This window comes from Vigna angularis, chromosome 5 (assembly GCF_016808095.1).
Source record: "Vigna angularis cultivar LongXiaoDou No.4 chromosome 5, ASM1680809v1, whole genome shotgun sequence".
Classification (NCBI taxonomy): domain Eukaryota; kingdom Viridiplantae; phylum Streptophyta; class Magnoliopsida; order Fabales; family Fabaceae; genus Vigna; species Vigna angularis.
Window position 1 is genome coordinate 30,320,517 of NC_068974.1, and position 144,179 is coordinate 30,464,695.

At 31.7% G+C, this 144,179-nt stretch overlaps 7 protein-coding genes and 2 long non-coding RNA genes across 11 annotated transcripts in view; 6 read left to right on the top strand and 3 right to left on the bottom strand.

Moving 5' to 3' along the window:
* The window catches only part of LOC108340665 (NEDD8-activating enzyme E1 regulatory subunit AXR1), a 7,922-nt gene extending 823 nt beyond the window's left edge, over positions 1–7,099 (top strand). The window contains exons 2-15 of the mRNA XM_017578182.2: positions 240–412; positions 491–654; positions 850–960; positions 1,289–1,368; positions 1,730–1,880; positions 1,957–2,050; positions 2,561–2,649; positions 2,910–2,983; positions 3,284–3,446; positions 4,975–5,060; positions 5,162–5,245; positions 5,354–5,534; positions 6,704–6,799; positions 6,872–7,099. Coding sequence (XP_017433671.1) covers positions 240–412; positions 491–654; positions 850–960; positions 1,289–1,368; positions 1,730–1,880; positions 1,957–2,050; positions 2,561–2,649; positions 2,910–2,983; positions 3,284–3,446; positions 4,975–5,060; positions 5,162–5,245; positions 5,354–5,534; positions 6,704–6,787 — 1,534 coding nt within the window. The 3' untranslated portion in view covers positions 6,788–6,799; positions 6,872–7,099. The remainder of the gene's footprint in view (positions 1–239; positions 413–490; positions 655–849; positions 961–1,288; positions 1,369–1,729; positions 1,881–1,956; positions 2,051–2,560; positions 2,650–2,909; positions 2,984–3,283; positions 3,447–4,974; positions 5,061–5,161; positions 5,246–5,353; positions 5,535–6,703; positions 6,800–6,871) is intronic.
* Positions 7,100–8,996: 1,897 nt separating this feature from the next.
* LOC108340695 (protein RRP6-like 3) lies at positions 8,997–17,153 on the bottom strand. Of its 3 annotated transcripts, none has more exons than XM_017578217.2 (12): positions 16,840–17,153; positions 16,197–16,432; positions 16,003–16,101; positions 15,453–15,536; positions 15,212–15,298; positions 13,097–13,217; positions 12,571–12,752; positions 12,445–12,483; positions 11,284–11,789; positions 10,729–11,203; positions 9,817–10,484; positions 8,997–9,279 (listed from the first exon to the last, which is right to left on the bottom strand). In XM_017578217.2, exons 1-12 carry the CDS (start codon positions 17,045–17,047, stop codon positions 9,198–9,200), a joined length of 2,787 nt encoding a protein of 928 aa, XP_017433706.1. In that variant the 5' UTR covers positions 17,048–17,153; the 3' UTR covers positions 8,997–9,197. The 3 variants fall into 3 exon arrangements, with proteins under 3 accessions (XP_017433706.1, XP_017433707.1, XP_052733843.1); XM_017578218.2 differs by having other exon boundaries at positions 8,997–9,308; XM_052877883.1 differs by lacking the exon at positions 16,003–16,101.
* Positions 17,154–52,833: 35,680 nt separating this feature from the next.
* Positions 52,834–57,267, top strand: LOC108340798 (probable beta-1,3-galactosyltransferase 2). Its single transcript, XM_017578382.2, has 11 exons — positions 52,834–53,350; positions 54,233–54,332; positions 54,433–54,503; positions 54,606–54,817; positions 54,928–54,988; positions 55,255–55,327; positions 55,417–55,537; positions 55,780–55,867; positions 55,965–56,090; positions 56,415–56,524; positions 56,659–57,267. Exons 1-11 carry the CDS (start codon positions 53,241–53,243, stop codon positions 56,805–56,807), a joined length of 1,221 nt encoding a protein of 406 aa, XP_017433871.1. The 5' UTR covers positions 52,834–53,240; the 3' UTR covers positions 56,808–57,267.
* Positions 57,268–82,553: 25,286 nt separating this feature from the next.
* Positions 82,554–84,888, top strand: LOC108339545 (autophagy-related protein 8C-like). Its single transcript, XM_052877892.1, has 6 exons — positions 82,554–82,682; positions 82,830–82,876; positions 83,337–83,392; positions 83,476–83,528; positions 84,311–84,429; positions 84,553–84,888. The coding sequence occupies exons 2-6, from the start codon at positions 82,840–82,842 to the stop codon at positions 84,648–84,650; spliced, it is 363 nt and encodes a 120-aa protein (XP_052733852.1). The 5' UTR covers positions 82,554–82,682; positions 82,830–82,839; the 3' UTR covers positions 84,651–84,888.
* Positions 84,889–87,402: 2,514 nt separating this feature from the next.
* Positions 87,403–89,133, bottom strand: LOC128196806 (uncharacterized). The gene is made up of 2 exons (XR_008249190.1): positions 88,932–89,133; positions 87,403–87,912 (listed from the first exon to the last, which is right to left on the bottom strand). It is a non-coding gene; the product is annotated as an uncharacterized LOC128196806 (long non-coding RNA).
* A 3,497-nt stretch (positions 89,134–92,630) lies between these two features.
* LOC108340174 (uncharacterized) lies at positions 92,631–94,650 on the top strand. The gene is made up of 3 exons (XR_001833172.2): positions 92,631–92,776; positions 92,930–92,995; positions 94,438–94,650. It is a non-coding gene; the product is annotated as an uncharacterized LOC108340174 (long non-coding RNA).
* A 6,715-nt stretch (positions 94,651–101,365) lies between these two features.
* On the bottom strand, positions 101,366–103,077 carry LOC108339523 (membrane metalloprotease ARASP, chloroplastic). The gene has a single exon (XM_017576655.2). It carries the CDS (start codon positions 102,959–102,961, stop codon positions 101,615–101,617), a length of 1,347 nt encoding a protein of 448 aa, XP_017432144.1. The 5' UTR covers positions 102,962–103,077; the 3' UTR covers positions 101,366–101,614.
* A 35,655-nt stretch (positions 103,078–138,732) lies between these two features.
* Positions 138,733–139,861, top strand: LOC128196460 (uncharacterized). Its single transcript, XM_052877379.1, has 2 exons — positions 138,733–139,538; positions 139,619–139,861. The coding sequence occupies exon 1, from the start codon at positions 138,849–138,851 to the stop codon at positions 139,533–139,535; it is 687 nt and encodes a 228-aa protein (XP_052733339.1). The 5' UTR covers positions 138,733–138,848; the 3' UTR covers positions 139,536–139,538; positions 139,619–139,861.
* Positions 139,862–140,243: 382 nt separating this feature from the next.
* Positions 140,244–142,620, top strand: LOC128196459 (uncharacterized). Its single transcript, XM_052877378.1, has 7 exons — positions 140,244–140,473; positions 140,556–141,215; positions 141,302–141,561; positions 141,644–141,994; positions 142,096–142,144; positions 142,225–142,320; positions 142,409–142,620. The coding sequence occupies exons 1-4, from the start codon at positions 140,435–140,437 to the stop codon at positions 141,846–141,848; spliced, it is 1,164 nt and encodes a 387-aa protein (XP_052733338.1). The 5' UTR covers positions 140,244–140,434; the 3' UTR covers positions 141,849–141,994; positions 142,096–142,144; positions 142,225–142,320; positions 142,409–142,620.
* Positions 142,621–144,179: the final 1,559 nt, after the last annotated feature.

Consider the following 144,179-nt stretch of genomic DNA (forward strand, 5'->3'; position numbering starts at 1 on the left):
TCATTTTCTATTTTAAGTTTGTATACGAAATAATAGAAACTGAAAATAATAGAAAGTTTTTCACTCTTTCTTGTACATAAAAACAGGAAATGAAGTGAAAATATGGTGTCATTTTAGTAATTGAAGATTTAAATAGAAGATTGTGTTTGTCTTGCCAATTTCTATTAACTTCTTTGGGGCCAGTCTTGGAGACATCTCTTGATCTTCATCCATATTTCATTATTTATTTGAAAATGCAGAATATGGGGTGACCAAGGACAAGCAGCCCTCGAGAAATCTAGTATTTGCTTACTTAACTGTGGCCCAACGGGTTCTGAAACGCTGAAGAATCTTGTTCTTGGTGGGATTGGAAGCATCACTGTAGTTGATGGATCTAAAGTCGAAGAGGGTGACCTTGGAAACAATTTTTTGGGTACAGCAACTTGTTATTGTACACTGGTTATTGGTTTCTGAAACTCTCTTTGGTCTTATTTTATTCTCTTACTTGTAGTGGACGAATTAAGCCTTGGAAAGTCAAAGGCAAAATGTGTTTGCTCATTTCTTCAAGAGCTGAATGACGCAGTTAAAGCTAAGTTTGTAGAAGAGTCTCCTGAAACATTGATTGAGACCAATCCATCATTTTTTTCTCAATTTACTTTGGTTGTTGCCACTCAGGTATGCTACTATAATGCGTACATCTCCTATGAAATAAATAATTGGAGTTTGTATGCAAACATAATTGTTTGCCCATGTTCATAATTCCGATTTTTCGTGTAACTTTCTCATTGAAAGAAAGCTATCAATTCATCAATTGACAATATATCTTTATTATTCAATTAAAGGTAATTTTTCTCTTTGATAAACTTTCAGCTCGTGGAATATTCAATGATTAAGCTTGACCGAATCTGCAGGGAGGCAAATGTGATTTTGATCTTTGCTCGCTCCTATGGCCTTACAGGGTTTGTTCGAATTAGTGTGAAGGTAATTAAGTAAATGGACAATTTTAAATTCATTGTATTTTACAATGTTACAAGTTCAAGGAATGATATGACGCCTGGGGAAAATGAGATATTAATTTTATCACCAATTTAACTTTGATCTAATATTTGACTTGTCATAGAATTTAAAAAATATTGAATGTGGCCATTTGGAAAATGGTATTAAGAAGAGAAGGGAAATAATGACTGGGATTGCAATAGATTGACTGCAGTGAAATTTTGTTTTCTATTATTAAAGCATTTGTGTGTCTGTGAGCATCAACACAATTTGCGTGCTTTGGTTTAATAGCACTTTTTGTTGGATTTATTAGGAACATGATGTGATTGAGTCAAAGCCTGAACATTTCTTGGATGATCTACGTTTAAATAACCCTTGGCCTGAACTCAAGAGGTATAGAGTAGTTTTATCTTTCTTTTCGGCTAATTTTTTTCTATGCTAAGATAAGGGCAAGCCATGGCCCTTGGTGCAATGGTAAGGTTACTGCCGTATGACCAGGAGGTCATGAGCTCAAATTGTGGAAATAGCCTCTAGAGTCTCCAGTATTGGGGTGAAGGCTGTGTACATGTGCCCTTCCTGGACTCCACTAGGTTGGACCCTTGTGCACTGCTCATTTTATGTTCTTGTATAGTAAGATCTGGTTTTTCCTTCATCAATGTCACTAGTCCTGTCTACCTAAGTAATTCCCGAAAAGCTGAGACCATAGACATGTTCCCCAGTTTCACTTTAATTTTTATTTCGTGCTTATGCACAGATTTGCAGATGACATTGACTTGAATGTTCAAGATCCTGTGGTCCATAAGCACATACCATATGTTGTCATTCTTGTCAAGATGGCTGATGAGTGGGCAAAAAGCCATGGTGGTAGGCTTCCATCGACTAGAGAAGAAAAGAAGGAGTTCAAGGTTTGTTGTTTATCATTTAGTCTTTTATCTACTGTTGTTCTTGTTATATGATTAGCTTTGGATGTGAACTATGTAGGAGCTTCTTAAAGCTGGGATGGTTGCACAAGATGAGGATAATTATAAAGAGGCTATTGATTCATCATTCAAAGTATTTGCTCCCCGAGGAATTAGTAAGTAGATAATTTTAGATTGACTTATTTTAACTTTTTTCCTTTTTTAATCTTCATTTCAAGAATCTCTCTCTGTCCTTTTGTTTTATTGGATAAGGAGCATGATTATGGATTTTTTTTGAGAGCTTGTAGGTTTAAATTTGACAGGATGCTTGGAGGCGGGACGAGAATAAAACAAAAGAAAATTATTTAATTTTTTAAATTTCAAGTGTTCTATAATAAGGTTCCAAAAATCTGTATGTTGAGTTTTGCAATGAAGTTACCATAAACTTGTTTGTTGGAAAATTCTTCCGCTATGAAAAATGACAACTCCATACATTGCTTGCATGAAGAATGTGTCCTTACCAGTTAAGGGTGGTGTTATGTGAATTGCTTTTATTGTTTTCATTTTTTTCAATTAAAAAAAATTATTTTCATCTAAAACTAGAATACTTAGCTATTGTATGAACATTTACTTCTGCAGCCCAATAAAAAATATGATTTATTTTCTAATGTTGTGTACTTTCATAGGTATGGAGTTGCAACAGATACTAAATGATAGTGCTGCTGAAGTGGATTCTAATTCGTCAGATTTTTGGGTATTGGTGGCAGCTCTGAAGGTTGGTCCTTCTGTCATTGCAATACCGGCTTTGCTTCACTTGATGTGGAAAAAATCTTCTATATTTAAAATTATAATGTTTTTTATTGGATGGTAATTAGTTAGAACTTGTGAAATTGAAAGCTGGAGTAGTAACAGAAAGTTGTTACCTGTGAGTTTGTCGTAATTTACTGCTGTGAGACAACTGTTATTTGTGTGAGTGATCTTGATTGATTGCCTATACTTTGGTGATTTGATGGTACATTTCTCACCCTTTTGCAGGATTTCATTGCAAATGAAGGGGGCGGGGAGGCACCTCTTGAAGGATCTATACCGGATATGACTTCTTCCACTGAGTAATTAGCCAAAAACCTTACATATTTTCAGAGCAATTTTTATTTTCTCTAAAAAATAATGATCATTAGTGTTGAAAAATCATGATAGAATATTTACATTTATTTTATAGCAGTGTATGGGCAACAAGATCTCTTATTTAGAGGAAATAATATATCCTCTACTTTTTCTAATTAACATAATAAACTTACATAAATCAATTTCTGTGCTGTCTTCATGCATATAGTTTCAGCCAAATATCTCTGGTTCGTTCCTTTTGAACAGTTAGTTTATTTAACTGAGATATCTTGATGTTCCTGCAGGCAATATGTGAATTTGCAGAATATCTATCACGCCAAAGCTGAGGCTGATTTTCTTGTAATAGAACGTGTAGCGAGAGGTATATTGAAGAAGATTGGTAGAGATTCGAATAGCATTCCAAGGTCAACGATTAAAAGCTTCTGTAAAAATGCAAGAAAACTCAAAGTAAGCTTGTGAACTTTCAGATCAGATTCAATTTATATAGCTAATAATGATTGTGAATGATCTCCATATTTTTGAATGATGATTTGCTTCAATCTGTCTAGTTATCACATCACCGTCTTAAAAGGTCTTTGCTTATCTATATATAATGGACAATTGGCTAGTTTAAATAAACTTCATAACAAGCACTTTCTAGAGAGAAATATAAAATGAATCCAAGAAGTAAATTGACTATATTTCTCATGTCATATATAAGTTAAAATCAACTTATGTATTTTAACTTTTGCAGAGGCTTCCTTGTCTAACTTCTCTATAAGCACCTATTAATTTAAAGAGTTTGGCATTCTCTTCTTGGAATAGTCTTAACTATTGTGGATTTTACTTATGTGGTATACCTCACTGTCTTTTAACTCGCGATACCCTACTGTTTTCTTCTGGTGTTGCTAACGATTGCCTTAAGGGAACCAAGGGTGTATTAGTAACTTATTTTTGTGAACTATCCACTCCCTTAGTGGCTTAACCAATGTTCTGAAGGCATTTGTTAACCTACTGAACTTTAAATGAAATAAGATGATATATAACCTACACATGCTTTTTATTGTGCAATTTAGATTAAGCGAATGCTTCTAAGGAATTCTCCAAAGGGCTGCTTATTTGCTTTCATCCGTTTGCTGCAGTAATCTAATTTAGTTAGATTAAATTTTTTTAAGCTGGCTCAAAATGAATTAAGTATTAGTTAGGTTCTATTTAATTCCATCACTGCTCATTCTGGTTCCACTCAATGGCACCTTGGTGATTCTCTGATCCAATTTTCCTTACACTCTAAGAATGTGGCTATTTTTTTAAAAAAATTTGTAGCTCTGTAGAATGAACATTCAAAATTTTACACTATTGTTTATTTTCTTGGGACCAAAAAGATCGATTAAAAATTCCACCAAGTTCTTGTTAATGGTAGAGTATTATTTCTGTCATTATTGCTCTTAATGAATCATGGAAGTTGGGTATATTCTGTGTCTATGATTGCAAATGTTTATTTCTCCCTCAAAGCTTCTTTTCCCCCCCTTGTCTAGTATGTAGTGCAATTGTGTTATGAACCCCAAAATATTAAAGGCAGCAGATAAGGAAAAGAGGATTGTATTAAGTCAAGTGAGTATCAATACAATCGTTATTCCACTATTGCATAAAAGTGACAAAACAGAAATAGAAGGGAAATCTATCAGAGGGAAAGAAGGATTTCATGACAGAGAAAAATCCAGTAGTGGGAAGACGTTGCCAAGGATCATCCCTTCCTCTGCCCATCTCCTTTTCCTTTTATTTCCTTATTTTCTCTTCACCTTTAACAACTACTTTTTGATACAGTCACTCTTTTTTGTCACGTGGTTTGCATTCTTTGCCTCATTTTCCTTATCATTCGGATCTAATGCCATCTGACCATCTTGCTGAGTCACTGATTTTGAATTGCGTATGACAAATTGCACGATTGCAGATGCCTGCAAAGTCTTCTGTACAGATCTTAATTTTCATTTTGTAGGTTTGCAGGTACCGTCTAATTGAAGATGAGTTTAATGCTCCAAACTTACCTGATTTACAAAAGTACTTAACTGATGAGGATTCCAGGTTATGTTCATTTTATAAATTATGTTTCTGGATGGTTTTCATATTACAAATTAATCTGTGGAAATTTGTTTTTGCTGAAAAGCTGCTTTTTGTGTTTACAGCATTGCCATGGGAATTTATATTTTGCTTCGAGCGGCTGACCGGTTTTCTGCCAATTACAATAGTTTTCCCGGCCAATTTGACAGGTATTGATGCTTCACACTGTTCAGGGTCTAAAATCTCAATATTTTCCTGTTTTATAATGGAACTTAGTTTTGAGATTGGCTTTTGCTTATTCGTTGATTGTCGTGAAGTGCCATGGATGAGGATATACCTCGATTAAAGAGCACAGCAATCGGCTTACTCAATGATTTGGGATGCAATGGCACCACTTTGGCTGAGGACCTTATCAACGAGATGTGTCGCTTCGGTGCTGCAGAGCTTCATGCTGTTGCTGCTTTGGTTGGAGGAATTGCATCGCAAGAAGTGATCAAGGTTAGCTATTCTAGCTCATCCTGAAAAGTCTTGTTTGCAAGCTTTTTATCGTCTTGGGTTGTTTTCTTAGCCTGTAGTCAGAAAATTTTACATCCTCGTCTTGGTCCAGTCACATTTTATCTTCCATTAGCCGAAGCCATGGAAGTTAACACAGGAGACACTAAATACAAATTACATGCTTAAAAATAAGTCATATAAACTCGGCCTTTGTTGTATTTTTCCATCTTTTAAAATGATCCCCGCTTGAGCGAGGGAGGTTTTATAAAAAAAATTCTTTGTTCCAACACAATTCATCATAATGCATTCAATGGCCAATGATCATGGCCCGTCTTGGCCGGGTATTGTGTATCCATATTCAGATACAAAACCAGAAAGCAGTTCCTATTCACTGGATCCCAATTCATTATTTTATCAATTACCTGCTCCCGTATGCATAAAACCAAAATCCTAGGTGTTTTAAGAAAATAAAATGGAGTCCAAGAGTTACGATTGTGGATTTGGGCAATAACAGTGCAATAATTTTATAAAAGCTCTGGACTACACAAAATATATGGCCCACATTTATAGTGGATGAAGTTTCCTGTTGATATTATCAGAGTTTAGGTCCGGAAAGTTGTTAGTGAGCAGGTGACGATGATAATGGATTCATACGAGGGGATCCATGCCATACATATTGGGAATGAGGATATTTCTCATTAACCTCCTTTAAATAATGTATGTGAAGGTGAACGCTACTGAAAAACTAAGAAAATGAGGTGTAGTGGTTGGGAACCAATGTAAAAAGGTTTATACTGGAAGCTAGATATAGCTGTAGTATGATAGGTAAGTATTCCTCAACACATTCTCATACTCATTTAACTTAAGCATTGAACTATAGATATGGATAATCACCTTATTGCTGTTTGGACTTAACATGCTACAATGGTACGTAAGCGTCGAATAGTTATCCATTTTTGTGGAAAATCAGTTTTTCGATTAAACATTCCTCCCGATGCATTTGAATCGATGCTGTCGTTCACCGTATGATAATGGGATTTTGTAGTTTCAGGTAGTCATTGTCTTCCAAAATCGTCTTAAATGAATGTTCTAACAGCGGAAGTTAATTTTGTTTGTCCCGTTTAAGAATATTGTATTTGATTTGGGAATCATTTTATTTATGTTTCTGGCAGCTCATAACAAAGCAATTCGTACCAATGTCCGGAACCTACATATTCAACGGCATTGACCACAAATCACAGCTGTTGTCACTATAACTGCTTGTCATGGTAATAGTTGCTGTTTTCTTACTATTGTTCAATTTCGTATCCTCAACATAACTTTTAATGGTTCTGGCATAGATTTATATAAGAAGAAGATTTAAGGGCTTGATGGAGCGGACAATCGTTTATCCTTTAATCTTGTGCGCACTACCGAGGGCTTTTTTGCTCGTTAGGTGGACAAAAGTGGATTTTGTTTTATACACAAATTTTGTAACCGGATATGGATGTCAGACTAACATCAATATTGGAAGATATTTATTTGCAAAATTTAAGTGCTCTCCTAATGAAATGAATTATTCGCCTACATGTTATTTAAAGTGTCTTTTTAGCTGCAGCAGTAAGTATAATTGCCAGGTTGTCGAATTTTCATGCACAATACTAATTAAAACTTTGTATTCATCCGCTACAATCTGAAGCCCGAAGCCTTTTTTATTCATTCCTGCCAAAATAAATATATGAAAAATAGTAGATAAGAAAAGGGAGTCTATTGGAACAGAAGAAGAACATACTCATTCCTATATCACTAAACAAAATGGCAGATGTAACAATCCACCCGTAATCTAATTTTAATAGTATGTTTCAAGTTGCACTTAATTCTAATTTTAATAAGGTTTAATACATCATTTGGTCCATACTTTTGGGGGGTTTAGTTCAAAATGCTCCTACCTTTTGAAAAAGTTCAGTAAGATCCTATATTTTGTTTAAAAATGTTCAATTCGGTTCTTTTCGTGGACGTGGTTAAAAACATAACGGTGCTGATGCCACTGTGGCCAAATTTGAGTGAGGTGTTATGTTGGATGATTACGTAGTACTGTGAAGTGAAGTATGAGTTCTTTTATTAAAATAAAAGAAAATTTCAATCTAAAACTCTAACGTTTTAAGAACCCTAAAGTGGAAATTAGAATCATAAACCCTAAACTAGGGAAACATCCCCAATCTTTTTATGCATTTTTGCCTTCCTTCCTTCTTCACCAACATTGTGTCGTACATCGAACATGGCTAATCCTTTCACTTTTAACCCAGTGATCCATGGGTTTTCCTCTCTATATCGTGGGTTTCATAAAACCCCAATCTTGATCCATTTTCTGGTGCGCCGCCATGTTTTTTATCGTGGAGCTCTCACAAGCACTGGTAATCATTGAAAACATAATGATTTTTGGTTGCGTTTGAAGTGATGGTGGTTTTGATTCTGGTTTTCTTACAGATCTGGCGAGGCACTCTATTTCTTATTTTCCCTAAAAGAAGCTCCCTTATACATTCACAGCAGAGTCGTGGTCTACGATGGAGTCGTGGTGGCTGTCTTCGAAAAGCACTTGCGACAGTGGTACTTTCGTAATGAAGGGTCGTTCTTTCAACAACAATCACTCCGGACAACTTCGGGATGATTTACGATAGAGTCGCGATAGTGAAGCTCGTGAGTGACAATGCCTCAAACGCATCTTTCTTCTCAAGTGGTGGATTTGCACCAGTGGGGTTGCTTGCAACAAAGTGATGGAGATCCTAATGAACTAATCTGGTTTTGGGTATAGTGGCCTTCGTTGTTCTGATTTGGCCACATAATCATCCAAATCCGGTGGGGTTGCTTGCACCAACTCACTTTACTTCATAATGCCACATAATCATCCAACATAACACTTCACTCAGATTTGGCCACAGTAGCATCAGCCCCGTTATATTTTTAACGGCGTCCACGAAAAGGACTGAATTGAACATTTTTAAACAAAATATAGAGTCGTACTGACCTTTTTCAAAAGATAAGACCATTTTGAACCAAACCCCTAAAAAGCAGGACTAAATGATGCATTAAACCTTTTAATAATCATGTTTTATGGTGATATTTCTTTAGCTTGGATTCCGAACGTGATTATTGAATCATGAATAGTCATTCATTCATTCGCTACTATCTTTTATTACGTATCGGTTTTCCTCATATATAAAGAAAATCGTTTTATAAGGAAAGAAAAAAAAATGAAAATAAACGTTATATTCAGTCAATATACTTTCTACTTTAATTTTAAAGTTTGTAAAGTAGAAAATGGGATTTTGTTTTTCAAATAAAAGGGGCGGACCCTTTTCAATGCTTTAGCCGCTGATGGGCTTTGAATGGCTAAATATGGTTCTTTCTCTTCGAATTTATGGGCTTTTCAATGGTTTTTCATTTAATCGCTCAAGGCGTTTAAATGCAGGTTATGCTCGGTAAACAGGTCACAACGTTGTTGCTTTTGTAAACTCATGTTCGAATAATTATAGCATGGCAAAAATGTCCTTGAAAGTTATTTGTGCTATCGTTACAACACAAAAAGGCGAAAGTACTCGGAGTTATCAAATAGTAACATCAACAAAAAATGAAATTAACGTCTATCAGATAGCTTTTGACGGCATTGAAGTACCAAAAACATTCAGCTTACTGTAAGTACTCTGCAGTGGCTGAAGCTGCTCTCTTGTCTGGTTTGTACACACTGAACTCTCCGAAGTCCCTTCTTCCACTGGCAAAAATAGTGTCCAAAATCAAAGCCTCGAGGAAAGGAATGATAAACTCAGTTTCTATACACATTAATATTACAGTGTACTGCAAATAACTACCTAATAGACAGTAAAAATAAAATAAAGATTTTGGGATATTAACAAGATATATTAAGGACGATTTTAAGCATCATCAATTACCTTGGAAACTGAACGAAGTTAAAAATAAATAAATAAATTAGATGGCTGTCTAAATAATGTGATGCCAAATTTTGAATATAAATGTATTCGCAATGTATGATGTATGAAACTAAAACTAGCCTCCTTTTTCGGATATTAAATAATTAGTCTTTTCTGCACCAACTAGAAAATGACTTGTTTATATTCTCAGTTTTTTTAAGGACGAGTATTATTTATGTTCTTGTAACACAGATTCCATATCAATATGCCTCAAAAGGTATATTGAATATATGACATAGATATTCATTGAGCATAAATGACCAGCATAAGGATGATAACTTGTGATTAGAAAGATAGAAGAACGTATAATCATAGCATACCTGTGTTTTACATCCCAACCACCAGGAAGAAAACGTGGTTTTACAGCGTCCACAAATACTTGTCTCCATCTTTGACAAAACTCTCGAATGCCATCTTCACCATACTCCCTAAGTAAATGTTCTACAACTTGTTTCCCATGAGGTCCATGTCCCAAGAGAGAGAGTTTTGAATTATGTTCGGTATGTATAGATTTTTCATCATTGGGAGAACAAGACAAGTCACCAAGTCCATTTGTTTGTGTTCTGTTCAAACAGCTGTTATCAACATTTACAGCAGCAGAGTCACCGCCCTCATTGCAATCTGCAGTTGCAACTGTAATCTCATCTTCATTCAAAGCTGCAGAGTCAGGTCCGTTAACTGTAACATCAGAAGCTGAAGTGGAGTTTCTAAAATCATCTTTTCTCATAAAGAGCTCCGTATCTACTTCATTTGCATATGAGCCATCATGAGCCTCAGTTTTTAAGTCATCCACATTACTCATTCTGGGTGAGCAACCAATATGATTATTCTGTTCTGGCACTGTAGCAGTACTCCCTGTAGAATGTTTAAAAAAAAACCCTCTCTTCTTCTCAAATCGTCTTCTCTCATGAGGCGTCATGCCAACTTGCAAAGCTCTTTCTAGATCTTCGTCAGATATGTCCCTTCCTCCATAATATCTCTTTATAATCTGCATGTAAATTAACAAATAACTAACAATGATGATCACTACAGAAGGATAATGTAGAACCCATATTTTATAGGTATAATGCATCTAATCTATCTGCAAAGAATTCCTTAAACAGATCAATTTAACTTGGCTATCTCTAACAACGTTTAGTTGAAACTATTGAATAGAATTTCATCATGTGGGCACTACAATAGTCAATAACTGTGTCAAAGCAACCAAAATAACAACACAAATACAAGCAAACCTCAGTCAGTTCTTCTCGGCGATTGGGAGGCATTCTTGGTCCATGGCGTAAAAGAGCCATAGCAGCTGTTCGTAACTGTAATGGAGATACACCACTCTCTTCAATTTGTTTTTCAGTCTTTTGACCTGGATGAACTACCCTCCGAAGGTAGAGAGGAATCCCAAATTCAGCAGCTATTTTTCTCTTGTACTTTTCTGCTGCGGCATGTGCAACCTCATGGCAATCCACACAAAGTAGGACAATATCATGAGAACGATGGCTTTTCAAATGCTCAGGGAAATGTATTCTGTAACATGATGGGATGATTCGATATCGTAAATAGTGATTTCCTTCACCACATCCAACACATATATTTTTCTTGCTCTGGATATAAAAGTCATTGTCTTCATCCTCTGGACGACCTTTGGGTTCAAAAAGAAGCATTATAGCTGGAGGATCCTCGTCAACAAGTTTTGCAAGATCCCGACTAAGATACCTGGAAATCTAAATATTAATCTAAGATAAACCAACAGAAACTTTTAGTCTAAAACCTAGGAAAAAATGAAGTGCACAAACCATTTAAGCTTCTTCTCGTCACAATAACAAAGTAGCCTCCCATCATTAGCAAATATCCGGCAATTGTGATAAACAGGAGATTTACAAGAGAACTTTTGAACAAACAAATCTCGAGAAGCCTTCCGAGAATATTGTTTAGAACTCTTTAGGCCCAGTTGTTTATGGGCTAAATTAGGTCTTAGATTACTATTTATCAACAAAGCATAATTAAATATTGAAAGTGGACAACTCCCATTTTGACCTATACACTTCTGAAGAATCACTGAATAAATATCATCATCATCATTAACCAACTTGTTTGCAAGCATATGATAGATATCACTGAGGTGACTGCAAACAACAGGAGATGAGGAAATGATGAAAGAGTTCACACCCATTTCCATATTGATGTCAGCCTGGGCTATGATCTTGTGTATTTCAGAGTGACTAGCTGAAGGCTGACTTGCCAAAGCAACAATTGCCTGGTCTGAGAGTACATATTTTAAGCTCTCATCATGAATACGAGCCTGAAGTATGGACATGCCACAGAATAATCAACTCATGTTACTAACAATTTTTTGGCACCAAATAAGAATATTATCAGCACTACATCAAAATTTGTACAGCAAGCTACAGAATCTTCATTTATAAATTTATTTCATTTTAACTAAGCACATGCTTGGAAACCCTTTTTTCTGAGAAAATAATAGCTTTTTTCCCCAAAAAATTAAAGTTAGCAAAAGAAGTAATTATTTCTCCAAAATAAGTCAAATCCATCACAAAGTTAGTTTTATAGATTTCTTTTTTGGATATATTATGGCAGAAATGAACTTAAACCTAAATACTTGACATATTCAGTTATTTAACTGAATATGTCAAGTATTTTCAACATACCAGAAAACCAATTCTCAATGTATTCTTTTTTTAGTCCATTATTAAAATAAGTTCTATTTTGCCAGACAACATAAAATATGTTGCGACATTTTGAAAAAAAATAAAATTGACGAGACCTCTCAAATGACTACGAACACAGAATGAATTTATGCTCCATCTCATAATGTGCAAACTAAAGCAGTATTTAAACTAAAGAAAGTTAAGAAAGACTGATAGTCATAGTAATATTTATAAAACTATTCTATAATTGCATCTAAATTTAAGGAGCCTTTATATATCATAACTCACCATCAGATCTCTCCATGCGCATAGTTGCCTCACAATATTCTAAAGCCATAATCAGAAGATCACATTAGAACAGTGTATCAATTTGATCACTCACAATACTTCAAATCTGAACAGGAAGCCGCAAACCTGGGTTTCATTTGATATAGACGTAGAACCATGACTACACACTTGACGTGAAAATAATGATAATGCAGAAGATTCCCCAGGATATGCTTCAATCTCCTTTGTGAAAAGTTGTAAACATATCATGTTTGAACGCCGACTAGCCTCAAGAACAAAATGGAATTTGTCACTGGAACAAGAGTTTTCTGACATAATAATAAATTCAGAATTTAGACCCAACAACATTAACATAGCATCCTAAGAAATTGTTGAGATGAGAAGTGACAAATATCAAACTTATTTTAATTCATCAAAGTTATCTGGTCAAAATGACACAATGCTAAGGCCATACCATAATCATTTGTTGCAGATCTTGCATATTTCAGGTATAAATTAATATGTTTTCCTTCAAAATATAAAAGGAACAAGTGCTTGATGAGGTGGATTTTTAAAGTTTTTTGGGTATTAAATAAAATGGTTAGCATTTATCAGAACTTTTTTTTCGTTTCTATCTTTTCTCACTTTCCTCACATAAGACAAGAATGAATACCGTTGTCCAGTTGTTTGAGTTCATTGATCAGACAATTCGCAATATACAACAGAAAGTGTGCATCTGTTCGGGCATAATGTACCATTTCTGCTGAGAGAGGGCGCTGTCTCCAATCTTCACGCTACAATTAAGCATATAACATAAATCAATTCTGAACACTAATTAAAAACATCCCAAACACAGAATAATAGCATTGTGTCTTTCTTTTAAGATTTTAATACAAGAAATAGGAAAAGGTTTGTTAGATAACTCTATTAGTACTTAAGGACATTGATAAGTATGAAAAATACATGTTTTCAGACTTATTAATTAGCTCAAAATTTGTATTTATTCATGAAATAATGTGTTTCCTCATAGAAAAAGTTGTAATAGGAAGTAGGAAAATGTGTAGTAAATTGTACAGTAATTGAGTGTTGTCAGATGTTTCTCGCTAAGCCAACATTAAATCGCTCAGCTAAAAAGATGATTATTCGCTCAGCGCACCAAAACAATTCGCTGAGCGAATTATGGACACTTAAAGGATATGCAGTTGATTATTCGCTTAGCGCATGATAGCTGTGTGCTGAGCGAATTAATTAAATTAAAATTGGCTTTTAAGTTCGAGACAAACAGAAAGAAAAAAGAGAGAGAAGTTCCGGACAGAGGACATTAAGTGATTTGGGATCTAGGGATAGACTCAATAAGTTGATCATTCTTAGCATCGGACTTAATACAAATTATATGTTAAATTGACTAAGGGATTAGCAATTTGATATATTAATTTAGAACTAGTTGCTAAGGGATTAGGACTAGTATGCTTTGATGTAAATGTTTAAATGAAATAATGAAATATTGTTTTATATTCATATGATTCATGAAACCCAATTCCAACGAAGTTTCTTTTAAATATAAATTCCTTGCACACCAACTGTTTGATAAAATACCAAAAAGGGTTTCTTGTGTTGTTTTGTGCATTTTGATGTCTAATTGAGTTATAAAAGGAAGAATTGTCATGTGTTGCACAGTCCTTTGGGAGAACGATATTCTGAACTTACTCTATATTTACTTGGAACGATTTGGTATACTTGCCAAAAAATTATCAGACACTAGGTTAGTAAGGTAAGATAGTTCAAGAGGGCATGTCACCTGTATATATATACGAGGTGAGGTGGAAAAAGAGATCATCTTGTAATATTTTGTGAGAGAATTGGGGCCTCTTGGCATTGAGAGGCACGAACACTCAAAGTTTTGCAGTGTCCTCATAATTGGGGTTTATTAACCCCATTTCTAAATAAGAAACCAAGTTCTATTCTTTGATATACCTCATTAAATATCCAGTTTCTTGCATCATTAATAACCAATGTAACAAGATTGTAAACGATGCAGGCACAATATAATTCATTGTTCAGATGGCTACTTATGAAAAGTAGAAAACGGAGCTATTCAATTGTATAATTCAGAAATCTCTTCTAACTTGCTAGAGCAATCTAAATTTCAATTTAAATTATGAAGAGTGTAAAGTCAGAATAAATGCGTTACTACATCTTCCCTCATGATTGTGAAAATGAATTCACCACTAAATTTTCGTTCTATAATCAAACTATTGTATTTTTAGCGTGCATCTCCATATTTTTCTCTGTTTTTGTTCAATAAGGTCTGGTATAAATTCACCATTCAAGCAATACTCAATTATTAGGTTATTCCAACACATTTGTAACGGTTTTCCATTTCATTACAATAAATGTTAGCCTTAATATCAACTGATAGGGGTCAAACTCCTTCTAATGTTTCATTTGTAATCTTGTGTACAAAAGAAATTTATAATTGAGGTTTATCCAACAAACAAGTGCAAGAATAATTACAAAGAATGCTATGAAATCTTTATAAAAGAGAAATAGTTCCCTGAATGGAAGAGAAATTCTCCCATTCTAGATAAGACTCAAAAAAGTCTACCATCCATTGGGAAAAGCTAATAGAATGGCATAACTATAATTTCTTTTATAATGCTCAAAATAATTGTAGGCCCTCTGACACATGACCAAATGAAAAATTTAGGTATTGCATTTTACCAAGTAATAGTTATCTCAGCAAATTAATAAATTCATTCAGTGAAGGATTAAGTTCGATAAGTCAAACCTGTAGTAATTTATTTGTTGTCACACCACAGTAAGTTTCAAGCAAATAAGCAAGTGATTTCTGTGGTTTTGACAGCAGCTCACATGCCTACAGCACATGAACAACACACCATATTTAGAAGAAGTTACCGCCAATCAATTGTAAAATGCAAACTTCTCCATTTCTGTTATGCATGAGGGGAAGATTCTGTATGGTACATGGTCCAGCAACATGATAATAGCAACATGTAAAGGCAGCTCACCTTTGAAGTATCAAAGAGGTTAACAACGTATATGTGGAAGTCCCTCTGTAACCAGACTATATCATTGTCAGCCCCATGGAACACCTATCCACAAATTTTCCATTGAGAGGGAAAGAAACTGTAATAAATAGACTTGGATGGAAAAAAATACAGACGAAAACCTCAACTAAAATATTCTTCGATAGAAAATGTTTTTTAATGCAGTGTCTATCTATACCTATCTAGTTCCGAAATTTGTATGATTTTAGTCTCCCAAAATTCCAATATTAGGTCCACTAGGTATTGCAATGCAAATGAGCAATTTCGGTCCCCTTATATGTTCTACATTAGAGACTGAATAGATTTTTCAGATGTAACACGAGATGTCAACATGACAAATAAGAGACCAAAATCCCACATACAATACCTGAAAGATCAAAAGTATAATTAAACGGGGAAAAAATTTGTATTATTCCGATTATATTTTACATTTTTAAGAACTAAGTAAATCCCTCTCCCCAAAATTTATAAATCGTATTTGAACAATTTTAAAATATGATAAGTTACATACTTTACAAATTGAAGGATTGGCCAAAACAGGGCGAAGAATGCCCATAAAATCATGCAAGGCTATTGTGTCAACCAAATAATCTTTCTCCACTGTAGAAATCTGCTCCATCAGATAAAAAGACAATTATATCAACAAATTTATGAAACAGATTCCTGAGATAAGCAACCAGGTGTTAAAAAACTGCTCAAAATTACCTGAACTAATGCTGTAAAGCCTAGAAAAGATCGTAAGCTATGTTGCTCTGTATCCACGGCAAAAAACCTCTCTTCACTCAACGCATCAACTAATTCCTTTAACTGCGTCTCGGTGTGAACCCAAACATATGAATCTTTCATTTCTAAGTCTACAGTTCCAAATTCAATTTCAGGCGGAGGAGTTTTCAACAATGCTGTAATCTCCGCCTCAAACGGATGCGAATTCGAAGCATTCTCTGCAAGAAAACAACTAAAATCAGTTTCATATTCACAACTTTCGTACACAACTAAATGAAGAATCCAAAAACAAATTAAACAACGAATTTCTAGCTCTATGCATTCTGTAAAAAAAAATCTCGATTATGAAACTGCGATGAAAAGTCACTTCAGAATCAACCTTCCTCAAACTCAATCCATTTCATAACTCAAAATATCCGGAAAATGTCTCCAAACTCCATTAAGCTCTTCAAATTTTAAACCTCAAGCTAAAAAATCGCACGAACAAAAACAGAAAAGTCTTAGAATGACATATTTCCTATAGTTACTAAATATAAGCATCACGATCGAGTACTTGAACTTTCACGTATTCCTTCCCTCATATGCAACCAAACACAGAAACGAGTGTGCAGGGTGTGAAATGTACCGTCTCTGTTGAGATGCTTGAACTGAGTGTAAGAATTGTCCGATAATACGCGCTTGAATGCACTCTGTGGTTTCTGTTCGGAATGCAAATAGCACGAACTAGAGGAGTCGTGCTTCTTGCGCCTTCGCGCGGCCAAGAAAACGGATATGATAGTAGCTGCGATGGCTACTGTAGCCACGGTAAATGTCACGCGCATCCTGTTGTTCATTCTCTTCTTCGGAGAGATTCAGTTCGGGTTTTGTGCTGAACACGGTGGAGGCGGCGACCGCTCATGCTGGCAGCCGCGGAGTTTGATTTAAGCAAGTGTTTTTATTTGTCTTACGTCGTGACACAGTCAGATGTTGAAATTTGGATGATATAATTGGGCTTAAACGTTAAAGCCCAGTTTGAATTTTTCTTTTGTTCGAAAATTTCTTTTTTCACCTTATATTTTCCTTACATAAATATGAAAACCTTCATTTACTTTTAAGAAATTTTCTAACTTATATAATTTAGAATTATTTTTTAGGATAAAATAAAAAAATTGGATATCAAAATCTAAAAATTTACTTTCTTGTAAAATTTGAAAAATTTTCTTAAAGACATATTCATTAAATCTTTCGAAAATTTTATTTTCAAATATATTTACTTTCACTTCTTAATTCCTTCCTGACACCACAATCTTCTTTTCATTCTCTTAAATCCTTCCGTTCACTCTTTCCAAAATTCATCTCCCAATGTGAATAAAGCTAATGATAGATCCTGAATTATGCAAATTCTTACAGTTAATTCCTTGTTCGAGATAAAACTAAAAACATAGGGATAGTTTAAATAAAGTATCCAGAGAGAAAGAGATTCTTTGAAAAGGAAATCAAACCACCCGAAGAAAAGAATGGAGGAATCACTAAGCTTGTGTTTGTTTCTGGAAATGGATTTTTGAGAGGTCGATTTGAAGGAAAAGAGACGTGAAAGTTTGATTGTTTGGATTAAAGGGAAGATGAAGAAATTTGAAGGAAAATAAAATAAAGTTTATGAAGATTAGTCACTAATGTGAAAAATGTAATAGATTAAAAAATATAATTTAATTGATAAAAAACAAAACTACTATTTTATTTTTGTACATAAAAGTAATTCAGGTTAAATTGTGAAAAATGTAAATTATATTATGATAACATGTGAGTGATTATTTAAACTGAAAGAAAAAAGTTAATATTGATAAAAATATATTAAATTAAAATATAATTTTTAGAAATCAAGATGAAATAAAATTTTGGAGATTACTTTAAATAAAATTAAATAAATATTTGATATCATGGAATTATTTTAAATTAAGATGTGATAATCTAAAATTAATATTAATTAATATACATGGCATGCAAAGTAAAAAAAATGTCAATCAAAAAGTGAAAAACTTAAAAAACATAAAAATAAAATAGTAATTATACAATATTCAAATCTCCTCTCCAAAGAAAATTATTCTCTTCTCCACTTCTTCGAATCGATCTCTATGCTAAATCAAGCGCTCACTTGCAAATACATATTTTATTATAATAAATGTTAAGGAGTGAATTTCAATCTTAACTCAAATTCAAAAAACCAACTTATAAAGTGAGATTTGCATCTATTTATATACTCTAAATTGGCCTTATCTCTAGTGGATGTGAGACTTTTAATACACTCCATAGAATAAGCTTTAACCTGTCTCTAATACCATATTAAATAAACTTTAAATATCTCAAAATCCTCTCAACAACATCCATATGAACTTTTAATAAACTCGATAAGATAAGCTTTAACCTGTTTCTGATACCATATTAAATAAACTTTAAATATCTCAAAATCCTCTCAAATCCATATGAAACTTTCGTGGGTCATACATAAATTGACTAACAGCATTCTGCATAGGTAATATCTGAACGTGTATGAGATAAATAAATTAATTTTCTTATAAGTCTTTGATATCTCTATGTTTGTTGAATTTAAACATTAAAAGAGTTTATGATTTTGTTCAATTGGTGTATCAACTGGTTTACTCCCAAGCAGTCTGGTTTCCGATAGTAAATAGTATATTTTATTTGGCATAAAAAAATACCATGTTTTGATCTAGCTACTTCAATGCCCAAAAAATATTTGAGGCTTTCAAGTTGTTTCATCTCAAATTCAGATGCAAGGTATTGTTGTAAACTGGAAATCCCATCTTGGTCATTTCCCAAAGTTACTTGCTCTATAGCCAAAATCCTTTATATTTATAGACTTGGTAAGCCTTCTAAACCATGTTTTTGAGGATTGTTTTAATCCATATGAAGCCTTATTTAATTTGCAAACCTTCATTCCAATTGAATCTGTCATACCCTGGTGGAGAATCCATATAAATTTCTTCTAAAATTTCTCCATGTAAGAAAGCATTTTTCACAACAAATTCTAGAAGAGGCCAAACTTAATTATGATCAAAAGACTGAATTATCCAAAAAAGAAGTGTCCATAAATGGAATAGGCTCTATCCTGTATCTGATACTATGTTAAGTGGTGGACTTTAAGCCTAACTCAATCCCACAAAATCCGCTTCTAAAGTGAGGTTTGCATCCACTTACATACTTTAAATTGAATTTATCTCTAGTTGATGTAGGACTTCCAACAATAAATAGATAAAAATAAACAAAGGTCAAAAGAGATATTAAAATTATTTATGTTTAATTATTTAGAATATGAAATGTTTTTATTATTTTATTGTATTTATTATTTAATTGTTTAAGTTGAAGAGTCCAAGAAAGAAGACAACATAGATGAATTGGTATCTCCAAATGTACTAAAATTGTTTGTTTTTATTCCAATCTTTCAAACTTGAGTTGTATTTACTTTCTTATGCTAAGGATTTTCAAAATTCAACAAACTCCAACATAATATATTTGAAAAAGCTAATCTCATTATATTTTTTACTAGAGTAAATCTCATCTATATTGTTTTGTAAATTAATTGTGTAGATGTTAAATTTAAAACTGATGGTTTATAACAAATAGGTACATATAATTTTCTTATTAAAAAACATAAAATTTATTATTTAATTAAAAAAATTATTTAAAAAAAATGGGTTAAATATGTTTTTATTCCCTAAACTATTGGTCGTTTCTGGTTTTCGTCCCTCTTTCAAGATAAGGTACAATTTGGTCCTCATTCTTTTTAAAACATTCGTTTTAGTCCTCGAAAACTAACACCGTTAAAAATTTGGTCCTCATTTAGTCAACAAAATGAGGACTAAAACCAAAGTTTTGAGGACTAAAACGAACGTTTCGAAAAGAACGAGGACCAAATTGTACCTTATTTTGAAATTTGAAAGAGGACGAAAATCAGAAACGGCCAATAGTTTAGGGACTAAAAACATATTTAACCCAAAAAAAATAAATACATAATTACAAACATAATAACAAGAAAAAGTTGTTTTATTTATCTCGATTCTATTGTTAAACATAAAATATGCATAAAAATTAAAAAACATAAAAATATAAATTAACTTAAATCTAATATTTGTAATTTTTAATTAAGTCATATAATTATTCTAATAGATCAATAATAATAATAATAATAATAATATAAATTTAGACTCTAATATTTTACCATGCATTTTAAATTGTGGACGTGAAATCTGTGTTTCTTTTTTTTAAAAGAATTGTATGTTTTAAATTTCCTCAATCTACACTATTATAAAAAATTATATTTTATTCTTAAATTGAATTATAATTATTTAGTTCTTATATATTATATGGTAAAACATTCTTTAAAACAAAGACATGCGAAATTATCCTATAATTCATTATAGAATGTCCTTTGTCACATATAAATCATTTTATATATTGTTGAAAAATATATTTTACACGATCTTGATAAAATATATTTTAAAACAAATTACTCTTACAGTAGAGAATTGATGCAAGGATGCAAATACAAGCATATAATTGTATAAATATTTTCAAAAGTGCTACCAGTGACATTTTTTAAATTATTTACAAAAATTATAAACCTAGATTCTTTAAAGAACTAAATTCTATAATTTCAAAAATATGACTAATAATATTTTTATAAATATTTGAACAATTATAAACATGAATTCTTTTTTAAAAGCAAAACATATAATATCGGTTTCAGTTATTTTAAAACTAAAAAGTATAGATATGCAAAAATTTTAAAAATATCACCATATTTTGTAACACTTCATTTTTTTTCTTAAAATCAAAACATATTAAAAAATTTCATTTTTCTTAAAACCAAAACATATTAAACATTTTTTTTTGGTAGTGTTATTAATAAGAAACATAAACATTTTATTTGATTTACTCGGCCATTATAATTCGATTCAAAGTATTTGTGGAAATGACTCTTATAGATAATATTAGAGCTGAAATATGAATGGGAGCATGGGCATCTATTTGGTTAAGGTGGGAATGGTGATGAAAGCAACAAGAATGGTGATGTCCATGTGTGTGTCCCCAAGTGGGAGAAAAAATGTTTTTCTAGGATGAAAAAGTTGTTAGATAGTGATTTGAAGATGGAGGAATTGTGGCTTTTCTTGGACTGAAAAATTGTGGAAGATTGGTCAATGAAGAAGAACCCTTTACTGTGGCTGCAACTTGTTGTCGGCACATGGCTGCTGCTGCTACAATATGAGACGTAAAGGAAAGTTAAAGCATTGATTGAGCTGTGAAAAATAGCAAGAACCAGTCACATCTCATGCTGAACCTTTAGAAGTTAACATAATGCATAAAAGCATGATGCAAAAAGGAATATCAAACTTTAGAACCATTGCGTCTAACTTTAAGTTTCTATTTCTTTCTTTTACTTTGTTTAGTAATAGATCCTGAGTTCATAGATGATTACTTCTTTTTTGTGTTTTAAATGAATAAAAAATACTATTGGGACATTATAGAAGTATGATTGTGTTAGAGAAGCTCCAAATGGAACTAGTTTAATTAAAAGGTGGAAAGTGAAAAAAATAATTAATCACAAAAATTTTCGATTTTGTGAGTATTTGATTTGTTTTTTCAAAATCACATAGTTATATTTTATTAATGATTGTTTATGAACACTTTTTTAACATAATAACAAAATATAATGAAATTATAATTATAAAAATAAATAAAAAGAATTTTTATAATTTGATTATTAATAGCTTTATAACTTTTATAATTATTTAATATAAAAAATTATCAAATTAAAAAAACAGTTAAATTTAAAATAAGCTATTTGAAGTGTAAAATTGAAAAAAAAAATTGTAGACTTGAAAGATAAAATTGAAAAAAATGTGAACACCATAAGGAAGAATCATCTCTATATAGTAGTATAAATAGATAAGTTAATTAAATTTTAAATATACCATAAATTTTGTATGTTAATTAACTTTCTTTATTAATTTCTTTATATTAAGTATTTAATGTTTTTATATTTTTCTATATTGAGTTATGTTAATGTAATATAAAGTAAATTAAGTTTTCAAAATATTATAAATAAAATTAATATTTAATATTTCATTTTAATTATTTTAATTTAATTTTTTTAAAATAAATAATTAATAGTAATTTTTTTTTAAAACACGTGTATTGGATTAACTCAAAAAAAAAATATTTGATTCTATTCATTTTGTATAATTAATTTGAACTAAACTATTGAAACATTTTAATAAAAGTTTAATTAGTAATTTTGTGTTTTAGACTTATGATTTATTTATGTTTCTATATATTTTTTTACTCAAGTCCCTAATGTTTTTAAATATTTTAATGTGGTTTCTTTTATGAAATGCCATTAACAAAATTTATAAGGTGTTAGAAACTCGATTATCTTCCACCCTCTAGTTTTTTTTTTCTTTCCTTCACCACCCACCAATCTTTCAACACACTGTATTTAAATATAATAGTTTAATAAATATAACAATTCATTGAATTATAAATTATTTTAATATTTAAAAACATGTTATTTAAAATCTAAAAAATACTATTTCACCTAGCTAATTAAACAATGTTTAAATGCTCTCATGCATACGTCTACTCATCCAAACACTTAAGTTTTTATTAAATTGAATTTCATTCAACAAAGAAAATTTTTATCCAACGACTTAGTGCGAAAATACATAAATTGTGTTAAATTAGTCCAACAATGCTCTAGTTCATTATTTTTTTTTATAAATAATTGAGTTCTTCTTTATAACCATGTTTTACAACTTGACATACATGTACATTTTACATTAACTACCAAATATACAACATATCTCATATACAGCATCTAGCAGAGCATGTTTCTAGTTCATAGTCTTACATATGCAACAATAAAGATAATCATCATCGACTTCATCTACCAACACATTATGTCATGTTACAATCCATTTATAATTTCACACTCACATATGTACACATTTATCATATTCATCATTTCAACATCTTATACTTTACTATACATCACTAACTGGTAATTACTATCAAGAACATTAACTACATTTCAAACATAGAATTACTATAAATATATATCTCAAAAAACATCATCACAAATATTATTCACATCAAAATTTAAAACACTTTGAATATTTAAAAAAAAAAACACATTCCCTTCATAAAAACTTCAAAAATATTGTGACCAAATCACATATAATCCCCGCATAAGGTGTTATCAACTAAGTTGTCTTAATTTTACAATTTATTTAACCAAGTTTTGCTCTAGACTTCAGTATTTTCAAAGGAAGCTAAATATGTCATAAAAAAACTCGTATAAACACTTTAAACTTACCATTATACTCATAGACTAATTCAAAAAATAAGAATAAAAAAAATTAACTTCTAATTGAAAAAAAATTGTTCTATTTTCTATCGAGATTTTTAATGTGAACTCAAATTTATAAAAACCATAAACAACTATTTTTAAAATATATAAAGAAAATAGAAGAAAAATGTTTTAAGAAAGTGATGATTTTGAAAGATGAAATTTAAATAGTTAACTTTTTTTTAGTTTATAAGATTTTAAACTTGAATAATAAATTATTCATATTTAATATCTTTTAATTTAAATAATTTATAATGAGATAATTAATTCAATCATTAATTTTAAAGTTAAATATATTATCATATTAATTTAATAGTATCTATTTATTTTCTTAAATGAATGAAAAGATTTAAGCCAATCAATTATTTCAAATAAATAAAATTTAAAATTAGATCGAAGTCACATTTCAATAATTCTTCCTCTATCAAATTTTTAATTTATCAATATTTTAAAAAAAAGTTATAGAACCTAATTTTTAATATTTATGACATATTTTAGCTAAAATTATTTAATTATTTGTGAAACCCATTATTTTGTGAAATCCCATTCTTTTAAGAAAATAACTCTCTTTAGAAAACTCAACAGGAAGAAGGTCATTTCCCTTTTGTCACGTTTTCTCTATAAAATTTTGTCTTTTCTTCTTGATATCCCATTTTAATTTCATTTATTCTTCGATCAGAACCTATAGTTGGAATTATCATGGAGAACTCTACAATCTCAATGATCAAAATTAAGAATAAAGTAGATTTTCTTTTTCCTAATTTCTATGAATTCAATATGTGTTTTCTCAATTTCTTAAAATGTTCTAAATTGTATTTAGGTTTTCTTTATCCCCATGAATTCTCTCCATGGTGGTGAGTCCAGCAATGCCCTCAAACCATTAATTTGATCTTTTGTGTGTACTTAAGTGAGAAAAGGTGTTGGAAGATTAAGTTACGAATTAAAGTGAGGGAAGTTTATTATAATAAATTTCACATTGATTTTCGTTTTAACCATTGTATATGTATGTAAATTGTGATCTAAAACCTAAAATTGCATAATTCTGTTTGAATTGAGTGTTTGAAATTGTGTATAAATTTGATTGAATATAGAAGTTGTCAAATAGGTTACATTTGGTATTATGATATACTATTTGCTATGAAATTGTGAAATTGATGATGCTGACTTAGATGAACGGTTTCAATATGGTTTTTGGAGTATTTCTGACTTGTATGTGATAGTGGCATATTTTACTATGAATTCAGTATTGAATTAGAGAAAATATCAACTCTTTCTCATCCTTTTTACCTTGTAAATCCTAGTTTTCATTTAGTTTAAGAAGTGGTTTCATCTTAAGCTTTAATTGGATAAATTGATCATTAACCCCTTTATTTATACAAGTTAATTAGTTGGAAGAAGTCTCTGCATCAAATGAAGAGTGCTGGAACCAGAGAAAACAAGAAAACAGCAAAAACAGCAAAAATATGAAGAACCAGAATCTGGAAAAAGTTAGCTGGAGCGCCCTTTTTCCATGGGCGCTGGAGCGGGCTCTGCACCAGGACTGGATCTAGCTGGAGCGCCCCCTACAAAAGGGCGCTGGAGCGCCCTTTTTCCTGTTTTCGCGCGCTGGAGCGCGGTCTCAAGCGCGCCTGCTGCTGATTTGGCAGATTGGGTTTATTTAACCCCAAATTAGAAGGGCTTTGATATCTTTGGCATCCCAGACACGGTTTCTCTCAATTGGAGCGTCCAGAGGCGAGCTAGGAGCTGTGGGAACAGCCCTTCTTCATCCTTGGGTCCTCCTCCTTCTTCCATTTCCACCATTGTTGTAAGCTCAAGCTCTCCATTCATGGAGAGCTAGTTTCATTCTTGTTGGGGATTGATGTAACCACGGATCTCTTATGTAATTACAATTGTTTTGAATGATTATATGCCTCTTTCATTGATTGTTAGTGTTTAATTCCTCTACTTAAAGCTTGTATGAGTAATTCAACCATATCATGATTTTAGGGTTTGCTTGATATTGGGAAATATTGGGTGAATCTAGAACTGGATTAAACACCTAAAGGAAATAGTATCTAGGGATAGAACTAGGACCTTTGGTTGTCTTGAATCTCAATTCTTAAAGCGGATGAACTTGTTAGGTTTTCCAAGGGATTGGAGTTTAAGAAGTAAGTCTAGGCTCTCTCTACCAAGGGATTGGGTTTGAGTAAATTAGAAGATTGACATTGGCTAATTAATGAAGAGGAAGTGATTTTCTATACATAAGAGTGAAGTAGGTGAAATCATCCCCCAACAATATCATTCCATAGCATTTCTAATCTTTCCATTCCTAAGTGTTTGCGTTATCAAAGATCACTTTTACCATTTATGTTTTATCTTTACTTTAATTGCATGAAAACCACAAAAATATGGAATCATTCTTTAGTCTAAATTAGTTAGATATTATACGATTGTCTAGGACACGAGTCTCTTGGGAAACGATATCCGGTCTTACCGGTTTTATTACTTGAACGATTTGGTACACTTGCCAAAGTCTCAACAAGTTTTTGGCGCCGTTGCCGGGGACCCGTGTTAAACTAGACTTTTGTGTGATTTTTGACCGATTTAGACTTTATCTTTTTGTGTATAATTTTCTATTTTGTTGTAATTATTATCTTTATTTTTGGGCTAACTTGTGGCACGAGTTTGGTTGTTTTCTACTGTATGCAGGGAAACATTCGTACAAGAAGGACTGTGTCATCTGAACCACTCCTTGTGGATCCTGAGATCGAGAAAACAGCTCGTAGAAACAATAGTGACACCAGGAGACAGCGAGCTCTAAGTCAACAAGCTGCCCCGCAATCCTCATTTCCTTTCAACAATCAAGAAATAGAATCTTTTGATTCTTCTTCTGTGAACGGGATGGCTGGCGCAGGACCACCTCCAAGGAGAACCATAGGGGACTCAATCACTTACACAAGCCCGAGAAATTTCTCAAGCATTGTGAGGCCCACTATGAGTGACAAGCTGGCAGAAATGAAGCCTGCTCTACTCCAGCTCATTAGTTCAAATCAATTTTCTGGCCTAGACAATGAAGACCCCCATGCTCATTTGGTCACTTTCTATGAGCTATGTGGTACTATGGGTGTACAAGGGGAGGACGAAGAAGCATTATACATGAGACTCTTCCCATTCTCTCTTAATGGCAAAGCAAAGGCTTGGCTCCAGTCACAGCCTAATCAAAGTCTTACGAGCTGGGAGGATGTGGAATATAAATTTCTAGCACGCTTCTTTCCACCATCAAAGAGCACAGAAGTGAAGGCTGCCATTGCTACTTTTGTACAAGGAGTAGAGGAACCACTATGTGAAGCCTGGGAAAGATTCAAGTCTTTATTGAGAAAGTGTCCCAGTCATGGATTTAGCCTAGAGATGCAAGTGCAGACCTTCTGTAATGGTTTGCAACCTCATACTAAGATGATACTAGACGCATCTTTTGGTGGTTCAGTACTATTTAAAACTGCTGATGAAGCCATTGCGGTGATTGAAAATATGGCTTCCACTGACATGCGGAGTCAACATGGGAGAATGCAAGTACAAAGGAGAGGAGTTTATGAACTTGGTTCTCAGGATGCACTACTTGCACAAAATAAGCTTCTTGCCCAACAAATGGAGCTCCTGACTCAACATATGGCCAAGCTTCCTCAGCAGTTGCAGGCAATGCAAGCTCAACCTCAACCACATCATCAAGTAATGAGATGTGATTTTTGTGGAGATAACCATCCCAACGGTCATTGTCAAAGTCCTAGTACGTCCCAACCTGAAGAAGTTAACTATATGGGAAATCAAGGACGACAACACTTCTTAAACAATCATTTCCCTAATCCTTCCAATCAAGGGTGGAGACAAAATCAAGAAGCTTCTAGCAGTAAAAATCCGTATCAACCTGCTCAACACTATCCATCTCAAAATGATCGGACGTCAAAGCTAGAAGATACCTTGCAAATGTTCATCCAGCAGTCCATCCAAAACCAGAAAAACACTGATGCATCTATAAAGAATCTGGAAGTGCAAGTTGGTCAACTGGCTAAGCAATTAGCAAACCAACAAGGTGGACAATTTACTGCAAATACGCAAGTCAATCCCAAGGAAGAATGTAATGTCATATTCACTAGAAGTGGGAAAGTGGTTGGAAGAAAAGAAGAAGAAGAAGAAAAGCCAGAAGAAGAAAATCAAAAAGAAAATGAAGTAGAAGAAGAGATTGTTGAAAGAGAAGAAGAAAATAAAAAAACTGAAAAAGAGAAAAACCAAAAAGAGAAGGAGATAGTGAAACAACTTCCTTACCCAAAAATCCCATCTGCTAAAGGGAAGGAGAAACAATTGGCTCGGTTTAAGCAAATATTTGATCAACTTGAGATTACCATGCCATTGACCGAAGCACTACAACAAATTCCCGCCTACGCAAAGTACATGAAGCAAATCCTCAACAAGAAGAATAAGTATTTAGATGAGGAAACAATTGAAGTGCAGGGAAATTGCAGTGCCATCATGCAGAAGACTCTTCCTCCAAAATTTAAAGATCCAGGGAGTTTCACCATTCCATGCACTATTGGAAACCAGGAGATAGGTAGAGCTCTCGTTGACTTGGGGGCTAGTATCAATATGATACCCCTATCTATGCTTAAGAAGATTGGTGGTCTTGAAGTCAAGCCTACGAGAATGATGCTGCAGCTGGCGGATAGATCCATCAAGTATCCCTATGGTGTTGTGGAAGATGTGGTGGTCAAAATAGATAAACTCCAATTCCCGGTGGATTTTGTAGTTATGGACATGGAGGAATCTGCAGATATACCACTCATCCTTGGAAGACCTTTCATGAAGACAGCCAAGGTTGTCATTCATGTGGAAGAAGGAACAGTGAAATTGAAAGACCAAGATGAGGAGGTGACTTTCAACGTCTTTGGGGTTGAGCAGCAAAATCATGAAAAAGAGACTAGTCTTGAAGCTACAGATGAACTTCTATCAATTACTAGTCTAACAGAGCAAGCTGCCAAGTTGGTAAAGAGGAGCTTTAGTTGTTTATCTCCAAGAGTAAAGGGAGAAGAAGAAGAAAAGGAAGAGGAACTAGTTCACCAAAATCCTGTGATGGCAAGCGATGAGCCCAAACCTGGCAAACCAGTGAGATTCAAGAATAGGTTATGGGTCATCAAGAACATAAAGATAAATGGAGTGCTTGAGATAGAGGCTCCATATTCTAGGAGAGTCAAGTTGGTGACTAGGAAATTACTGAGAGGATGTTGGTGTCATGACAAGAAGATGCATTCCAACATCAAAAATCAAACTTGAGCTTAATGGAGTCAAGCTAATGACGTTAAACAAGCGCTTACTGGGAGGCAACCCAGCTTTCTAACCCTTTCTCTATGTGCGATTTTGTTATTTGAGTGTGTTTTTATTGTTTGAATTTGCTTTAGAATGTTTTGATTTGATTTGGTTATTTTGGAGCATGTTAATTTCAATTGTAGTTTTTGTGTTGTTAATGGTTAACTTGTGTAATGTTGAGTTTTATTGTGTATTGTTGTGTTTTAGAATTGTTCAATCTGTTTTTATGTGTTCTAGTGTGATTGAGTATGTTCTGAATGGTTATGTTGAGTTTAGGTATGTTTAAAGTGTAAAATTTGAAGCCTTGAGTTGTAGAATTAGAAAGCTTTGAAAGTGTGCACCTAAATTGGCATTCTTGCACTCAATTTCAATCCTTATGGATTTGATCAAGTTTGTATAGTGAAAACATGTTAATCTGGGCTGAATTGAGCATCAAGAAGTGCCAAATTCCAAAAATCGTAGGTGTAGTTGTGAAATTCTGCAAATCTGCAATCTGGTATGGCGCTCCAGCGCCCTCTGCTCAGGGGCGCTCTAGCGCGCTCAGCACGAATCCAGTTTTCTGGCATTCTGACCCATAGCTAGCTCCAGCGCCCTCTGCTTAGGGGCGCTCCAGCTAACTTTTTCCAACCTGACCAGATTTTTCAGCAACTCTATTTTTCTCTTCTGCTTCAAATTTTTCATGCTCCAAGCTGTGTTTCGTGATTTTTCTTGCAAATTTAGTGTGTGTTTGACCTTGTGAACTCATGATCATGTGATCTAATGATTGTTTGTTACAAATACATACATTGTGAGCTCACATTTGCAAACTTTATTTTCAATCTTTTGTGCAGAAATGACTTCTTCATCCAACTCCAAGAGAATAAAAACAAACGCCGCCACAAAGTAGAGATGTCAACAGAGGAATATGCGACCCAAGTAGCATGGCTTGGGGACCAACCCAATTGATTGGGGGAGGTGGTGCAGAAAATGAAGGAGTCTGACAATGAGCTACAAATCATGAGTCACAGGACCTTTTATTTTGCTTTCTTTTACTTTGGTTGCTAGTTAGCTTTTGTTTTTCAATTTTAGTTAAGTTGTTTTTGTTATCTGGCTTGTTAGACTTTTGCTGATTCATAATGCTTATGGTTTGATATGAAATGATGCTTGAGATGGATCAATTTAGTTCAAATTGTATTGCTTCCTTCATGAAAAAGTCTGAGAATGCTATATGCTTAACTGAGATCATTATTCATGGCAGTTGCTTGATGTTATTGTGGAACCTCGAGTTGACCTTGTGAGATGTTGTGCCTTAGAATTTTCTTGTGAATGTTATCATATTTGATCACAATTGACTTTGCCTGAGTTTCTCTGATTTGAACCATTTGCTTGTTAGTTGCACATGATCAAGGCCATCTTGCTCTCCTACTTCTTCCACATATTGCCAAAAGAAACCAATTCAAAACCTTTCGACCTTGATTGATAAATGACTCTTTTTGAACCTTAAAGCCCAAATGAAATTTCCCTATTTTCCTTACCTTGAGCTAAATAGAGAAATCATATGTACTGCAGGAGAATGAATTAAGTTTGGGGGAGTTGTTATGAAAGGATGAATTGAGAAAAATTTGAAAGATACAAAAGTAACAAAAAGGAAGAAAGAAGAAGATAAAGAAAAAGAACTGAATGAAAGAAAGTTGGGATTTAAGTTCGACATTGGTGGTAATCTAAGTGAAGCAAAAGAGAACTTTTATTCATGATTGTAATTGTTTGATCTCTTAGCTCAAGGTGCTTTGTTATCCAGAAAAACCATGTTCCTTCTTAGCCCAGCCACAATACAAGCCAATGAAAGTCCTTGTGATGTTGACTTACTTGTGAATGTGTTTAATTTGGTTGAAACAAATGGCAAAGTTGATTTGTGTGACAGTTTGATAGTAGAGTGATAGACACACATCCTTATACACCAGTGCATTAGAGTGAAACACTATCTTAAGTGAGGATTGGTTCTACATAATTCAGTAAAGCATCTTGCCATGACTGTTGATCTCTTATAAACTATGGCATTTGATTGATTGATTGTGTTGTGAGCATCATAGTGGAAAACTAACATGATACACATTTCTAGTTGTTTCAAGTTAAGCAATGTATTATGAATCCAGCTGTTATCTTTGAAAAATATGTTTTGTTTGACAGTCAGATACCTTTTGCTTGAGGACAAGCAAGGTTCTAAGTTTGGGGGAGTTGATAGTGGCATATTTTACTATGAATTCAGTATTGAATTAGAGAAAATATCAACTCTTTCTCATCCTTTTTACCTTGTAAATCCTAGTTTTCATTTAGTTTAAGAAGTGGTTTCATCTTAAGCTTTAATTGGATAAATTGATCATTAACCCCTTTATTTATACAAGTTAATTAGTTGGAAGAAGTCTCTGCATCAAATGAAGAGTGCTGGAACCAGAGAAAACAAGAAAACAGCAAAAACAGCAAAAATATGAAGAACCAGAATCTGGAAAAAGTTAGCTGGAGCGCCCTTTTTCCATGGGCGCTGGAGCGGGCTCTGCACCAGGACTGGATCTAGCTGGAGCGCCCCCTACAAAAGGGCGCTGGAGCGCCCTTTTTCCTGTTTTCGCGCGCTGGAGCGCGGTCTCAAGCGCGCCTGCTGCTGATTTGGCAGATTGGGTTTATTTAACCCCAAATTAGAAGGGCTTTGATATCTTTGGCATCCCAGACACGGTTTCTCTCAATTGGAGCGTCCAGAGGCGAGCTAGGAGCTGTGGGAACAGCCCTTCTTCATCCTTGGGTCCTCCTCCTTCTTCCATTTCCACCATTGTTGTAAGCTCAAGCTCTCCATTCATGGAGAGCTAGTTTCATTCTTGTTGGGGATTGATGTAACCACGGATCTCTTATGTAATTACAATTGTTTTGAATGATTATATGCCTCTTTCATTGATTGTTAGTGTTTAATTCCTCTACTTAAAGCTTGTATGAGTAATTCAACCATATCATGATTTTAGGGTTTGCTTGATATTGGGAAATATTGGGTGAATCTAGAACTGGATTAAACACCTAAAGGAAATAGTATCTAGGGATAGAACTAGGACCTTTGGTTGTCTTGAATCTCAATTCTTAAAGCGGATGAACTTGTTAGGTTTTCCAAGGGATTGGAGTTTAAGAAGTAAGTCTAGGCTCTCTCTACCAAGGGATTGGGTTTGAGTAAATTAGAAGATTGACATTGGCTAATTAATGAAGAGGAAGTGATTTTCTATACATAAGAGTGAAGTAGGTGAAATCATCCCCCAACAATATCATTCCATAGCATTTCTAATCTTTCCATTCCTAAGTGTTTGCGTTATCAAAGATCACTTTTACCATTTATGTTTTATCTTTACTTTAATTGCATGAAAACCACAAAAATATGGAATCATTCTTTAGTCTAAATTAGTTAGATATTATACGATTGTCTAGGACACGAGTCTCTTGGGAAACGATATCCGGTCTTACCGGTTTTATTACTTGAACGATTTGGTACACTTGCCAAAGTCTCAACAGTATGAAGCATATAAGATGGGAAAATTGATGAGTTTGGCATTGCAAAATTGTAGAATTTGAGTTTCTGCATTATACGGACTCGTTGGATGAGCCCTATATCTCGCGAGGCGAGTTGGGTTTTCCTGTTACGAGTTATCTCACTAAAATTGGGATTCTTTCTTCGTTAATCGTTGGATTAAGCTGAAATTTTGACAATTGGTCTTAGACACTTTATTTTGACCGTTGAAATTTGAATTGAGGTATGTAGATAGAAAAATTAGTCTCTCACGATTGCATTATTTTTATGTAGTTTCTCTTTTGTGAAAAATATTTCTACTTGATAAGTTCATAGGTTGTTTTGCACTTATTTGTAGTTTTGGTTTGATATTGGAATAAAAAAATGTATATTATGAATGATAAATTTGTGTGAATTAAAATGTAAAACATGCTCATGTGATGAAATAATTATGTGTGTGTGTTCGAATTGTATGGTCATATAATTCCTAAGGATGAATGGTATGGTATGTAAATAATATTATGCATTTACTAGGAACGCTCTTTGGAAGTTATCTTTATACTCTACTAAACTCTTGGACTCGTGTAAAGGAAGAAATCTTGGTGGTAAAGAAGGAATGAGATTCCTATAGTTGGTCTTGAGGTCATGGACATCATTTCTTTTAGGATATAAATGACCTCACTTTGTCATGAAAGGGGAGAACCAACTACCATTACTGAAATTGTAACACTGAGGAATTCATTTTACATGACAAAGAAAAGCTTCTAGAGTTTGAATGGATGCATAAATCCAGATAATTGAGTCTAGGCTATATGTATGTTGATGGTTGAGAATTGTTTGGTGATATGAGAATTGTTGTCTTGGATAGTTGGTTTATTACTAGTGAAAAATATAACACTATAGGAGAATTTTATATGTATGTTTAAGTTATCATTAGCTTACCCTCCTTTGTTTGTTGGTTATGTCTCTTTTGTAGTGATTGATTCCATGACATGAGTAGATGAGGTTGTAGGTGGTGATGGTGCTAGCGAGTAGGTTGTGGAATAAAATATAAAGTTTCTTTTGAAAGAATGTACATAGTTATATGATATGGCTTAGTTTAATTGTGTTGTCTTATATTTTAAAAAAAAGTATTAACTCATGTATTTTGAAAAACTTTAAATTTTGTGACATGAGTGTAACTACTCTATTTTTATATGCTTACGTGTATTTCTTTTTATTTATATGACCAAGGTTGTTTAATACTTAACTTGTGATGATCCAAAACAATACAAATATTATATTTTCTTGAACTCTTACGTTCGTATATATTATTACATATTTGACATCCAAAAATACTTAAATATAACAATTTGTCATAACTTGCATTATTAAAATTTTAAATTAAAAGATAATTGGATGACACTACCTAATATCTAAAATCTTATTGTAATTTTTAATTAAGAGATGAAAATCGATTTAGTAATTTCATTATTGAAGTTACAAATTCCATTTAGAAACCTAAAAGTTAACCTATGTTAAATTTAGTTAATCTTTTTCTATTAAAAGAAATGTTTAAATACTACTTTGGTCTCTATTTGGGTTGAGTTTATTCTATATGGTCTAATTTTCTTCTTTTTCAATTTAGTCTTATTTTTTTTTTAATTTTGTTCAATTTAGTCATTTATGGTAACGAGGTTTAAATCGTTAACAAGTAAATCGAATATGTCACATGTCAATTTGTAGTTTTTTTTTGTTTTTATTTTATTTTATTATTTAATTAAAAAATAATTACTCACGTGTCATGTCAGTAAGATGTCATGTGGTAATAGTAGTGACATGTAACCGTAGTAGTGTCACATATTAGTGTTGTGAAACATGTGTCTTATGTTCAGTTTAGTTTTTATATTTATTATTTTTGTTCAATTTAATCCAATTTTTTTTTAAAATGAAACTATTTTGTTTCTTTTCAAATTAACACCAAATTTACTTTTTACATAAATGTTATATTGATATTTTTATTAAAATTAATATTTTTATTATATACTTTTGGAATTGCTTTTAAACTAACTATAACTACATTATTAAATTATCATTATTAGATTTATGTTTAATTTTTTCTAATTATATAAATTAGGGTTACAGTTATAAAAATATTATTCTTAATAAAAATTCGAGAAATATTTAATGAAAATGTGGATTTTAATAAAAATAGCAACCTAGCATTTAATAAAAATTAAATTTAGTTTCAAGTTGGAGAAAGACAAAATTGCTAAATTAAAAAAAAATGAGACTAAATTAAACAAAAGTAACAAATATCGGATCAAATTGAATATAGTGCATTGACATATGACACTGTTACTATCATGTGGCACTTTATTGATGTGACATATGAATAATTTTCTTTTAATTAAGAAAAAATAAAATAAAATAAAAAAATCATGAAGTGTTATGTGATATACACTATTTATTTGTCATTAATTATTTAAAAGTTTTTACCAAAAAAGAAATAAATTCAACAAAATTGAGACTAAATTAAAAAAAGAAATTAGAATATGTTGAACAAACTCAACAAAAATAGGAACAAAAGTGTATCGTATGATTTTTTGGTCAGTCACAACCCGAACGATCAACCAATTTGAGTGGTCAACCAATGAGCCTAGCCAACCACCAAATAGGTTGATTGGCCATGTATCAGCTCGGAGTACAAACTAGTGAGCTTGACCACCATACCAAACAGGTTAACTAGTCATACACCATCCCAAATGAATGTCCCACCACGTCTCATAGCTTGGAGCACAAGTCACCGAGATCGACTGATTACCAAACAGGTCAGCCAACTATGTACTAATCTGGATAGTCAATCACCAACTCGGTGAGAAAGACAACAAACCAAACCGATCATCAAATAGGACTGTAAACCATGAATTGAAAAGTAGATTAACCTTAAAGCTGATAAACTTAAAAGTAAAATATAATTCCTTGCAATTGAATCGTAATTAGGTCAATATGAAGTGTTATGTGATATACACTATTTATTTGTCATTAATTATTTAAAAGTTTTTACCAAAAAAGAAATAAATTCAACAAAATTGAGACTAAATTAAAAAAAGAAATTAGAATATGTTGAACAAACTCAACAAAAATAGGAACAAAAGTGTATCGTATGATTTTTTGGTTAGTCACAACCCGAACGATCAACCAATTTGAGTGGTCAACCAATGAGCCTAGCCAACCACCAAATAGGTTGATTGGCCATGTATCAGCTCGGAGTACAAACTAGTGAGCTTGACCACCATACCAAACAGGTTAACTAGTCATACATCATCCCAAATGAATGTCCCACCACGTCTCATAGCTTGGAGCACAAGTCACCGAGATCGACTGATTACCAAACAGGTCAGCCAACTATGTACTAATCTGGATAGTCAATCACCAACTCGGTGAGAAAGACAACAAACCAAACCGATCATCAAATAGGACTGTAAACCATGAATTGGAAAGTAGATAACCTTAAAGCTGATAAACTTAAAAGTAAAATATAATTCCTTGCAATTGAATCGTAATTAGGTCAATATTGATCAAAAAGTTCACAAAAAAACCTATAAATAAATGTTTTATGTAAGTAGATAAGTTACGCGCATTTAGTGTTATTTGTCAAATGTTCCCGATCAATCTAGACACAAGGAAGATTGCTTGTTGAAGAACATTTGGACTTCAAACAACACAATACAACCTCAGCTGTAGATCTTTACCCCCACACCCTAAACATAATAATATTTAAGTATGAAAGAAATTTTTATAGTATTCATTGACTTATAACCGTTTAACTTATAACCTTGGCTACACATAGGATTTGCATTTTATACTCTAAACGGGCAACTAAAACTAATCTAACAACAAGGCGAATGTGCGTATATGACATAAATATGGTATTCCAGTATTTGAAGAATCGAATTCACGTTAAATTTTTCATTTTTTGAAAAAAATAGTAAAAAAAGATGATACATTTTTTTTAAGATAAATAAAAAATTAACTTTTGAAAAACTGAATTTCGACCCATTTTCTAATACTAACTGTTCCTGTATGGGGTCGAGTCACCTAAATCTGTGGGTCCTCAGTCACGTCCGTCCGGTCTCTTCACGATCTGTCCTTCGGCTACTCTCTGTCCGTCCGTCCTGTGCGCCGGGGAGGGTATCTGTTAAAGGTGCTCCGATGCTTAAGTCAGTAAAAGGTCTGATCGATTGTTTTAGTACCGCAATAAATGTGCAATTAATGAATCTGCCTACCTCTTACCTTTGATTTGCATTTATAGTTTTGGTCATGAGCTTAGGATTAGCAGGACCTTAATCACGACTCAATCCCGAACCCAACCCTCTAATCGGTGTTTTACCTTAATCAGCTCTGCAAACCTACCTATCATGATCGTCCCGATTGAGTGCTCGAGTCCGGTCGGACATCCGAGGTGCTATGTTTGGGACCGTCCGGGATCATTAATACACTAATAATAGTACTTTATTTTAAGAAATCGACTCTTGAAAAACCTAATTCTCAACATCAACTGCAAATAAGTCTGTTGTAAAAAATGATGGTCACACAGTTCATTTAGGCTTTGTTCGTTTGAGGTGATTTGGGAGAGGTGATTTGAATGGATTTAAGGGTATTATTTTTTTTGTTTTTTTGAGTAGATTTGTGGGTAATTGAGAGTAGATTTGGAAGTAAAGTTTGTCAGAATTAGTGTAGAATTTGATTGATGTGACAGATTTAAAAAAATTGTTTAATTGGTAAAAATTAAAGGTTACCAAAATGCCTCTAGTTATTAAAGAAATATAAAATGATATTTGTTAATGTTATATTTAATTGTAAAAATGTTTATAAAAAGTAAAAAATTAACTTAATTAATGAAATTAATTTTAAAAATGTAAAAAAAATTATAATTTAATAAAATGAAATTATTTTTAAATTTAATATCTTTTGTAATATGATTTACCGAGTGGTATGACTTGATAATTGTTAATATTATTTAAATTATACTTCCTTCTTCTATTTAAATTATTAATATTATATACATTTCGCATCCACACTCCACTTCCTCCTTCTACTTCTCTATCCTTTCCCTCTCTCTTTATCCCTTCTTAAACCCCAACACTCAGCACATCGCATACCACTGCCTCCCATTCCCACACCACCAACCTAATAATCATGCATCGTTATTGCAGGAACTCCCAGGGTCACGTCATGGGCACCTGCACATGCACCATGCTTCACACCGAACACGAAGTCTATTGTTCCTACACGCCCTCTCCTTCTTCCGCCAACTGTATGCTCTCCCTCGGTACTCCTTCCACGCGTTTCACCGAAGGCAAGGAGTTACGAAACCGCCACGAACCTCGCTCTTCCGTCACCAACTTTCGCTGAGACTTGAGGGTAAGAAGGACATTTGAAAGGGGATCCACTCAAATCTTCACAAAACAACGGGATACCAAAAAGTCTTATATCTCGCAAATCTTCACAAATCTTTGCAAATCCTTCGTCGCAAATCCCTTGATGTGAACACGTTTTTAATCGCAAATCATCGCTCACAAATCTTCATGAATAGTAATTCCGCACAAGCGAACATAGCGTTACGGAATTATTTTTTTTAAATGGATTAACTGCGAACAAAAGAAAATCTACTTGTTTCCTTTAGAAAAAATGGGATGTTGGAAGAGGCGTAGTTTCTGACTGAAAATTACTCAGTACTTTCATGGTAGTGATTGATAATGACATTACTTTTTACTTACTTCATTTTCTCAGTTAAATTTCTCAAATCAAATGTCTTTATTGCCCCAGACTTTAGGAACATGCATAATCTCAACTAGGACTCTGCACCTTTGAATCAAATGCACTGTCCCTCTCCCCTCCCCAAAGTGTAATAACAAAAGTTGAATACTTCATTAAGAATTTAAAAATTGAAATTATTCTTTAATTTGAAAAAATTTCAATAAAAAAAATTAATTAATAATTTTATTCCTATATTTAATATTTTCATTTAATTGTTTTTTATACTTATTTTTTACTCAATGACTGGACTAAAGTGGTCTTTTTGTCAAATTGTAGAGACCACCATTTGTAAAATATCATGTGACATGAGTTATTTATTTATTTTACCTCTAAAATGGAATCTTTATAGTTTTTTTTTCCTCCTTTCATTCTTCTTTACATCCTATCACCACTTTTTTTTTCTCTCTATTTTCTTCACCATCCATCCTCCACCAACTTTTTCCACTTTCTTCCTCTCTTCTCCACCACCATTTTCTCCTCCTTTTTTCCCTTTCTCCTTCTCATGATTCATAAGGTGTTCAAATTTGGGTTAAAGTTGGATATGTTTCTTAACAATACGTTGATTATTGTCTACTTAAAGTTTGAGTATATGCACATAAGATATTCGTGAAAATTTAAGTGAGTTAGATATATTTTTAATGTTTAAATTTTGATTTGAAATTGAAATTTATCTGTTTCAAAGTTTAATACAATTTATTCTCTAAACTTTAAAAATTAATATATATAATTATCAAACTCAATTTAAATAAAGTATTTTAAAATATGAAAAGTTATTTCAAACTCATGTTTACATGGTTTGATAAGTGTCATAAGTATAAAATCTCATTTAATATATAAAAATGAATATTTTCATTATTTTTTAAATTTAAAAATTAAAATATATCAAAATTCAAAACACTAACAAATTATAATTTTAACTATAGACACATGTAATAAAAAAATAAAATAAATTGAACCTAACCAAATAAACCTTAAAATAGACTAAAGAGTAGGCCATTGGAAAGTCACATTTCAAATATGTCATTTCAGATATAAAAAGACCCAGAACTGTGGGTCAACACTGACATTCACATGTCCATGATAATAAGAAAGTTACAAATGGCCTCATTTAATACCCAGCCCTTGTTTGTTTATATATGAACATATATAAAAAAATCACATTGTTATTTAATAAAAATGCTAAAATCCTTTTTTTCCTTTAATTCCTATAAAACATTATTCGTAATTTTATTTTATTTGGTTAAATTTAGTTTTTTAATTTTTAAAAATAATCCAATTAAGTTTTTTATACTAAATTGACGTGAACAGAATTTATACATCAAAGTATTCTTTTTTAAAAATTTAAAAACTTAAAAATTTAAATTAATTTTATTTTTTAGATAAACTGATCTGAAGTATAAATTCTAGCTAAAATCTAATGGATCAGTTTAATATAAAAGATCTAATTAGATTATTTTTAAAAGTTAAAAGACTAAATTGAAACAAACAAAAGTTAAAGATCTCATTGAAATTTTTATAGAAATTATAAGATAAAAAGGGATTTCAACCTTAAAAAAACTTATATTTATAAAAAAAAATTCTTTGAACTTGTGAGTAAGACAATTCTGTTTTGGGAGATCAATCATTGGAGAAAGAGGAGGGTAAGAAATAATTGCCATATAAGCATTCAATATTTTGGGTGAGTTGGTTTATTTAGTTGAACCATAAAAGCAAAAGAAGTGTCTAGATGAATATAACCTTTTGGGGTGTTTGGACCATGAATTTGAACATGATAAAGCAGTGGAATTTAGGTTTCTTTGTCTCTAGAATGATTAACAAAATCTTAAAAAAGTTTGGTGGTAAGTATTTTTTGTGGGTCCTAGAGAGCCTCTTGAGCACACTTTCAAATTTGTTTACAGTGTTCTTTACGAAAATTGAATCATGGCTCATAGAATCTCACGCCACCAAGATGCAAAATCCAAAAAGTGAATTTGATTAGAGCAGTGGAGGACAATCATGCTCTTATCATAAACCCTATTTGCCAAAAATATTGTCATTATTAGCATATAGTGGAATTGTTGCCCCCAAAGTTTCAAAATGCCAACTTTCTTTAAAAAAATTTTGCTCCTTCACCTTTCATTTATGATATCAATGATACATATTTTCCAGTTTAGTTTATAAACTAATTAACAAAAAAACTCATTTTTTTATATTAATTTGAAAGAGTATACCAAAAAAAAAAGTCGTGTGAGAAAGCATGTAGTGCAAGACACCGAAGTAGAGTTGTTCTAAGAGTCTGGTGCAATGGCAGCTTTGTGTTGCTTGAAGAAAGAACGAAAAAGGAGTACCAACAGTGGTTTAAAAGTGACACTAAATCCTATTACAAGCAACTATGCTTACCATTTCCACAACACATGGCTACCTTTGATTTCATCTCTTTTTAGTCTTCATGCTTTAATAACACTTTTCTTTCTTATGTGAAGAATTCTAACGAGAAATTATAAATTTAAAGAAACAAATTGTTCTTACATTGGATTTTATATTAAGTGCATATGACCGTGATTTTGATTGTTTGTGTTATTTGTAAAGTGTATTTTTATTGTTGAGATGGAGAAATTTATCTGTAAAAGATTCTTTAACGTTCAAATCAGTAAGAAAGTTAAGATTTTTGTATAAATTATGTATATCAATGATTATGAAAGAGTAAGTATTCCTTAAAAGATATTAGATGTATTTATAAGATCAACATGACTTATGATTTATGTTTCTATTTGAGTAATATTTATCTATAATAAATAACTATAATATTAAATAATAACCAACATACTAAACTATAGAGATTTTTTTATAATATGTGAATATGACTCAAATAGGCGTATGTTTGGATTGCTTTATAATGAAAAGGCTTAAAGGGTTTTATTAGATCATGTACTGTATGTTGTGGACGATCGGTACTACATGGAACAGACGGTCTACCGAAAGCGGCCAACACGCTCAATGGAAAAGAACCGATCGGCGGTAATACCATTAATGGATAATAAAGGTGAGTAATGCTTACATCACGCAAAAGGTATTTATGGCTAATCAACAACGGATATCAGGCAGATGGTGCTGGATATAAGGGAATTAGCGAGTGATTAGGCACGAAATATATTGCATTAAATCATTCAATGGCGTTCGATGGGTTGGACAATTACAAAGCCTATAAATACAGAACTAATGACCAAGTAAATTTTGATTTTTCTGAGATTATTGAAGACCTTAGAAGACACCTCACTGACTTGAGCGTCAGAGTGTTTTCTTGTCTGCAGGTCACACCTTGCTGAACCAATCGGGAGGAGGAGATTTGAACCCTTAGTCGTACACCGAAAGAGAGGAGATACGTGGAGCAGATACCTCGAACCCGCATTAAACATAAACAGATTATATTCTTTAATAGATTTATTGAATCAAATAAAACAAAAACAATTGATACATAAAGAAAAAAATTATAAATTTAATCATTTATAAAAAAATTTAACCCTTTATCATATTTTCATGTTCACATAGTTATTCGATAACCTAATGTAGATAAACAGAGAAGAGAAGCTTTAGGTTTGATTCAAACAAATCATATACAAATTTTAAGAAACTATGTGAGGAAAACATGAGAATGTGATTACATGTCTTCAAGCTATTCATCATTTGCAAAAGAAATTCTTTAATTAAATTATGCAAAATATAATGTTTACTTTTTCATGTTAATTAAGCTTTTTTTTTAAGAAATAAGTTTTCTTGTTATTTTTCATTTCAACGTTTCAATCATTTTTTTTAATATATTTAGGAATTTATAATAATCTTAAATATGAAACGATTTTAAAATTGTTTCAATTCATGGGTCCAAGTCAAGTATTCTTTCACATAAAGTCTCCAAGTTTCAAGTTTAAATTTGTCTTTAGTCCTTTCTTCATGTTTTGTCACATTGAATGCTACCTGCAAAAAGTACTTATGGTAAAGTCAATATCTGTCTGAATGTTGTAACAGTAAATGCGTAATCAAATTCAAAAGTAACCCAACTAGGATATCAAACTTGTATTTATAAATTTTGGAATGAACTTAGATTTTGATATGAGCTTCATATTAATGTCGGTCTAATTACGATCCAATACAATAATGACATAAATTAAGGTTAACATGATTATTCTTATTATTAATCTTGTGTGTAATCTAGCCGACCGATCTATCAATCATTTTACAATGAATCAAAATGTATGTTGATTGTTCGGTCGTGGATGACCGAACAATCGTGCAAAAACTAATTAATAAATTTAAGTGTTTTGTATGATGTACAATGATTGAAAAATGAAAAAAAGAAATTAAGATTTTTATTAGATGTTATCTTGATAAATGAATTTATTTTTCTTTTCCAATATTTAATTCAATAGTATTTTTAACTTGAATTTGAGATTATTAGCTAATTAATTCAACAGGTGAATATTTTGAATAAAAAAATAAGTTGAAAGTTTACTAAAACAGAAATTAATGACATCGAAATTTAATAATTATAAAAAAGATAAAATTAATTAATTGAAAAATGTGAAACGAAAAATACACACTCAATCTAAATTAAAGATATAAAAATATTTACAATTAAATTTTTAAAAACCACAAACTTAAATTACCCATTAATTCTCTTAAAAGAGATTTTTTTTTGTTTGGAAAATGGATTGCTCATATTCACACGTGACTTTATAAAAAAAGTAATGAAAATAATAGAAATATTAGTATTGATTTAACATAACTGTTGGTCACCTTTTAAGAAAAAATGGTTTCGTAACAGTTATTATTCTTTTAATGAAAAGAAAAAACGAAAATAAAATACAAAAGGGGACACCATAATTTTAGAATTTTCTTTTGTAACATGTGCATATATAAAGTTGAAGAGTGAAACTATAAATTAATTAGAATTTTTAATATAATTTTGCTTGTCTGTGTACTTGAACATTAATTTTCAATATATATTTTTATTTTATAATTTCTTCATTTGAATTCTAAGACTCTTGATATTTTTTTATTTTATTTTAGTACCCCAGTGAGAGACACAACATGTGAAAGTAGAAGAAAACATAGCTGGAATGCGTGAACATACGTGCCTGTAAGTGCTGTCATGTTTCAACCCACTTCATAATTTTCGTGTGTCGGTGGACTTAACACTGGGATTAATAAATACTTTAATCAATTATTTCTTTGATACATTAGTTTCATATATGTTTTTTCAAATATTTTTGGGACAGAGAGAGTCACCTTCTGACGTGTTCTTTTTGCTTTCAAACACTTGGATCGTCTTCAATCTCTTGTTGTTGATCGATCGGTATTGACACGAACCGATCAGTCTTCTTCTTGACGAAGAGGAATGTACCTGCAAAAGGTATTCCGACGCTTAAGTTAGGTGTGTTGTTGAAAAGCCCCGGCTCTTGGTTGAATATCTAGTGAATGATTATCACTATTTAGTATTTGAGAGTAACATAGAGTGTATAATGCGTAAGTGAAAACGTACCTTGCTTGTGGTCCTGGCTCTATATTTATAAGTTGTCTCATGGACTTTAAGCTGACATAAGCCTAATAAAATATAAACAGAATAAAATATAAACAGATTTACCACTTATCAGTATCTTAACCGCCTATCTTCATCAGATCTTCAATCAGATATTCTTCATTATTTTATTATCTACTAGACCACTGGCCCAATAATAGCTTAAGCGCTAGCCCAATTACGGATAGACCGGTCGCCTTTATTAATAACCGCTCGGTCCATATTTCATACGATACATTATGCCCCCAAGTCCGAGTTAATCGTTCAGCTTTAACTATGGTTAACTATATGACTTATGAGTTTGAGGGAGACTATTTTTCCTGTAGTGAGGAGTTTGCTTTCCGTGTAAACATGAATCGAGAAGGATTTACCTCTCGGCCTTCAACATGAACCGAAAGGGATTTACCTCTCGGCCTTTAACATGAATCGAGAGGGATTTACCTCTCGGCCTTCAACATGAACCGAGAGGGATTTACCTCTCGGCCTTCAACATGAATCGAGAGGGATTTACCTCTCGGCTTTCAACATGAACCGAGAGGGATTTACCTCTCGACCTTCAACATGAACCGAGAGGGATTTACCTCTCGGCCTTCTACATGAACTGAGAGGGATTTACCTCTCGGCCTTCAACATGAACCGAGAGGGATTTACCTCTCGGCCTTGAGCTTTAGATTGTTGGCAAGAAGGATTTACCTCTCGGTCTTTGACTTCAGATTGTTGACGAGAGGGATTTACCTCTCGGCCGAGAGGGATTTACATCTTGGTCTTTGATTTTGACCTAGGAGTTCTTCCTGGGGAACAAGCTTTATCGTTTGGCTTTGAGAGGACTTTACCTCTCTGCTTTGAGCTAGGAGTGCTTCCTAGTAAACGGGCTTTACCGTTCGGCTTTGAGAGGGCTTTACCTCTCTGCTTTGAGCTAGGAGTGCTTCCTAGTGAACGGGTTTTACCATTCGGCTTTGAGAGGGCTTTACCTCTTTGCTTTGAGCTAGGAGTGCTTCCTAGTGAACGGGCTTTACCGTTCGGTTTTGAGAGGGCTTTACCTCCCTGCTTTGACTTTGACCTAGGAGTTCTTCCTAGGGAACGAGCTTTACCGTTCGGCTTTTTAGCGTAGGAGTTCATTTTGGAACTTCCTAGAGGACGAGAGTGTCAGTTCTTTGGGACATGCAACACCGCTCGGTTTTTCAGCGTAGGAGTCTGTTTTGGAACTTCCTAGAGGATGAGAGTGTCAGTCCTTAGGGACGTGCAACACCGCTCGATTTTTCAGCGTAGGAATTTGTTTTGGAACTTCCTAGAGGACGAGAGTGTCAGTCCTTGGGGACGTGCAACACCGCTTGGTTTTTCAGTGTAGGAGTCCGTTTTGGAACTTCCTAGAGGACGAGAGTGTTAGTCCTTAGGGACGTGCAACACCACTCGATTTTTCAGCGTAGGAGTTCGTTTTGGAACTTCCTAGAGGACGAGAGTGTCAGTCCTTGGGGACGTTCAACACCGCTCAGTTTAGGACCAGGAGCTTTTGGAGAGTGTTCCCTGGGTTTTGTTGACGCCAATGATGGCTTACTTCTCGGTCTTCGACCTAGGAATCGCGGGAGAATTTCCTAATGGCCGAGAGGGATTTACCTCTCGGTTCTTGTCCTCCTCTTGGACGAGTGGTCTGTATGGTCGTGACACCTGCACTGTGAAGCCGAACGGCTGAATACCAGTGAGGTCGAATGGCCGAGCGGTTGCACAGTTGAACACTTGATGCCAAATTTGGCTAGGTGGTAAGTGCGTCATTAAATCTTTGAACAATATTATAATATTGAATTAAGATATTTAAATTAAATCATATAATAAAATGAATTTATATCGAAATAATTATCTGTAAAGCCGTAGAAGCTTGTTGATGTTGTCTGGTTCCTTGCGGTTTCAGTAGGATGCCCCCCAGCCCCATGGTGGGCGCCAAATGTTTCTGCAAATATTTTTGGGACCGAGAGACTGACCTTCTGACGTGTCCTTCGTGCTTCCAAACACCTAGATCGCCTTCAAACTCCTGTTGTTGGCCGATCGGTATTGGCACGAACCGATCGGTCTCCTTCTTGACGAGGGGGATGTACCTGCAAAAGGCACTACGACGCTCAAGTTAGGCGTGTTGTTGAAGAGTCTCGGCTCTTTGTTGAATATTTAGTGAATGATTATCACTGATTAGTATTTGAGAGTAACATAGAGTGTATAATGTGTATGTGAAAACGTACTTGGCTTGTGGCACTGGCTCTATATTTATAAGTTATCTCATGGATTTTAAGCTGACATAAGTCCAATAAAATATAAACAAATTTACCACTTATCAGTATCTTAACCGCTTATCTTCATCAGATCTTCAATAAGATATTCTTCATTATTTTATTATCTACTAGACCACTGGCCCAATAATAACTTAAGCGCTGGCCCAATTGCGGATAGACTGGTCGGCTTTATTAATAACCGCTCGGTCCATATTTCATACAATACAATATATATATATATATATATATATATATATTATATATATATATATATAAATGAAAAAATACTGTACTTCTATCTTGATGAGAAAAATTATTGTAATGGTGAAAAAATAATGTAAATATAATTTGAAAAAAATTCTTAAATATATTTGTAATTTACTATTAAAATAAAAATACAAAAAATAAATTATTTAAAACGACTTCTAACATAATCCAGTGATTTAACTTATATTTGTAATTATAATATTTTAAATATATATTGGTTGAAGGTCGATCCTTTTAATTGAGAACACAAAATATGAATCTAATATTATCCTTTTTATGGGTAGTTTTGTAAGAACCCATGAAAAATATTTACCTTAATGGTAACAATTTTATTACTAGTAGTAATAAATTTCTTTGTGAATGGAAAATATAATTAGTAAGCTTATATAAATAAAACGTGATGAGTTAAACAAAAATTTATAGTAGCTTAGATGGAAAACATTTTGTAACACTTGGGACATGGGATCAAACCTAGTAAAATACATTTTTATAAAATAAATTAAAATAAATAATAAATAAATAAAGGGAATGGGAAATAAGAAGTGGACAACGGACTTTCTTAAATAAGAAATTTGTCCATTTATAGTGATATTTTATTATTGTTAATTTATTTTGTGATATATTCATTTTGTATGATTTCTGTGATGATTGTATTTTATTATATTGGATTTGAATTTATGCATCCCAACATGATATGAGTATTATGGGGAGATTTTGTAATGGTATAATATGAGTGAGAAATATGAGCATGATATGAGTCTCGTGGAGAGATTTCGTAATGATATAGTATTAGTGTATATGTTGATGTTGAGGGTCCTGTTGTTGAAGGTTATCCTGATACTCATCCAGTCTCAAGTAGAGAAGGATGAATTATGTGGTGAGAGGGCAGGAGGTCTTGGTCTATGTGCCGGTTTTGGACATAGTGTTGAGGACTAACCTTGTGGATGGTATGGAGTATTTTGGAAGTATATTTGTAAGAAGTAGAAGTCATCACAAGTGCATAACCTTCCGTGATCGCTCATCAACGTATCATCCAGAATAAGTGTCTATTGGGTATTGTGGGATGAGTGTCTATTGGATATTGTGGGATGAATGTCTATTGGGTATTGTGGGATGAATGTCTATTGGGTATTGTGGGATGAATGTCTATTGGGTATTGTGGGATGAGTGTCTATTAGGAATTGTGGTATGATGGGATGAGGGTCTATGGTGCGATTGTTGTATGATGGTATGAGGGTGTCTGACATAATTATTATATGATGTTTGTTGAGTGTATCAAAGTAATTATGCATGTTTTATAAATGATTTGTTGCATGTTAGCTCACCCTATTTGTTCGTGTTTGTTTTTGTGCGATGATTGTATAATTCATTATACGGGAGCAGATGAAGGAATGTCGTCTGATTCAGTGCCAATGAAGAAAGAGATAGAAGAATAAATTAGAAGAATTCGAGTTATATTTATGAGTTTGTAGTTGAAATCTGAGTTTAAAACATATATATATATATATATATATATATATATATATATATATATCAACTATGAATTATCAACAATAATTATCAACAATATATATATATAATCTCACACTTGATAATTCATAGTTAATATATATATATATATATATCAACTATAAATTATCAAGTGTGAGATTATAAATTATCAAGTGTGAGATTATGGGATGTTATCTTAAATGTAATGTTACAGTATATCAATTATGAAATATCAAGTATGAAATTATGGAATGTTTACATGGTAAAAAGTTAAATGAATATTTTTTCCAAATTTGGAACAGTCTTATTTAAATTATTTGACCATCAATAATATTTTGTCACGTGTAATCATTCCTCAGCTCTATGGAAAGAATGAGTCAAGCAATGCACTGTGGACCAATCTAGTCATTCGTTGCCATACCCTCAACTTTTAATATTATTTTCTAATTAGCAAAACCAATACATAGTGGTGTAAACAATGAGTTTAATAATGACCGTAAATTTTTAAATAACGGGAGAATTATTTAAAAATTTAAGAATATATAACTATTTGTATAAAAGAAATTTTATCTAGTAACTGTTTTCTTTTCTATAAATAAAAAATAAATTTTGTTCAGCAATATTACTGTATTTTCTACACTAGACATATAATAATTAAATGAGTCAAATTATATACACTACAACGTTCTTACTATAATATTTCACAATTGAATTATTTCATAATTTCAATTTTCAATTAATAAGTTATATATGATAAATTAATTCTTCATAGTGAATCATTATATCACAATTATAAATATTTTTAACATCTCATTTATAATTTAAAATATATATTAAATCAATTTTAAAAGATATATTAAATCAATTTTGTAACTAATTTAATATAGGTGAATGTAATATGTCGAAAATATATTAGATGATTGTACAACCGATCTAATGCATACTCATATTATATTAGTTATGAACAATCGATCTAATACCTTTAATAGAAAATGAAAAAAGAAAAACATTTTCAAAAGACACATTAAATTGGTTAAGATTCATAACTGATATAATATTTTTCCATTAATGCAATCAATAATTGTCTTCTTTTACGTGAAGCTTTTTTTTTCTTTCTTTCTTCATATATGCTAGTCAACAAAGTAATGCAAGTTCTGAGATAAAAAATGTATAATATTTGATAGATATATTATCTTTATTTTATATTTATCTTTTATTTTAGTTAGTTTGTTATTTTTTATTTGTATTTTGGACTTAGCCTATATTTGTTCTATTATAAATAGAGGACCCTACGTGTATATTCAACACAAGAGAAATTAATCTCATATATGGTTTTTCATTATATTCAACAATATTTGAGAAGAAAATGAACATTTGTGAACAACATCTCACTATGTATAATAAATAAACAAAATTGAATCCAAAGTATATCAAGTAAGCTGCTAAGTGATAAATAAATCTACTTAAAAAATAGTTGAAAAGATTTTAAGTTCTCATTGTTGACAAATGTTCATCCCCAAAAATAAATTCACAATATTCATTTTAAATCTTCAATTTGTGATTTGTATATAACATTGAAATTATTTTTATGGTGAAGAGAAAACCTTATCACGGGTTAATTTATTATTGGTTGGATAAAAAAATTTAACAATAAATTCATTCACCACCTATAATATTAAAATAATCAAATCAAACTTGAGATGGAAGGACACAATACGATACTGAAATCAAAAGAAGTTATCAATTTAAACGTGACAAAAATTTAGTTAAAGTAACCACCTAACTACATTGTAAGTTATTCTTTCCTATTTTCTACCTTCTCACACATTGGAGACATGTAACAATACATGAGAAGCAAAGCCATAACAAAATTATGAACACTATTATTGCAAATTTCACATTATATACTCAAAAACTAAAAGTTAGCAACTAGGAAAGGTCCAGTCTAGAAAATTACCTTTCATGATAAATTGATAGAGATCTCTTCCACTCTTATTAGTTTCTAGGACTCTTGGCCTCTCCTTTTCTCTTTTCCACTGCTATGAAAATCAAATTAAATCTTGAGATAAGAGAAATGAAATTCACAAACCTAAACACCATTGTGCATGATAGAAAGATAATATAATAGAGCACAAATACAAGAGAGGCTTGTGATCCAACACAGACGAACGAGACTAGGCCTAGGACATGCAAAATGTGCAAACAAAAATTACGAATCTACTATACAAATTGGACTAGGGAGGGAATGAGGCAGATCTGAGTGACAACACCTAGTTTGTTTCTTCTGTCACTTCGCACAACAAACCATATGAATGAGGTTTGGAGTGCCTCAGAGATTATTGAATAGAGTGGCGAGACAAATGTATTACTCGACTGCGATGGTAACCTTGATGCCAACAAGTTTGGTGAAGCGCAATGGTGAGGGGTGAAAGGCTTGGAGGATGTGGAATGGAGTGACGAGACACCATTAAAGGGCGATGAGACGACGACAAATTGCTTCAAGCCTATAAATTTGGTCAACGACGGTAAGGAATGACACTAGGAAAATGTTTTCTAATGCATGGAGAGGGCACGAAAAAGAAAAAAAAACACTAATAAAAATGTTAAAGATATTAGATCAATTTCTACTACAACCAATTTAATATGTAAATATTAGGTTGATTCTCCTTACAATCAATTTAATATGCTCTTTCCATTATTTAAAAAATTGCAACTATATTTTTTATTACATGGGTTTCGCTCCAACCTATTCAATATGTTATTCTAATAAATTTATTTTGTGTTAATAAGATTTTCACTTATATAAAACCAAAGATATCACTTCTTTCATAATAAAACATCACATTATTAAAACAAGAATATATTAATTATTAAATATTATATTTTACTCTAAAAATTAAAATCTGTTTAATTATTAAAAATAAGAGGAGAGTGTCCTAAATATATAAAAATGGATATATGTTATTATCTTTTCTATATTCTTGCAAAAATTGTGATATAATAACTTTGTTTAACAATTGGTAGGTTCTCCTTACTATGTAAGTTCTTTATTAGCTAATTAAAATTTGGTGACATAATATGTTGAAGTGAATAATTCAAAACTGCTAAATTGTATAGTAAAAGTATAAAATATATTAAAAATGAGAAAATTGTAAATTTATAGCTATCTAAAAGGAACCTTTCTGACTGTGTCACTGTCCATCTTTTCCTCTTTATTCTTTATTCTTTATTCTTTGAGCACATCGCCAAGAAGCTTTGCACCTAAAATTCTCAAAACAACATTATTGAATATATCATTGTCAAGGGTGATAAAGCCAAGTTATGCTATTTACCCAAAAGGAAAAAAACAACCAAAATAAAAAGAACAAAAAACTTGTTTGTTTGTTTAATCATATGAAAATTCATCCGCATTGATTTCTATGTCAAAACATAATCTGTAACGTAAGTAACATTTTTCAAATTGAATTTTAAATATTTTTCTTTTTTTTAATAACAAAGCACTAGTATAAATCCAGTCAGTAATTAATCAATTAACTATATGCGGATGCAGGAAAAAATTTGAGAGCATATGATATGATTCTCTATCATAGAGATAAGATGATGATAAATCATTTTAAATATTTGAACAAATATATACTTCTTTTTTTCTTTCTTGTTTATGTACTAACAGATGTTTCAATGAAATTCTCACTTGACAATATAAAAAACTAATTACAAAAAAAAAAGACTGCTTTCTCAAACTATCCATTTAAGTACCTTAAAATATGAATATGAAAGGTTAACTAATTTTAATAAATTATTTGATAAACATATTTTTCGGAATACAAAACACACTATGCTATGATGGTAGTAGCTCCATTATCAATGGCGTTTTCGATGAATTTATGTATTTTAGTTAGTAAGGAAAGAGTTATTAGGGTTTTTAATTTATTAAATAAATCGTGAAGTTAAATAATTTCTTTTTAAAATAAAAAGTAGTATATTTTAAAAAAAATTTATAAAGAGAGTGCAATTTAAAATAGATTTAATTTTACAAAATTAATTTAATAAAATGATATTTGCACTCTTATCATCACATCTCAGTGTTAAATATTTTAAGAATTAAATATATTTTTGTTGTTAAATTTTCATTAATAATTAAATGAAAATGTAATTTGAATGTTAGAATGAAATACATTTAATATGTTAAAAGAATTTAATAGAATTGAATTAAATATATATTCGATTTTTTTAAAATTTAAGAACTACAACATATCAAAATTTGAAAAACGAATTTTAATTTCATGTAAAAATTTAAAAACTAAAATTATATTTATCTCATATTTTAAATATAAGATTAGAAAAACTTTATAATAAATAATATAACATATCCAATTTATAAATTTGAATACAAGAAATCAAATAAACTTGGTTAGAATATTCCAAATAAACTTAGTCAAAACATATTTTTAATTATTATAAAGAAAGTTAAATCTAAATTTAATTCAATATCATAAATTAACTTAATAAAATAAATTTACATCCACTTAAATAATATAATTTAACCATATTTGTAATGATAATGAAATTTATATAAAAAATTGAAGAAATTGCAAATCATAGTAAAAAAAATTCATGACATTCTGTTTTAAGGTAAAGCAATGAAATCATTGAAGTTGAAGCTAAGGTATGTAAGAGCTGACAAAACTCACCAATTAGTCAACAATAAAAAAAATCCCGTCCTTATATATAAATATAGAGTTATCAAATTGGATAAAACATATATATACCTACAATATTATATATATATTTTAACAGCAATAACAAATATAATTATGTATTGAAATAGAAAAAGGGAATGGAAGAGAAAGAGTGGATGGTGTTTTGAGCTGTTTATTTAATACTTGTGTGTGAGACTAGTTTGCACATGTTACACAGTGGAGAATGGTTGGTTTGGTTGAGAAGGTGTGGTTAGAAAATGTGAGGAGAAAGAGAGGACATTAATGTAATGACAAGAACATGTATTATTACTAGAGAGTTTCTATTAAAGAGATGAAAGGTAGGAGAAGGATTGTTTGGGCATTATGGTAAATGTAAAACTGGTCGGTTAGCCAGTCCCTTCACCACCCTTCAACGTCCCTTACCACACCTCCAAAGACGCACAGAAAAGAAATCACACCAAAACCAACCTCAACACCTTCACACATACCATAAAGCAAAACCAACAACACACACACAAATCACAACTTCAAAAACACACACCGTCTCTCTGTTCTTCTCCTCTCTTCTGTCTCTTCTGATTTTATCCATCTTTCTCTTTCTCTCCGCCCCTCTTGTATTCTTCTTCTTCTGAAGCTCCACTTCACTTTCAGAAACCCAGTTTCTCATCTGGGTTTTTGCCTGTTGAAGTGACAACATAAAAATTATGACTTGGAAGAGCAGAGGAGAATTGCCTTCTAGAAGCGTTATTTCGCAGAGATGGGCATTGTTTTTGTGCTTCGGAAGCTTCTGTGCTGGAATGCTCTTCACTACCAGGTTCCTCACTTTTTTCCAATTCCCATTTCTCCATTTCACACTTTTTTTATTCATAACTGATGATTTTTTTCTCCGTTTTTAACTTCTTGATCATTCTGTTTTGTCAACCGAGTTTGTGTATTTGAGTTGTTTGTTTAGTCTTGTAATCAGTGTTCTCAGATCTTTATGTGTCTGTGTGATTAATCATTGGTTTTCCTGTGTTTAATTCGTTGACTTGCTTGTGTGTTACTTTTCTCGTGTATCTTGCGTTCATTGAAGCTCGTAGAAGAATGGATTTAGATCTGGATTCGATTGCCATGAATGATTCTAAATCATCGTAACCTCTGGTTTAAGATTTCATCTTTACACTGTATGATTGACTCATATTGCTAAGTCAACTATGGTGTCTGGTCTCCTTCCTGGTTCAGTTCTCATTGCTTATGCTTTATGAATCTCTCTGAAAATTAAACCGCTATCTTTAGAGTAGAAAGCGTCTATGGATTGAGTCTATCAAAAGGGATAAGTCTCATATAATCGATAAAGGTCCGAATCTCCATTGAGAGAAGCGTCTATATTTCATGTCCAATTGTATTTCATTCAAGATTGTCTTCAAGAGGATGCTGAAAAAAAGGAAAAGAAAATACTGTGTACGTTACTTGGCATTCTCGTATTTTTTTTCCTATGGTAGTTGTGTAATAAGTATACCTGTTAACTTTGAACCTGAAAAGTGGTTTGGTTAATTTTTGGATCTGGGTTGCTAATATTTCAGACAACTTGTTTGTCGGTGCGTTAGATTTTAATAAATGCAGCTTCATTGCATAAGGGTATTGCCTTGGCAACCGGTAAAGTGGTTATTACGTTATGGTACTTTTTTCTGATGTGAAATGTTAATGTTTATAACAGGATATGGACAATTCCTGAAAATAACAAAGGACTAGCCCGACCCACGGCTGCAGAAACTGATAAATTGAATGTTGTTTCAGAAGGTTGCAATTCCAGAATTGTAAGCACCGACAGTCACGTGGTTGCTGAACCTTTTCTACTTTTGAAATCTGAAATTCATTATTTTATTTTTTAATTATGTCTCTTGGTGAACCCTTTAGATGCAAGAATTGGAAATGAAGCGCGATAAAGACATTTATGGGGAAGTTTACAAGAGTCATAATTCCATTCAGTAAGTTATATGTAGAGCCATGATGATACTGTTATAAGTGTTGTTAGCATTATTTTGTGATTTTGCATGTCAAACTTAACTTAAGGGAGAGTGTTAATGTAGAACGTTGGACAAGACTATTTCAAACTTAGAGATGGAATTGGCTGCTGCAAGGGCAACTCAGGAGTCTCTACGAAGTGGTGCTCCTGTTTCAGATGATATAAGGATGAGTGAATCATCTGGTAAGAGAAAGTACCTTATGGTCGTTGGTATTAATACTGCATTTAGCAGCAGGAAAAGAAGGGACTCGGTTCGTGCCACTTGGATGCCACAAGGTTTATAATTCAACTCCATTTCTTAATATTTTCAGTTTTTTTTTTGCCATTTAGCTAATTTTCTGGTTAAGTTTTGTGATGGTTGGTTCTTTTGTTAACGTGGAAAATAGGTGAGAAAAGAAAGAAGCTAGAGGAGAAGGGTATCATCATCCGCTTTGTAATTGGACACAGGTAGATATGCCATCTCTATTTAAATGATTTTGTTACATAATTAGCAACATTATCATGCGTTTTTCTCCATCCAAAATCAACATGCTTCAGTAAAAGATTACATTGCATGCACTTATTAGATCCAAAATCAACATGTATTCAATCTATATTTTAGTGTACCAGATATGAGGTACTGCACACATGATATATCCAGCAATTTATCAGTCATAACCAATGAATATATTTGATGAATTATAATTTGATAAATTTTTTTCTCCTTTATCTAGTGCTACATCAGGGGGAATTCTAGACAGAGCTATTGAAGCTGAGGACAGAAAGCATGGAGATTTCTTGAGGCTGGTAATTTGACACATGCGTTCCTTTTTGCTTCATTGCTGCTACCTTCCCTTGCATGTCCCTTTCCACATATTTATACTTTGTTTATGCAGAATCATGTGGAAGGATACCTTGAATTGTCAGCAAAGACAAAAACCTATTTTGCCACTGCTGTGAACTTGTGGGATGCTGATTTCTATGTCAAAGTTGATGATGATGTTCACGTAAATATAGGTATTAATAGTTCTAAAAAATCTGAAAATCTCCAACTGTTTGTATAAAATTAACATGAGGAGTACTTGTTTTGTGATTAACCAACACTCTTCTTGGGCGTAGAACGTGTTCACTTATTAACAATGTAATAAAATAACATACCAGCAACTCTTAGCATGAGTTTTATGTTTCCATAATAAGTATGCATGATATTGTTTTAACATGAACTTTCTATTCTGAGTCTCTTGTTCTTTCTGCTTCAGCAACACTGGGGGAAACTCTGGTTAGGCACCGATCGAAACCACGCATATACATTGGATGCATGAAATCTGGGCCAGTCCTATCTCAAAAGTAAGAACTTCTTGTCCTTTTATCTTTGTTTTTTCATTGAGTTGAATTGTTAAAGCTCTTTGACTTAAGCTTGTTACCTGCCTTCCTTGTTCCACAGAGGAGTAAGATACCATGAACCTGAGTACTGGAAATTTGGAGAGGCTGGAAACAAGTATTTCCGACATGCCACAGGGCAGTTGTATGCCATTTCAAACGATTTGGCTACATACATATCAATTAACCAGTAAGTTCTACTTCCTCTCATTTATGAAGGAAAAAAAAAGACTAATTGTAAATTGGGCAAACTACTCTCACACCCTTTAATTACACCCAATGTCTTTCTCTTCTACGTCAATACATCAACCTCCCTCAATTTATGAAACATAATGAGATATGAAGGACTTTTGTATTAATAGGTGCTATATTATTATACAAAATTGAGGATGGCCTGTGTAGGGTAAAAGAAAAAAAAGGGACATTGGCTGTAATAACATAACATTCCTGTAGTATGAGTGTAGTTACATCTATAAATTGAATCAAATCAATGGTATATGTTGTTTTGTCTCAGGGATGTTCTTCACAAGTATGCCAACGAGGATGTCTCACTAGGATCTTGGTTTATTGGACTTGATGCGGAGCATATAGATGATAGAAGACTTTGCTGTGGCACTCCTCCAGGTGACTATTTTTCCTGAATGTATAAACCAGTTGTGACTCTTAAGAGATCTATATGATCATACCATTACCTATTGGCTTGCTTTCAAAGTATAATCAAACTTTCAAACATTTGAGTTGGTCACTCTTGCTTGCAGATTGTGAGTGGAAGGCCCAAGCAGGCAACATTTGTGTTGCATCGTTTGATTGGAGCTGCAGTGGAATTTGCAGGTCTGCTGAGAGGATTAAAGAGGTACATAGGAGGTGTGGAGAGGGTGAGAATGCTTTGTGGAGTGCCTCTTTCTAGGAGGTTACGTTGGAGCTCTTCCTAACTCAGGAAGATTATACTACTAAGGCAACATGAATGAAGCCTGCAACATTTTTTTTTCTCTCTTATTCTATAGTTCTGTGCAGTGTAGTGAAATGTTATTTTACACAAGAAAGAAGTTGTGAGAGTGTGTGAGAGAGAATATGATGCTTGCTCCCATGGACCTTCTGCATTTTAAGAGGAGATTGACCATGGCAGCACAGCTAGTAAGAAGAGGATGCACCAGATGCATAGTCCAACATCATATCCATTCTTTGATGCTTGAAGGGCCACTCAGTTTGTTCATAGTTGCATGGCTATCAAGCTCCTAATAAATAGAGATATAATATAATTGGTGGCTGTTGCTGCCTTTGTTTCTTCTGCCTCAACTTCATTTTTCTGTTTTGGTTGAAATGAAATTATTCAATGATATCTACTTGTTCTACATCTAAATTTGCCACATCCAACAAGCAAGTTCAGCTCCAACCTTCAAATAAAAATGGTGATTGGTAAAATTTTCTTAAAGGTACACCTGCATCTGTCCCTATAATTGTATTTTCTTTTAAATTGTTCTTATTCAGACTTATTCACATGAATATATGCTTTAATATGCATATCTTTATCTAATGAAATTCTAATTGCGGTATTCTATTTTACTTAATTTTAACATTGTAAGTAATAAAGTATTTGCTTGACAAAATAGTTAAACATAAATTTTATTATGACACTTATTAACTGTGAAAAGTGAACAAAAGTATTTTATAAAAATTATATATATACATATATATATATATATATATATATAAATTGATTAAAAAATGTTTTAATATATAATTATTTATTTTCTCAAACACGTTTTAAATATTTGCACTGTAATGATAAATATATTATGCAAGTATGAATATAGTAAGATATTATACTATTTATATTATGAATAATTTTTTAACAAGGAGGCCTAAGGTTCTATGATTAATCATATTTGAATAAACTTTGACGAAAGAGAACTTGGATCAGATTTTTGATAAGAGAAAAAAGTAATTTTGTTATTAAAGTATATTAAAATGGTTAAAGTACTTGGTTATGTATTTATTTCCTCAATACATTAACTAATATATATATATATATATATATAAAGAAACATTTAGAACCAGAAAAATACCTTTGAAAAAATTGAATATAAAGTCTATTTTGGAATGATGCTACGTTTCACATGTTACTTTCTTAACTATTATGTTATTACTTAATGGATAAATTGTGTATATGTTATTATTTATTTTTATAAAATTTACAAATTTAAAAAAAAAAAATACTTAGAGGTAGAAATATTGAGGTTCTTTATATCAATTAGGTTCCCTCGGGTAGATAAAACTTATAAAAAGTTCCTCTTATATTTCAGAAGTATTTTTCAGTTTTCAAAATAAGAGAAAATTCTGCTTTCTTACTTGTCGATCTTGTTTCTTTCTTCCACCACGTCGCTTGATCTTTTTCTCCCCACGTGGATTCTGTCTCACCATGGCATAATCAGGGTACATATGATATTATTAAATTAGTTTAATCAATATATCGTTAATTTATTTAATATTTTTTTAATACTTAATGTATTTTTAGATTGATCTAGTTAACTTATGAAATGATTTATTTAATTTTTTTATATTCGTCTAATAGTATGAATATAATTTTTAGTTTTTTGCTAACTTGTACAATTAACTCTATTAATGTTTTTTTCTTTCCCATTATATAAAATGACTAGTTTAATATATTTTTTATTATATTTGTTTAATTAATTAATGTATATATATTCATTTAATATTTATTGTTAGATTTATTTATTGTATTTTGTTATATTTATTTTATATGGATTGATAGACTTGTTTAATAATTTTTTTATAGCAATTTAGTATGTTATTAAACTTGTATAATTAATATACGTATAATATATATTTGTAATCTTATTTAATAACAATATGAATATATTAATAGTATATTTTAGGTTAAACTCCTTCGGAGGTTTCTATTTATGTGGGGTTTTTTCAGTTTGATTTTCGTCTTTTTAAGTTTTGTCAATTTGGTCCTTTATAATGAAAAATTAACTCAATTTGGTCTCTATCGTTAAATTGACTTAACGGAGTTCAGTTTTTGATGAGTTATGATGTTGACGTGGATAAATTTTTAAATGTGGCATTTTATAAATTAAAAATTAGATTTCTGGATGGATTTTAAAACTTGGCATCACTTATTTTTAAATTTTAGGGATTTAGGGTTCGTTGTTTTTGAAGATTTAAAAGTATTTCAAGATTTGAAAGAGGGAAGTGGGAAAACGCAAGACGATTTGTTCCTTGATCAAAATTCTTTCTTCAACAAAACCGAAGAACATTTCAGTGATCTTCCAAAGGGCGAAAGAGAGACACATTCGAAGTGTGCGTGAAGATCAAACCATGGACAACGAACTGCTCGAGCTGCAACGACAAATCGAGTTCGTGCAGCAACCCAAGTTGAGCATTCAATTATTAGAGCGAAAAGTCGTCGAATTGGTCCAAAAATTCCAGCAACTCCAAATCATAGATTTCGAACTTCTCCACACTGTCTCCGACAAAGAGTACATCACTCTCGTGTGCTTTCTTTATTTCTTCTTTTGTAGATTCGGTGCGTTCAGGTTCGGTCTGTGGATGATGCGGTTAACACCAGAATAATAATCCTGGTCTGCTGAAGAATGCTTCAATCCACATTAGAGATAGCAATGGTGTAACTATAGCCTTTGCCGGTCACACTGACCCTCTTTTTCCTCCACCATCGTATCCCTTTCCACTTGCTTCCTTTAGACCCGACGATGGAGGGAAGTCTGAATGCCTTGACCCTTAACTTCCTCAAGTTCCTCCTTTAGATCCTTTTCAGATCCCAAACAATGCCACTGTACGAACCCCACCTAAAAACGCTCCCTTTATTAATTACAGAAGATGAACAATGTGATCAAATGGATAGTGGAAAATGCATATCTTCCAACGATCCACTTCTTGATTCTAGCATATATTTTAAGAAATAATCAATTTAAAATAGAGGAAACTGAGGCAGGACATGGGCCATCAGCGTGAATTTGGACGATGATGCGTGAGCCGTTTCGGATGAAGCATCCCTTAGATCGTCCAATTTTAATCCCAATTCAATTCAATGAACCCTAATTTTAAAATGTTTTAGAAAAATCCTAATTTTAAAAATGTTTGTTTAAGAAAATGTCACGTACAAGGGTTTCATTAAAAAAAACCACGTATAAGGGTTTGTGAGTGCCACGTCTCAAAAGCTGTCCACGTCACCCTCACACCTCATAAAAAACTTAACTCCGTTAAGCTAATTGAACGACAGGGACCGAATTGAGTCAAATTTTTATTATAAAGGACCAAATTGGCAAAACTTAAAAGACGGGGATCAAACTGGGAAAACTCCACATAAATACGTACCTTCGAAAGGGTTTAACCTATATTTTAAAATTATTAATTTGTTAACTTTTACTTTCTTTTTGTTGTTTATTAAAATTAAGAGTTCTAAGGTTTTGAACTTAAAAATAGTAAAAAATGAATTCAAAAGAATGTAAAAAAGTATATATTATTTTTAAATAATAATATTTTTATCGAGTATTTATTAAATTTTAAAAAATCCTTATTCTATATCTTTTCAACCGAGGACAAAAATAATAGATGGACAAGGACATGTAGCTTTCTCAAAAATAAACTAAAAATAAAATAAATAAGAAAATATTTTTTACAATTTTCTTAAGTAACATAAGCATAACTAGGTTCACTTTCATTTTCTTGAAAATCAGTAAAACACAGGCCTCTTAGTATCTATTAATAGACAAAATGCCACGTTTCGGTCATACATAATTTTTTATTGAAAAAGGTTGAAGACGATAACGTATTTAGTTTTTTTTTTCATTGATTGATTTGATTTTACGTCATTGTTCATTGAGCTACATTACTGTGTTTTGTTTTTAATGTGTTCAATTAGTTTAATGACAAAACTGAATTAATTTAATTTTTCAAAATTAAAAATTCTTAAGATAAAAAAATTCAAGAAAGACCCTTCCAATACGAAATCTTTGAAATATTAAACCTTTTAAAATAATAGTACTATCTCTTATTGAAGGTCTTTGTGATTGAATGAGTTTGAGAAAATTTGAAAGTAAATTTTTTGTTGTTTATTTAAGTAAATTTTAAAGGTAAATGAGAGTAGATTTGAAAGTAAAATTTGTAACAATTAGTGTGAAATTTGATTTATGTAACACATTAAAAATATTTACTTCCAAATTTACTCTTATTTACTTTCAAAATCGACAAAAAATTTATCCTCAAATTTTTTCAATTTCATTCCATCACTCTTCCCAGATATATAACTACCAATTATCGTTATTAAAAGTAATAAATTAATATAAAATTATCCTGCATCAGAATATCTGAAACCATTTTGGAGATGAAGTAAGAGACTGACAACGATATTGTTTTAGAAAGCTGAAAAATGAGAGAGAAATGGAGAGCGAGAATTTTTTCTCTTTTTTTTATTTTTTTATAAATAGATTACAGAAAACACGTGCAATGACAAATATTAAATAAGATAAAATTTCATAGCTGTAATATTCTTTCTTACTTGTTGCCAATGCCAAATTTCAACTTGACGAACTCCATTTTGGTAATTTAGTTAATAAGCTGCACCTAGATTATTATTTTTTGTATAAGTCTATGTCATTTATTTTAACTTATCTTGTCTTTTAAATGCCGAATATTAACATTAGTAATATGATATGAACTTTCACAAGATTAATTAATGTGACCTACATGACAATTTTTCTTCAAAATAATCTAAAATTTATATAAATAAAATACTGTCTCAAATAATATTTATATAGAAAACACATTTTTTTTCAAGTTAGAATTCAGTTCTCGAATCTTGAATTATGTTACTTTATGTAATTTTTTTTCTTCAAAAATATAATTTTCTTTCTTTAATTGAAAAAGAAAATAAAAAATACAGTTCAATTGTTTTCCAACTAAATTTTGATCTGAAAAAAATGTACCATCTATATGTACAGTACATTGTATTTATTATCTAGATTTTTCTTTTCAATTCTAATATGCTATTTAGATATAAAAAAATTCTCAATACATTCCCATAAAAAAAATACTTTTGTAATTTTACAGTAAAATCATGATTTTGAACTAAATCAAAATTATTTCAATCACTCTAGCTTTTTCTTAAACTTTTGTTCCATGTTAATCAATACTAAAATAATAACATCACACATCATATTCAACTTTTTAGTATATGTGAAACACTAAACATTTTTTTTATTATATACAGGTGTTATCATTTAATAATATGATAGAATAGTTACTGTATTAATAAAATTAAGCTTTCAGTTATTACAAAATAACCATAAAATTCAAACTTTACAAACATTTCCTATATTACTGCAAAACTATATACATAACCGAACAGTTATATACAAAATTAAAGTGGTGACCGAACGGTTCACCCAAAACTAAGACTATACACATGACCGATCGGTCATAAATCTACTATGCAGGATTTTCAACTTCCAGCTCCTGCTCCAACGTACACCCCTCTCCCTCTGCTCACATTCAAGAAGGATGATCATCGCAAGAAAAAAACCAAACAAAAACATGGACAAAACAGGAAATAAGGGTAAGCTACTACAATTTAATTGGGCATTGATACATACAATTCATACAAATACAAACAATATAGTACCGAGCACTACAACAGTTAAAACCAACACCTGACTTGACCATCCGGATTGTATGAATATGTAGCTTGAGGTCGTTCATGCACTCGGGTGGTGTAGTAATTAGAAAACCATCAGCTGCCACCCGAGGTTAGTCCGTTATAACTCACCCAAGAACCTATGAGCTAGGACCTCCTACCATTCTCACACAATGCATTACCCATCTCTACTTGAGAATTGGTAATCGTAAGAATATCAGGATGAATTCCGTGGATTTCACCATCCATATTCATACTTTACCACTTCAATACACCTTTTACTGAGACATTCCTCATTGGAATTCTCTTCCACATTACTTGAAACACATACCTTATTTGAATATCAACATAATTTTCATACTCAATTGATCAATACAACCATTTAAATAAATCAAAATCAATTAGTGAACCTAACATTTAAAGACCAAAAATAATCATAGACCGAACAATAACAACCAACCCTGAATACGACCGAACGAAAACTCACTAATTATGACAAAATCGAACACGTAAAGCTTATACCGAACACTTAAAATTATTGGACCCTTGGTGTAAGACCGAACGATATTTATCTATTCTCAACACGAGACCGAACGGTTAACATACTAAGCGAGGATGAGAATTAGCTGATTACTAGGACTAACTAAAATACTACTACGAAACTGAATGGTATAACCTAAGATGAACAATTATAATTCAATCCGAACACTTAGGATTAATCTTACAAACTATTCATCAAACCTAACACTTTTTAATGAAACTGAACGTTATGACAATATGATCAGACTATGCACAGGAACAACTATCTCAGTAAAATCAATGTATTTAAGCCTAGTATAAGGAGGAGATTTAATACTAATATAAGAACTATTGCTAACCAGAATACCCAATCCGATACAACTGATCATTAATACTTAATCATAAATACTTAGAATACCAATCACTCACCTAAAAATCGAGCGGTCATGTGCTGGTAAGACTAAAATGCTAACTCTATATTGATAAATTATTAACTGACCATGACCGAACGGTCGAGACCGAACACAGCTTTTCTGCATAATTCTGCATAACTCTTATAAACTCATACATAACCACAAAAACCCAGAAACATACATTTCATACCATCATAAATCATCAAATCAATTCATTCCATACATACACAGAATCATCCCACACACAATTAAATTAAATAGCTTCCCTTACCTCGTAATAGAAAGAAACGCTCTCAAAGAATATCTTGCTCACCACCAAAAATCTCAGAACCTAAGATTCACTGATTTGGGAAAAATAGACCAACCACCAACCAAAAATGTGATTAGAACCTTAGAAGAAGAAGAAGAAGAAGATAAACACATGCAAACAGAACTTGGTTTGCATGTGCCTGAAACTTAGATTTTCTTAAAAGTAGAAAGACCTACCAGCTCAAAGCACCACTTGATCGTTTGAAAAGAGAACCCTTGCCACCAACAAACCTAAACACCCTCTGATGAATGATCAGATGAAGAAAAACGTGAAATCAGTGGAGGAAAGTATGATATTTTAGAGAGAAGGAGGAAAAAATGAGTTTTCAGAAAGTTAGGGAAGAGATTGCATGCAGAAAGTGACACTTGATTTGAAATTTTCCCTTAAATACTACCGTAAAAAATCGATCGGTCCACTCCGCTGCTCACACCTGTCTTCCACTTTCTAAATTTCTAAATTCTCACCCCTCCACCTGGCTTCCACTACTCTACATAATTTAAGGGTTATTTTGATTATTATAAAATTATCTATATTTTATTTACATAATTTCATCACTTTTCACTTAGAATTAACTTGGATTAATTTGTGATAAAGGTAAAATTAATTTTGATCACATAATCAGTACAACTATTTACAACGAATAAAGTATTTGAGTTTTTGAGATGATTTCTTTTTATGTAAGATTGGTACCTATATGAAAAACGACTTTTCAATTAACATTAAAATACAGTAAAGTTAAAACAAATCTATGCTCTTCTGCAGAATTATTAGCCATTAACAATTTATTAAGCATATGCCATAAGAAAATAAGAACAGTAAAACGGGAAAGAATTTTTTATTCAAGATAGAAATTGAAATAAAAATAGAAATTAATCAGAAATAGAAGAAACATTAAATCATAATTAAATATAGACTTAATTATTTGTGATTAAATTAAATTGCACTCTCTTTTAAGAGGAAGAACTTAAAGATGAGAGTAAAAGATTGAGTTTGATGAAAAAATGTTCTAAAAGTTTAATTTTTGAAAACATTTCATATGTTCTGGAAAAATAGTGAGAGAAATATTCTTTTGAAAATCATATTCTTATAAACATCTTATATGTTCAGGAAAGATTGTACTGGAAGTTCATTTTGGAAAATGAATTTTATAAAGTATTTCATTTATTTTGGAAAATTTATTTCAAAAAGTTTGCCTTCAAAAGCTTATTTAAAAATGAATATGGAAAGTTTGTTCAGTAAGATTTCCAGAATAGTGAAACGGATAATTTAAAAGTTACACTGAAATTTACGTGAAATATAGAATGGTTATGCTAAAAATTATGGGAGTGCAAGTAGTAACAATGGGATGTAAAAAACAAAAGCCTTCATTCAGTGGCTTGAACTCAATCCAACAAACTTTTCACCTCGGCCCAATAGTATATTGGCTAGCCCAAACTTCTTTGTATAAGACAATCGGCCTTATGGTTTCTTTCTACACCTCTATAGAATTGTGTACAGATTTCAAATTACGTTACTCATTAACCTATTTTTCTTCCTTTTACTTACAGCTTTATTTTGAAGCAAGCCGGTCTGATATTAGTATTTTGCATTGTTTGTTTGTGCAACATATTATCTTCCTTATCTTGTGTTGTCACAGTTGCGTGTCCTATGAACTTCTTAAGGTAAGTTGTTTTTCCTCTCTTATGTTATTTTGGTTTTGTTGGAGAGATTTTGGATTGGTTGACATGTAAAGATTTCAAATTATTCCATTTAAAACAATATAATGGACCAACCAAATCTACAAGTTAAAAAATAAAATGTTATATTTTAGCTTGTATAATTTATATATATCTTTTTGCAATATTTGTCAACAATTCAAATTATGAAATTTGTAATGTGTTTCTATAGTGGGATATTTCGAGACTGCATAGATTATAAAAATGCATTTTTTTATTAAGTAATTTTACTTTTTGACATGACTTTTGTTGATATTAATCTGAATTACACAACTATAATAATTGTCTCTGAGAGTTAGTTTTATATACGTTTTCAGATTATATACACTGATTGTATTCATTCTTCAATTAATGAGAAAATTGTCTCACTTTCTCAAGCTCTCTCCCTCTTTGCATATTCCCTATCTCTGCATAATTGTATAATAGAAGCATAACAGTGGTATCAAAGCTAGGTTGTGTGGCCTTGGAGCAACGGTGAAGTTCAAGAAACCCATCAAGAAAGAAGTCTCGTAGAAGCGATGGCTGGAGTAATTCATAGCAACCTGCCGGTGTTTGATGGCAAAGGCTATGACGACTAATGTGTCAAGATGGAAGCAATTCTTGGCTTCCAAGAAGTGGATGACATTGTGAAAAAAGGTTTCAGAGAACCTTTGAAGAATGATACAGAAGAGATGAAGAAAGAATACAAGGAGAACAAGCGGTTGGATTGCAAAGCCAGGATGTTGTTGTATTAGTGCATATCTGCGGCAATTTTCCAGAAGGTGTTGAAGGTTGCCACGACAAAGGAGGTATGAGATATTTTTCAAGAAGGGTATGGTAATTCTAGGAAAGTAAAGAAGATTAGGTTGCAGTCTTTACAAAGACAGTATGAGCTTCTATGCATGGGAGAAAGTGAGACCATTGTAGAATACATTGGAAAAATCCAAGTTGTTGTGAATGCAATGAGGTCGTGCGACAAGATTGTGAAAGATAGGAAGATAATTGAAAATTTTCTCAAGACTGTAACTCCTCAGTATGATCATATCGTCATTGTGATAGAAGAATGTAAGGATCTTGAAGTTATGAGGGTGGAAGAACTGCAAAACTCGTTAGAAGCACATGAGTAGAGGTTGATTGAGAGAAGGAATGCGGACAAAAGCACAAACCAAGGCATAAATCAAGCCTTGCAAGCTAGGTCTGATCAAAAGATGAGAGGTCGTGGAACTGGAAGAGGTAGAGGACGTTCAAGAAGTGGACGTGGTAGAGGCAAAAATTCAAATGCTTCTGAAAAATAGAAGAAGAGAACGATAATGTCCAGAAAGATGCAAACAGGAGAGGCTGTTTCTATTGCAGAATATTTGTTGAACAGAAGCCCAACAAAGGCTTTGTCAAATTGTACCCCTGGAGAAGCATGGTCTGGAGTTAAGCCAACTGCACATCATTTGAGGATTTTTGGATCAGTTTGCTACAAACATGTGCTGGATGAAAGAAGAAGGAAGCTGGATGATAAGAGTGAGACTCTTATTCTAGTTGGCTATCATCCAACAGGTGCCTACAGGTTATACAATGTAGAAAAGAAGCAGATTGTCATTAGCCGAGATGTGATGGTAGATGAAGCTGCAACGTTCGACTGGAAGGAGGTTGAGGCAAAGTCAGATTGTGTGCCAAGTTGGTTAGAAGATAAGAGTTCTGTTGCAAAATATGCCACTGCAGATAATGGAGTCAATAATAGGAGATCCCAAAGAACAAGATTTCCATCTACCAGACTTGTATACCATGAAGTATTCACTGATAGTGATATAACAGATTCTGGTGATCTGGTTCATTATGCGTTTTTAGCTGATGCAAAAGCCTTGACTTGGAAGCAAACAATTGATGTAAAGGAATAGAAAGAAGCCATGATTGAAGAGCTGAAGGCAATTGAAAAGAACAAAACCTGGGAGATGGTAGATTTGCCTCAACACAAACAACCTATTAAAGTCAAATGGGTGTTTAAGACAAAGTACAAACCGAATAGAGAAGTGGCAAAGCTTAAAGCCAGATTGGTTGCAAAGGGTTTTTTGCAAAAACCTGGAATTGATTTCACCGAAGTCTTTGCACCAGTAGCAAGGCTTGAAACTGTGAGGTTGGTGATTGTTGTGGACAACTTCAAAGAGTGGAAAATCTACCAAATGGATGTTAAATCTGCGTTCTTGAATGGACGATTGGAGGAAGAAGTTTATGTGAAACAACCTCCAAGATTTGAGAAAAAAGGAGAAGAACAGAAAATATATAGATTAAACAAGGCTTTATACGGTCTCAGATAGGCACCTCGGGCCTGGAACAAACATATCAATGCTTTGCTCATCAAACTTGGATTTCAGAAATGCACTATGGAATTTGGAATCTATGTGAAAGTTATTGGATAGCAAGGTATTCTATTGGTTCGCCTGTATGTAGATGACCTACTTGTAACAGGAGATTTAGTGGAGGAAATTGAAGCTTTTAAAAGAAGAATGAAAGAAGAGTATGAGATGATAGATCTTGGAAATCTAAGTTATTTTATGGGGCTGGAGTTCTTGTTGACAGAAGATGGAATGTTTCTTCACCAAAGAAGATATATATCTGAAGTCTTAAAAAGGTTCAACATGGAAAAATGCAACAGTGCTGCAATACCTATTATGGAAAATTTGAAGTTGACTAACCAAACTGATGAAAGAAAGGTAGATGAACCCTGTATAAGCAAATTGTAGGATCTCTCAGGTACATCTGCAATAGCAGACCTGACATAAGCTATGGAGTTGGGCTAGTTAGTAGGTTTATGAATGATTCAAGGCAGTCCCACTTTGCAGCTGCTAAGGACATCTTGCGCTACCTAAAAGGAACAACAAACTACGATATTTTCTTCCCTAAGAAGTCTAGGAGAGTAGATGGAATACTGGAGGCATGGTGTGATTCGGACTGGTGTGGTGACAAGGTAGACAGGAAGAGCACATATGGTTATTTGTTCAAACATATGGGAACACCAATTTCCTGGTGTTCGAAGAAACAAAAGGTAGTTGCTCTCTCCTCATGTGAAGCTGAGTATATTGTCTCTGCAGAAACAACATGCCAATGTGTGTGGTTGGAAACCATTTTTGATGAATTAAAGCTTGAGTATAAACGGCATGTACAACTTTTAGTAGACAATAAATTTGCTATTAGCTTGTCAAAAAATCCAGTGTTTCATGGAAGAAGTAAGCACATTGAAACGAAGTTTCATTTCTTAAGATATCAAGTTGACAAAGGGAGGCTGAAATTGAATCGCTGCTACACAGAAGATCAAGCTGTTGATGTTTTCACTAAAGCCTTGAAGCAGAACAAATTTGAGAAACGAAGGGATTTTCTTAGTGTCAAATTGATAGAGAATTCATATTAAGGAAGGTGTGTTGATATTAATCTGAATTACACAACTGTAATAACTATCTCTGATAGTTAGTTTCATATATGTTTTCTGATTCTGATTGTATTCATTCTTCAATTAATGAGAAAATTGTCTCACTTTCTCAAGCTCTCTTCTTCTCTGCATATTCCCTGTCTCTACATAACTGTATAATAGTAGCATTCTTTTGTGTGACAATTTTAAAAAACAATATACTTTAAAAAAATGATTGAATTTTAAGTTTTTATAAATTTGGATATTTTTAATAGATTTTCTATTGAATTTATTTAGATCAGTACTCAAAATTTTTATATTTTCAATTGACCATTTTGACCATTTATTGCTTAAGTTTTTTTGTTAATTAAATGTTGTGAATGTTATTTTGTCTTATTATTTTATTTATTTGTCTACACGTGTTCGTTAGGTGACACGTATTTTATTTTATTATCTAATTTACTTGTTTTCACGTGTTAAGAAAAATAAAGTTTTGCGATTAATATAAAAATGAAATTGTAATTATTATCTAACTCTCAATGTTTTCATTACAAACGCGTTGAATAATAAAAATGATTGCGTTGAATAATAAAATTGATTTATGGGAAAAGTTATATGATTATTGCGAGTAAGACATTTTCAATAAAAATAATAAAAATCACTCCTCGTTCAATGAAGAAAGTTTCATGTTGAATTGAAATGGATTGCGGAATTAGTGAATGATGCTGAAAGAACTTTGAAATATAGAGATTAGGTGTTTGTATAATAGATCTCGAAATGTGTTTCTTACAAAAGGTTCAATTAACTTTCAAAGAAAATATATATAACAAAATATCTAAAAGAAAGATATTATTTTAATGATGAGATTTTATCATTATTTTATATTAATCATAATATTATTTTATATTAACTAAAAAATTTTATTTTTCTTAAAAATAAATAAACAAGATAATAAAAAAATAAGACACAAACTCAATAAAAAAAATTAGATTATAGATAAAATGTCTTTAATAAAAACTTAATAAAATTATTCAATTTTATGAATGACTTAACTTAGTTAATTCTTAAAAATATGACATACTAAGTTAAAATCTAGAATGTTATTTTTTATAACAATTGTAAGTTACTACGTATATCACGTATATCACAATAAAAAAATTATTTACACAATATTATCTATAAAATAATTTATTTTAATAATTATAATTTATTTTATTTATAATTATATCTATAATTATATACATCTTTTATTATTATTATTTAAAATTTAAATAAAATTTAAATATTTAAAAATACGGACATATTAAAGCACCTATATTTAAGCTGGATTATATAATTTGTTTTATTAGGAATTATATCTCATGAAACATTATACCCATAAATGTCATTCTCACTGTCATATTTGGCTGTCATATTTGATTGCTATTCAGTAACTTTGGCAAAGTTAAATACATAAAAAAAAAAGTAAAAGAACATATAAAAATAGGTAAATGTAATTATAATATGGTATCCAGAAATATCTTACAACATGAGAGTGTGAGAGATAATCCTAACTTCCTACCAAACATAAAAATATCTTTAAAGTATATATATATCTTCATATTTTAAAGATCACGTGAAATAAACCATCATTAATAAATGTAATATTTTTATATGCAATTAAATATATTGTGCATGTGTGTTGGTATATATATATAGAAGCAGATATCTGGTGAGTATATTAACTATGCCCATGAATAATTGATAATAGAGAGAGGCAAGGTCTCACAAAATACCTCAACAACATAACTCTGCTTCACAGTTATTCCATGTGCATTCATGCCTAACTTATTTCTTCATGTGTGTGTATATATATAAATCTTTCGGTGTTTTAATTTTTATATTATTGTTTCAAAAACCTAATATTTAATTGTGTAATTTTTTCGTTTGCACTTTTTTTTTTTTGCATACTTAAGTAATAAAGATGAATTTAGTTAAAAAAAAGTACTTGATGCTATTTACTGGTAGAAAATATTATAGAATATTGTTTCAGAAAGGTGTAAATGAAGTATTTGAAAATGGTATACAAAATTACAAATCAATAAATAAGGGTGATGTAGGCTAAATATCCTTAAATTAAATAAGATAGAAGAACACACCAAGAAATTGTAGATTACAGAAAATTAGGAAGCAATAAATAAGAATAATTACATCATACATAAATTATGTAAAAAAAAAAAACTTTCAGCACAAAATATTAATGCATGTGAAGAGTAAAAGTATATTTATATAAGCCAAGTCTATGTTAAAACTTAGAAAATACGAACTACAAATTGTAAATGTTCCAAAAAAAAATCATCCTAAAAGAATATCTTTGTGTAAACTCTTTATATAAGGTCTAATCATCATAAATTATTTTAACAAAGTAAACAAATCACAAAACAATATATGTCATGAACCTTCAAAACACTTGTATTTTACTATTAAAAGAACCATAATATGCAGAAATAATAAACTCTTAGAAACTAGGTTAAGAATAAGAAAGAAAACAAGAGAATGAAAGTACAGAAGAACCTGCATATTGCATACATGTCTAAGAGTGCAAAGAGAAGAAGCATCATTCAGGGGTGTGAAGAGCAGTGGCTCGTGATATTGGCACGGCTCAATGAAAAAACAGGACCCTAACACTCTTTGAGCATTGCTTTCTTATTGAACCGGACCAATATCCCGTTGAACCGGTCCCCTCTACCCCTCATTGCCACCACTAACCATAGTTCTTTGCTGCAACTTCTCTTGAAGCATCTGCAGAAAAACGAACACAAACACTACAGCATAACAAAACTTGAGAAGGGTTTCACCATAAGAAGAAGAATAATGAAACATAACACATTGATGTAAAGGTTTAAATGAGCAGAAGAGAAGCAGGAAGAGACTGACAGTGATCTATGAATGGAGAAGAAGTTATCACCATATAGGGGTGGACATGTTCATGAAGAAAACAAAGAGAAAAGAGAGAGAGAAATGAAGTTTTAAAGAAGGTAGTGGCGAAGCAAACATAAAAGCAGAAAATAAGGGTATAGTGGTGGTGGCATTGAAGGAGTTGCATTAAATTCTCAACCACCATGGCACTGAGGAAGTTGGAATATTAATTTAAGGAGGTACAGGAATCGTGAAAAGGGTGAGAGGAGACAAATCTGAGGCTTTAAATGAGAGCATTTATGGATTGTGGTGTGGAAGGAGAGGGATGTTGGTTCAGTTGAATCAGCATTTATGAATCAAACAGTGAAAAAGAAGGTTTGCTTTTGTGGGTTTAGGCTTCTGCTACTCATAGCCATCATCATATACTAAGCCTCTCATGTGAGGCACTTCGTAGGTTCAGTCATGAATGATTCCTCTACAACAATGCAATTCATCATCAGAAACAGAACAACCAGATGCAGCAAAAACAGCAGCACCAGCATCATCTTCTCTATGTATGTATGTGTGTCTATGGTTCCTCCAATTTTTTGCTACAAATGAGGAGAAAATGATGATTATGAAGTGGGCATCACAACTAGCTCTGCCAAAACTAGCTAAGCAATACATCGTCTTTTAGGTTTTAAGTTTTCCTTTGCCTACGTCCTGTTACTTTTAAATTGGGAAATATTCATCACCTAACCATACACTCTCTGCCACATCATTTTTGCATAACATAAAATATTATTCATTCTCACCAAAACCAAATATAATTAAATGCTCTGTGTCATTATAAAATACAACAATTTGAATTCAAATGCTACCATCCATCGGAGTATATAATAATATTTCTTCAAAAAAAAATTTAATTTATATATATATTGTCTAAGATTTTACGTACCATATTTGAAATTAGAAAAATCTACCATTATGGTAAAAATTGCGTAAGAATGAGAAAAGTGTACCAAAATACAAAACTTAAATAAGTTGTATTTGAGAAATATGTCTTCGTCTTTAAGACTTGGTGTTTCTGAAACATGTATAACTTTAATTTTTTGTTTTTAACACACTAAAAAGTTGAATTTGACATACACTTCTTTGTTTCGAATATTTTCTTTGTTAGAGTTGCATTTGATAAATACAAATTTTATTTATTTTTTTACTGAATTTTTATCAAATATTCTACTTTGCTTTTTTACGATATTAATACAAAACAATTACGTAAAATAATCAAATATACCTTTTAAATAGTGAAAAATAAAAAGTTAAAACCGTATCTGTCTTCTTCAAGACAAAGTCTTTCTTTTCAAATAGGACTTACCCAATTTTATAATTTTTTTTTATAATATGACCATTTTGATAATTTCTTTTTTCAAGAAATTACCCTGAAATAGTAAATTTTCCTTGAAAGGTATAGAAGAATTCATATCTTTTTTATATTTGGTGAGTAATTGGCCATATAGAAAATGGAAATTTTGTGTAAGTCTTTTAAAAACAATGCATTATTTATTATTATTATTATAAAATAGCTTAAATTAAAGACGCCTTGAAGAATCAAATAAAGGAAGGATGTTCCAAATAAACATGAGATTATGTAAAAGTGTAAAGATGGAAATTGGATATATATATATATATATATATATATATATATGCATGTATAAATGGCTGAACTTGTGTAGTTAGACGACAAAGAACTGCACATGTTATTTATTTAATAATTGCCATAATCCTTTTGAGAATACTAAAAACAGCACAGGTTGTTGCAGAAGACTCAAGGAGGAATCTTAGAATGAAATTTGGCCAATGATTGATTAATTTTAGTAATATCAATATCCTAAGCAAAAATAAACATTGTGAATATCTCTTTATTAAGAGATATAAATATCGAACTAATGAGTTATATATTTGAAGTTGTTTAAGACGTAAAATAATTGAAGTGGGTATAACTAATTAATAGAGGAAAATGTAGAATTTATATAGAAAAGAATGTGTATTAAGAAGAATTAATATGTGGAAAGTGAGTTATGGTAACTGAAGAGCAGGAAGAAGGACAATAGACAGCAGCATAGGCTTAAAACTTTGGATCCATATTAGACATAATGTTAGTAGGTAGACAGAAACATGTGAGAATGACTACACTGGACCATTAAATTGGGGTGTGAGGTTTGATAGAAGAATGGGAGCACGTGAATGAGAGGGGAATAAAATTTACCAAATTTAAATCTGCCATCACCAAGTACAGTAGTGTGACAAGGCAATATGCATCTTTTCTGGAATTAAACCCTATACCTATCTATCATCTTTTCACATTGCCAATCCACTTCTCTCACACAAAATTTACCACATTGCTTTAAAAGTTTCTCTATTTTTAATGGATTTTTTCTCTAGTTATATCCTCTAAGCTATTCTAAAAAGTGCCTTTTGTAATTAGATTCCCAATGCACAAGACGTGAAAGAGGGAGAATAAGGGTTTTTGAGTTGTCAATCATCCCTATTTAAAAAAAAAAACATTCTTATTTAAGAAAAATATTATGCATTTTATTAGTGATTTAATTAATATTTAGTTTCATATATTAAAGATAAATATTTAATTGTTGTTTAATATTTATTTTATTTAATTAAATTTTATTTTTTTTAAATCTGATAATGTTGTTCCTTCAATTAAATTTACATTAACATTGTTTGTTGGATGTCACATGTTAGTATCTTAAATATTAATTTTTATTCACTACTGCAAAATATATTTTTTATAACGATTTTTTTATATAAGTTAAAATTAATTCGTCATAAAAAGTGGCACACTGGTAGTATCGTAAATATGATAAGTTTTTCTATATCAGTTGCACTCGAAGTAAGTATAAAAAGTGATGTGATGACAAAAAAAGAATGAATATAATTTAATAGATTAACAATTATAAGCAATAGTGCAACACAATAATTGTGTTGAACTCTACAATTTTCTTTTACTCTTGGATTCTTGCTTTATCTTTTTTTTTCCTTTCAATATATTTGTTTCCTTTTGATTTAGATCCATTATTATTATATTTTTTTAATTTTGGAGTTTAGCACACAAACAAAGAAAACTAAGCATATTGTTTTTCAAACACACAAACTCATGCAAGATAAGGTAAACAATTAATTAAGACTACAATCAATAAAAAACACAAAACATAGATAATTGCCACGAATAAAATGTAAAAATGCACAATTTAAAAAAAGAACAAGAAAAATTAAAAACTCAACCGAATTGGATAAAATATTATGGTTTTATTCCTTATAAAACTTTAAGAATAACAAACCAAACAAAATTTCAAAACAAAGCACATAACACAAATATCCAAGATTTTTTTTTTGTTTTTTTTAATATGACAGAAAAATAAGATAAAAAAAATCAAACAAGAACATTGATTTAAATATCATCCTATTTGAGTACAATCACCTTTGAATTTAAATCTTTAAGAAGCACAACAAAAATAAATCAGAGAAGAATGTGGAATAAGACAGGGATGAGGACGCCCCAATCTAACAAATTGATAAGTCAAATGAAGATTCGCCACAAAGATGTTAATCTTTGATAAAAAAAATCATTTCTAATCCAAGAACCAAGATACTCCTTTCTTAAAGAATGCAAATGCATGTAATATAAGTATTTACATTAGCTTTTAGTACCTCTAAGAAAACCTAGAAATCCTAAAATAAAGCCCAAAGCTCAAAACACATAAAAATAACAAAAAATGAAGATTACAGATGTAAATTTTTGCATAGCGAGACCCCCTTACCCAACTAACACAACCTGGCTCGCCTAGTGAATTTAACATTTTTGTAAAATTAAAATAAAAATATATTTTATTTAATTTCTTAAATTATTCTTCAGTTGTGCTCATAAGCTTCATGTTATTTAAGTTTCCTCCTTCATGAAGCATTATAAGATGCAAGGAGACGTGTTTTAATTTTTGACCTTGTCATAGATCATTTGAATTGCAAATGCTCTTATCAAGTTCTTCTCATATATGTTCAGAAAGTAGTCATATATCATATCCTCTTTCTTGAAGAGAATTTGTCCTTAAATTCGTGTAACTTGAAGATTCTTTATTATTCTCCCATTGAGAGAATTCGACTCAAATTCTAGAACTTGAAAATTATTCTTATGTTTGGTAGTGTTAAAAATAGTTATCTCTTTCTAAAATTTCTTTTATCCTTCCATTACATAGATGATTTATTAAGTAGTCATGTGTGAATGGTTTTAGAGTAACTCCCTCCTTAAATTTTTCAAAATCATTTACACCCTCGAGTGTAATGGAACTTATCCCTTTTAATCCTTTAATTTATTTAACTTATTATTAACAGGTACTCCAACCTCTATTTAAAAATAATATAAAATTTTTTGAGTTTGAAATTTTGTTATTTATTCTTTTAAATTTTTTATTAGTTTTAAAAATTAAAATATAATTTTGTTATTACTGGTAGGATTTAGTAGACTGGCCTGATTGGCCAATCAATTGCTCAATCGGGCCCGATTCCTTCTTCATCCACGTATGGGTGCTGTGGTTGTTATAAGGTTTAATACGTATTTTGGTCCCTCTTTTCGTAGGGTGTGTTCAAATTGGTCCTACTTTTTTTCAAAAGTTCACTAAGATCCCACTTTTCGCAAAAACGATGCACGTTACTCCTTTTTTAGGTTTAATACGTATTTTGGTCTCTCTTTTCGTAGGGTCTGTTCAAATTGGTCCAACTTTTTTTCAAAAGTTCCCTATTTTGATCCCTCTTAGTGAACTTTTCGTATTTTGGTGAGCTGTACATTTTTCGTTGAGGTGAACTTTTGAGGGATCAAAATGTACAGCTCACCAAAATACGAAAAGTTCACTAAGAGGGATCAAAATAGGGAACTTTTGAAAAAAAGTAGGACCAATTTGAACAGACCCTACGAAAAGAGGGACCAAAATACGTATTAAACCTAAAAAAGGACTAACGTGCATCGTTTTTGCGAAAAGTGGGATCTTAGTGAACTTTTGAAAAAAAGTAGGACCAATTTGAACAGACCCTACGAAAAGAGGGACCAAAATACGTATTAAACCTTGTTATAATTATATGATAGGAGTACTCGTAATTTTTATCAAAATACAAAATAAAATTATAATACAATATGCATAAAAATAATTATAAAATATGTTAAATTTTATTAATCAGTATAACCATACATTAAAAATAGCTTTTACTTTTCACTGCAACCACTAAATAATAATTTAAGGATAAAAGTAAAAGAGGCCAAAAAAAAAAAATTGTACACACAAAATGCAACTCTCGTTATTAATTTTTATAAATACCAACTTTGGTGTTTTAAAAAATTATATAAGTGACAAAATAACAAAAAATAATTTTAAGTATATATACATATTAATAGTAAGACTTATAAGGTGTTGTATTAAGGTACTAGTAATTTAAGTATTCAACATTGTTTTGGTAAGTAGGGTGAAAAATTATATCTTTACACTTTAAATGACTTCACTTAGTTTTGATATTTTTTTAATATTTTATTGAGTTTTTTTATGCAAAGTCCGAATCCGAGTGGATGGGTACATGCTAAAGACAAGCGCTCAAGCGCTCAAGTCAGTTTTTCAATTAAACGAATCAGTTATTACACTTAAGTCTTAAATGTTCAATAAATGCAGTTACGTATCTCCTTATCTTACCTTTGTATTTATAGATTTCGAAATGAGTTTTTGATTAAGGTTAACCCAATCACGATCCAATATCTTCTTAGCATGTTTTTATCTTATTAATTGAATTATGAAATCTTTGATTTATCTTATTAACAGTGTTTTGAGATTCTTAAAGTTGACTTTCTATATGGTTAATCGACCGGAAACCTTGAACCGATCATTTAGTTTATATGGTACAAACATTAAGGTAATTTCTTTTTTATGTAAAATTCTTAAAATTTATATGATATTGCATTACCTACATATTCAATATAAACAGACTTATTAAAATCTAATCATATACACTTGTAGTAATAACAGAATGAGAAATGTTAATTTTCAACAGTGGAATTTTATTAAATGTCATAAAATAAACCGTGTTCCCTGGTTGCAAGTGTTTATTATTGAGTATAAAAAAAAATATGTATAACTCATAAATGATCCATATGTAAAAATAAATTTCAAAGAAAAAAGCTGATAAAAATAGTAAAAACAATAAAACTAATGAACTCATTTTTTTTATTTAACAAGTTTTAATACGATGATAAATAATAAATTAATTTTGGAATATTAGGTAAAAGTTAATGTCTAACATAAACTTATTTAAATAATTAATTTCAATTTATTATTTTCTCCTTAAATTTACATTGTGTACCTTATCTATTATCTTATTTCATCAATGATTTTATTTATATGATTTATCTCCTCCAAATAAATATGTTATTGAATAAATAAAATGTAAAAACTTAAAAATTAATATTTTAAAAATTAATAGTAATTTAAAAATAGTAATACTCAATTATTTTAATATTAAAAAAATTTAATATAAATAATTTTGTTATAAACCACATTCTTTTAAAACTCAGCACTTTTTTTTTAGTTATTTGACCTCTCTATTCTCTTTCTTGCTTCTTGTTCATCTGATTTAAGATTTGAAACAATAGGGGTAATCCTCATGAAAAACTCTTTAATTTGGATCGATTAGTTTTTTCGTTCGTGTAAATATTTTTATGTCCTTTTTCTTTTAATCTATTTTGTTTTGTCCATGCGTCAATCTTCTTTAAGTTGCATGTGTCGTTTAAGTCATCAATCTTGATTATGGTATGACTTGATCATTCTTGTGATGTTTCTATATATAGATAGAACACATCTTGTGAAGCTAAATGAGTCATGATGTTTTTAGAGACATTAAAGTTGTTTAAAAGGTAAGAGAAGCTAGTAATATATATGATCAATTATTTGGTTCACCTAATCCCTTTTACATGTTTCTTAGTTAAAAAATAACTCACATACCACTTTAAAGTGCCTTATATAAACCAAATTGACCAAATAAATACATCCTATGTAGTTCAAAAATTAAAATTTCACATACCACAAATCTTAAGCTAATTCAGCCAATTTCAGAAATTATCCAACCTACAAATTCTTCAACACTTAACCAGGCAACTCATACAGTTAAAAAACAATCACGCATTCAAATATTACTTGACTCAATTGTTACTAATGACAACTCTAACTATCACATGTTGTTCTATATAAAAAAAAAAAAAACTCAAATCAAATATCATACTCTCGTGACCACAAACAAATAAAGATCTTCTTTGAACTAATTTGAATCACATACATAAATTAAAAGACCAAATATAACTTAAAATATCAAACTAACTCAATATAAATTAAAAATGAACTTATTCTATTTTGAATTAAAATAAATTGGATGCTTAAAATTATTAATAAAAAATGTATACAAGATGAACTAAAACATTTAAAAAAGAAAAAAAAAGATTTAGAATTTTTTTTAGAAAAATAATAATTTTTATAAAATAAAATTCAATTAATAAAATATATGTGTATAGTTTAACTTTTTAAATAATAAAATAGTCGAATGTTATTTTTTTTAAAATTATCACTACTCTTATAAAATTCTATATTCTTATAATTTTTGTTGAAAGTTGTATCCCAAAAATACAGTATCAAAACCATATAATAGAAATATCACAAATTAATAATATTACAGATCAGTCTTACAAAAGAGAATCAGTACAAATACGGTCGAACGACCTTAAAATATTACATGGATGATCATTGCAACAGAAGGACAAAAACCGAACTTACAAAACAGACAAGACAGGAAGTAGGGTAAGCTTATATAATTCAATTCAAAGATCAACATAGATTTCACACAATTCAAATAAACTAAATAATTCATTCACTTTTACATGCAAAGCCTAATACTAGACTCTGACTGTCCGGACGGTATGAATTCTGTGTAGCTACGACGTTCGTGCACCCGGATGATGTAGTAACTAGGATACCCTCAACAGCTGTCATCCGAGGTTAGTCTGTTCCGTCCAAATTAACCATAAGGACGAGGACCTCCTGTCATTCTCACACATGACTTACCCTTCTCTACGTGAGAAACGAGTAATCACGAATATCAGGATGAACCGCGAGCTTAGCATGCCCACATTCATACTTTACCAATTTCGAATATACATTCATGATCTATTCCTCCTCGGAATACTCGTTCATAACCCAAATCATTTCATTCATATCATATTTCATCATCTTTCATTATTAATAATCTCAACCGAACCATTCGTACAAAGATCCCTAAGGATACCAAATATCGAACGTTAAACATCAACCCCGAACAAGACCGAACGCTCGGAGTGAGGCCAAAGGTCTCCAGTTCCAAAACGGATCAAAACCGAAAGTGTGAACATCGGGTTTAAGAAAGAGACTGATTTCAATAATATTTCTCGAGGACGAATATAACTAAACGTTATTTACTAGGTAAGCCAATTGAATGAACTGACTCACGAGAGTTAGACCAAACACCAACAAGCCTAGGCCGAGTACTAAGACTCTAAGTCGAACACCATAGAAACTGATACTGTGGAACATCGAATAATAATAAGTGACAAAATTATATGAAGAAATCGAACACTATGAACACTTAGCTTATTTATAAGTTCATCACTAAGGGGAAACAAGGGCTAGTCAAAGACCAAGCACTATAGAGAGCGAACTCTATTGAATTAGGATGAACGCTGTTATAAAGGTAGCTTACGGAAACGAGAACGAGTGCCTGGTGTAAGACCAAGCACTTGCTTAGTACAAGCACTTGGTGTAAGACCAAGCACTACTAAACTTATAGAGAAAAGGCTTGATAAATATAATAGATACTATTTTAAGTAGTGTTTCAGATCAAACGAAATATACAAATACATATAGATATACCTGAGTTTATAACCGAATACCAAGGAACGACTACCCTTGGCCGAACGCTCATGTACAGTATTACAAATCGAAGACGCTCGTCCTCAACTAGAATTCTTCCCAAATGAAAGAATCCAGTTCCAACTGAGTCTACTAGAAAACCGAACAGTCAAGGATCATTCAGTGAGGAACGTACACTTTCATAGGGAATTACATACTTAGAATTCTTTATATCAATTCATTTCTCAACATCTATTTTCATAAAGTCAAACATCCATATCATAGTAAATATTCATACATCATACAGTCAAAACATATCAACAATCATACTTCATATTCATTCAGCAACTCAACAAACATGCATCCTTTAAAAATGAACGTAGAAACGAACATACAATCAAATTATATAAGCTTCCCTTACCTCTTAAGGTGACCGAAAGCTCATAGATGCAGAATAGGGTTCTCCTCTAACAGAGGCCTTAGCGTTCTACAGTCACGCTTTAAGAAACTATAACAACCACAAGACCAGAAATACTCAGAATGAGAGGATCAACTCATGCAACCAAAAATCTAGGTTTGCATGCGACAGAAAACACACAGATGAGGGAGAGATGAACTTACCAGTCCAGAATCCGAAACTGATTGGTTCAAACGAATGTCCTCTACGTCGGAAGAGTAGAACTGGTGCCTGAGTGGTGATCGGAGAAGAGAAAGAGTGAGATTGTGTAGAGAGAAGTAAGAGTTTTTAGAGAGATGGAGGAGAAAATGGAGTTTCAGAATTTGGAAGAGACGTTGCATGTAGAGAGTGGCGTGAGTTTTGAAAAACTAAGCTTTGCTACCACCGTCAAGGACGAACTACCATTCCGCTGCCCACACCTGTCTCCCACTTTCTGATTTCCAGATTTCCTTCGCTTGACATCTGGCGTCCGCTCAGAGGGGTTTTAGATGCGTTTTTAATGAGGTATGACAAAAGAAATTGATATATTTCAGTTTTAAATGTTTTTCTTTATTTAATTAGAGTTTTCTTATTTACAAAAACTAATTTGATAATATTCAAACTTTCATGAATTTAATGATGTTTTATAAATTTGTAGAAAATATTTTATATATTTCTTGTTTTTGTTAACAGAAATGTTTAGATCTTTATAAAAAAAAATAAAAATAAAAATTTGTTACGATAGCAAATTTTTGAAAACCGGTGGTTACGATACTAATATACTTTAACTTAAATTTTTAAATTATAAAATAAAATATAAAAAATCTAACAAAATCATTTAATTTAGAAAATATTTAAAATTTTGAATTTCTTAACTTTTTTTGTTATTTTTTTTACTTAAGTTATAAGTTCTTTATACTATTGAGTATTTATTATTTTTTATTAAGTATTCAAAATTTTCATGTTTTAATTTAGTTTTTGTTATTTGATTTATTTTTGTTAATTTGATCACATAATTATTATCATTTTACGTACTTGCTTTCATACATTAATAAATGTGTGAAATTTTGTAATTAATATAAAAAGTATCACAATTAGTAATTATTAAGGTGGTGACCACCGTCTTCTAATTCTTCTAATTGATATATATATATATATATATATATATATATATATATATATATATATATATATATATATATAAATGATAAAGTCACAACTATATTACTTTTATTAAACAAAATAATTAAAAGATATTAAAGTTTTGATCATATAATAATTTTAAAAAAAAGATTCAGCAAATTGAAATACAGCACATTCTTCAAAAATTAAGGATTAAAAAATATTCTGAGATAATTACGAAACGTGTCAAGATATGAAAACGTAACTGGATATAACAAGTTTTCCAATATTCCTCTGTTTGTCTTCTCTGATCTCACAAAATTTCTCTCTTCTCCACTATTCTTCACTCTTTTCTCATCTCTGGTAAGCAATATCATTTTTCATTGCAAACTATCTCTGTTTCCCCCTTTTCATTTTTGTTTTATAGTTCATCAACGGATCGCTGCCTTCCTAGCAAACCCTAATTTTTCTTTTATTTTGGGATTTTCTAATCTGTGTCTTTTACTACAGAATCGTTGCCATGGCTAAGAGCTCGTTCAAGATGGAGCACCCTCTCGGTTCGTTTTTCTCGTTTACTTCAATTTTCATCAAATGTTATCGTGCTGTTTTAATTGGGAATTTAAGTTGAGGTTTGGGATTCTCGAAGGGATTTATTTCCTAGTCCCATTTTGTGTGTCTTCCCTACAAAAAATGGAACTTTTTAGTAGATTAATATTTTCCGTTTCATTTTATATTATTTTGCTTAGTATGAAAATGATCTGTGTTATATCACCTGAGTATGCACTTTCTTTTTGTTTGTTGAGAAGATTTTTTTGATTTTGGTTTTTATATGTTATCCTACTTGCTATTAGAAGGGTTTGTTGTTGCTAACGTCTTGTCTGGTTTATTTACTCTTCAATTTCATTGGCGATCTGATTTTTGCATCATGTTAAAGAAAAATGATTCTCTGGAAACTAAACATCATCAGTGAGTGTGCAAGTTTGTATTTCTCTAATATGTCCTAACCTTTCATGCCAGAGAGGAGACAGGCTGAAGCAGCTCGCATAAGAGAGAAGTATCCTGACAGAATTCCAGTAAGACCTTATTTCTTTTGTCTGTATACGTTCTTATCATCCTTTTATTGCTGATTAACTTGGATGATGATGTTTTGATGTAGGTAATTGTTGAAAGGGCAGAGAAGAGTGATGTTCCTGAAATTGACAAGAAAAAGTTAGTTTTTTCTATTCTTTGGAAACTGCAACCGTAAACATTGGCACTGTTTGTTTATTCCAATTATATTTGTTACGTGTTATTACGTTTTGAATGTCAGATAGCTCTCAATTTAAAATTTGGTAAGCATACACCGGACACACTTTAAGTTTCTTACTTTTAATTGAACTTTAGCTATTTTATTTTGTTTGGGGTATTTGAGTCTTCCCCCTTAATAATGTCTGTCCCATCGATTGAGAATGTTCAGCAAACCTAACTAGACTTTGCTTCCAACATGATAAGAAGAATCAGAATCCGTATGTTGTTCTCTTCATTATATGGAATTAAATGGGAAAATAGTAAAGAATATATATATAAAAAAAAATAGATGCTTTTGTGATTTAGTTTATATGAAAAGCTCACAAATTTCAGTATTGGAGGATGTAATGTAATAACTGGTTAGTTTTGTCATACAAATAACTTGGGTTCTAGCCAAAGCTTAGGTGTGAGTTGGGTTCTAGCTAATGCTTAGGTGTTAAGCAAGTGATAGTTTAAGAATTTAGAGAACATTGGCAATCATCTAAATGTTCAACTGGTTAGTTTGGTCATGCAGAGAACTTGGGTTCTGGCCAAAGCTTAGGTGTGAGTTGGGTTCTAGATAATGCTTAGGTGTTAAGCAAGTGAAAGTTTAAGAATTTAGAGAACATTGACAATCATCTAAATGTTCAACTGGTTACGTAATTCATCTCCTTTGTTTCCTCTTTATTTACTGTGTATATTATTGTTCTTTTGGATGACTGTAGGTATCTTGTTCCTGCTGATTTGACTGTTGGGCAGTTTGTGTATGTGGTGAGGAAGAGAATTAAGCTGAGCCCCGAGAAGGCAATCTTCATTTTTGTGAAGAACATCTTACCACCAACTGGTAATGTGTGTTTCTGTGTGTATGGATTTTATGGGTTTGTACGTAGAATATATGTTTACATAACATAATGGTTGTTCTTATGGTTAATTTTGTGAAGTAAGTTGTCATTGTCTGTTCATGCAGCGGCAATGATGTCTGCAATATACGAGGAAAACAAGGACGAAGATGGATTCCTATATATGACTTACAGTGGAGAGAACACATTTGGACTTGTGTTCTGAACCATGACAGGCAACTATATCTGAATAGAAAATCCTAAAATGACCAATGTGAAGAAAATGCTTAATTGTAAATTCTCTTGTTTGATGCTTTTATTGTAAAGTATACTTTTATATCTACTGGAAGTTATTTGAAAGTTGTCGTGTTTGTATCACTTAGTTGCTAATGTTTAGGAGTATGCTTGTTATGTGCTCACACCAATGTATTTCTGATTCGCATAATACAATTATATTTTAAATATCTTAAGGGCCTAAATATCATCTGTGATCAAATTTGACACAAATGGAAGAGAAACTGACTTGAGAACAAGCGTAGTAGGTCATTTATTTTCTTACAACGTTAACATCTGGCTTTCTTAAGATGACGTTCTTGTGCAAGTTACTCAAAATTTTGTCAACTTAAGTTTCATGGCTTGCAAGTCACATTTAGGTAAGAGAAGTATCAACGACATAGTATAACGTGGCTTTTGAAAAAAATCTTCCTTGATCATTGATTATGATACATTATAAAATTATATACGTCTTAACAGGTTACACGATTTTTATGATTTTAAAAAAAATCATTTATAACTATATAAAAAGAATATAAATTGCGTATATAACTTTGTATTCTGTTTTATTTTCATGACCTTTTAATAAACCTTATATATATATATATATATATATATGGATTTTGTTAACGGGTTGTTTTTCAGTTGGTACATTTTAACAATGTGTACCGCGTTTTAGTAGACAAAAATATCTTTATATATATATATATATATATATATATATCATGGATTCTAAGTTTATTTTAATAATTTTCATTTTCAAAACTAAAAAAAAAACAAACTCAAACCCTTACTCACCTCTCTCAATCTTTTCTCTTTCATCTCTCTCACTACAACCTTTTCTCTTTCATCTCTACACTGTAGTTCCAATTGAAAAAATCAGAAACACATGCTGTTAAACAATTTACCTTTTGTAAAGGGTTGAGTCATTGACATATTCACCCTCAGGTACATTCAAGATCTCTTCAATTTCACCATTTCACTAATCCCTCTAATTTCATCGTCTGCATATGTTAATCATCATCTCTAAAAAAAAAAATCCTCCAGGCCAATTACTAATTCCTTCGGATGTCATTATGCTTGTGAAAATTAGACAAAATTAGATAAGACAAAAATTATAAAATGAAAACTCATTATAAAATCATTTTTTTGTAAGAAATTGTTTAACAGCGAGGATTTCTGATTTTTTTCTAAATCAATTACCAATTCCTTTATGCTTGTGAAAATTAGATAAGACAAAAATTATAAAATGAAAACTTATTATAAAATCATTTTCTGATTTTTTTTCAGTTGGGGCTACCATAGGATGACAGAGAAAATGTTGGAGAGATGAAAGAGAAATGGTTGAGAGGAATGAAGGAGGTGAGCAAGGGTTTGAGTTTTTTTTTTTTAGTTTTGAGAATAAAAATTATTAAAATACCCTTAGTGTTAAAACTTAGAATCTATACAAGAGTATTTTTATCTACTAAAAACCCGATACACATTGCTAAAATGTATCAACTGAAAAACAGACGTACAGAGTATTTTTGTCTACTAAAACCCGGTACACATTGCTAAAATGTACCAACTGAAAAACAGAGTGCGTTAGCAAACCCATATATATATATATATATATATATATATATATATATATATATATATAAGTTTTTGATAAGAAAATAAATAAATTATAATTGATTATATTAGGCTTTTTAGGAACATATTGGAGTATATACTAACCTAGGGTAAACTTTTTTTGTTTGTCTAGTTCAGGTGAATATAATCTAATTCAATCTAATGCAAATTATAAAAGTTAAAACTACAAGGCAACACAAGAAAAAACTGAATACAGGACTAAATAATGGAAAGTAAAACCATAATTTTTAAAAAATAAATTATAGATATTTTCTGATGGAGAGACCATTAAAGATATCTTGAGATTGACCTGCAATTCAAATATTATTTTCCAAAGCGTGCAAGCACAATTCTATTTGTAGAGTTACCGTACCAACCACCAATATTTTTATAAGCAGATATTAATGGAGTTGCCCTGCCACTTTGTTTTCTCCCAAATTTTATTATTTAAACCAAATCTTAGTTTTCTAATACTGTTTTTAAAGTGGCTAACTTACATTGAATACATTTTCACTATAGTCGTTGTGCATTTTAAGGTTGATTTCTTTCGTCTTGGAGAAAACAGTAAAAGCCAGAAACCAACCCAATTTAAATTTCTTCCGATCGAATTAAAATCAGTTTTAATTTTAAATTAAAGTGATAATAAATAAAGAGGTTAATTAAGATGAGTTTTTCTCTTTAAACAAAAACTTCAAACTAAAAAGATTACATGAGTTATTAGTACAAAAAATGAAACTGTTTTGAAAAATTTTCTACTCTGTTAGTGTACGACATAAACTCAGCATGGTTGTGATACTTCAAATATTAAAATCAAATAATATATTTCTATTGAAACAGTGAAATAACTTTAATGATTTATTTTATCTGAATTGGATTAAATTATAACAGATCTGATATTCCAATTCATTGACATTGAGTTGGTTCAAGTGAGAAATAAAAACCAACCTATGCAGTTCCATTTGTGTATATTCTAGTTTCTAGTTGTTTCTTTCAGTACAAATAACGTTATCATATCATAATTGAAATGTGTTCCGAAAATAACTACAGCATATAAAACTCACAATATAATACTGTAAAACATCACCCTGCAGTAGGAACAAATGGTGTAAAACTGTAAAATCTGTTGAATGAGCAGTCACAGAAAGATTTCAGGTAAACTAATAACATGATCAACACCCAGCAATTTTCTACAAACAAATGAAAAATAAAAATAAGAAGTTAATCTGGATTGTTGCAATGGAAATTGCACGCAAACAAGCAAAACACTTTACTAGATCATCATGTATTATTTACCAAAGCTATGAACTGAAACTGTCTGTGAGTGAAACTTCACTTGGAAGTCCTTTTCTGGTACTGATTCTTGACCCATTTGATTCCAGCAGAAGTTCCACTCTTCACCTTCTGGGCACCCACTACAGCAGCAGTTTTAGCCTTGTCAGCACCCACAATTGCTGCAGCTTTGGCCTTGTCCATACCAGCAGCCATCTTCTTGTTGCTTCCACTGCTCTTCTTCACTTTCTCATCCTCATAGTGGTCACTGCCAAACCCTCCATTCCCCCATTGGTCAGACCAACTTGGTCCCTTGCTCATTTTCTTTTAGCCTTCAAAACATTTCAATTCATTATAATTTGTGTTGTTGCATGTTGAATCATCCAAAATCACATTGAAATACCAAACCTTGCCACCAGATTTTAAGTAAATGTTTACATGTTTGACATCACATTAAATAATTTGATTCTGGTCTAGAATTGATTGAGTTGAAACAAATCTAGCTAACTTAATTCTAGAATCAACTCTTTTCTTATAACCATCTGATATTGGCACAAAATATCTATCAGTCTCATTGAAGAATAATTTTCACTGAGGAATTTTACCAGTTACCTCTGACACAAACTCAAAATAAGAACTTAAGGAGATCAAATTCAGTCCGACTCAGACCCAGTGTTCTAGAATCAATTTGATTACAGTTTCTTTCACACTTTTTCTTATACTAATGTAAACAGGAATCACTTCCCTCAAAAACCAATTCTAGCTAGAAACAAATTACAAAATTAATTTGACAATTGCTAACCCAAAAACACTCTGATTCTAATCACGAATCGGATCAAAGACTGAATTGAAGAAGGAAATTAAGAGAGGAATATAAAAGGGCAAAATGGGGGGAAAAGACAAAACTGCATCTTAATCCAAGTCTACCTCAGTCAAATTAAATGCTAAGTCCACCCGTTTGCATGGATCGTGACACATATTCAATACCATTATTCAACTTTTTAACACGAGAAAAGAAAAATAATTCGGAGGCCACGAATTGATGAGAAGAATCAAACAAAGGGTACATCAAAATCTTACTTTCACACAAGATCTCTCCAGAAATTCCAAGCAAAGGATTGAAGAATTTATCAACCCAAATTCATTCGGATGCCCAATAAGCATTAGATCGCACATAGATCAAGTTATGAATCAAAAAACAAGAAAACACTCAACATGTTTATTGGGTTGAAAAATTCTAGAAAAAACTTATGCCTGAACCAATTAAGGTTAATGGGGGTATTTTTTAATTTGTTTTGTCATGCATGTAGAGACAGAGAGAAATGTTAATAGAGATAGAAAAAGAGAGTACCTTTGTGATTTGAAGGCAGAGAGTATGGAACAGCTATGGTGGGGTCGAATGAAACCAACCCTTTGGTTTTGATGCAATGGCGAAGTGAAGGACAAGATTATGAATGAAAGCCCTTTTTAATATTTATATTTATACTTAGTTTTTCACTTTTTTTACCGATCTCTGTTTTGTTTCTTGTTCTATCTTTCTACAGTTGTGCTCAGCAGCCAAAACAGTTGACTTTTCTTTTCACTTCTTCCAAATGAAAATTTTTGGGTTAAATATCTTTGCATGAATTTTGACTTTGACACCAAATTGAGATTTTTTTTTTCAAGGGTGTGTTCTTTTGGGAATATTTGGGGGAGATGATTTGAATGGATTTGAGTGGATTTGAAGGTAATTTTTTAGTTGTTTTTTTTAAGTGGATTTGTGGGTAATTGAGAGTGGATTTGGAAATAAAGTTTGTAAGAATTAGTGTAAAATTTGATTGATGTGATAGATTTTAAAAATTAGTTTAATTGGTAGAAATTAAAAATTACCAAAATGTCCCTAGTTATAAAAGTAATATAAAATGTTATTTATAAATGTTATATTTAATTGTAAAAATGTTTATAAAGAGAAAAAAATTATGAATAATTTATAAAATTAATGTTTAAAAATTATAAAAGTTATAATGTACAGTCCTGTAACCGGTTACCCGTTTGCGTAACCGATTACACATGTGTCAGCCAAAACTTCATACCGCTGTAACCGGTTACGACTTTGCTGTAACCGGTTACGCCATCCTCGTCGTTTCGTAACAAGTGGAGAGCACACACGACTTTTCCGCAACAATCTACGTAAATCTCTTCGATTTTGCGAGTGACCAAAATCGAGGGTATCCTGCAAATCCATCCTCTACGATCCGTCCTTTTCCTCTCAAACGAACAACACAATTTGTAATTCATCGCCCGCAATTTTGCTTGAATAGTGTTATCTGTTCATGCGAACACAGGCTTAGTGATATAATGCAGATAAAGTAAATAAATTATAACTGTAATAAGAACGAAATGACTAGTAACAAAAGTAACAATAAAATGTATTGATGGTAAATTTCTAGTTCATCATAAAATCAATCCATTTTAATACTATTATTAATTAAACTAAATATACTACTTATTTAAAGTATAATTTTAAAACCAAACCAATTAATAAACCATTTAAAACATCGATTTTAAGATTAGCAGTCGACTAGTAACTAAACCAAGGTAAAATAATATTAATACATTATATAAAAAAACAGTAGAGAAATACAGTATCAAAGTTTAATAATACTAAAACCTAAAATAACAAGTTATACAAGGTTTTAACATTTTTTAATGGTAAAAAAATAAAATACTTCATAATGTTTGAATTTAAAACCCAAGCATATTCCTAATTTTCAATTCTAACAGTATTTAGATTTTTTGGATGAATTTACCACCTTTTCATGTGAATATTAGTTGTATGGTTCAAAAATCAATAGGTTGACACGAATGCCAAATGAAAATGGATGTGGTTAAACCATATCTGCTTAGATGAAGGTTATATATACAAAATTTTCCATTCTAATACGTGGTACATTCCAAACAAAACTGTTAATCCAAAAGACTGCACAACGTTTATTTATATTCGAGTGTCGATTATGAGCTCTGCTGCAGCACCCATTGTACCTATCCCACGAACGGCCAACAGAACAAGTGCAAGCTCCTCCTCGTTCAACTGCCTCAACCCATTGCTTAGTCTCTTCAACACATGCACATCTACTTCCAGCACCCAGTTAGGTGTGCAATCTACCATCAAACTCACAAAACCTGACACATAGGCACGCCATGCAGCTGAATCACAGCCTAGAGATATCTTACCATCAAGTGCACTGGCTAGAAACTCCATGTGGGTGCCCAAAACCTTCGAACGTCGCTTTGAAGCTGAGGATGACGAATTAACTCCCCACGTAGGCGGTGAATCGGGTTGAGCCTGCACAGGTACCTACGTAGTGTAGTGTCGGTCGCACATTCAACATAGCGTTCAGACTCATGTGCCTTCCAGAACCAGGGGTCTTCCAGCCACCTCTTCACGTTTCAACCCAATACCACTCCCCGTAACCAAAATAACACTTTTCAGGATGGTCTGTAACCGGTTACCACTTCTACGTAACCGATTACACAAGTGCACACAATCCTTCACAACTGCATAACCAATGCCTGTAACCGATTACGTCTACCACTTTAGTACTGTTCATCATCTTCTCAAACCTGTGGATCCATTATCTTCATCTTCAACAACCAGCTTCTTCATTCCATCAACACGCACAACGTCCTTTTTCCTTCTCCTCTACATGTAATCGGTTATGTGTTGTACTGTGCTACGGAATCGGTTTTAATCTGCTAATGTTGACTGTTCTGGAATTTAAGAAAAAGGCCCAGGCTCGCTCACAATCCGTGCAAATCTCCTTCCATCCGCGCAGGTGACCAAAAGTGCATCCATTCCGCAAATCCATCTTCGTTTATCCTTGCTAATCCTCTCAAACAAACAGTTAATCACTTTCAAATCCTCGCTCTCTAATTTGCATGAAAAGTAAATTCCGTTCATGCGAACACAGGCTAAATTTTTAATATATTTTGGCATCTAAAATTTAAAAATAATAAATATAGGTTTTTAATTTAATTTTTTAAAAATTTTGCAAAGTATCAAATTTCAGGTAATATCCAAGTTGTTAATATTATTTGATATATTTTTATTTGAGTTTTATGTTATTATTAATACGACATTTTCATATGTGGAAAACGCGTTTTATATATTAAAAAAATTTAATATAATTTAATTAAAAAATATATTATCTATTTTTAAAGTTTTGAATAAAAATATAACATTATGATAAATTTTAATTTTGTGTGTCAAAATTCGTATACTAAAAATATATTTAATATAATTTTTTAATTAAATTTTACATGATGATATTTAAGATTTTAATTTAAAAATGTAAAATAATGATTTTTTTTAATTGATGAGGATTTGGTTTTATAAAATATGTTGTTTTGTTGTTATTCATTGTTCCATTAAGTGTATTATTGATTTGGAGTGATACTCCAACAATTATTTAATGCTCATTGATGACATTTAATTTAGAAGGCATAGCATAAAAAGAATGAGGATTTTAACTAGGATACCATATTGCAAGATTAAAAAATTATTCTTTTATTTTTGAAAATATTTTTGTCAATAATTAAATAAAATATTATTAAGAGTATAAGTCTCATCAAATCTTTACATAAAAAAAATATATATTGAAATTGATATAAAATAACACTGCTTGAATATAAAAGAATATATGAGTATATGATGAATTTATCCGTTGAAATAAATAGGAGATGTAGATGGTATAATTGTACATAATTTAAACAGCATTCCAATTTTATAAGTGGAAAGGCATTTGTATACATGCATAGATTTACTTTTATTTTATGATAATAAAAAATTTAAAATTAAATATTATTGTTGTTAACATAATAATAAAAATATAATTAAATTTATAGAAAATATATACATAAAAATTAGTGATAAAATAATCATTTGCATTATTAGTGTAAGGCCCCCAGAATCATTAGGCCATTAGGCCCTATGTGGGGCAACTGGCCCATCTCTCTAAGTCAATCTGACTTTAGGAAAGAGTTCAATAAATTCTAATTTTCTGAGCTTCTCTCTCTAAAAATTTCAAGTCCTAACTCTCTCTGCCTTCTCTCTAAATTTTTAGCTCTTTGAACCTTTCAATCTTGAGTTGGAGGATGCTCAAACGTTCATCTCACCGAATGCTTCCTTTTGAACCGATCGCATTTTCGATTGGACCGGTGAGTCAACTTTTCCCTTCTCTGTCTCCATTCTCAAACCTAGAACATGCAATGCTACTGGTTGTATGTTACTAGGGGGTTTTGTTTATATTTTTTTTTGTTTGTTAAATCAAGCTCTAAGAACTGTTACTGTCACCCCTTGGCGGTTTATAGGGTTTGGTTGAGTTCTCATTTGGTGAGACAGGAGAGTTCCTGTGAGCTTGGTAATTCGACTTTGAGGTAAGGGGAGCTAATTATTTTTGTATGAATTTATTTTATACAAATATATGCAGGTTGAATGTTGAATTGGTGTGTTCTTGTGAAGTTGTTCTACGATGTTAATTTTTATTGGATAATTATAACTGAGACTGTGGAATTGTGCTTAAATAATTTATGCTTTGGTGTTGAACTGGTACATGTGGCAATTATGTTTGTAAGTGTCTCTGTTGAAATTAATCTGTTTTGGTTGAAATGGTTTTGGTTGGAGGGTTTGGAGTAAGGGCTTTGTGATAGTATGTATATGGGCAGGTACTGTTTAAGGTTACTGTGAGGGGAAGGGTGATATATATATTTTAATAACTTAGATAATTAAATCATAACTTGTTAAAAGCCTTTCTTTGTTGGTAGGATAGAGGGGACTTAAAAACCTGAGTTGGCACATCCCTGATCATAGAGCAGCCCTGGCCTGGTCCAGCACGTTGTGACTAGTCATATGTGCTAGCGCCGAAGGTGAGTCTGATGCGTTCAGACATCTGAACCCTCTCCGGTGACCAATCGGGAGAAAGTAAGATCTCTACTATGATGAAAATTAGACAAGTAGTTTACCAAATAAGAACCATGATATATATATATATATATATATATATATATATATATATATATATATATATATATATATATATATGTATGTATGTATATTATTAAATGTTATGGAAATATAAGTTAGGAAAGCATGATATATATTATATTAACATATAAAACGTATGATATAAATTGTTATCATAATATATATATATATATATATATATATATATATATATATATATATGAACGTAAACGGGTGCATAGAGGGGATCTCACTCATTTTTCTTCTTCTGTTTGGATTGATTGATGTTGTTTGACTGTCAGGATGTATGTATGGTGTTGTTGAGTGGTTGTAAAACATATGAATGTGAACTACAATGATGTAATTGAGTATGAAGTGGAAACCTCAGGGTGAGATGATTGAAAGTGATGTGTGGGGTGTTGTTGTTGTTTTGTATAACTGTATGAAGCTTTGAACTGGTATGTCTATCCCTACACTCGAAGCACTGTTCATGCTCAAATAGAGGAGAGCAGTGTAGGTGGTGAGAGTAGAGGGAGATTCTCATCTATAGTCTTAGAGTTTAGACATAGACAGATGGAGGATTTACCTTGCATAGTGTTGGGGAGTGCCAGCTGAACTACGCAAGTGCAAAGACGACCAATAGTTTGACAGTTATACTAAGATGAGTCGTGTTGAGTGTTAGAGTCATGGTTTAATGTGTTATGTATTAACCGTTTTATATATACCAAGCAGGATGATTATTAATTGATTGACCGGTATGATTACTGCCTGTTTATCTAGCTCACCCTTGCTTATGTGTTGTGTGTTGCTTGTGTATGTTTTTCTTTGCGATGATCATCCACTTGGATGGGAGCAGATGTGGTTGAGGAAATACCTCTAGAGCAAGAGCTGGAGGAGAATGATGCTGCTGCACAGTCTGCGTATGATTTATATATCTAAACTCTTAGATGTTAAATACTCAAAACTGTCTGAGTTTAAAACTTTATATTATATTTTGGATGACTGTAATTTCGTACTTAATTGCAAGTCATACTCTAACTCTTCTCTTTATTTGGATGTAGTTATTATATATTTGGGATGTCACAGTTAGTATAAACAATATTTTAAAGAATAATATATATATATATATATTAAAAAAGAAAAAACTGTTAATAAAAACTGTATATTAAAATGTTGTTATTATATAATTACAAAAAATAATTCTTCTTCAATAATAGTTATATATAATGATTTATTTTATTTTATTGAGAAAAATATTTTTAGGGTATTTATATCTTTTAATTAAATTAAAATCTTATAAACTTTTATTTATTATGTTTTAATCACTTTTTCCACTTTTAGTTATTATGTCTTTTTTCCTATGTTATATTCTTTTATTAATTTAAACCATATGAAAACATTTTCACTTAAACTTAAACTAACATGAAAACTTCTTATATTATGTTTTAAAATAAAGTAAAAATAATGTACTTTAATTAGGCATTATTATAAATAAAAAATAGAATAATATAAAAAACAACTAAAGTTAGTAGATTTTGAGGTATTTTAAAGACCATAAAATAACATTTAAAAGTGATATTGGTTTAAATACACTGATTTTTGATTATTTTAATATTAAAAAGTGTTAATGTAAATAATTTTGTTATGAATTCGTTTTATCATTTTTAACCCTACTATATTTATAAAAATTACTTTTTAGAGTTATTTGTTTTTTCTTTCTATTTTTTTTATATGTTTGTTTGATTGAAGAACGTATTCATCTTAGGAGCTCTTCAATTTGGACAGATTAATTTATCTTTTGCGTAAGTTGAATTTAAACCCTTTTTCTTTATTTTTTATGTTATTTATTGTATGAAGACCTAGAAAATGACATTTTAAAAGTAATAGTGATTTTAAAATGGTGAAACTTGATTATTTTAATATTAAAATATTTTAATATAAATAGTAGTTTTGTTCTGAATCAATCTCATTATTTTAAAACACACCATCTTGTAAAATTAATTTTTCTAGAGTTCTCTAACTTCTCTCTCTCTAATTTCTTTCTCTCTACTCGTCTCATTGTAAGATTGATCATTGTAACAAATTCTTCAATTTGGACCAATTATTTTATTCCTTCGAGTAAGTTGAGTTTAAACAAATTTTTCTCATTATTGTCTGTTATATGTTGTATGTGAGTTTTCTTTCACTTGTATGCATCTTTTTAGTAATCTATATGAATCTCTGTTGTACTAGTTAGGAGGAACTCCGCTTGTTAGGATCTTGTGAGTAGTTGGGTCAGGTTAGGAAAACTAGTCATTTTTTATGTATGTAAGTTTGATAAATTTGTTGATCTGCATATTGTTGCTCTAATGATATTAGGGATGAAATTCGATTGTTTTTAATTAATTTGGTATGATTTGAATGATTATTGTTTTTGCTGATTTATTACTTATTGAGGGAATTAGAATATGAGCAATTGAGTTAATTGGTATGTGTTCTAATATTGAAAACTCTTTTTGACCAAAGTACTAAGAGGAGAATACCAAATTGATAAATTGAACAAGTCTCGTTTTCCAAAATCACATAATTTCATCTACTAGTGTATGGTAAAACATTGAGCGGTGACAAACTGGCATTGAGCGTCAACCTTATTGCATCATCTATTGAGCACAAGTTTATACCATTAAGCGTTATATTTTGCGAATGCCCTAACGTTGGGGAGGGGGGGGGGGGGGGAATAGGACACCATTGAGGGCAACTTTTGTAGGAACAATATCGATGAGAACTAGAGTTCTCATTGAGCGTGAGAGTTGTCAATGAGCGTCAGAGCTGTCATTAAGCGCCATAACTATCACTGAGTGCTAGAGATGTCATTGAGTGCTAGAGGTGTCACTGAGCGCCATAGTTGTCACTGAGCGCCACTTTTTGTGGAAGGTTTGATGCTAAGTAGCACGTCTGAACATTAATTTGTATGTTGGATTTGTTCTCCTTCTTTACTTGTTTGAAATAAATATGTGATTAAATTGATGTATATTTATAATATTGTTTATTATTAATTAAGGTGATTATTATGGTTGTGGACTAGGAATGACAACGGATCAGGCCAGACACGAATAATGTCTATCCGCAATAAAAAAAATCATTTGTTACCTACCCCGTTACTCCTAGATACCCGTTTAAAAAATATCCACAGGTATCCATGGATACTACAAATATTTAAAAAAATATATTTTATAAATTTTTCAAATAAAATTACCAAAAAAATATAAAATAAAATATAAATTAAATTAAATATAAATTTCTTTTAATTTTGATTAAATTTAACTTCACATAATATAAATTAAATTTTATTTTAATGTTTTTGTGGTAATTGATACTCGCGAGTACAAATAAAATGCTACCCACACCCATTATAGATTTTATTCGCGGATACCCATGAGTACAAATATTTTTGTCATGATCCCTATTGTGGACATGTATGTTAGTGGTATTGAGAGAAATTCAAGGAGAAATTTTTTGTAGTGATGATCTTAGTGTATACATTGACATTTTGAGGGCTAGTAGGTATCCTAAACTCTAAATAACTATTCATACTCAAATAGAGGAGAATGAGTTATGTGGTGAGAGTCGCAAGAGGTCCTAGCCACTGGACAATTAGGTCCTAGGCGTGAAGGGCATTATATTACTCTTATAAGTAGTATGGTGATAATTCTTTTGTTTATGACTCTACAAAACATAAATACTACTACGAACTCACGCCTACAGTGAAGTCCAATGTCAAATGCATGTATTCGGATAATGGAGTCTAGTGTCAACTGTTTGTGTGTATCTATATAATTTATTGTATTTAATCCATGTTTAGCTTATATTTGATGTGATTTAATTGTTTTAGAATAACTCTTTTACACACTAGTTTACTGTATCATCTCTTTTGTATTTTCTTGTGTTTGTTTGTTTCTAAAGAATGATCACTTCACACTATGAGTGATAAGTGTCAATGCATCTCGGTGGAAGGCAGTGATGTGCAAAGTAATTTTCTTCTGTTTGTAATAGTTATTTTATATAAAAGTTTTCTAAAATGCTAAGTTGTTTTAAAAAATTAATAATAAATTTATTATCTATAACTAAGAAAATATATACACTTCAAAATGTGCATTTACATTTCAATTACATTAAAATAATTTAATATTTAAAATATATAATTTTATTATTTTTATGAATTCTTAATTAAAAATATTAAAATAATATTATATATAATATTAAAATATTATATTGTGATATTTAAAAAAAATATTTAATCATTTTGAAAGAAAGATAATTTATTTAATTATTTATTTTATTAAATAAATAATTTATTTGTGTTTATTAAAGATTAAAATTATCTATTTAAAAAATGACAATATGAAATGATATATTCTCTTTATTACATAATAGTCTTGAAAATCAATGTTCTATCCATAGTTGTGAAAATTAATTATCCAACTTAATTTATTGTATTTATAGGAAAGCAAAGGAAAATAATAGAGTTTTATTCTAATGGTCATGTCATAGAATGAAATAAGAATTGAAGAAACGTATGAATAATAATTGGATGAGATGAGTTCTTCTGTACTAACCAGGGAAGTTAGGTTAAACTTTAGACAATTTAATTTTTGTGAAATATCACAGTTTTGGAATGCTTCATCAAGTGGTTTTTGACGTGACGAAGCTTCTGCAACACGAATTTCTGATTGTTATTTTAATCAACTACGTCAAGCAAAGCACCTGTACCTAACTATCCAAGATTTTTTATACCTTTTTACTAATATTTATAAACTTTATTTATAAACTTTTTACTAATATTTATAAACTTTATCACCAATCTTTGCCTAAAAAATTAAACTATTAATGTTAATTCTAATTTTCGAAACATCACTTTTGTCTCTAAGTCTAACTCTATTAAGTTATTGCATAACTATCTAGTGATAATTTTATAGAGAGAAAAATACCATTAACTTTCCCTTCCAAAGGATAAATATTAGACAGAAAAAGGTTTAAAGACTAATAAATTGAATTCTATCACAGAAGCCTATACATTACATAAATAATGGCATCCAAGCATGATCTACCATCCAAAAAAAATGTCCACAAAACTGAATTTAATAAACAAGACAGATATGATGACAGAAAACTGTACATTACAATGTGACACAATTAATATGTTGAGACTACAAATGGGAAGTATTCACCATATATGATATTTAGTAAACATACGACTTGATTATTTATAGATAGAATCAATAATAGTCACATTCCTTAAAAATGAGAGAACACAAATAATCTATTATTTGGTGACTGTAACCATCATTAATGTAAATTCCCTCACTAGGTAAGCCTAACCTAACTTCTTGGTGAAAAATATTATATTTCCTCCAAAATTAAATAGGTAAATTATACTCAATTTTGGGTGAACAACCAAAGGACATATATACATTACCTCTTCCTTTGTTTTTTCTAATGAAAAGAATATATGTTTTTGGATTCGATGTTATTGTTGATATTCTCCATTCAACTATTCTTTAACAACAAATAAGGGATATATAATTATCATTGTGGAGGCTAGATCCAGAGATCAATTATGACAGGATCTCCATATGAATCTCTTACACCAAGCTGGCTCCAATACACATGCTTCTTCCCATGCTATAGGTCTTGGATTTTCTTATGGACATCCAACAAGAACACATGCAAGTGCATACACAAAATATCAAACATGAAATTTCATATACTTTAAATATTGGTTAATACTCTCAGTCAACTTTACTTTACACTACCATATCAAACTGCATGTTTATAATGTTTAATACATCTAAGACTAATTGTGTATTAAGATAATATTTTACCATTCAATAATTTGATTTGTATTTAATAAAGAGTTATCAGGTAAACTGGTATATCTTTTTTTAACAGAAGCGTCCAATATCTTGATCATTTAAGAATGGTGCACCCCATTCAAAGAAAATGATATTCCCAGAAAGTAAAATAGGTAAGATTTGACAATCCCGGTTCACCTTTATCTCTAGAAATATCTCACAGTCAATCCTTAGCCTTAAGGTATACAAACAAACAGTTGATACCATTCAGAGAAATTCCTTTCTACTAATCACTACATTCATTGAAATACCTTTCTACTAATCACTACATTCATTGAACATCTTCATGCTTCACCTTGTAAACTGTCCATATACCACCACCATTTCATAATCTGATAACCTACCAGAAAGGCAATAATATTTCCTAATCTCCTATATGCCTTAATTAAGTCAATTACACAACGAATGATTTGGTGGTAAAAATGAAAGGGAGAGAGTGATAATAAGTAGTAGATTCAAGTCCCTCCACTAACATAATAACAACTATTAGAGGGAACCGGAGAGGAGAGAGGAGATGGTTTTTCTCAAACCTTGTTTTTTTAGTATTTAGGTTTCATCTAATTTTTGCTTCCTATAAAATTTTGGAGGGATTTGCTGGGAGAGGGGAGATGATTTAAAAAATTTTAAGTTTACTGACAAAAATAATTTTATTTAAGCTTGGAATCCAAAATTATAAAGTATGAAAATAAATAAATTTTTAAAATATCTCTCCTTCCCTTGTAAACCAAAGAAAAAGTGGACAACCTAGTATCTCCTCTCCCTTCCATTAAAGTGTCTGAACCAAACAAATGTCTTTTCATATACGCACACTAAGAGAATAAAGTTTTATTAGAGTGCAGTTAGGGAGTTTGTTATTGTTAGTGTCCAATATTATAAATAAGAGCACACTTATGAATTCAATGGTTTACTCCTGAGTATGCTCTCTATTTGGCTTAAGCCTATGATACACTTCTCATCCTCTGATTACCAACACACATTAGTCGAAGTGGTACACGGGAACTTGCCATCTGAGTTAAGACTTTAGCAGTACAGTACCATTCCTTATAAAGGTAGCTGGTTTAAGGCGTAGAAAATAGAATTTTTTGAAAAGAAAATAACTATCAAGTCCCACTATTCATTGTTGGCCATTTTTTTCTGGGCCAATTACTCTGATCTCCCTATAAACTAGTTATAATTACACTGTTCTCTTGTTTGAGAATTTACACTCGTATCTGCTATAGCTTGGTGGTTATGATGGTCATACTAAATTACCAGTTTTGACAACTTTGTATGAATATGCAGTCACATGCTAATCTTAGTTCCAATTCTTATACCACCATATTTCACTTTCATTCCCTACTTTTAAGGGGAAAGAAAACTAGTAGATTTTAACCTATTAGAAACAGTTGCCATTTTTCAGTTTGACACTCATTTCTCCCACCATAATCTAAAAAACAATACCCGCTATTCACCTCTGTTCTAGGTTTCATGCGAACGCCCTGGCTAGCTAACCAGAAAATATTGGTAGAAGGAGAATACTTTGGTTGATCTTTATTACTTAGTTCATTTAATTGAAGAGGAATTGCATACAAAATGACCTAGTTCATAGCAAGACATGTAATGTAGCAAAGAAGTTATTGCAATTATGCCAAACAGTTAAATTTTGGACATATATTGGACTCTCTTTTTCACAAATACAGCATCACTACACTCTCTCATTCCCAAAGAAAATAAAGTATAATTCAATTCCAGAAGATTAAAAAATCAAGCACGGATTGTGCTTTGTATTAATGCTTCATTTAAACATAGTCAAATCAATGAAATCTACAGAGAAACGGGAATCCATATCAAGTTGTAACCTATAAATTGTCAAGATTCATGAATTACAAAGAAAATGCAAGGAGAGAGAAGATATTAAAATTCTTAATCAAAACTAGTATTTGTAACTTGTAAGTTTATATTCCAGGATGACAAATTCAATCCGGATCAGATCAATGAATTGGTAACAAAGGGATGCTTCTCACATAACATCCTTGGAGGAAGAAACTTACCTTGCCTCCTCTACAGATATAGCACTGGCTATGACACTGGTGCAACAGCATTGCAGATGAGGATCATGAAAAATACTTTCTGAAGCTCACTACCAACTACAGTTCACTATAATTACAACAAGTCTTTGATAAATTCAAGGTTCAGGGTATCACGAACAATAAGGAATAACCCCAGAATTATAACAAGCATAATTCCAGAAGACATAATAGTTTGCTCCACTTCCAATGGTAACTTTCTCCCACCCCTGGCAGCCTCAACGAGGATCAGTGCTAATGTGCCTCCATCTAAAGCAGGCAAAGGAAGAAGGTTTATAACCGCAAGGTTAATGTTGAGTATTGCAGCAAACTGGAAGAGACCATCGATATTCGACCGTGCCACCTCAGCACCAACAGCAATAATGGCCACAGGACCTGAAACCTTACTAGCTGACTGTGAGAAGTTTAAGAATGTTTGTTTTAACCCATCTAAAACATTAGATGATAGACCCCAAAACTCTTTCCAAGTAAACTCTACCGCCTCCCCCAAATTTTTTGGCTTAACTTTACCTATTTTCACGTTAGGGGCCAGCTGCACTCCAATTTTCCCAGTTCCATCATAATTCTCATCTGGGGTGACCTTTACATCAAAATTCTGCCCCCCTCTTTTAATCTTGAGCAAAACATACCTCTTAGGGTTCCTCTTGATGATCTCAACAACTTCAGAAACTGCACTAGGACCTGGTTTAGCAAACTCACTACCATTAACCTCAAGGATCACATCTCCGGCAAGCAATCCATCCCTGGAAGCAGCTGAAAAGGGTCTAACATCAGGCACACTCACCCCAGGAAAGACCTCTTGCTCAGGCAAGCCAACAGACAGGACTTGGGCAAAGATAATAAGAAATGCAAAAATAATGTTAGCAACAACACCAGCTGAAACAACAATCACCCTATCCAATATTGGTCTGTTCTTAAGCAAGTTCGCATCATCAACAGGAATATCACTCTCTGGATCATTATCAGGGAACCCCACAAAGCCCCCTAGAGGAAAAGCCCTGATGGAATATTCTACATTTTTGGCATTAAACTTCGCTAAAATTGGACCAAACCCTACAGCAAACTTACTCACATGAATGCCTTGGAGATAAGCAGCAAGAAAGTGACCACTCTCATGCACAACAATGATGGCTGTCAACACTGCAGCAGCCTCAAGCACAGACTGAGGCCCCTCAAAGTTCCCATAGTCAAATCCAGCAATAGACAAAGTCCTAAAATCCAACCTGTTCCTGCTGTTTCCATGCAAAAACTGCTTTTTGAACGCGAAGTTCACGCTGGGGGAGGCAAAAGAAGGGGAAAGAAGTGGTTTTGGGAAATGGGTTTTGAGCCTGTGCCAAGATTCTGAAATGGGTGACTTGGAATTGGCCAATCTAATTATGGAACTGGAATGTAAAAGTGGAGAGGGAGAGAGGTTTACGACCATGGCTTCTGTGAATTTGAACACTTGCAGGGTGTGAGAAGGGTGGACAACATTGAAAGTGGAGTTGGATAATTCATTATGTTATTTTTTATTTTTTATTTTATTTTTCTTGCTTTGGACCTGTGGAGGTGAAGTGAGGGACATGTCTTCCTCTTATTTCCACAAGTTGTGGTGTATGTTAATGTTCTCAATTCTCATTATCCTTTTTTTTATTTTTTTCTGTGAAGCCGAAGAACTACACAAATTTAGGGTGTTTCTATTAACACCCCCAATATGCTATTGAAACCTTCTGTCTTTTCATAATTTTACTTTTTCTTTAAGGAAAATATTACTCCTTGTCACTTTGTATAACAAAACCCAAGGATGATTTTGTTGAAATATGGATGTGATAATATATAAATAAAAACTAAATTTATCGAGAAATATATATTTAATTGTATATTTTAACATGATTATGTTTATATTATAATGTTTCATGTTTTTAATACTATATTGGTTGTGGAAAATTCTAAATTTAATGGTTTGACCACAACTAAATTGAGATTCCAACTATATTATAAAAAAATTAATTATGTTTGTAATTCATAAGTTTAGATATGAAATTGAATTTTATTTCTCTTTCAAGATATATTTGGTTTTCAAATTTTATAAATAAATGGATATAGTTTATAATTCAATAATGTCAGAATCATTAAATTCAGTAGAGAAGTGGAAGTCAGGTGTAGGCGTAAGGATTTTAGAAACTTAGAAAGTGAAAGACAAATGTGCGTAGCTGAGTGGTCGATCGGTTTTGACGGTGGTATATAAAGGAACTTTTCAAAATTTTGTGCCACTCTCCTCTGCATGCACTTCTTCTATCTAAGTTCCCGAGTCCTTTTCTCCTCCTTCTGTCTACAATTCTCTTTCTTCTCTCTACAAATTCTCACTTCTTCTTCTTCTTCTTCTGATCATCAATCAGATAGTGTTGGGTAATCAGAGTGTTAAAACTCTTCCATCCTCACCGATCAAATTCAAGTATGGAGCCGATAAGTTCATTCTCTTCCTAAGAAACCTGTTTTCGGGCACATGCAAGTCAAATTTTTGGTTTCATGTGTTCATCGGTTTCATCTTCACAAAATTCTGATCATGTTTTGGTCTGATGATGGATTTTCTTTCTTGATCGGTGGATTTTAAGTGTTATAGAAAGTTCTGGTTTTGAGGAAACAAATTCTATTGTGAGCTGAGTTGTTGTTCGGTTAAAAAGGTAAGGGAAACTAGTAATTTAATTATGTTTGTTTATGTTTGAAATTGTTGGTTGAACGAGTGCATGTATGAATAATTGGATGATTTACTGGATTTGTGTTTAAATGATGTGTATAGTAGAAACCTGTGAACGAGTTGGGTTTTCCGCATTATAGCGTTCGGTCTATTATGTTATGAAAGTGATTGGTAGAAATCGGCTATGGGATTCTTTTGATGGACGTTATTATGGTTTAGGTATATTTAAATAGGTTTGAATTGATTTATAATTCGAAAGTGGAGAATTAGATATTGGCAAAGATATTCTGATTTGGTTAAGTTACGCATTGTTCATAATTTTGTAGAAGTTATACAGATTCGTGTAGAATGCCGAGTGGTTACTGTTGACCGCTCGGTTATTATCTGGAGTTGGTCTCCTCGGAGTCCTACCAGTTCATGACTGATCGATATTAGAAGGGTGGGTTTCCTAACGTAGCGCTCGGTCTTATACTAGTATTCGGTTTTTAATAGTGTTCGGCTTAAGTTAGTAATATTCGGCATAAGCTAATAGAGTGCGGCCTAAGCTAATAGTATTCGACCTATTTCAATAGTGTTCAGCCTAAGCCAATAGTGTTCGGCCTAAGCCAATGGCGTTCGATCTAAGCCAATAATGTTAGTTCTAAATCATAAGTGCTCGGTATAAGTTCAAATGTTTGATTCCTACTTGAGTCTTACTCTTTAAATGACCGTTCGGTCATGTTCGTATGTAGGGAAAGTTTCTTCCATTCGGTCTTGTTCATAGATTATGTTGATCTTTTCGTTTGGTCTCCGACGTTCACAGAGTTCTCGGTTTTATGAGTAAAGATATGATTGTTGAATGAAATTATATGTTATATAATGATGATGGTGTTTTAAGTAACGTGGAAGAGAATTCCTAGGAGGAATATCTCAAGAATGGTTATGGAATTGTCGAGTATGAATGTGGTTATTGCTAAACTGACGTTTATCCTGATATTCTGTGATTACTCATTCTCACGTAGAGAGCAGTAACTCATGTGTGAGAATGGCAGGAGGTCCTAGTCCATAAGTGTAACTTAGGCGAGGTATAACAGGCTAACCCCGGTGGCAACTGTTGAGGGCATCTCAGCTACTACACCATCCGGGTGCAAAAACGTCGTAGCTACACAATTCATACAGTCCGGATAGTCAGAGTAAGAGTGGTCGTTCATTGCATATATTAGATGTTCGGTCATTGCTGGAAATATATGTTGGTTGTTGCATGATTGGCTTTTGCTTACTCTTGTATTTGTTTGAATTATATGTTTTATTGGATTAATTAAATTACTCTAACTTATCCTACTTTTCCTGTCTTGTCCTATGTTTTCTGTTCGGTCGTCTTCTCCTATTGTAATGATCATCCTATGGATGTGAGCAGATGGTGATGATTGTTTGTTGGAGCAGGCTTTGGAAGACGTTAAACCTGCACTCTAGTTAGGACCATTCAGTCATCAGATTTAGTATTTACATTTTGTAAACCGTTCGGTTTATATAGGGTGTTGTATAACCGATCGGTTTGTTCATATGTTTTGTGTAGTAGCTATTTTCTTAAAGTTTAAAATACTTTAACATCTCATGAATAACTGGTCTATTATATTATTATATGTAATAGAACTATAATATAGTTTATACTATATTTTGGGTGTTACAAATAACGTTAAATTGTTAAATTATTTTTAATTGTTAATGACATTTCAAGTTAATGTTTAAGTTGAAATGTTTCAAATTGTATAAATAACTTCAATATTATTCTAAATATTTAACAAAAGTAATACAATTAGATTAAATTTATTCAATGTTTAAGTTTGATGATCAAACTTTATAAATGAATTAATATAATTTTTAATATAGTGATGTTAAATTTTTCTTTACATATTAATAACATTAGCTAAATTGAAATATCTCAAATAATATAAGTTTGGTATGTAATTCAACATGAAAAAAAAATAATACATTTAGATTATAATAAATATATCTATTCTTTTTTAAAATTTAATAAACAACCTCCGAATTTAGAACATGGACAAGTTTTATTTTTGGATTAAAAATTAAAAACATGATTAAATAACATTTTAAATTAATGTAGTATTGTACCTTATAATCTATAAACTAATCATTAGTTTTAAATCTTCAAAATAATATAAAAATCTAAACCAAATTTGTGATGAAAGTACTAATCTCATCTCTACAATAATTAAATCAAACATCAATATTTGTTGGTTTTATCGTAGTATAAAATATACGAATGAAATTACTTAATGTCTTTCTTGCTAAATATTTTTTTGTTGACATTACCTTTTTCTAATTTCGCATAAAACATCAATGAAATTTGTGCAAACACAAGTATTAATATGTATCCTAATTAAACATAACATAAAGCAAAACTCACATACAAATAAAACGTTAAAATTTGCAAAGTTCTCTACTATAAGTTATATCTTTGATAAAGTCAATTTTACACACCATCGTAAAAACTATCACAAATCATGCAAAAGATATCAAAAGAAGGGCTAAAAACTATCATTTATATGAAAGTAATTCTTCTATCTACTTAATAAATTGCCTCCCAAATAATCTAATATTTTCCAAACCAACTTAATTAGTTATATAAGATAATAAAAAGATAAACAAATATATAAGTCAAAATGAAATTAACATAAAACCAACTTACCTTAAAGCAATTAATTGAATACATATTTAAAATTATCCCCTAAGAAGTTATTATATTTTCCAAAACAACTTATTTAACCCCATAAGAGAATAAAAAAATAATAATTAAAACAGATGTATAGATAGCTAACACAAAAGTAAATCACTTAGTAGAATTCAACACAATTTTGAAGATCAAGTTACAATTTACAACAATTGAAAATAAAAATAAAAATGTAACGGTTTGACTCTAACTAAATAGAAATCGAAACCATCAATAAAATCAATACTACTACTAATAATTACATAGTACTAAATAATATATTATCATAACTTATAACCCTATAAATTAAAATAAAAACATCATGACTTTAAATCTTCAAAATAAATATAAAATTTAAAATCAAATTTATCATTATAGTTATATTTAAATTTTAATACATTATAAATATACATTAAAAAAGAATACGTTTACGTATAATATAACATAACATGAATTTATTAAAAAAATAAACAAGACAAATCTATATACATTAATTTAAGGCTAAATTGTATTTTTTTATTTAAAAAATATTATAATAATCGATAAATTAATTTATATTGATTTTATAAATCTTATTAAATATGTATGTGAAGACCTATATTTTAAAAGGGATAGTGGTTTAAAAATAATAAGATTCAATTATTTTAATATTAAATGGTTTTAATATAAATAGTTTAGAGTATGACTAAGTTTCATAATTCTAAAACACAAAGTCTCTCTAAAAATCACTTTTCTAAAATTCTCTTACTTTTCTCTAGGATTTTTCTTCCTCTATTCATCTTGACGAACTGAGATCGTAGGATTGATCCTGACAGCAAACTTTTCAATTTGGATCGATTAGTTTCTCAAATAGAGTAAGTTTGTTTTCTACTCTTATTTTCGGTCTCATTTGTCTTTCTTTGCATACAAGTCTGCTATAGATACATGTGACTTTTGAGTCTTTTGTAAAATTGTCTGCTGATCAGTTATCCTAACAGTACTCTGATCGTACTTTTATGGTTCATAGGACCATATAGGACTTCTTATGCTTAGGGAACTGTTTTAGGCTTTCTATAATGGTTTGGTCTTCTATAAAGTAAGGTAAGCTAATACCTTGTTTCTAAAGTTTTCGTAACTTGATAATTTGTTTTGGTAGTTGAAATTGTATGGGATCATTGTTGAAATCTGATTTGAGTTTTATGATAGTGTTTTATGTAACACATTGAATTGATACTTTGGTATGTTGAATTCTTGTTATAGATAACTTGCTGATTGAACTGATTTTTATGATATGATAATGATAGAAATTTTGTTTTTAATTGGTTTTTTTGCTACTGGACTTTGGTTTGGTAATTTGTTGAGTGTTGATTAGTTTTTGGTCCAAAAATGATGGTTTGACGGGTGAAATCTAGTAGGATTAGTTTATTGAATGAACTTGATGTTAAGAGTTTGTGTTTGTGTCATTTAGGACTTGGTTAGCCACTTATTTTATTGAAATTGAGTCTTTAGTATTCTTATTACCGTTTGTGGTTGTAATGGAAGTTGGTTTGATCTGATGGACTGAGTCACTAGCCAACTGAGCAAATCGGTATCCAATATGAGGTATAAACATGTTTTCAAATCAATTACAATGTCAATGATACTAATTTGGTCATTTGAATAGTTCTTAAGTGCATCCAGATCAAGTTTTGAAGTTGTTGAGTTCTGGTGTGGCGTTGAGGGACAGAGAATGACACTGAGCCTATAGAGCCATTGGACTTTAGGGTGTTGAGCAGCCAGTTTGGGCGTTGAGCGCTGTGAAGTTAGTGAGCTCTCGAATTGTTGGGCGCTAAACGAGTTTGGGTGGCCCTAAGCACCACTTCTACTCTGTAGGTTTAGATTCTTTTTCTCCTTAATTCCCTGGGTGAGAGGTTTGCTCGCTAGGCGAGAGTCCTGGCTCGCTAGGTGCCAATTTTGGGCGTTTGATGCTTCCTGTTTCTTTTCTTGCCATGTTTTATGTGTTTTTTGATTATTGATTTGGTTTGAACTTGTTTATTCTAATTTAATGTATGCTTGTTGGTAATTATTGATGCTTTATGGATAATACTAATGGATGTGTATATGGACTAAGTGCATGTTGAAAGAGATTCCATGGAGAAATCCTTGTTGTTGTTCTATAATGTGATGTATTAATGTAGGAGCTTTGAAATGGGGTATGATTTTGAAACTCTTAATAACCATCAAGTCTCAAATAGAGAAGAATGAGGTATGTCGTAGAGAGTAGCAGAAGATCTTTAATCTAGTGGTTGTTTCTTAGCCATAGATTTTTGACGGATTAACCTTGGTGTGTGGTAGTTTGATATGGACGAATTGTTTCACCACACACAGGTTTAGGTTCCCCAAAAGTTTGACATCAATACATGTATCTCGATGGTCAAATCTAGAAATGATTGTATATCTTAAGATTGATTGATTTATCTGTGTTATATGTTTATTTCTATAAAAGTGAAATATGATTGTTTTTGGTTCATTAGCTTATTCTTTTCTTTCTATTTTTCTGTCTGTGTGTTCCTTTTTTTTTTGCAATGATGACCTAAATGGTGTGAGCAAATGATGATATTTCAGTTGATCCAGTGTAGGACGAGAATGGTGTTGAAGCTTAAAAGTAGAAAATTTTCGCATTTTGTTTCATCATTCTTGAAAATCAGTATTACGCTTTTGTTTTCAGTGTTATATAACTCTTAGAAGTATAAGATCCTAATATGTGTGTTGATTTAAGAGTTATGGTTATGTATAAAATAATTGTAATAGCCTATGTTTTTTCAATTATATATCCTTTCAATTGTTTATGTTTGATGTCTCTTTTAATAGTTATATACTATTAAAATAGAATGTTACAATGTACTTGCAATTTCTTAAAATTGTATAAGACTACATTTCAAATTATCTTTCTACAATCACCAGTTAAACTAATTATGTACATAATTCTTTTAGTTAATCATTTGAAAAAATGATTTAAAAATATTGGCTGATATAAATTATATATATTATGTAATCAACCTTTTCAATATATTTTATGATAACAAATAACTTATTAATATCATGGTAAAAATAACCCATCTCTAAATGGACACAATCAAACCCAATAAACGAAACATTTTATGATAAAGATACATAATAAAAATTTATCTTGAAGTTATGAAATGTGTCAAATATTTGGAAATTTTCTGAAAAAGAACAATTTTCTAAATAGGTTGTAAGGATAAATAATATGAATTTGAGAAGTGTCATTATCAATGCCCAAAACTTTTGTTCATACAACTAAGGTTGTGTTTACATGAACATAATTCACTGTTCAAACATATTTAAGAGCGACGAATTGAGGTAAAATATATGTTCATTTGAAAGGAAATGTGATGACTGATTTGTAGGGAATTGCAAGATGGAGAACTTTTCCATCACCTGCGAATATGATGATATTTTGAGGGATGGAGGGTATAAAGTCTCATTTTCCCTCTGATTACTATATAATTCCAGTGACAAGTGTTGTAGCCAACTTCGAATAAAATCGTCGTCAAGAACACCACAGGCAAAGCTTTGCAGTCAATTACGCAAACGAAATTGGCAACAGGAAGACTTCTTCGCCCCACAGATACCAATCAACCTTGAACGGGGAATTACAGATAAATAAGTAAATAATTGTAATTATATAATAGTGGAAAGGAGAGGAGAAGGGTGAAAAGTTATTGGGTTGTGTGCGTGTTGGAGAAGGTAAGAACTCTATTTGGAAGCGAGTCGGTTTGTGTGGTTGTGGAGGGAATGAGAGGAAGCCATGGGGATGAGGTTGAGAGTTAGACGTTTTGGTGAGAGTGGGAAAGGGAATTTAAAATTTGAAGAAGGGAAGGGTTGGTGAGAGAGAAGACATGGTAGGAGGAGAAGAGATGGAGAAGAGGAATGGGTGATGCAATGAAGCATAGAAAGGATTGCAGGGGAGTGAGTGAGAATGAATGTTATGTCCGAATGAACGAAAGAACAAGAGGGACCTGGTTTTTTTGGTCCAGACCCTTCATGATCATAAACTTAAGAAATTATTATTTTGACACTACATATTATTATTACATTATTGTTACTGTAAATAGAGTAGTAATATTATAACATTATTAGTATTTTAATTATTATAATTAAACAATTATGTAAAAGTACAACCTCAATAAAGTAGAATTAAAATTTGATGGTTCACTTTGCGAAATAGCATGGATTTTGTTCTGGTTCTTCTTTGCTACCATAAAATTTTCTATTTCATCATTGTCATGTAATTGTTGCGTAAACAAAATATCCTCTCTCGTGATTAAAAATAATTATTTTAAAAATTAATTTTTATATTTTTCTTCTTATATAAATTTTAACAATTATATATATATATATATCATTAACAATTATAATTTTATATTACTTTAATAATTAAGGACATTTTGGTAATCTTTAATTTATACCTATTAAACAATTTTTTTTATCTGCCAACCAAATTCTACACAAATTCTCATAAATTGTACTTCCAAAATACACCCTAAGTCATTATTCGAGTTAGACAGAGAGTGTTGCTCCTCCCTCCACCACCACCAAATGCTCCTCCACCACCACCAAATGCTCCCTGCACCAGCACCAAAAGCTCCCTGCACCATCCCATACCTAATTTGTCCTTCTAATAAAACGATGTCCACATCCGTTTCACCTTCAACGGATGTCAACATCTGTTTCACCTTTAACGGATGTTGATATCCGTCAACGGATGTGATCACATCCGTAAACTAAAATGTAAAAGAAAAAAGAACATAACGAATGTGGTCATCCGTTTAACTAATTATATAAAAAATATTATAATAATTAATTAAATAATAATACATAAATTAAATTAATAATTATTATTTTATTAAATAAAATAAAATTAATTTATATAACTATGTAATAAATTTAAAAAAAATAACATTTATATATTAATTTAAAATATAATAAATTAATAAACTAAAAAAAAGCCATAACTGATCACATCCGTTTAACTAATAATATAAAAAATTTTATAATAATTAATTAAATAATAATACATAAATTAAATTAATAATAATTATTTTATTAAATAAAATAGAATTAATTTATATATAATTATAAAATAAATTAACCATGGAGTTCTTATGAGGTAGGTTATCAAAAAGCAAATGCATTTTGGTGATATGAGTAGTCAAATCAATTCCTTAAAGCTATCCTTCAACTGTATAGTCCCATATCTACACAGTCTATAGATCCCTCTCATTCCGGTGTATGTTTGATTCTTCCATGTGTCCCTCCCAATGGAAGCCTGTCAGAAGTCGCTCTTTGTTTGTGCCTCTTGCACTTCGTGCCTCTTGCACAGGCAATCACTCCCCACCCTCGTCAGCGCCAAGGTGTCACAATATTTATATATTAATTTAAAATATAATAAATTAATAAACTAAAAAAAAACCTTACGGACCGTTTAATCAATAATATGAAAATTATTATAATAATTAATTAAATAATAATATATAAATTAAATTAATAATAATTATTTTATTAAATAAAATAAAATTAATTTATATATAATTATGTAATAAATTTATAAGAAAATTAAATAACTTTTATATATTAATTTAAAATATAATGAATTAATAAACTAAAAAAATCTTGACACATCCGTTTAACTAATAATATAAAAAATATTATAATAATTAATTAAATAATAATATATAAATTAAATTAATAATAATTATTTTGTTAAATAAAATAAAATAAAATAAATTTAACTAATTATATAAAAAATATTAAACTAATAAACAAAAAACTAAAAAAGAAAACTTGAACGGATGTAGCCACATCCGGTAACAGATGTAACATATCCGTTGAAGTATTTTTTTTTTTAACAAATGTCGACATTCGTTAAAAAAATGTGGAAGTGTATGATATTTTAAAATATAAAGGACACTTTTGAAATTTTTAAAAAATGTAATGGTGCAAGGAGAAATGTGGGATGATGTAAGAAGTAACCTCTTAGACGCATGCAAACCATGTAGGAAAATGATCCATTTCCCATTTTTAATTCTCATGAAATTACTTTTTTGCACATCATGATTCCTCTAAGTGTTGGAAAAGTCTAAAATGAAAAGAAAAAAAATATCTAAAATAATATTTTAAATTATAAAATAATTTTAATTTATTAATAATATAGATTTTTCCTACGATTATGGAACTGCATAGATGAAAAGGGAAATCCCAAATTGCCAGCCAATTTCCCAGAATCAAGGAAAATTAGGAGATTTTAATGTATTTATGAAAAAAAAAGTCAAATACTGTTTTATGATGTTTCAGGGTTTATTAGTTTATGGATTTGGTGGGGATTAGCTTTCCAGCCTGATTTTGTTCTACCAACCATTATTTTCAAATTATTTATTTCTGGTGGTTAAAGAAATATATTTTTATAAAGTGGCCATACATATATTATAGCTTTTCAATTTTTAATATGTTGACTTCACTTTAATTAATGGATTTAGAGTTCCTAGTAAACTTATTTCAAAAAGTTATTCAAAGTAAAATCCATATTTTAAATATTTTGAAATAATATTTTCTTGTGAGAATCTATCAGAATCTACAATGGATTTATTTTATTATGATTTGTTCCATCAACCTTTTTAACGAATAACTTCAAACATATTTTTACTTTCTTTTTTCTCCACAACAGAATCAATAATTAATTTAGTACAGCCAAATATCACCTAATATAGTAAATAGGAGTTTAATAAAAACACTTGTATTAATTATAAAAATAGTAGATATATTGGAGACAACTTTATAGATAGTGGGCTTGTATATGAAAAAGTAATATCATAAAATAAGACAGTTTTGAAAATAAAAAACAGTGTATGGACATTGACATCTTTCTACGAATTTTCAAAGACGATTATTTTCTTGAACATTGACGTTCATCATAAAATTGATATTTTATTCTCAATTAATTATTTCTTTTAATCTCATTGTTCATATTTTTAAATTAAGCTGCTTCTTTAAAAATGTTGGGATACAAATCATTATTGTAATTTAGTATCTCTTTTATTCTTTCTTTTTTTTTTTATGGAGTATTATCCATGATTTTTTATTTTAATTTTCGGCTTAATTTAACATGCATTAACTTTGAATATTTGAAAAGAGTATTTTTTACTTAATTATTTTTTATTTTTTATATTTAATTTAGGGTTAAATATGTTTTTAGTCCCTCAATTATCAAACGATTTTATTTTTCATCTCTCTCTCACTATGGTACACTCTGATCTTTATCTTTAAGGAAACTATAATTTTTGGTCCTTCAAAACTAACAGTATTAAAAACAGGCTGAGCTGGCTAACGTGCCACGTCATTTCTTCTTTTTCTCACTCTAAGTCAAATCTCATTTTCAAGGTTTCTTCCTAGAGAAATTAAGGGAGCAAGTGCCTTTCTTCCCAAATGACAACTGCAGCAGAGGTACCATTTCTCCTCCATGAGGCCGTAACAGTGCTTCCACCACCTTCCCCGATGAAGCCGGTCTTCATCGATAGCAACGACATGACCAACAGCTCTTGCCAGACGACAAGTTATGGTAGAGGACGACGATCCCCTCTTCCATGGTCGCTGCAATGCAGCTTCCGCTACTGGAAATGGCAGTTGCGCTTAAGTTCTACGGTGGTTTCGACCGTGATGACTATGACAACACCTAGACCGACATTGGTGGTATTGGCCAAACAAAGGAGATGAAAACGTAGGGTCCATGTGGATGTTTCATACGAATGGGAATGAAGAAACAGTGAACGATACCGGTGGCTTCGGAAATACTATCTTGTATTTTTCTTTTGTGATTGGATTAAAGAATGGAGGCAAAGATGTTAATATATCAAAGACAATACTGCAAATACGTCGTGGCAAAGATGTTGATATATCAGAGGAGGCAAAGGAAGTTCAGGTTTTTCTACTTTTAGATATGACTTTGTGCCTTTGCTTCAATGTTGAAGACAAGGCATTCTTAAGATACCGTGTTTAAGTGGTTTTATGTCATTGGAACACGAGACTACATACACTAGTGCAATGAAGGGCTATTACTTCGGTTGTTTTGGGTTTATGACCGCGGTTCCTGAACCAAGGTATATACAGGCGATGTAAAAAGGGGTAACATTTTTGCCTCGGTTCTGAACCGAGGCAGTATGTGTGAGCTTTTTGCCTCAGTTGGTTTCGAACCGAGGTGGTAGATGCCTTTTTTTATTTTTATTTTGTTTCAGAAAATGGGGACTTTTGCTTTTCAAAATATTTTCTTTTTCTTTTTTATTTGGGACAACGGAGGCGGTGGCGAAACAGCTAAAGGCAGCGGCGAAACAGCTAAAGGCGGCAACGAACGGCTGAAGGCGACGACGAACGACTGAAGGCGATGATGAACGACCGAAGACGGTGACGAATAGCCGGTGTCGACGACGTACAGCCAAAGGCGACAATGAACAACGTAGTTCGCGTGAGTGAAGTAGAGACAGTGGCGACGATCAGTGGTGGAGACAGTGGCGACGACCAACGGTGGAGGCAGCGACAACGACCAACGGTGACGACCAATAGTGGAGGCAACGGCGACGACCAATGGTGGAGGCAGCGGCGGCGGAGCGAGTTGAGGATGGTGAGTCTGAGGTTAAGTTTGTTTGGTGGGAGTTGAGGATGGTGGTGGTGAGAAGGTTGTGGAAGGGGAGAATGAAAGGGGAGAATAAAGGTCTTAAATTTAAAAACCGAAGAAGTTATTACCTCGGTTAAGTAGACAACCAAGGTAATAAGACTCTACTGTCTCGGTTCTAAAGACAACCGATGCCTAAACCTATCATAAAAAATTCAAAAAAAAAATTATAAATGGCAAAAAAAAAACTATAGGCATCGGTTCGCGGTTAAACCGAGGCATAAAGGCCTTATGACATCGGTTCAAATGGAACCGAGGTAGTAAAGGTTAACAAAATTGATTTGAAACGTTTAGATACAGAGGTTGTCAGCTTTTGGCAGGATATACTGTCTCGGTTCTGCACAGAACCGAGGCAGTAAGCCTATTTTGAAAAAGCTGACAGGTGAAAAAGCTAATTTGCAGAAGGAAAGCAGAGTTTTTTGCCTCGGTTGGTCAGAGAACCGAGGCAGTATACCCTTTAGACATTAGTTCTAATTGAACCGAGACATATAGTTTCACAAAAATTATGAAATTCTCACCGTGTTTTGATACGCTTTAATTTTTTTAAAACCAAAGCGTAATGTGCGAGTTAAAAATCTTTTTTTTTACTAGTGGTAATTGGAGCACGTCCCAAAATCTAGGCTACTGGAATTGTTAGAAGATATTAGCGCTCAGTCGCTGTAACTATACCTTTCAACATTCTAAATTTTGATTGAAAATTTCTTTCTTTTTCCTTTTGGACACCGTATGTGGTCGCTCATATATATCATCCTGCAAAATTAACAAACTCTCCATCTTTCAACGCTGATCAGTTAAATGGGGAATTGATAAATATATAGAAAATTTCAGCACTATGCGCTGAAGAGTTTTATTCAATTTGTTTATGTACGTAATAATTGGATATAAAGTTTGCAATATTTCTCTTGCATAACACTTAAACCAGTGGAGTTTTAGCAGTAGAATTTGACTATTCTACAGTGACTATGAACATAGAAGAAACAAAATTGTGTATATTACATTTTTGAAAGGAAAAAAATATCAAGTTCACACCTCATGGATTTTAGCTGTATGGACAATTAAAAATAGAAGGAAAAAATACTGGAGTTAAATATGAATTTGAAATACCTGATCCGCAAGATGTGAAGCTATATGTTACGTGTACAAGAACATATTCATTCACGCTTAAAGTTCTGATTAAAGCTAAACTTTATGCGCTCAGTCACTAAAACTTACCTTCACTTTCCGTAAGGTTTTTTTTATAGAAGAGGTCTAGGGGTGAAAATAAATTAAGTAAAAAATAATTTTTTATAACTATTTTTTATACGTCAATGACCAGATAGGAATAGGCTTAATGTTTTGCCAACAGTTTGGAGGAATCACTAGTAAAAAAAATGGAATCTAACACGCCATATATGCTTCGGTTATGCAAAACCCGAAATGTAAAAATTATATACCTCGGTTATACCTTAACCCGAAGCAGAATAATAATATTGCCTCGGTTAAAAGAATATCCGAGACCTATACTATGCTTTTTTGTCTGACAGCTTTATGAAAAGGTTCTATGGTCTCGGGTTGCCATACAACTGATGCCTATACACATGTGCGAAAGGTTCTATGGTCTCGGGTTGCGAAACAACCGATGCCTATACACCCTTTCATTTCTCTGATCTTCTTCATTTCCACGGCCCAACATCTACTTCCCTCGTGCTCTCACTTCTTCTCCCTCCGTGCTCTCCCATTCTTCCCTTAGTGCTCTCACTTCTTCTCCCCCATGCTCTCCCATTCTTCCCCTCCGTTCTCTCCCATTCTTCCCCTCTGTCACAACTGTAGCCTCCGCCGGTGTAGCCTCCTCCGCTGCTGCCTCCTCCGCGGTTGCCTCCTCCGCTGCTACCTCCGCCACTATTGCATCCGCCGCTCCTGATCGCCATCGCCAAGCCGCTCCAGATCGCTAAACCGCTCCAGATCGGCGAGCCCTCCGTCGTTGCTGCCTCCGCCACTGCTGGCTCCGTCGCTCTCGATCCACCGGTCCAGATCGCCATCGCCAAGCCGCTCCAGATCGGCGAGCCCTCCGCCGCTGCTGGCTCCGTCGCTCTCGATCCGCCTCCGCCATTCTTCCCCTGTATATCTTCATCTTCATCCACCGCTCCAGATCCACCACGAGCCGCCGCCCTAGACCGACAATCCATCCACCGCTCCAGATCCACCGTCGTCCATCTACTCTTGTTCGTCTGCCTCTTCTTCATATCTTGTTCGTTGCAGAAGTTTAACCATGTTAGATCTGTGAAATTTTGTAGATTTTGGCATTGTTCTTGAGGCCAGCCCAGTGAAGAAACTTTGTAGATTTTGGCATATGTTAGGTCTGTTTTGATCTTGGATTGGGGATTAAGATTTTTCGGTTTTTTGAAAAACAATGACTTCCACCACTGAAACAATTTTTGGTTGTTGAGGTTGCTGAGAACTGAACAATTTCTGGATGCTGGTTGCGTACTGAAACGGGTTGCATCTGAAAAAAAAAACGATACTACCTCGGTTCTTAGATAACCGAGGCATAAAATTTGGTCTTTTTACCTCGTCTACGTATACCTCGGTTGTAGAATCGATGCCAATAATAAAAAAGAACCGGTGCCTTTTCTTGTTATTGTACTAGTGAATCAATGAAATTTTCTTTTATACCGACAATATTTTTGAACTAACAGGTAAGTATATTACTATAATCATCACAGTAGTACACTTTGTTTAGTGTCAGCATCCCAATTGGTGAATCAGCGAAAGAATTAAGTTCTTTTCCAATTTTTAAGCGGTGGTAACAGTATCATTAAGTGTAACTTTGTAACAATAGTTTTAAGGGTAACCTTTGTAATTATCATAAGTCGGGATGGGGCGAAGGATGGTAACAAGAATTTGCCTTCACATTTTAGAGATGACGATGTTGGAAAGAGGGATTTTGGAAGGAGGGATGGTCAGGTTGGGAAACAGAAGCCCAGAATAATGAGACCTTATTGTGATCGGAATCGTGAACAACTCAACAGAAGCAGAGGTGTTTCTATTCAAGCTTGGTTTCAAGGTCAACATTTTTCTGAGGTGATAAGGGTCTACTTCATAGAGATCACTGATCTCAGTAAGTGCGGTGGGGTCCTCGCCAGCGATGGAGACAGAGTGAGAGATACTGGTGGCGGTATGGTCGATGTAGAGGGAGATAATTTGCCACTCGGAGATGGATGCAGAGGGAGGGAGAGAAGTTCAGCGTAAAGATGCATGGAAGGATTGACACGATTTAGAAAAAGGAAAAATGATGTGGCACACCATTAGCCATCTAGGAAAAAAGTTAACGCGGTTAGTCATGAAGGACTAAAAATTATAATTTGACAAGGATCAAAGTGTACCAAAGTTTGAAAAAGGGACGAAAATTAAAATCGCTTGATAGTTAAGGGACTAAAATCATATTTAACCCTTTAATTTAATATTCTAACTAAATAGTGAGTTATAGAAAAGTTCTTAATTTAAAAAAAATGGTGTTTTGTAGGGAGGTTCAACACACACATACATAGATCTCCACACTGATAAGATATCGTCTACTTTGGGTCAAACCCTCACAAATTTGCTTTTGGTATCACTCCAAAAAATCTCTTATCAATGAAGGTATCTTATATACATATATATATATAAATCCATGTTCATCTCTTACTTTATCCGATGTGAAACTTTGTTTGTATTCAACATGTTTAACATAAATGTCATTATGTCAGTCTATACTAAGATCACTTTCTTATGTAAGGACTCACAAATATATGTTCATTAGAAAAGATAAATTGGCAAATTCTTCATGATTTTGATAAGTCTTATTTCATTTTCTTTGAAAGAACATCCATCCGTAAATAAATAAAGTACACACACAAACTATAAATGGTTGAGAGTGGAAAAGTACTTGAAGTTTTGGGAAAAATAAATTAAAAAAAATAGAAATTATTACCTTCAAGATTATTATATATATATATATATATATATATATATATATATATATATATATATATATATATATATATATATATATATATATATATATATATATATATATATAACATGTTAGTTAATGAATAATACTCATTTATTTACTATTTAAAATTTTATAGATATCATATAATGATTTTTTAGTACTCATACATAATTACAAAGTAAAAATAAAAAGAAAACGCTGTAACTTTTAAATTTAGATCAAGAAAATACATGACTTAGTTTTTACATAAAAATCTTGAAGTAAAAATATAGAAAATTTATAAATTAATAATAAAAATCTTGAATAAATAATATTGATTACAATAAACAAAATTCCGTCATTATAGATGTTTCAACAATAAAAACAATTGATTGGAGATTAATTTAACATCAGTAAAAACCTGAGTGAGTAATTTGTTTTTTATCTTAACCGTATTTTGTTATACATTAAGATAATTATTTAGTATTTATATAACGAAATATAAATATTTATAAATAACTAGTTTGTAACTATCCAAAGAGAGCTATAAAACATATGGACTCATTTATAAGAGTGAATGGCATGTGATACTTCTATGATAAAATCTATCCTATAAAAACAGAGAATTAATCAATTACAATCAAATTCTCAAAATTTGTAGAAAACTTTTATCTTGAAAGTTAATGATAAGGGAAAATCACATTGTAGTGTTGAATAATTTATGAATATAAAAAATTACAAGAAAATATAAAAGAACTGCGGGAAGAATTTTATACTATAGTTTAATTTTTTTTAGAAATTATATTGTTAATCTAAGTAATTTTAGCAAACTAATTCTTGAAATTATCTAATAATAAGAAAATCACACCAAGATGGAAAGAATTACGTTTTAAAAACACACTTCAAGAAACTTTACTAAGATAATGACAAATAATTAACTAAATATACTAACCCAGCAATACTGGTACAAGTAATTTACCATAAAAATTTACTGAGATAATGACAAATAATTTACACAGAGTTTCAATTCAAAATATAAAAAAATAAAATAAAAGAAGGATATCACCTATGCTCCAAGTGATTTACCATAAAAATTGATCTACAACTTTAATACTCTTTCTAAATAAATCTTGAGAACTCAAATGAAATTTTACAGTTTCACACTTTGAAAACTATTCCCAAACATACTCTTTTCGTATGAACAATAGAATGAAAATATACTCTTATAATTGAAGGAAAACCTTTCTTTCAAGAAAGCTTTCTTTGTGACGAAATGTAATAATTAATTATTGCTTTCAATTAAATTGTTCATTTAAACAATTCTAAAACTGGCAATTAATTGATTCTAATAAGTTTTTAAGAAAACCTTAAATATAATTAATTATTACGTTACTTAATCGATTATTTATGAAATTGATGAAAACATGTTTCTCAAAAATTAATCGATTATTATCTTATCTTATCTTAACATAATTAATTATTTAATTATTTTAATTGATTCATTTGTTTATGAAACCAACTTTTCTTCCCAATATTCATTTAGAAAGAGAGAATTCAATCCTTACCAATTCTACACTATTCTTGTAACCATGTTAATTAGGAAGAACATCTTGATTTTTTTGTAACATGGACATCATCATAAGCTTTTGTCTCATGATTAAAAAAAATTTAATTTCTCAAATTAAACTTCATGTATTTACAACGCACCTACTAAAATAAGGTTTGGTAACCAAATATGATATATGTAGGAACATAGTAAATTGATAAAAGTAGAAGTAGCCTTTTATTAATATGAATTTAATTATTTTATTATTCAAATATTGAACTTAAAAAATAAAAAACCAATTAATCGAATTTCATATTATAAAAGTTATCATATATTTTTCCTCTACATTCTCTTTAATATTTAAATCAATCTACTCATTTGTTAGAAGATCAAAATACACTATAAAAGTCTTGGTATAAAGTACTACAATCCAAGCTTGTTATAATTTTATTTAAAATATTTTCATTTCTATCCATTCTTTTAAGTCAATTTTTGGAAAAAAATTAGTATGTATATGATGGAGAGTCCTTTCTATGTGATTCACACGAGTTCAAAATAAATCTATGTTTCAATATGATTGCTAGAGTGTGTTCATATTATTGATGAGTTTTCTATTTACAAATAGAACATCTAGTAAGAGCTAAATTCGTGGAGCTTGGTTGTGTTAGAAGCTAAAGTCCTAAGGGAAGCAAGCTATTCTTTTTAATTCTTTTATGAAATTGGCGGATTTTAGTTGTGTTGTGATGATATATGATGAGTAGTTATGTTGATTATTAGTTTGATATTTGAGTTGAATGATTCTATGTGAGATATATTAGTTTGGTTAAATTACCTCATTTTAGAACTAGAATGTATCTTTTGAAGCTTGTAAAATGGATAAAAATATCAATTAGAGCCAATAGATCAAACTGATATATTTGTAGGTTATTTGAATCATACAAACTCATTAGGTGAGCTAATTATTTGCTAAGCGAAATTGAAAACTTTAAAATCCAGAGAACTTAGGTTGTTCTACTTACTAGGTGAGCTAATACTCATTGGCTGAGCCATGTGAGAAAGACTTTTAGGAGTTTGGGTCACTAGGTGAGTAAAACCTTCATTGAATAAAATTATTTTATTAAAAATCAAGAGAACTCAAGGTGATTGGGTCGCTAGACAATTGTATGTCCATACAGTAGCTTGTTAGTGTTAGAATACAAACAAAGTCTCACATTAGATACAACAAAATATGGACATGAGTTTATATACACATAAGATACCCTCATTGGTAAGAGACCTTTTGAAGTAGTATCAAAAGCAAATCGGTGAGGGCTTCACTCAAAGTGGATAATATCTTACCATTGTGGAGACCTATGTGTGTAGAATATAATGTTAGTCAATTTTTTAAATGATAAGAGATTATTGGTAAGAGCCCTTTTGAAGTAATACTAAAAGCAAATCGGTGAGGGTTTGACCCAAAGCGGACAATATCTTACCATTGTGGAAACCAGTATAAAATATAATGTTAGTCGATTTTTTAAATGATGATTTTATACTTATTGTGTTTGTTTGAATATATAATATTTTATCCTATTTTTTCGGATTGTAACTTTTATATACTATGACCGTGCTATACACAAGTAAAAAATGTTTCAGGTAGACATAAGAATAAGAAGGTATAGTATATATTTTGAGGATATTCATAAGTGACATACATATATATTAATAGTTAAAATGAAATTTGTAGTAATGTAAGTGCAAAGTAAAGGCATTAGAATATATGACCAGAAATTAATCCAGAAATTGATTTCCAAACATAAAAAGGTTCATTGTATTGAAGAGAGGTCAAGATACTCTTGTTTGGCCTATCTCTACATCATAGATATGCCTTATGTATCACAATTTTCAAGTATTCCTCTACCCTTCTTGGTGTTAAGAAATTGGCTTTCCATAGATGTACTAATCTATAATTTATAATATTTTTAATCAAAATAAAATTCATTTTACTATAATATAATTTTGTACAGTTAAATTAAGTTCTGAATTCTATTTTTATAAGCAATTAACATCGTAGTTTATTAGATTCAATAGAACTTGAGGATAACAAATAATTAAATCGTCGTATATGAGAAGGAATTCACATCTACTACACTAATTGATGTAATAACCATTAGTGCAAAAAGGACTTTAGACGTCTGTTATTTTGAACTTTTAACGTTTGATCTCTGTTCGACGTCTATATGGGTGACGTTAATGAGACGTCGGACCCTTTAGGTCAGACGTTTCTATAGACGTCCGATCCATACAGGTTAGACATCTCTGAGGTTGCTCCTGACTCATGGTGATTCGAGTTTACAACTTTATATTTTAGTTGAAGAGAATGTATTGTACATTTTTTTTATTGGATGGTTTTAAAAACGTAGTGGAGGGAATTGGAGGAGTACAAAACGCAAGAAATCGCCGCCATAGAACGCCGCCTAAAGACAGGAGAATAACTGCACCAAAACCCAACGAGAACGCATTTTAATCGGTTCAAATGAAACATAATGCATCAAAGAGTGATGTAATCGGAGTAAAATTAATTTAAAACGGTGCAAAAGTGAGAAAACGAACCTGAAAAGCGTAACCCGTAGAGAGAAAACGCGATGAAGATGATGAACAATGAGTGCGGGTAACGGCTGTCTCGCGTTCACGGTGTTTTAATGCAAAAATTTAGACGTCGGTTCCCCCAATTAACAGACGTCTAAAGTGCTTCAGAAGTCGGAGTGGCGGAATCAGACGTCTAAACGGAGTCAAAAAGTGACTTTTTAAATTTCTGGGTTTAGGGTTTAGACGTCGGTTCCCCAATTAACATACGTCTAAAGTGCTTCAGAAGTCGGAGTGGCGGGATCAAACGTCTAAACGGAGTCAAAAAGTGACTTTTTAAATTTCTGGGTTTAGGGTTTAGACGTCGGTTCCCCAATTAACAGACGTCTAAAGTGCTTCAGAAGTCGGAGTGACGGGATCTGACGTCTAAATGAAGTCGGTTCCTTCCATAACAGACGTCTAAATAGAATAAAAAATTATTTTTTTTAACTTTTTCGTTTAGTTTTGGCGTCTATTTGGGGGAGCCGACGTATATGAGTATTTAGACGTCAGGCCCTTCCATAACCGACGTCTAAATAGTTGTTTTATTTACGAAAAATGTCACCGGTCATTTTTTACGTTGAATATTCGAAGGTCAGACGTCTAAAGAGTGACGTTAAAGGTCTTTTTTGCACTAGTGAACACAAAAAATAAAGTGATGTTATAACACATAAATTCCATGAGACATTTATATTAGAAGGTGCTGATATAAAATTTAAGATTCTAGATTTCAAATAAAATCCTGAATTATGAGAATAAAAATTCGTTTTTACCTTAAAAGTAGCTCTTCTTCTAAGAAGTTCAAAGAAAATATTATTGAAGTGTTACACAAAGAAAAAAATTAGAATGAAGCGAAAATATTTTACATTCTTTTACAAAATTGAGGGAAATCGATATATATTTTGAAGCAGGAACAAAATATAATATTACATATAAATGTCATCAAATATATTAAAATTATTTTAAATTATATCAAAATTTATATAAGATACTTCTCATAAATTATAAAATTCTCAATTAAGTATCACTAATTTTTGTTATCCTCCAAATTTTTCTTTATAATCTAATTGAGTAGTGTAAGACTTATTTATATTGTTTGAAAAATTAAACGACACGAGTTTTTGTATATAGCAACATCTTTTAAAGCTATATAGCTTCGTTAATCGAAACAAAACTTTATGCTAACACTTTTTGTTCCAATAATAAACACTTTTATATATACATAGAATATACTAACAGAAGATCCCCATATTTTATGGGGCTTTTCCTCTGAACAGTACGTGAATCTTTAAAAGTCTACATACTATAGAAAAAAAATTTCCTGCAATTTTTTTTTGGTAAAAAATTTACAAAATATGAAAAGTTCTAATGCTGATTGAAGAAAGCAAAGAGAACTAAAAAAAATAAAAATTGAATTGAATAATTTAACGAAGGTCAACTTTTTCTTTAACTTTTTAACTAAGTAAAAATATACCATTATCCATAGACTTTTCCTTTCTCTGTTTTCTCTAGTAAATACTATAAATGGGAAAGGAAAGAAGAAGCCAACAAATAATGATGACCCTAATTTTGTCTAAATCAAAACTAATCAGCTTTAGTGGGCCTTCTGATTATGATTTTGTTAGGAGTAATGACAAAGGTTAGAGAAATAATCAAATCATCAACTTGTGCCAGCATGTAAAATGCAAGAGTCACCAAAAGGAAAAGGTAATTAGATAGTGGTAGATATAACAACTGTGATGAACCTATGATGTTCCTCTCACGTCATTGTTTTTGCTTATATTGACATAAAGAAAAAGGTAACCCATATAACAGATAATCCAATATTACTTTTGTAGTTATAATTCATATTTATAAAGTAATCGTTTTTCGGAAATATTGATTGTATATTCTAATAATTCATAATAAAGTTATCATACTTTTTACACATTAGATATAATTATTTAATATGTGTATATTCAGAAAGTTGTGATCTCTACATTACAAAAGAAATATCAGCTCAACTCAATAGAATAAATGAACATTAACAATTCATTACAATCTAATAGAAGTTCGTTGTCATAAAAATTATATAACATCTCATCACCAAAAATGTATATAAAATCACATAATTTCTGATAACCTATAGAATCTCATGAGATAAGATGTATATAATAGGGACAGATCTTCCCCATATATATATATATATATATATATATATATATATATATATATATATATATATATATATATATATATATATATATATATATATATATATATATATATATATATATATATTTTAATTTTAGTATATTTTATGTATTTAACACCATCAAAATTTTATATATTTATCTTGAAATCGTCAAAATATTTTATAATGTATATGCATAATCAAAACTTATCATATTCATTTTTTCCTCTCGAAAGAATCACATTAAGAGATTTTTATATTACCATCAACTTTATTTGTTGTGAAATTAAACTGAAAAAAAGTTTGTATAATATCCATTAGTTGAATAAAAACTGAAAAACATTAATTCAATATATAAATAAGATCAATGGAGCACTGGCCAGCTCCACCACTGAACAGCTAGCATCGAGCTAATACAATTTCAAAACAAGTTAGGTTGCATTAATTTAATTTCCAACGTAAAATTTATAAACTCAACTCTTACTATTTTATGCTGATATATACAATTAGGTCAATTCTCAGGTTGGTCAACCTAATTTACATAAAAAAAAATTATACACAAAAATTTCTATTAATTTTTTTGGTACTATATTTCTATTATATATTTTATAAAAGATCAAGAGTGACAACTCAAAACACTCAATAAAGAATTTAAATTCAAGCAAATATTTCTTTTAATTATATATGGACAATAATGTTTCGATATTAAAAAGTTTTTACACCCATCTGATTATATATATATATATATATATATATATATATATATATATATAAATGCAGACATAGAAAAAAAGAAAGAAAGTTGTGATTGGAAGTGCATGTATTGCAATTGACCAGTGGACCACTAGCTAGAAATTGAACTTTCTTGTGAAGAAGATTGAAGTTCTCTTCCCTCCATGTTGACCATAAAGTTATAAACCCTAATTAATTGTTTTGGTGTTTTTCCTTTTCAGATTTTGCATGAGTTAATTGGAATCTAAAAAGGACAGGATAGTTGGAGAAACATCACAATTCACAATGCCTGCCCCGCCGCTAGCTATGCATATGGGGACACAACTTAAGGTATGAGAGTTAATGCAAACACAAAGAAGAAGAAAAAAAAAAAAAGAGGCCCCACTTGAGTTTACACTTGGAAGAGTTTCAGTAGCTATAACTTTGTGAATAGCTCAACCATGAAGGCTTCTTTGATTCCCTTCATTAATTCTCCCTATAACATCATTCTCATCATTCTTCTCTCCCTTCAATATCACTTGTGCTACAACAACCCCCACCCTCTCAACATAGCACAGAATTTATAGTTCTACGTGCATATATTTATTGTTTCACATAACTGGCATGGACATCCATCACATTAAGTATTTCAGATGAGTAGCTACAGAACATCTCATTAATTCTTTCTATCAGTACATCTCTAACATAATTTTCCAAAACCTAAAGTCAAAACCTTTTCTTACATGTAGTTAAGGTAAAATACTGCAGTAAGATTATATAAATATGAACACTTTAAATTAACAGTCATTTGGATTATATATATATATATATGAACTCTTTCAAAAGGGTGGACCTGTATTATATTCATTTTCTCTTCTCTCACTTCTATTTAATGTTAATTTCCGTGCTATGTATATTTTCTAGGATTCTCTCTATTTCATGTATAACAGATAATGCAATAGAATATGGATAGTGCAAGCTCTGATGGCCGACCTGATACGCCAATTTTACCTACTCTTGCTGACGTTAATAAGCATTATATATGCGTCAATTTTTCATCATATACTAGTTAAACTATAGCAACGTGCATAGAGGAAGTAGAAGTTTTGAATACTCGTGGGGTAGTCGTTGTGATTCCCAGTGTCAATTATAGAGAGGAGAAGACAAATCAAAGATACCGATATCTAGGTGGAGAAGAAAAGTTGGTGGCCAACAAAAAACCAGAGATTTTGTTTCCATGATCAATATCTACACATCCTACCTAACATACCCATACTGTGTTTCATAATAATTCTTCTGCTTAATGAATATCTTCGTTAATCACTGCTAAACCTCGTTCATATCTCTCTCACCCTAGCTCCAATTTCTCTATCAGTGTATTGCAATAGCTACCGGCCAACTAAACTCAGATATATGCATTATACACATGGCTATATAATATATGTGTGTGTGTGTGTATATATCTCTACCTGCTTTTCATCATCTTTAGAGAGAGAAAAAAAGGGCTTAGTTTTGTTTTCTGCATAAATACATATGATTAATTTGTTTGATTGTGATGATAGACAAAGACAGAAGGAGAACAAGATAAGAAACAAAACAAGCGATACAAGGAAAAAAACATATGTATATATATACATATAACCCACTAGGTTGACCTAGTGGTCGGATTGAAGTATTTTACACAAAGCTACATGTTCAAACCTTATGCTGCATACGAAAATAAATGTGTTGTAACTCAGGAGAATAATTGAAGGTGTAATTGAGAAAAAGGAAAAGAACGTGAAGATTGAAGAGATATATAAGATGAACATACCAGGGAGGATTTGAGTTTGAGGGGTTGGAGATGGAAAGAAGTGCAAGATGAGATATTGACGCGGCTCAATTAAAACCACATGGTTGGTTTTCTTGTTAACCATGTCTTCAAATTGAGGCGCGCCAATACCTTGGCTTGTGCAATTCATAGAACACTTCTCCATCACAACCTATGACCCTTTTGATTCTCTTTCCTCTCGCCATGAGAAGCATACCAAGATGATGATGATTCTGCCACTTTTCTTCAATCTTTGCTTTGTCAATGATCTTGGTAGAAAGAAAAGACCAAAGGGTATGACATATATAACATGAAAATTGAGTGATGAGAGACTAGGTTGGAGGGTAGAAGTAGAACTGGTTTGGTTTTGTTTGCAAGCATCTGGTTTCAGCCACGAAGAAGGGGAAAAACAAAAACAGATATATCGTCAAAAGTGAACGGAAGTGGTTTGTGCTTATTATGTACGTGTGCGCTGTTTGACTAACCATTTTCCATCTTCCACGAAGCCACCAGCCACCACGTAGGGACCCCTATTTCTTGCATTTAATTTTTTTGGACCTTTTTTTTTCTAGTAGTTAAGTTTAAAAGGATCTTTAAAATATTGTTTAACAATTTGAAAATTTAATGTTTCTTTTTTATATTTAAAATAGTAGTATTTTGAAATTTGCATTGTACCTGAAAATTATTTTTTATACAAATAAGATACATAATATATAAACATTTTTAATAAAAAAACATTATTATTTACATACACAGTTTACAATGTGATAGAAATTATTTTATTAAATTTAAATTGTGGGTATTTTTAAAATGATGTATAAAGATAAATTGGGAATAATAGGGATTGTTTTCGGATAGTTGTGTGAAATTCACCTCTAAAACGAGATAAAAGATAAAACAAAATTAAGAAAATTGTGTGTGCATTCTATCTATAATATAAGTAGAAAATCGCTTTCTAGAAGAGTTTCATTCTCTAATTATTCAGGTTTCATTTGATAATGTCGTGATTGTATTTTAAAATCCTAAAATTCTTAGAACATTATGTTTAAGAGTTAATATAATATATAATATAATAATATTCTACTTATTTTGTACTTTTTGAATTACAAAATTCTACTACCCAAATTTTCATAATGAGTTAATTATAATATAATAAAACATAATTTGGTTAATAAATTCAATAAATTATCTCAATTATGATTTAAGTATTTTTAATTAAAAAAACTATTCAAAAGTGATAACAAATACAAAAATATTATCTGTAAGAAAATATTACAAGTATTATCAACAGTATTTTGCATGTGACGCACGTACTATGAAAGAAAGAAAAAACTCAAATTCAGGTATAATGATGCCAAATCATGTTTAATAATGATTGTAATGGTCACCGAACCTTAAACCATTTTTAAAACTAATATAATATACATCCTTATTTTAAATTTTAAATATTCATTCAAATAAATAAAAAAAATAATATCATATATTATTAGTGTGACTCTTGATAAATAATGTACAGTATGCATACACAATAAACATGAAGAAAATATTTGTTTGAAAGCATATAATTTCATCACTATTATTTTCAACTTTAATAAAACACATGTTTCTTACAAAACTTAGGTTATGATGTATCCATTTCAAGAACATGCGCGTGTCCGTGTGCTTTAAAATAGACAATTTTTCCAACAACCTTTTAAATGAGTAATATGACATCTTTTAAGTGTTTTACAATTACATTTATGTAAATATCTTCATTTTTCTTAACTTGAGAATTTACAAATAGCATCTTATAGTTTATATTAGATGATGACAATGCTATCAACAAAATGGGATTTACTTAAATCTTTTAAAATGTAGAAAGAAAGACTTTTCTAAAAAAAAATTACAATAATTTGTTTAATAAAATTAAATTGTTTATTAAATAATTTAAAACTTACACTGTTTCTTTTTCTTTCAATTTATATATCCAACTGTAAATCGAATTTTTGAACTAGACGGGGATGAAAAGAAGATAGAAGTTTCTTCTTAGTCAAAATTTAATGAAACTGCATTATTATACAACATAATTTTTACAGCACTACTTTATTTTATATTTCCTTGTCTTATCTCCCGTTATTGTATTAAACATTTATATATAAGTTTACTGTAAGAATGTAATTTTTCTTTAAGTAAATATCCTCAACAATTATTTATTCATAAAGTTTCTCACATAATATTTTATTGTTAATATCACGGTTTGAACAATATTATTACGCTTAATTAGTGTATTTAAAATATTGTCGAAATAATAACAATAAAATTTTGCTAAATTGAAATTAAATTGTTGTTAATCTCCAATAATCTTTTCTTGGTAAATTCTTTTTAAGTATTCATCCATTAATCTTTAAATATATAAATTTGTCTTTCTAAAAACACTATTGTTTCTATTATGTTGATTAGTTTTACCTAATTAGGTTTAAGATATTTTAAATATTTTTATTTATTTTTTGAAATGTCTTAAACTAAACAAGATAAGAACTGAAATTAGGGTTTTGGCAACCAATGATTAAGAAAATGATAAATAAAAGTTGAGATATTAAAAAGCACAATTCTTTTTAATTAGGCAGTGACATAGCATTTTCCTTGGAATTAAGGAAGATGATAAAGTATTTATTATTGCATTAAGTAAGTTTAGATAAGCTAAAATTGAACTTTTTCGAAAGTTGTAGGTAGATGGTTGAAAAAATTAGGTGGTAGTTGAAACAGAGATGTAGATAGATAGGGTTTGGGAGTAGCAGATAGTAGGAGAATTTTGTGTTTTCACTTTTATTAAATGTGGTGATGTAGATATTAATTAAAATTGTAATGAAGTGCACCAACCACTCTGGACCACTGACAACAGGATGATGCCTTTTAACAGTTGGGAATATAAATAGAGCTCTCTGAATTTATGATATTCACTCTATACATACCCTACACTCTTCCAATTCTATGCCCTAAACTTTCCTCTACCTTTCACAATCTACTCTCTACAAGGGACCACTTTACAACAATCACTTCTTATGCATCAACTTTCAATTCAAATATTTTAAATATCACCATTTTAAAATGCATTTTTTCTTCATCTCTTCTTCATTATAGATAAACCCATTTCATTTTAAATTATTTCCTTTTTTCTTAAATATTTTGTTTCGACAAGACAATTCAAATTTTAAAAATTAATAATATTTTCAGTTCAATAAAATATTTCAATTGCCATTATATATATACAAATTTTATTTAAATATCTAATCATTATTAATAATTTTAAAAAATTAATATTGATTATCATTTTTATTGGCATTGTTTAATATTATTTATATTTGTAAATTTTTTCTTAATTAATATCAATTCAAATTGTTTTACATTGATTTCTATCACAATTATTTAAAAGTTGATTAACATATATCCATACTTCAATTTAGATTACATATTAGTATTTTAGTATTTAACACTCAAACACACACACACATACATATATATATATATATATATATATATATATATATATATATATATATATATATATAATATTTAATAGTAACAATAATTTATAATTTTTACGTTAATAATTTTAATAAATATGATTTTAATTTGGATACACACGATAACAATCATATATTTATTTTTATCTTGTTTTTAAAAATTATTATTATTATATATATATATATATATATTATTTTTTAAAATAAAATTATTGGCATATGTCGTATCTGTATATGTGCACCATATATATTATATGACTCTTCTTATAATGTTTATGATTGAGAAGGTTTTGTCTACTTTTTTTTTATAATATTGTGTAAAAAATTCTCTCAATTGATATTAATAAAAAATAATTATAGTTAATGTTGACGAAAACTTTTCTAAAAGAAAATCTTAACAATAGCATTTATATTAGTGATAAAAGAAACCACTAAAAACATTGATTAAAGTTATTTAACTCAATTATTTTTCTCACTTCAACATTTAGTATTTTTGTTCCTCCATATTTAATATAAATATTGAACAAAATTAAGAAGAAATAATTGATTATACAAACAAGGTTACACAAAAAAAAATTGTTTTATCGATAAACACACACAATGTAGTTAAACAACGGTATATACATTAAAATTTGATGTGGAAGTCAAAAAAGGCTTCGCCAAAATAAGTAATAAAAACAGCAAACTCACTTGCAACGATGAATATCCTCCTATATTATAGTCGAGGCTTATTAGGTAAATCAGACTTTCGTGACAGAACTTAGCCTATTATCTTATTAGATTGAATCAGTCGACAATGTAAAAGGACACGAAGCAGATGAACATTCCGGAGAACCCTTGAAGATCCTAGTTTTCCTCTGAATTCTTTTATGCACAGTCACAACTAATCACAAATATTTGTACAGATCTATACCCAAAGATTCTGCAAAAGGTAAGTAACTATCTCTTTCATCAAGTTTGACAAATTATGTAAATGTGATTTTCATTGTTTGTTAATTGCAAATCCTTTTCAACTTAGGATTCCATCACCAAAACTTTGGAGTTTTCTTTTTAATGGTAGATTACAAATATAATATTAGGCTTCCATTCCAATCTCCTTAAATTTCTTAGTTGTGTAAGGTAAAGATGGATACATTTATATAATGTAAATTTTTCTGTTGATATCAAATTTTTAACAAAAATTATATGTAAAATTCTCTCTCTAGAGCTAGTCAAATAATTTTAAACATAAAATTATTGTATTTATTCTTAATTTTGGAATTCATTTTAAGATAACCTGAAAATATGGACTATTTTACATCACATTTAACATAAATTTAAAGACTTAAAATTTGTAGATTTTATTTTCTTATATACCATTCAACTTTTTTTATTTATATCTAATTGTTAATTTTTTTTTGGAAACAAAACTTGAGCTTATGAGTTGGAGTGGGTATGGATTAGATTTTTGAAAATTTAATTATAGGTCTATATCAAATAAAATAGATTGGATTTATAATTCATATCTAATCAAATTTGGATTTATTTTAATCTAATTTAAAATTTGATTAATTTAAAATTGAATCTACCTTGTTAACTAGATTAAATTCAATTAGACTAATTTATATATTTTGGTTTATTATTGATGGATCGAGTTAACTTTGTTTGACTTGTATCCAGACTTGCTTTTTAGTCGAAACCAATTTAGCATGATCTAATATTGTGTTTGACATAACGCGATCTTTAATTAGACTTGATTCGGCTTGACTTTCAATCAGATTTAACTTGACATAACTTTTAATTAGAGTTCACTCAACTCCATCTTTGATAGTAGATAACTTGACTTAACATTCGATCTAAATTGACACGACGAGACTTTTTATTTGGCCAAACTCAAACACAAAAAAACTCACCTATAAATTTTTTCCATCTAACTAAACCCACCGACATTGACGCCCAAAGATTTGAGCTTGATAGATTAGACAAAAGGTTTTAAACTTCCTACCCAAAATGCACGTTTGCAGGGGAAGAAAATATAAGCATGTACAAATTTCCTTCTTCATTGTAGTGAACCAGATGAAAGCCAAGGATTCGATGTCACATAGGCCTTGGAAATGGTCAGCTGCTGTAGGTGTGGGTGCTAATAGACGTCCGTCCCACGAATCCCCAACGTATATATGTGACCGGTGGCATAATAGTAAATAAGTGGACCTCTAAACGTCCGTCCGTGGTCGAGACGGACGTTTTAAACATTATAGACGTCCGTCACACGCGGACGGACGTTTTAAAGGCTGCCGTTGTCAATCCTTGAACGTCCGTCCTGGGTCGAGCTGGACGTTTATAGTATTATAGACGTCCGTCACACGCGAACGGACGTTTTATAGGCGTACGTTTTCAATCTCTGAACGTCCGTCCTGAGGTGAGCGGACGTCCGTGTGCGTGGCGAGTACGTTGATTAACCTCGAACGTCCGTCCTGTGAGAGCGCGAACGTCCGTCCTCAGAACGGACGTTCAGAGGACTGACAGAGTCAATCTCTGAACGTCCGTCCTGGGTGAGCAGACGTCCGTGCGCGTGGCGAGCATGTTCATTAACAAAGAACGTCCGTCCTGTGAGTGCGCGAACGTCCGTCCTCAGAACGGACGTTCAGAGGACTGACAGAGTCAATCTCTGAACGTCCGTCCTGGGTGAGCGGACGTCCGTGCGCTTGGCGAGTATGTTCATTAACAAAGAACGTCCGTCCTGTGAGTGCGCGAACGTCCGTCCTCAGAACGGACGTTCAGAGGACTGACAGACATGCTTTTTGAACGTCCGTCCCTGGCCGAGACGGACGTTTATAGTGTTATGAACGTCCGTCCTAGGTGACGGACGTTTAAAAGCTCAACAGTGAAAATCATGTGCACTTGTGAACGTCCGTTCCTGGCCGAGACGGACGTTCATAAGGTTAATAGGCTGTTCTATGTGTAGCTTTTTGAACGTCCGTCCCAGGTTGAGACGGACGTTTATAATGATATGAATTTAATATGCTGACAACTGAACGTTTATAAGCTGAACGTTTCAAATACCATGGCAGCCATTATAGACGTCCGTCCCCGCATCACGGACGTTTAAAGTACTGACAGGTTGTTGGGTATTTAATTGTCTTCAGTCCTTACACGTCCAGTCTGGAGGGCACGGACGTCTATAATATTATAGACGTCCGTGCCCTCCCAGGACAGACGTTTATGTACTGACAGGGGTGGTTGGGTATTTAATTCTCTGCAGGTTTAGGTTTAGGGTTTACACGTCCAGTCTGGGGGCACGGACGTCTATAATATTATAGACGTCCGTGCCCTCGTAGGACGGACGTTTATGGGCTGCCATGGGGAGTTGAAACGTTCAGTTGTTCAGTACAATAGACGTCCGTGACCCAGGACGGACGTTTAAAGCACCCGCGAATATGATTTTTAAATCGTCAAAGACGTCATATTAGTGACGAAACGGACGTCTATACTATTATAAACGTCCGTCCCCCAGAGTGTCGGACGTCTAAGATTATAAAACCTTTGCTCCCGCGAACGTGACCAGTTACCTTGCTCCGCAAACGCGCAACCACTGTTCATCGTCTTCCTCCGCAGAACGCTGCTGCGCCATTGATTTGCAGGTGCGTTTTCTCACTTTTGGACCGTTTAAAATTACATTTAATCCGATTACATTGCTCTGTGATGAAATGTCTTTGATTTGAACCGATTAAAAATTGTTTTGGGTCCGTTTTTTTGCAGACTCTTGCGTGTTCTTGGACGGCTTCCTTGACCTCTTTTTGGACTGCGAGTTAGGCCGTTTAGTCCTCCACTTCCCTCCTTCTCATTTGGAATCAACTTTTCAGGTTAGCTTGTTGGTTGAAAATTTTGTGTATGCATGTATGTGGATTTTGTGTATGGACGTTTTTGACTTATGTTATTGTGTTAAACGATTAATGCGAAATGTGTATTAGTGTATAGACGTTTTTGACTGTTAAATTTTGTGTATGCATGTATGTGTTATTGTGTAAAATGTGTATTAGTTATTGCCATACATTGAGTGACACTTAGTTCCCGTTTGAAATTTAAGACAAACGATTAATCTTTTAATCGTTTGTGTTAAATTTTGAATTGTCCGATTGGACAGTTTGAAAAAATTAATTTTCATAATTTGCAATACCATGTCAATTGGAGTTTAAGGATAAGATTGATGAAATTTCGGTTCAGTACTTGTGTTGTTCTCCGGATGCATATTTGATTGTGGTCATCGTTGACTACTCTCATTTCGTGTATTTTGGAGACCAATGCGAAATGCTGCCGAAATTGTATCAATTTTATGACGTAGACTTCAATGCACGTGGCTGAGCAAATTATGAAAATTAATTTTTTTGAATGGGTAGGGCCTAACCTTGTGAGAGTTAAAACACTTGAACTGATGATTTTACGAACATAGTATGGATCGAAGATGGATGAACGAACGTCGCATGAGTGAAGAATATGACAAGGGTGTTTCGCAGTTCTTGCAATACATTGAACAAAATGCTAAGTCTGTCAACGGGACATATTTTTGTCCTTGTGTGCGTTGTCTTAATCAAATACGCCAAGACTTAGGCAATGTGCGTGACCATCTATTCATGTACGGCATAATGAGGACTTATACCGTTTGGACTTGGCATGGAGAAGTACTTGAGCAGCCTACCACGTCACGAGGAACAAATTATGTGGAAGAATGGATGAGTGACCATTTAGAGGACATGATACGTGATGTCGGTGAAGATAATTTTGGAAGGGCTAATTTGTATGATACTCTTATTAATGATTCAGAGCAACCGTTGTTCCCAGGATGCTCAAACTTTACACGCTTGTCTTCAACTTTAAAGTTGTTTAGTTTAAAAGCAAGGAATGGATGGACCGATAAAAGTTTCACCGAGTTGTTGGAGTTGTTGAAGGAGATGCTTCCAGAAAATAATACTCTACCTATTCGTAATTACGAGGCCAAAAAAATTTTATGTCCAATGGGTCTTGAATATCAAAAGATACATGCTTGTCCTAATGATTGTGTTTTGTACACAAAGGAGTTTGCTTCGTTAAACTATTGTCCAACATGTGGTTTATCCCGTTTTAAAAAGAAATCTGACAGAGTCACTGGTAATGAAGGTAATGATGGTGCACCTGCTAAGGTGATGTGGTATTTGCCTATAATACCTAGGTTCAAACGTATGTTCTCTGTTAAAGAAGATGCAAAGAACCTTAAATGGCACTCTGACGAAAGAAAGTGCGATAATCTTCTTCGACACCCTGCTGATTCTCCACAATGGAAAAAGATTGATGACAAATTCCCTGAATTTGGTGCAGATCCAAGAAACTTAAGGCTTGCACTTGCAACTGATGGTATGAATCCTTATGGAAACTTAAGTAGCAAACACAGTTCGTGGCCAGTTATGTTGATGATTTACAATCTTTCTCCTTCGTTGTGCATGAAGAGAAAATATGTGATGTTGACCATGATGATATCGGGTCCTAGACAACCTGGAAATGACATTGATGTTTACTTAGCACCTTTAATTGATGATTTGAAATTGTTGTGGGAAGAAGGCATCGACGTGTTTGATTCACATGTTCAGGAACAGTTCCGTTTGCGTGCAATGTTGTTTTGCACTATAAATGATTTCCCAGCATATGGAAACTTGAGCGGTTATAGTGTTAAAGGTCATTTTGCATGTCCCATATGTGAAGAAAACACTAGTTACCTTCAGTTGAAGCATGGTCAGAAGACAGTATATACAAGACATCGAAAATTTCTTCCTCGTAATCATCCTTATCGTAGATTGAAAAAAGCATTTAATGGAAGTGCTGAGGATGAGGTTGTGTGCAGACCCCGGAATGGTCAAGAGGTGTACAACGAAGTCAAAAACATTGACATTGTGTTTGGAAAACATCATAAAAGTACCTCTGCAAAGACCATTTGGAAGAAACGATCGATATTTTTTAAGCTTCCATATTGGTGTGAACTTGATGTTAGACATTGTATTGATGTGATGCACGTTGAAAAAAATGTTTGTGACAGTGTCATCGGAACTTTATTAAACGTCAAAGGGAAGAGCAAAGACGGAATAAAGGCAAGACAAGATTTGGCTGACATGGGAATCCGATCTGAGTTACATCCACAGATAATAGGAAGACGCACCTATCTGCCCCCAGCCTGTCACACACTTTCCAAAAAAGAAAAACAAAGTTTTTGTAACTGTTTAAGAAGTGTGAAGGTTCCGCAAGGTTATTCTTCAAATATTAGTAACCTTGTGTCTATGCAAGACTTAAAGCTAGTTGGTTTAAAGTCTCACGATTGTCATGTATTGATGCAACAATTGTTACCGGTTCTTATTCGAGGCATATTACCTCCTTCTGTTAGGGGTATTCTGACACGTCTGAGTTTTTTCTTTAATGCCATTTGCAAGAAAGTTGTTGACCCTCGAGGTTTAGATGAATTGGAAAATGAGGGAATAAGACTACTATGTCAATTGGAGATGTATTTTCCACCTTCCTTTTTTGACATCATGGTACATTTGATTGTTCATCTAGTCAGAGAAATTCGAATATGTGGGCCGGTCTTCTTAAGGTGGATGTACCCAGTTGAAAGATACATGAAGATCTTAAAGGGATATGTCAAGAATCAGTATAGACCAGAAGCTTCAATCATAGAGCGATACGTTGCAGAAGAAGCCATTGAATTTTGTTCAAGTTATATGCCATCTTGTGAACCCGTCGGTCTTCCCAAGAGCAAAAACGAAGGAAAATGTGAAGGAAAGGGTGTTCGAGGTGTGACAATTCAAAGTGTTAGCAGAAAAGAAATTGACCAAGCTCATTTGTACGTCTTAAACAACACTGTTGATGTGATTCCTTACATTTCTGACCACGTTAATGAAGTAAAGGCAGCAAACCCAAAAATGAGTGAAAAATGGCATCTTAATGAACATGTGAAAACCTTCTTGGGATGGTTTAAGAAAAAGGTGTATGGGACTCCACATGTTTCTGAAACTTTATTGAGGTTATCTCGTGGACCGAACACAGAGGTCATTACATATGGTGGGTACTATATAAACAATATTTCTTTTCAGACAAAGGTAGAAGATGACAAAAGCAGAGTTCAAAATAGTGGCGTCACACTACAAGCTGAGTCTGTGCACTTTGCTAGTTCTAAAGACAAAAATCCAATCACAGCATCCATCAGTTATTTTGGAATAATACAAGAAATATGGGAAGTTGATTACGTTACTTTTAGAGTACCAGTTTTCAAGTGTAAATGGGTTGATATAAATTCTGGTGTCATGATGGATGACCTTGGTTTCACATTGGTAGACTTGAACAAGATGAATTACACTGATGAACCATTTATCATGGCTAGTCAAGCAAGACAAATATTCTACATAAGTGATCCATCGAATAACAAATGGTCAGTGGTTTTAGAAGGTAGAAACATGCATGGACATGATGATGACGATTCTCTTGATATACTTGAGACAACATCTGTTGCATGTAGACCCACTGAAGACCCAGTTGATGACGTTGCCGATGTAATGCAAGCAATTCGTAGTGATCACAACGAAGGCATTTGGGAAAAAACAATTAATTAATAGGTTAATATTTTCACTTTTATTGACTTTATATGTATGTTCATCATAATTGAATTATTACTAACGTTGTCTAATTAGTTCAGGTATGTCGGCCTCAGACTCAGGATCGGGAAAGAGCAGACGTGGACGAGGCGTCACCCGAGTGGCAGATGTGACATCCGGACGCGTGGATGGTCAGAGGAGGCATGTTGACATTGACCCCAGATCAGGTCATCCATCAGGGCCAAATGCTGATAGGTTTAGGAGTTATCTGGGCAAGTTAGCAAAAAGTCATGTCTCTATCCTTCATGCATGTTGGGATGACGTCCCAGAGGTCGACAAGAACCTCTTATGGCAAGATATTCTGGTATGTTTAGACTTCATGCAATTTGTGATATACTTATCTGTTAACTTTTCTCTTGGTAACAAGTTTTTTGTTTTAAACAGCAACATTTTGATATTCCAAACACATTGCAAATCAGAAAGAAAGTGTTATCGCATATAGCGATAAGATTTAAGGATTTCAAGACAAGGCTGACACGACTATATGTCTTTGGAGATAGACAACATGAAAATCCATCTCAGCATTATACCTTCACAGAGGAGGATTGAATGCAGTTTCGTGCATCTAGAGAGACTGAAGAATGGAAGGTACGTTTCTTAAGATCATCTTTCATTGAGTTTTTATGATTTTAGACTTACTTATATACATGGTTTCACAGCATAAAAGGTTAGCCGCCCAAGAAAGACAAAGGCTAAACGACACACCCCACTTGTTATCACGAGGTGGATATGCAAAACTGGAGAAGAAACTGAGAAAGTCTAGAGCCGATGCCTTGGGACTTGAGTCGCCTGACCTAGCACCTGCACCTGCTAGGTACGAGCTGTGGAAGGCTGCTCGGACTAAATCTGATGGGAACATGACATCTTCCTCAGCTGCCTTGATCTCACAGAGAATTGTAAGTTCAAATTATAAGCAGTTATTTGATTGTGTATCTATCACAGCATGTCTTCTAAGTAACTTGGTTTTTTTATGTGCAGGATGAGTTGGTTGAGCAGCAGACTCAGGGGACATTTGTTGGCCAAGGTAGGGACGACATTCTGACAACGGCCATTGGAAGGCCCGAGCACCCAGGACGTGTACGTGGAGTTCCAGGGGCGATTGGTCTTCGTGACTATTTTGGCCCTACACAGAAAACCCCCCAATCAATGAGTCAGGAGACACTGAGGCAGATGGATCTTCAGTGGGAGGAAAGACTCAACCAAAGCATGAGATCAATGGAGCAACGATTCATGGAGCAGCTACAAGAACAAAAACAAATACAAAGAGCGCTTGAAGAAAAGCTGCATTCCATGACGCAAGGCCACATGGGGGCCGATGAAACTCCCACAGCACCTCGTGTCAGCACTAGAGGATCATGCTCTGCTGTAGAACCCAATGAGTATAGCGGTCAATATGAGCTGTTGGTTGATGGGGATCCCCCACGCATTGTGGCTGTCGGACGAGTGCTTGAGGGAGGGGAGACCATTCATGGTGTTGCCATATTACCCCAGCACGTGCGTGTGACCATTGACGAGGTTCGGGATCCCCAGGCTCAGGTGCCTGTACCCACTCCAGAAATTAACTTTGTGGGGGAGGCCATAGGAACATTTATTGCCTGGCCTAGAGCATTGATCATGTCCCACATCGCGACTCCACAGGTATAATGTCTTTTTCCTTAGTATTTCTATGTTAATTGTCTTCACATAATTGTTTATAAAGCTTTGACGTAAATTCTTATCTTCAGTTCACACGTCCTCAGAAGCAGCCAATTCATGATACAGTCATACATGAAGATGATGACATGGCTGAAGCAGAGGATGATCCTATATCAAAGTTAGTGACAAAATTACCCAGATTGAAGAAAGCATCATTACAACTATACTGGGATTTGAGGGTATTTGGTCTTCCCCCACATGTGCCAGTTTATATCACATTTTCTGATGCATTGGAGGTGATTGAGGGAGACAGGATGTTGAATATTTCCATCATTCAGTTGTGGTGCATGTAAGTTAGTCAATTTGGTCTTTGATATTACTTTTATTTACATTCTTATATAGTTTCTAACGACTTAACTTTGTTGTTTTAGGTACATGGACACAATCGTTGTAGACCAAGGTCGGTCTTCCATGTACGGATTTGTTGAACCTCAGACCATTCAACCGTCTGGTAACACACTTCAAAACAGACAACATTATTTGCAAACATGGATGGATGAGTCCAAAAGAGACATATACCTTGTGCCATACATTGACGGGTACGTGTTTTTATATGTGGTCAGTTTATTATTATAGTTTCCTTAATTAGTTGAATAACTATTTGTCCTTCGTGATAGGTCTCACTGGCAGCTGATGGTTATCATTCCCAAACAATGTAAAATTATATGGTTTTGTTCGTTGCACAGGAAGATGAAAAATGACTTGAGAACCATGCTTCAAGGGTAAGTGTTTCTCCAAAAAATGACTTCAATTTGATGTTAACCTTCAACTTTTATGATAAAATAGTCATATTAATTATACTTTGTGTTTTCAATCTGTACAGAGTTATTGGTAAATCTCGTGGTCAATTGGTTCAAATTTTGTATCCAAAGGTTGTAAGTCATTTATAGTTTCTAATTCATTTATGTTATTGAATGATCTAAATTTTTAACTATTTAGTTTGTTATTTTAGTGTAACCAGCAGGTAGATTCATGGGAATGTGGCTTCTATGTGATGTGTTGGATTAAGACCATCATTCGAGCTGTCATTACAGATGACTGGAATGAGGTAATGATGTATACCTTCAATACATTACAAATTAAAATCATCTTCAACTATATATGAAACAATAATGAATCTTTCTTGAATTTTGCAGCGCTTCAAGACTACATCGCCTATTGCAGAGGACACAATTAACCAGATAAGGCAGGAGTGGACCGCTTATCTTTTACAAAGATGGAGTTAGGAATAGTTATATTTCTTCTTGATTGAACATTGTTTGGTTTTAGTTTTATTTTTATGTTAATAGTTTGGTAGTGGATTGAACATTAAGTAGAATTTTGTTTATATAAAACGCATATTTATGTTATTGGAGAATTGTTCTGGGACATTTTTCTGTTTTTCAGGTGTGGTTCTATTGAGAAAACAAACAAATTTTTAAAAAAAAAACGCCCACTAGACGTCTGTTAGTGTACAGTCGGACGTCTATAGACGTCCGTCTGTGCACATACGGACGTCCCACCCCAGCGCTACACCAAAATAACTCAGCGAGGATGACGTCCGTCTTCAGACAGCAGCGGACGTTTATGTGGACGTCCGTCCTGATGCAGCGGACGTTTATATAAACGTCCGTCCTCAGGCCACGGACGTTTCTATAAACGTCCGTCCTGATGCAGCGGACGTTTATATAAACGTCCATCCTCAGGCAGAGCGGACGTTCATATAGACGTCCGTCCTCAGGAAGAGCGGACGTTCGTATAAACGTCCGTCGTGGCAGGACGGACGTCTGAGGGACGTCTACCGCATAGACGTCCGGCGTACGCCGGACGTCAAAAGGCCAAAATATCGGACGTAAAAAGCCTTTTCTGCACTAGTCATTTGGGGACATTGTTGTCCAACATTTGTCAAAACTAGATGTACAGTCTTTCCCATACACATCTGTTGTCCAACATTTTCCAATAGATTGACCTAAACCATTTATGACTTTTCATTTCGTCATCTCCATTTCGCCCATGTCCTAACCTTCTCATTCCATCCTTTTGCAGCAACTGTAACAACTAAACAAAATATCCACATTTTAGAATAAGATCCCTCTATCTCTGTCAATATAAACTTTAATTTTTAATCTCAAAACACTAAATATTTTCAGAACATCACGTCCCAGAGTAGGAAAAGATTTTCCAGGACAAAGTGAAAATCGCCCTCTCCTGTGTGCTTTGTTGTGTTGGTGAGTTTGCATTTTTTTTTTAATGAAAAAGAAAAGAAAAACAATAAAAATAAAAATAAAATAAGTTTTTAAAATTACACGTGACAACTAGTTATGTGGGTAAACCTTTTAGTCTAGTTAGCATTGCCTTTAACACATTTTAGAAAAAGCTTAACGTCATTCAATGAGATAATATACTTTATACATTATTAAAATATAATGATGAGTTTTATATAAACTTTTGTTGAGGAACTAATTCCTAAAATCACTTAATTCTATTTTATAAATATAATTGTTTGATATTTTTTTATTCATATTTTTATTATTTATGTTTAATATTCCTCATTCTATTTATTTATATTTATATTATTTATATTTCTAATTTTTACATTTAACTTTACTTATTAATCCTCTTTACTTATTTATTTATATTCTTAATTACACACTAATTCTCTTTATTTTTTTATATTTATTTCAAATTATACATATTGTATAAAAGCTCACATAATTACAAACAATGTTTCCTGAAACAAAATAGATCATGGACTTATCCACGTAAGAAGAAGGATTTATATAATATATAATCTTTTTCAAAGTTAACAAAAGAAAATTGATAGAGTAAAACAATTTTAACACGAATTTCAAGATATCATTGTGTCAAAAACTTTAAAGCATTCATCAAACATAAAACATAAGACAAACATGAAACATGTAAATTATA

Bases quoted from the DNA above. Each gene is read 5' to 3' on its own strand.
- LOC108340695 (XM_017578217.2), bottom strand. From the start codon at position 17,047: ATGAACAACAGGATGCGCGTGACATTTACCGTGGCTACAGTAGCCATC. The intron at 16,102-16,196 runs GTAATTTTGAGC...CTGATGGAGCAG, and splicing joins GCTTTACAGCATTAGTTCAG to ATTTCTACAGTGGAGAAAGA. The intron at 12,484-12,570 runs GTTTGCGGCTTC...TTATGGCTTTAG, and splicing joins CTATATCAAATGAAACCCAG to AATATTGTGAGGCAACTATG.
- LOC108340798 (XM_017578382.2), top strand. From the start codon at position 53,241: ATGACTTGGAAGAGCAGAGGAGAATTGCCTTCTAGAAGCGTTATTTCG. The intron at 54,333-54,432 runs GTAAGCACCGAC...TGAACCCTTTAG, and splicing joins AAGGTTGCAATTCCAGAATT to ATGCAAGAATTGGAAATGAA. The intron at 54,818-54,927 runs GTTTATAATTCA...CGTGGAAAATAG, and splicing joins TGCCACTTGGATGCCACAAG to GTGAGAAAAGAAAGAAGCTA.
- LOC108339545 (XM_052877892.1), top strand. From the start codon at position 82,840: ATGGCTAAGAGCTCGTTCAAGATGGAGCACCCTCTCG. The intron at 82,877-83,336 runs GTTCGTTTTTCT...CTTTCATGCCAG, and splicing joins CAAGATGGAGCACCCTCTCG to AGAGGAGACAGGCTGAAGCA. The intron at 84,430-84,552 runs GTAATGTGTGTT...CTGTTCATGCAG, and splicing joins GAACATCTTACCACCAACTG to CGGCAATGATGTCTGCAATA.
- LOC108339523 (XM_017576655.2), bottom strand. From the start codon at position 102,961: ATGGTCGTAAACCTCTCTCCCTCTCCACTTTTACATTCCAGTTCCATA.
- LOC128196460 (XM_052877379.1), top strand. From the start codon at position 138,849: ATGAGTGAAAAATGGCATCTTAATGAACATGTGAAAACCTTCTTGGGA.
- LOC128196459 (XM_052877378.1), top strand. From the start codon at position 140,435: ATGACATCTTCCTCAGCTGCCTTGATCTCACAGAGAATT. The intron at 141,216-141,301 runs GTATAATGTCTT...TCTTATCTTCAG, and splicing joins CCCACATCGCGACTCCACAG to TTCACACGTCCTCAGAAGCA. The intron at 141,562-141,643 runs GTAAGTTAGTCA...TTGTTGTTTTAG, and splicing joins ATCATTCAGTTGTGGTGCAT to GTACATGGACACAATCGTTG.